At 39.6% G+C, this 144179-nt stretch overlaps 1 protein-coding gene and 1 long non-coding RNA gene across 6 annotated transcripts in view; both read right to left on the bottom strand.

The window, feature by feature from the left end:
- Positions 1–47887: 47887 nt before the first annotated feature.
- On the bottom strand, positions 47888–124901 carry tgm3l.4.S (transglutaminase 3 like, gene 4 S homeolog). Of its 2 annotated transcripts, XM_041578065.1 has the most exons (14): positions 124759–124901; positions 124093–124204; positions 58944–59084; positions 58213–58455; positions 57640–57758; positions 57159–57287; positions 56364–56541; positions 55087–55222; positions 54538–54641; positions 53299–53541; positions 50889–51737; positions 50504–50661; positions 49532–49665; positions 47888–49361 (listed from the first exon to the last, which is right to left on the bottom strand). In XM_041578065.1, exons 2-14 carry the CDS (start codon positions 124103–124105, stop codon positions 49214–49216), a joined length of 2595 nt encoding a protein of 864 aa, XP_041433999.1. In that variant the 5' UTR covers positions 124106–124204; positions 124759–124901; the 3' UTR covers positions 47888–49213. The 2 variants fall into 2 exon arrangements, with proteins under 2 accessions (XP_041433999.1, XP_018093876.2); XM_018238387.2 differs by lacking the exons at positions 124093–124204; positions 124759–124901 and adding an exon at positions 64017–64117.
- Positions 124902–138656: 13755 nt separating this feature from the next.
- LOC108702741 overlaps positions 138657–144179 on the bottom strand; it is a 17450-nt gene continuing 11927 nt past the window's right edge. For all 4 annotated transcript variants that reach the window (XR_005964479.1, XR_001933352.2, XR_005964480.1 and 1 more), the window contains 3 exons: positions 140926–141028; positions 139909–140005; positions 138657–139006 (listed from right to left, as the gene is read on the bottom strand). This is a non-coding gene — a long non-coding RNA (uncharacterized LOC108702741). The remainder of the gene's footprint in view (positions 139007–139908; positions 140006–140925; positions 141029–144179) is intronic.

Below are 144179 nucleotides of genomic sequence, written 5' to 3'. Positions count from 1 at the left end.
CACCAACAGTTATAATAAAGACCTCCATACAACTTTAAATTTCGTGCCGTATGCAAATTGATCTAATCGCAAGATCACTAGCGAATTTTCGGTAGGCACAAATGAACGCTAGCGCATCTTCTCTATGGAATGCACGCACAGCCAAGTAACGCTAGCAAAAAGTCACCAGTGTTTGACGCCCGGGACAAAACTTTGCGTTTTAGTGACTTAGCGTATTCGTAGTGCATTTGTTCCTGGCGAAGTGGTGCAAGGGGTTTTGAAGCCGACGCTAGTGAAAATTTGCTGTTAGTGAATCTGCCTCTAAGAGTTGAGATAAGATGAAGGTGGTCCTTGCCCTTCAAAGCTTACAATTTTATTATTGCTTAAGTTTAAAGTCTGACTATTGCAGGGAATACCTGGGTAGTAAAAGGAATTGTTAAGTGTAAAAATAACTAGTCACTCCAGCCTTTATACATTAAATTTTTGGCTAACTAACTATATTAGAAACATTTTTTATTTTGCACAGCCTATCTATTTACCCAGTTTTTATTTTCACACTGAACTGTTCGTTTAAGGGAACATGGCTGTAAGCTGCCCTGCTGAAAATTTCCTGGTACCGCATTTTCCATGGAAGCATGTAATTGCTAAGCTTTTAATTGCTAAATTGAACACTCCTCCCAATTAATCTATATTTCCTTGTCCTTTAAAGGTTTGATTTCATGGCTGAATACTCTGAATCTTCCAAAAAGCGGCATATTTAATTCAATTAGATCTTGGACTAATTGCAACCCTATAATACTGGTTCATGACATTAACACAGCTCAGTGGTTAACTCCTTAATATCATATTGTTTGTGATCAGGTCTGTACCTGATCACAATGGGTCTTACTGATTTAATTTTTTCATTTCTAAAATGTTCACTAAATCTTTCAGCAAACTCCAAGGCATTCCTGATTATGCTGGAATAATAATTTTGATAGGACCTGGCAAGTCCCATCCAATGAGCACCAGGTGATATATGATTGCTGTGTGCCAATCGTTACCATAGCAAGATACTAAATAATGTTCAACAAATCCCAATACTTTACAGTGAATCAGTTTTGCAATTAATTAGCTACAGTCTGTTACTGACTTGCGATATGCCTGAGTGAAGAATACACCCATAGCATGCATCAATTACAATTCCATATATTAGCATTCATAACCCTCTTACAGATGGAGGGTGTTGGCAAAAACACGCAGATGTTATTTCACTACGTATATTCCTCATTGAGCCCCCTATCCGTTTTTTTATTTTTTTTATTTTAAAAGTAATAGTTAAAACATGAAGTAACAACTCAAATGAAGTGCATCCTATTTACCCCTTTATTTAATGTTAAAAAAACTCAAAAACTCAAAATTTAAAAATATAAATAGTTTGAATTTTGACAACACAACTCCCATCCAACTTCAACATGAACTCACCAGTTTTTCGATTTCGATTTTTTTTTTACTTATGATTTTGCTCTTAATACATCTTGAAAATTCAAGGTTCTGGAAATTCTATGTAGAATCCGCAAATTTTCAAAAAAGTTTTATTCAAAAGTAAATACAGTTTTTGCACATAAGTGTACATGGAATATCATGTAACAAAATAAATTGCAATATTCAAAGCAGTTAAATGACACAGGTATCAGCTTTTTAAATGAGTGAATTCATGTAAAGCCAGAATTGTTCTGGATTCCCAGGTTAGACCTAGAATAAATCTGCCCCAGGATCCCTATTATGTCTTCTTATAAAATGACTGCTGACAATTTTAACCATGTTTATGTAGCGATTAGATGTTAATGATACAGAAATTAAAACTAATGCTTGACTACTAACTTTAGTACTTACATTTGTTAGCCTAGCTCTACCCCTAGTCTCTGTAGCCAAATATAGCTTTATATATTAGTCGGAAGAAATTTAGATAATAGATTATTTTCACTGTTATTCTTAATCTAACTGAATGGTTTTTGGTCCCGACTAAAATCAATATTACTAGGCAGTAACCACATTTATTGGCAAAGCATGCCTTCACATCAGAAAATTTGTCAGAGGAGCAGTTAACTATGATTCTCCTTGGACCAATTCAGTATGGAATCAACTCAACTTGGTTTTTCATAGGCTTTCAAATCTGGTAATCTGAGAAAAAAATCAAATAATGGAAAGAATGGCCCATTCCCTGAATTTAGAAAAATGATTATAAAAATATATATTACTAGTTTCAAAATTAACTTGGTCAAATGCTAAGAAGCTAGCTTCAACTAAAAATAATCCTGGATTTGGAATATACCAAGATAAGAAACCTATACAATATCAATATGTTCTTGTAGTTTTAGTTGCTGAATAGTTGAGATAGCAGGCAGACAGATACAGCAAGAGCCCAAGTTTATTTTCTCTATATATAACACACTTCACATATTAATTTCAGTAGGAAAATCCTGTGACTGTGTGTGTCAAATGCCTAAATAAAATGTGTAAACTGTAAAGTATCTTAAAAGAAAACTATACCCACAAAATGAATACTTCAGTAACAGTTTATATCAAATTAAGTGGCATATAAAAGAATCTTACCAAACTGGTATATCTATATTTAAGTAAATATTGCCCTTTTAAATTTTCCCTTGAGCTCCCATTTTGTATTGGTCTGTGTGCTGCCTCAGAGATCACCTGACCAGAAATACTTCAGCTCTAACTGTAACAGGAAGAAGAAGAAGACAGAACTCTGTCTGTTAATTGGCTCACGTGACCATAATCAACTACAAGAGGTCCTCTGCACTCAACCCATTATCTATATATTTAAGACAGCGACATTTTGTGCATACTGCTACTAAAAAATGCCTTACCCTTTAAACAACACAGGGATTGTTTGTCCATATATTGCAATATATTTAAGCTGGCCAACTACGTCAAAGTCATCCCATAGCTGGCCAGTCCTACGCTTAATTTTCATCTGATTCATTAAGAATTCAATTGCTTAATTATACATTTTACAAAGGGACTACGTTTTACCTGCAACTTACTAGCTGCTTTCAAAGTAAAACTCCCAAACTTGGCTGCCCTTTTATTAGACACCAGTGGGATCACCTGACTATAGCTGGGAGGGGTGGGAGCTACAACATGGAGCTGGTCACTGCTCCTCTATAACTATAACAAACAAGGGAAAGTTGTTGGTTGGGTTGAGTGCAGAGGACCTCTTGTAGTTGACTATATGTATTTTGTGGTCACACCCTCATTGCACCCCCGCCTAATGGTTTTAAAAAATAGTGGTGAGCACAACTTTCCCTTGTTTGTTATAGTTATACAGGAGCAGTGACCAGCTCCATGTTGTAGCTCCCACCCCTCCCAGCTATAGTCAGGATTTCGAACGGCCCGCAAATTCATTAAAGTGCGAGGGAAAGGCTGCACTGCGGGGAAGACAGAGATGCGGAGGGGATGGAACGGACTGGAACTGCTGTGCAATGTGAAAAGCTGCGGGGGAGGGAAAGGCTGCGGGGAAGAGACAGAGATGCTGAGGGGAGGGGATGGAACGGCTGGGCAAGGGAGTCTGCAGGGAGAGAGAACTGTGGTGGGACAGGGAAACGGATGGGCAAAACAGGCTGCAGGAAGAATGAAAACAGTGAGGGGAGAGGAACAGCTGGGGAAGAGTGGCTGGGGGACAGAGGGAACTGAAGCCGGCGACTTGGTTGCTAAGTAACAGTGACGCCACGAAACAGGAAGCCAGGTCAAGACCCGGAAGAGGCTCACAGCAGCGCGCACGTAGGGAAGAACAAGGGAGAAGAAGCAAGAAGATGGCAGGGACCCCTTGGACGCCGTGGGACAGTGGGTTTGAGTTTCTGCCGATGTCTTACTCAAACAGCAGGAAAGAGCAGCATATTGGAGGTAAGAAATGTATATCCATTATTTTTGATTATGAATTTAAAATGGTGTTACTGGTCCTTTAAGTTATTTCTAAAACACCTTTGTGACAATTTAGAAATCATAGAAACACAGCCACAGGTTTCCAAAGTAGATAAAGTGATTGGTAATACTCCTAGAAAGACTAGATCCTTTCCAATGTGCAAATCTGTCTCTCAGACCAAATCCAATAGCAGAGAAACACAAGCAATACTGGGATAAATCCCTAAAGGTTGATTCAGCAATAGTCCGCTTCTAAAGAAATACTACTCTTCCCTCGGAAGATGCTGGCGGATTTCAGGACCCCATGGTTAAGAAGATGGAGTCAGTCCTTAAGAGATTTTCTCCATTCAGCAGCTATTATTCAGCCAGCCTCTGCATCATTTAGCGTAGCTCGCACAGCTAAATTCTGGTGCCAGGAGTTAAAACTCCCTTCCACACGTAGTTAGTATTTAGTATTGAATTTTTTAGTAGCTATATGCACAAAATGTCACAATTTCTTAAATATATTGATAATGGGTTGAGTGCAGAGAACCTCTTGTATTTATCTATATGTATTCTATTTGTGGTCAGAGCCTCATTGCACCCCTGCCTAATGCTTTTAAAAATTAGTGGTGGGCACAACATTGCTTTGTTTGTTACAGTTCCAGGCCATGCCATTCAGGTTAACCTCAGCACCAAGGGTATTCACAAAGGTCCTGATAGCCACAATTTGCCACCTTGACATTCATATTCTTTCTTACTTAGACCACATACTAATTTTTGCAGAGACAGCAGAAGCTGCCAGACAAGCAACTCCACTCTGCATTTACCACCAGACAAGGCATGGTTGGATCGTCAACTATCAAAACAGTATTCTGTGTCCCAGCCAAAAACTTCCCTTTCTGGGCATGTTCGTAGACTCCAGACTACAACGCCTTTTTCTTCCAAAAGAAAAGATCAGCAGAATTCAAGTTCTAATTCCAGCTCTATTAGACAAAACAACAATGGTTCTCAACACCCTACAGCTGTTGGAGTTAATGGCATCCACAATAGATGCAGTTCCATTTTCCAAATTGAACATGAGACCTCTTCAGAGGGAATTTGTATGACAATGGAACAGGGATTACCAAAATCAGTTTTACTCTCCAGTACAGTATGCAACAGCCTACTCTGGTGGTCGGTACAACATAATTTATCCAAAGGCAAACGTTGGCAATTACCACCACCTCCTAGTGGAAATTGCCTGAGATGTGCTCCTCAGTGTTCCCTAGATGGAGGTACTGCACTGTAAATTCCAGTTCCCAGTACTTTTCATATCTAAAAGGGGCTCAGGGCCCTGGATTGCCAAGGGCTAATTGCTATTTAAAAAAAGACCTTACTTATTTAAGAGCAATTATTTTTCCCGTTTCCTTCATTTTCACTGATGCAGTATTTTTTTATTTTCCCCTGCTTCTTTTCAGCTATTAATAGATTATGTCAAATAATATACTTTTTAATGCAAGGATAAGATGGGACGTTACTAAACAATTACCTTTTTCATTATTATACTGCATATACGCTGCAGGCTCCTGTGAAATATTCTGGGACATTTGGGACATTCTGGGATCTATAAAAATTGTTGAACTTTAAATATACAATTTATATTAAACATATACCCGTATATACAATAGCATTTTAGTAATGCACCAAGCTACTGAGTAAAATAAATAAATAAATATATGTATGCCACAAAGGCCCGGGCCTAGGGTGGCAAAAGCCCAGCCGCTTCCCTAAAGAGCACTGTGGACTCAAAGCTCCCCAGTGCAGAAGCACCAAGAACTACCCCTATGTAGATTAATATAGAAGTAAAGAAGTTAATAGGAAAGCAATGCAGTCTATGCCCAGCTAAATCTTTACTTAGTGCCACAAGAGAATACAATTTGTTGACATACTATACAGTGAAATTATGTACAAGTTTGTGCCCTGAGAGGACCTATTTACTTTGTAGCCCCCCAGCAACAACTGAGACTAATGTCTCCTATGTTGAGGCCCAGATGATACACATAAGTCAATATTGTCATTTTAGGAATTTTTATTGCATACGTTATACATACATAAGCTAATACATATACAGGGGTAGGACCTGTTATCCAAAATGTGTGGGACCTGTCATTTTACAAATAATGGGTCTTTTTTCATTTTATGGATCACGGTGCTTTTTAAAACATTAAAAAAAAACAATAGGATTGTTTGCCTCCAGTTGGGATTAATTTATATTATTTAGGATCAAGTACAAGATACTGTTTTATTATTAGATTTTGTATCTGGTGTAAGGTACAGAATATAGCCAGACCCTGGACAGAAGTGATCTCTGAATGAGCAATAAAAAAAGCACATCTTTGCAATTTCTTCCTTGCTTATAGAAGAATGTTTTTGCTATAAACATGAACCTAGGAAAACTCCAATGAATAGGTCAAATACAAAAGTTTGAAATCCATATTTAGAAATATGTTGCATGACAAAGGGGACTTTTACAATGTAAATTCCCTTCTGAAACAATGCATGAAATATTTGTTTGGCCCTAGACTTGAATAGGGCTTGTGGTAAGGCCACTATTACCTATCTGATCAATTAAGTCCAGACGGGCTCCATCTTCTAAAGCTCGACTGAAATCCAATTATATTGTAACGGTCTTACCTCTTCTCACAATAGGAGTTTTGGTGATGAAATCACTGGTATTGTGGGCTGCTGCATTATATTTTTGCTGAAGATCTGTGCTTTTCAACTGAAGGGCTTACACTATAAAGATTTTGTTTGATAAATAACCTATATCTGGCTACACTTTCTAGCTGAAAATAACATTCTTTATAATGAAAGGAGGGAACTCATTAGCCAAAAGCGACCCGGTTTCCCTACACTACACCTGTGTACAATAACTAGGAACAAAAATAATATCAGGTCTGAAAGCAGATTAATTAATTTAGTAGTACAACCTACAAGCAAACCACTCATAGCTTCTATAATTATGTAACTAGGGGGCTGGTTATATAGAGAGTATAAATAATAAAAAAAATGTTTTCTATGGATAACACAATAATAACTGATATCATTTGGAGGAAAAGTATCCATCTTTATGCCACAGTTCTGCTATTCATGGGGCCCAGTATCAATACCCATATAAGATCTTTGGGAACCAATCTAATTTGCCTGAAATTCTGGCATCAGAATTTACAGTTTTAGCTCTATACATTATATAGGTATAGGAGCCCATGCCTGCAAACCCATTATCCAGAAAGCTCCAAATTACTGGAAGGCTACCTCCCATAGACCCCAGCCACAGCTAACCACACTCAACTAACCCCACCCCACAATGCGCAACAATGCACACACATGAGAGCAGACTCACACCACCAGACTCACACCACCACATTCACACAGATTTTGTACATTTATCCCATACCCTTCAGAATTAGAAAAACTGTCTATTGTCTATTTGGAACACAGGGTGATAGCTATTGTGGTCTAATTCCTCCTTAAAACAAGGTAAACCCCTGTCAGTATTGGTCTTCGCCAATGCCCTTTTGTGGGCCTGGAATGTTCTGCTGTTAAACTGATAGAGAATTTGTACACTTCAGAGCTAGAACCAGGGCTGGATTTACATAGTGGTCAAATGATATTAATGGTCAAAAAATAAAAAAATATATATGAAGATCAGATTTTTTTCTGGGAAAGGTGGCATAGAAACCCTAGTAAACTTATTAGAATGTTCTGCAATTGATTGCTCTAGCTTGCTTCCAAACTGTTATAAAGTTGTTGTTTCTTGCCAAAAATAAAAAGCTTACCACATAAAACCTGGCACTAAAAATCATATTTAAAGGACCAATAAACACTTTTTAGGTAAAAAATGCATTGTATAGCCCCTCCAGTAATACCTCCATCTTGCTAAATTAACTATATTTAATCCTTTATTCAAAAATATTGTGATAAATGTGTGCTTCCGATCATCTGCTCAAATAGAGCAACATGGCATTACTCCCTCTCTGCAAGATTTTATCTGTGCGCTCCATCTAGACTGACTTATAGAACTGGAAGTCAGTGCTGCTGCGCTAGATAGGATTCTTATCAGCATTCAAATTGTTCTACCTCTTTGGTTACATTTGCTCCATTTAGGTTCGAGGAGAGGGAGTGCATGGGTGGTCTTATCTCCTCACCCTGATTTATTTCTATAAGAGCTGTGAAGGAGAGAACATGATGTTGAAGGTTTTCTGTGGTTCTTTTTGGCAGTGCTGCCTTAGCTACTCACAGCACTTACAGAAACAAATCTCTCTGAAGGCTACTGTAATACAGGCAGGCTGAAAAGCTTTCTGTAGTGCCTCAGCAATTGACTTATGGTTTTATAAGATGCAGCACAAATTGGCAGAAATGTGGGCAAGAACTATGGCCAAGCTCTCTCTCTTCTCTGCAGTGAAAACCTGTACAAACTGCATAAGGCCAGGGGCACACAGAGGGCTGTTGTACATACGCCAGCAGAGCACTCCTGGCCTAAGAGTGACATCACGGTTATCTGGTCAAACTTTTGATCAAGTTGCAAAGAGTCAGAGCCAACTGACACAAGCAGAATGGAGAAGAATGTGGAGAATGTCATACTATGTATGTGATGTATGCAGAAAATTAATACTGATCAAAGTGTAATTAATTTGAAAAACATATTTACATACAAATGGAACAAAATAAATCCCTGTTAAAGGAGAAATAAATGATTAGAAATGAATATGGCTAAAACTTACTAGCCATATACCTGAACTTTCTGCACCAGTATAAAGGTTCAGCATTTCATTAACATTAATGATTCAGACCTTAAAAGGTGTGCACAGCAGGTTCCCATCTTGAATTTTGTTAGGGGTGTCACTGCACGTGCTCAGTGGGCTCTAAGCAGAAAAGAAGATGGGGAGCTACTGGGGCATCTTTGGAGACACAGATCTTTACTGCTAAAAAGCTGTGGCTGCCTTGGGCTGGTACAGAGGCCCAAAACATAATGTACAACATTTCTACTCTAAACTTAAGCTTTAGTCATTTAAGGGCATTTATTATACATAAGCAGGTGTTAAACAAGGTTATAGTAATAATTATATACTTTGCACATAGCACAGTGCATTCTTCTGACCAGGAAGGGAGGTACATTAAAGTAAAAATCCCCAGCCATTGTAAAATCGATATATTGTATTTACAAAATAAATCGGTTTATTATTAAACTAAAGTTTTTTTTGCAGCTGTCAGTCTCACCGTAAGGATGTTAGCTTTATTGATCTGATTAAAGGCAACATTCCTCATCTGTTTAGTGACAAGTCATATAATATCGAGATAAAAATAGGGTTTCACTAACTTTCTTTATTGAAGTGTCTCCTAAAACTACAGAACACACAAGGAACTACAGAACACACAAGGATAAAAAAATGAATTTTTAAAAAAGAGAGAATAGAGAAAGAACCTTGTTTCTGACTGTATATTGCCTTCAATGGTTAATAACTAACCCTCACTTCTCTAGATAGTGTATCAATTAACTTAAATGAATGACTTCTTCCACTTAATTCATTCACCGCTTAATTAATGCCAGTATATTGGCCCTACACCTTGTGACAAATAAATATAACGGCTCTGTTTGTTTTTTATCACCAGAATATTCAATCGATAAAAAACACACAGAGCAGGCAGACCGGGCCAGCACAAGCAGAGTAGAATCGTCAGAAAGGCCAGGATCAGGATTGGAGAGAGTAGAATGATGGATGGACAGGCAGAGGTAGGATTGGAGAAGCCAGAATAGTCACAGACAGGCAGGATCAAGATTGGAGAGTTCGGAGTTAACAGACAGGCACAGGTCAGGATTAGAGAGATCAGCGTAGTAAATCAGGCAGGCAAGGGTCAAACACAGTAGATAAATCAGGATACACAAGGAAATAACACCCAGGAACAAGCTAATTTGAACCTAACAATGGGCAATGAGTTGCTACCTGAAATCCCCTTAAACACATTTAAATTTCGCGTCAATGCACCTTTAAGAAATGCACACGCGCGGCGCGTGCGCCCTAGGGGACTGGAACAAGAAAGGAGCAAGGAGCACAGCAGGTGTCCACGCCAAGGGTGCGGCGCTGAACCCCGCTGACGACTAGACCACCAGGGTAAGTTAATTTCCTTACACAGAGGTCCTATTTGCAATTTGAAAATGTTATTGTCTGTGCTGAGTTTCACACGATAATCCGAACATTTCAGGCTTTTCGCCAATTTCAAAAAATTTCTGACTTTTTGTCAGTCAAATCCGAAAAACTCGCGCAAGAACCCGAATCCAAAAAAGTCTAGGTTTTTGTCAATCATTTTTTCGCGTTTTTTTTATTGATCATTAAGGGTAAATCGTTAATTTGAGTTCGGTCCGATTTCTTCTATTAATCATAAAAATTCAGATTTTAGAAAATAACCCCTTTATATATAATTTCTACAATGTTGTCGGAGTGTATGATATGGATATGAACACCCAACAGATTTGTACATTTTCAGCAGAAGGTATGTAACAAGTATATGTGCTTGTAATCACTCTGAGAATGCAGTTGCAGTTTAAAGAGTTCACAGACTCAAGCACCACTGTAATGTAAGCTTTTAAAAGCAGGGCTTGATTGTTACTTATATTAATTAACTCTAGATATTTACTGAGGAATAGAAAAATCTTTTGAAGCTATGATCTATGAGGCCCACTCAAAAAGGAAGCAAGTTTCTTCTGGATGAGCTGTATAAGAAGGAAGATAAAGATATTTAATAATGTCCTCACTACTCAGAAATCTGACATATATTTAGCAGTATTCAAAATATAATATTACAATCTAGGTAACCCAGTATTCTTTCATTCACTAAGGCGAATGTGTTGTCTTGTCTAATCATCTGGGGCCAGACGAGAAAATGTATTTACTGTTACTTTATAATTTTGCAGGATAGCATTATTTGACATGGAAGAAGCTAACATACAGAAGAGCTTACGGATATCGGCAGAAGACTTGGATATCAGTCGGCTTGTCGATGGGGCTGGCCAGAAAATTTGGATCGGGCACCTTTGAAGACAACTGAACATCGGCCATTGTTAGTGCATTGTTAGTACAGGTAGAATTTTATTGTTTCTACCTGTATATTAGACGATTCAGCTCTACACGTGTGTACTGAAACAAACGATCTTTCTTGGAAAGATCTTTTCCAAGAAAGATCGTAATTGTTACGTCTATGGTCATCTTAAGTCAGCAGCTTACTGGCCCATGTATAGAGCCTTCCTAACTGATATCTGGTAGGTTAGAAAATCCAAATAAGCTGATTTTCTGGCAGGTTTTCATAAACATTCATTATGATGTTTGTTTGCCTAAGGACCTAGATCAGCCCTTGGATGACCAAACCAGGTCATGGTGTATAGCTAATTTAATAAAATGTAGGATTTACAGTATACTTGCTTAAAAGGGAACTATCGGGAAAATTAAAATTTAATATAAGCTTCATCACACTGAAGTGAGAAAAAATACAATCAATTAAAAAATCGGCATTGTTTCTGAAATAATCAAGTTTATATTCGCTATTTCTCTCAGCATTTGTTTCTCTTCATTCTGTCTTCATGCAGCAGTTGGGTGAATGATCCAATATATGTTATAAGGGGGCTCCCTTTCCTAGCAGATGTATTTGAGCTTACTCAAATGACTGATTCCAGTACAAAATGTAACAAAATAACTGCCTTTTACACAAAATCTGCATGTAGAGAGACAGGATTTCTGGTGATTTTTATAGAGTGAGCTCTAATATATCTTCTAGGTAAAAGGAGCCCCCCCTTATAACATATATTGGATCATTCATCTGACACCCAACTCCTGAATGAAGACAGAATGAGGAGAAACAGATGATAAAAGAGGAATAGTGAAGATAAACTTGATTATTTCAGAAACGGTACACTACATTTAATTGACTGTATTTAGAAAGTTTTTTATTTCTGTTTGATGAAGCTTATATTCGTTTTTTATTTTTTGCGATAGTTTCCCTTTAAACCTTTCTTTACCAGCTGAAAGTGGATTGTGGAAAATGTATTCTAAAGTTGCACTTGTCAGCATAATAGTCATAGTTTCTATCCCAGCCAGTCTGGAACTTGTCAGCCAGTGTCAAACAATCATGAAGTAAGTGGGGAAAGATAACAAAGGTCTTACCTACCCATTTTGCTGGTAAAAACTACACAATATATAGCTTATACACACAAAATAAGGTGAGTGCAGTCCTGCTAATAAATAGGATGTTGGATTTGCGCATAATTTCTCATTTTGTATGTCATTTTGTTAATTGTAGGACGGTAGAAGAGTAGACTAAACAGAAAGGGGAAGATGGTGTTATTTCATTAATATGAGTAGGTGGGACAATAAATTAAAAATATCATTAGTATCATGGTCATGGGGTGTTTTTGTAATGAGGAAGCGCCCAATGCAAATATTAATTACTTTTTCTTAGGCTGAAGTGAATCCATAAGGCAAGCCTTAAATAATGAAAATAATTCTCTTTTGAACCATTCAGTGACTGCTGACGCTAGAAACATAAGCACAATGTTATTATTAGTTCCATTAAAGTAAGTGAACACTACAGTGTCCGCTTTTATAGAACCATGAATTTGCAACGTGATTCTAGTCCAGGGCTGTTATTCAGTTAGGGGCAGATTTACTAAGGGTCGAATATCGAGGGTTAATTAACCCTCGATATTCGACTAGGAACTAAAATCGTTTGACTTCAAATATCGAAGTCGAACGATTTAGCGCTAATCCTATGATCGAAGGATTATTCGTTCGATCGAACGATTAAATCCTTCGAATCGAACGATTTGAAGGATTTTAATCCAACGATCGAAGGAATATCCTTCGATCAAAAAAACGCTGGCAAGCCTATGGGGACCTTCCCCATAGGCTAACATTGACTTCGGTAGCTTTTAGCTGCCGAAGTAGGGGGTTGAAGTTTTTCTTAAAGAGACAGTACTTCGATTATCGAATGGTCGAATAGTCGAACGATTTTTAGTTCGAATCGTTTGATTCGAAGTAGCAGTCGAAGGTCGAAGTAGCCCATTCGATGGTCGAAGTAGCCAAAAAAAACACTTCTAAATTCTAAGTTTTTTTAATTCGAATCCTTCACTCGAGCTTTGTAAATGTGCCCCTTAGTGTTTGTATTCAGTAGTTTGTGTTCTAGAATTATGCAGTCGTTTGTGTACCTAGAGTTACCACTGGCCTAAACATCATTTTTATACGTCCCTGTTTAAAACACTGACAGAAAGTATTATTTTTACTGGCAGGTTCAATTAAAAGTGGGCCAAATGGTAACCCTATTCCCTGCATAGTGCCAAAAGGAAGGGTATACTAATCAGTAACTATAACTTCTTTACTGCATGAAAAATAGCATTTATTTATCATCCTAAACAGATTTATCGGTCACTATCTTTTCTACAATGTATTATTTTTTTGTAAAGCATATTCAAATAGTATTCACTTGCTTTATGCAACAGTTTATTGCACAGGACAGGACAATTGTCATTTTCATTATTCTTCACCAGGAAACCATAACCCTATCTCAGCTCCAAATTATCATTAGTGATGCTCAAAATTTTTCACCAGGTTTCACCGTAAAAAAAAAAAAAGACGCCCATAGACGTCAATGGGTGAAAAAAATTGTACCATTGACTTAAATGGATTTGCAAACATTTTCACAGTTTCGCTAATTTTCAGCGAAATGAAATGGGTCGGATTCACCGATCACTACTTGTAATTTTCTCACAGTTATACCTACAAGATGTTTCTCATGTTGCACCAAGGCTATAAACAGCCTTCTCTCTGCCATCTTACTTTCAGAAAATCCCTTTGCATATTTCATATATATAGGGGCAGATTTACTAAGGGTCGAAGTGAATTTTCGAAGTTAAAAACGTCTAATTGCACACTATTTTTTGGGTACTTTGACCATCGAATAGGCCTAAATTCGACTTCCACTTCGATTCGAAGTGATAATACTTCGATTATTCAACTATTCGATAATTGAAGTACTGTCTCTTTAAAAAACTTCAACTTCAACACTTCACCACCTTAAATCTGCCGAATTGCTATATTAGCGCCTATGGGGACCTTCTAGAACATATGGCCAACATTTGGCTAAGTTTTTAGAAGTCGAAGTATAATGGTACGATCGTACGATTAAATCATTAGATTCGAAGTACGATTGTACTACGATTGGAGAACGATCGTAGGATGTTATGAATCCTTCGAATTCTACTTCGAATATCAAAGTATGCAATTCGATGGTCGAATTTCGAAGTTTTTTCCACTTCGAAATTCGAACCTTGATAAATCTGCCCCTACGTGTCAATTGATTGAAAATGCACAGTCACTGCCACAATCACAATAAACTACAGAAATGACTCACACCTTCTGTGAGGAGTTTACCGGGTGGTCCAGTGGGGGTGCGAAAGGGATGGCGCTTCATCCTCTCTCAACGGGCAACGAATCCTGAATCCTGCATTCCAGGTTTGACGTGTGCGATGCATCTGACATCATCTCTTTTGGGGCGAAGTTCAAATAATTAAAGGCACCATGTCCCTTTTCACCTTGCCCAACGTAAGTGTTTCTGATATGTTCCTGTCCCTGACCCTTGCCTGTGTACTGACTACTCTTTTGAATCCTGCCTTGTATTGCGATATTGGTGTGTTTGACTCGGCCTGTGACCTCGACTACTCTCTCGTCTCTTGAATCTCTACTGCTTCTTCTGATTGGTATTGACCCAGCCTGTCCCTTGACCATGCATCTTATTCTCTGTTCCAGTTAAAACATTCAGTTCCCTTGCCTGTCTAGAACTCTCTCTTTGGTCCTCTCACAATAAGACCTGGTGGCACCCAAGTAGCTGAGGGCTCCTCCCAGAGCAAACGGTGGCAAAAGGCGAGACCTTGGCGCTAGTTCTGAGTTTGGGACTCCGTCCATAAAACCTTCTGTCTAATTCCACTTTACCTGTATTATTTAAGCTTTTACAAGCAGGGTCCTTAATGCAATTGATTCTTAATTAGATAAAATAGTTTTGAAGCAATGAGCGTCACTCAGAAAGGAAGCAGGTTTCTGCTGGATGAGCTGTATAAGAAGGAAGATCAAGAGATTTAATAATGATTATTCCCTTAATACACAGAAACCGGATATATATCTGATATAAATTTAGCAGTATTCAAAACACAAAAATATTAATTTACAATCTAGGTAACCCTATATTCTTTTATTCACCGAGGCCAGTGTGTGTTTTTTTCTTATCATTTGGGGCCAGAGGAGAAAATGTATTTGCTGTTACTTTAGAATTTTGCAGGATAGAAACATTGGACATGGAAGAAGTAAACATACAAAGTAATTCAGTAGGTCAACTAAATAGCCTACATTAATGCCTTTATAGTTAATAAATGGAGAACAGTGTTTCCATACAGTTTCTTAGAACAGATGGAAGGGAAAGAGAAATTATTTTTATATAGTGCTTTTCTCCGATGGAATTTAGAGTACAGGGTTTACAGCAAGTTAGGCAGCTAAGTATGTTGGGACACCAGAGGACTTTCCAGAGTCACAAGTTGGAAACCAAACCAGGGTCTCTATCATCAACATCAAAGGTTGGCTACTTAACCTCTAGGCCAACCCTTCTAGGCCAACTATACACCCAGAACTAATCCTTAACCCAGAGATATTAAATGACCTATTAAAGAATCTTGCCAAACTGAACTATATTTCATAACCTTGCCCATTAATTTGTTCATGGGACCTAACATGTATGGTTTGTTTGTGTGCACCAGGAATTGTATGATCCTTTAGTAATTAAAATGGCAATAATCTGTTTAGGATAAAAAAAAAATGGTTTATTTAGATGAGACAGGGTTTTACATATGAGCTGTTTTTCTAGATATATTTTTTACAGAGGCCGACATTGTCTGGGGTATAATTTTCCTTTAAGTACTTTTACCATTCATCCCAGATAATTATAACAAAATAACCAAAAAAATTCCCGGAGACCTGGATATGGGAAGAATGTTGGTTACGTTCATACCTCTTGGACTTACAGGGAACCCTTAATGCAACAGTAATAGCATAATAATCAACAGAGTGATCAAGACAGTGTAACTAGTCCTTTACTTTTTGGGGCAATTCAAGAACCCTCAAAAGGGATTGCTAGTGACGGGAGAATTTATTCGCCAGGCGAAAATTTGCGGTGAATTCCCGCGTTTCACGCCGGCGAATACATTTGAGAAATTGCTGCAAAAATTTGCTGGCGTCAAAAAAAATGGACGCCGGCGCCGTTTCGCATATTTTTCCGCTGTTTCGCAAATTTTGCAGGAAATTTGCAAATTTTTCAGCGAAATGCCACAAATTCGCCCATCACTAGGGATTGCCTCTACTCATATATTTACACACTTGTCAGGATCACCTGATACTTCTGATACTTCTAACTGTCACTTTGACTTTAGGTCATCTAGAGTGACTCAACATTCGATCTAGGAGTAACTAAGGTAAATCCTCATTCAAGCAGATCCATATCCCCCAATTGTCCACTAGAACTCTCACACTCTCACACATTCATTACTTTTAATGAACAAACAACAAGCCATAAACAGACTGAAAATCAATAAACAAAGGAACCATTATGAAAAAGCAATAAAAGAGAGATATGGCTGTGAATGCCTCGGTTATTCTGTTGAAAATTGAAATGAAAATGCAATAGATAAGGGGAAGAGAACACATGCCAGAGAAGTAGGGCACATAAAAAAAAAACATCTGTAGTCTGGTTGTAGGGTGTGTATGGGAGGAGAAACATTTTAATATGAGCCAAATTTTAATTGTTGTCTGGTAGTTTTTAGGTAATCATCCAAACATGTAATGTGCCAAGGTTCCTCTGTCTATACAAAATATGCTGACTAGTAAGCAAGAGAAGGTGGAACATTCGAAATATGCTAAAGGACTGGTTATTATTCATTAACCCAAACAAATGACAAATTAAATAAAACAGTAATTTTCCCAGTATTAATATTTTTCCTTGAACATGCTTACTCTGCAGTGCCAGTAGAGCTTGATTACTTTCTTTTTTTATTCTACAATGCAAATCTATAGTTTTCTTTTGGCAATACATAATAGTATTCAATTGATAATGGGGAGCAATACACCTTTTATTTGCATCTATGGTTAAACTGTCTTCCTCTGAAGATATTAAATGATTATATATATATATATATATATATATATATATATATATATATATATATATATATATATATATATATATATATACATATATATATATACATACAGTCCCAAAGGTGCACACCATTTACAGGATAGAATACCTGGGTGCCCGAGCCAGCAGGGTAAATGTATAGGTGAAGAATGGCGGCACTCACAGGATTTCCAGGCGAAATAAAGAAAAACTTTTTATTTAACTAGACGTTTTGATCCCTCACAGGGATCTTTCTCAAAAGTATACAAACATTGAGTATACTCTTAAGAAAGATCCCTGTGAAGGATCGAAACGTTGAGTTAAATAAAAAGTTTTTCTTTATTTCGCCTGAAAATCCTGTAAGTGCCGCCATTCTTCACCTATATATATATATATATATATATATATATATATATATATATATATATATATACACAGGTATAGGATCCCTTATCCGGAAACCCGATATCCAGAAAGCTATGAATTAAGGAATTACGGAAAGTCTCCCATAGACTTAATTTTATCCAAATAATCCAAATTTTTAAAAATGATTTCCTTTTTCTCTGTAATAATAAAACATTAGCTTGTACTTGATCCAAACTAAGATATAATTAATCCTTATTGGAAGCAAAACCAGCCTATTGGGTTTATTTAATGTTTAAATGACTTTCTAGTAGACTTAAGGCATGAAGACCCAAATTACGGATAATTCTGAATAACAGGTCCCATACCTGTGTGTGTATATATATATATATATATAGATAAAGAATCCAAACTGGTGCACTCCACAATGAAAAAGTTAAATGCCTAGGTGCTGGTAAAACCTCCTGAGAGGACCTCCTGAGGACAGCTAGAGTTTGATAGCCGAAACGTTGAGGAATAAATCACAGCCCTTGTGGCTTTTTTTCCATACAAGTCCTGTGAGTGCGGTCTTTTTTCTTTCAATATATATATATATAGATAGATAGATAGATAGATAGATATACATATATATATATATATATATATATATATATATATATATATATATATATATATATATATATATATTTCAATTTACATTGTGTATTCATCCTTTCAGTTCTGTTCATCCTTCTGTAAGAAAACTTTGTGTTCAACCATTAGGATAGACTGTTGTGCCAATGAACTTTTATCTTCAGGCTGTGGCCATTGAAAAAATTCCTGTAGTAATCTACAGTAGCTGCAACTATATTGTGGCCAGATCAGGTCATTATTGAGAGCATCATTTACCAAGATGTGAAGTTGCATTTACTACATCAGACAAGGCCACCCTAGGAGACCTAGCCTTGTATGTACTCTAATAAAATCACCAGACGACATGTCTCTCTACATGCAAGATTTGTGCAAAAGGCAGTTATTTATTATGATTTGGCGGAATCAGTTATTTGAGTAAGCTCTCATTCATCTGATAGGAAAGGAAGCCTCCCCCCATAAGATATTAAATCTAACTGTCAATGAATATCTGACACCCAACTGGTGCATGAAGACAAAATGAAGAGAAACAGATGCTGAGAGAGGAATAGTGAAGATAAACTTGATTATTTCAGACATGGTACCAAATTTTTATTTGATTGTATTGAGAAAGTTTCTTATTTCACTATGCGGAAGCTTATATTAAATTTTCATTTTTGCAATAGTTCCAATAACAGTAAGTGCGGCAACAAAATAAAGTTGTGTGGTCTTGCAATAAAATGGTTATACAGAGATCATAAATCACCGTAATCATGGGATGATAGCAACCATACTAATAAGTCACCCCGTAGAACATCACTCATTTAAAGTCCCTTCTATTCAAAAATCCCACTGCCAAACTAAATCCTAGTGGCAGAGATTGTCAAACACAGGGAAACAGACTGGATAGTTGGAGGTATTTATTTTTAAGCGCCTGCCCCTCAGATTCAAATGCGCCAATTAGAACGCACCTGCAATAGTAACAGATTTAGGTAATGGGTCCTAAGAAAAATATGCACGCAAGCACCATTACAAAACTCAGTACACATAACTCTCAACATTTTGGAAAAAGAAAGAGTGACAAAAAGAGAGCGTCCATTTTTGAGGAGTCCCCTTTTCATGTATTTAAACCAGATGTCGAAATAAAAACAATCAAGCCATGACAATTCAAAGAATAGAGAAATCCCTTGTAAACAATATTTCCTTCTATTTATACAAAAGCATTAATCAATAAATCATTTGCTTTAGCTATATAGCCATAATTACCCAAACTTCTTGCACACTTTAATCGCCACAAATGTAAATAAAAGTATAAATCACAATTATAGAGATACAATGAATTATGGTCAGGTGTGGTTGAGCTCCATCCTATCAGTGGAATATTGAAATGACAAGTGCTGCATAGAGAGTTTGGGAAGCTGATTAATTACACAAATGTATATAATAATAATAATAATAATAATAATAATAATAATAATAAAATGTTGCAGAGAAACTCATTAAAAATACTGTTTGGGCTTTGGTATCTTATTGTGTATGTCATGCTTTGTTTTTGTGCATTGGGGAGTGTCAAATCATTGGATCATAGACAACAGTATCTATAGCAGGCAAGATGATGAAACAACAGATGATGAAATAAATCAGAATAATGCATTTATCATTTGTGTTTGAATTAGGCATAGGGCTGCCACCTTCTCTGGGAAAAAGTACAGTTTTTTAATTACTTTTTTTAAATTTTTATCTATTTTCCCTATTAATAATTTTGATAACAAGCATAATTTTTGCTGTGCAGGCCAGTAAAATACTGACCAGGTGACAACCCTAATTATTACCTAATCCCATCCAACACTTTTTTACTTGTCTCTGCCCTTATAAATGAAGCAAAAAGAAAGACTTACACTCGCACACCTTGGCCGTCCAGACTCCAGCGACTCCCAGGTGCTCGATGCCAGAGGGAATGGGCAACCTCAAAAACAACGTAGAAATAGGACACACCGGCACAACATGGGTAATTCCAGCAGGTAAAACCTTGCTCGTTTATTGCGGATGCAACGTTTCGGGGCGTGCTTGAGAAAGGGGTCACGCCCCGAAACGTTGCATCCGCAATAAACGAGCAAGGTTTTACCTGCTGGAATTACCCATGTTGTGCCGGTGTGTCCTATTTCTACCTTATAAATGAAGCACCCATAGGGGAAAATTCACTATATGGTGAATTTTCACCTTTAAAGGCTTTGCCACACTTTTTCACACAAATTCACTACCACTACGCTAATTCATTAAAATGCGAAGTTGCGTCTCTGTAGCCGAACGCTGGCGAAATTCCAATAGTGTTAATTCGTCAGCACAAACATTTCATAGCGAACTTTTGCTAATGTTCATTTCTGCCTAGTGAAACTTTATAAATGCACTTAGGTCAATTTGAATAGGACGGGTACATATAGATCATATGTACTGTATGTCGTTATTAGTGATGTTGGTGCAAATGCTTGTAGTGGTCACTTCTTATTAAATATGTCCAAGGAAGTAAAATAAAGACAAAAGAGATCTTCTAATGCCCTAGACATGAGCCCAACCTAAAACAAATAAAGCATGCCCCTCAAATGGTAAAAAAAGTAAAAAATAAAAATAGCTACAACTTTTAAAGACAATCCCGCTTTAAAATATGAAAAAAACGCCACTGTTTTTTAAAAATGTCATGACTCGGGATACAGGATATGATGTCACTGACATAAGATTGAGGAGGGTGTAGCTTCATGTTATCAGTGAGCCAGGCCTAAGCTTGTGAAGGAAACTGTGGTGAAAGGGGTAACGTAATGGAAAACTTGCACTTTTTCACGGAGTAACGAATGTACGCCTGAGCAAAAATGCACTAGTGACAGTCTCTTTTGCTAGTGAATCGTCCTGTTAGTAAATTGGCAATGTTCCTGTGGATGGTATTTCTGACAAATTTTCACTAGCAATGGCCACTTCGCCCTTTAGTAAATCTACCCCATAGTATCTAGTGATACCAATATCAATTTCTATATAGGATATAAAAGAAGAGTATCCAAGATAAGCTTTTATTGTCATCCTCCACGTATATTAGACAGTTGTCTAGTACTACCAATATCTGTATGTGACACAAGCAGAACAGCCAGTAACCAGGTTCCCTCTGCCCTAAGGCCTTCTCTCATCCATGGGGTCTGCACCCTCTACTTTTATGTTACTGCCTACATTTAAGATTATGAGCTGCTAGAAGCCGTATATCTGGCCATGATTTGCACACAGAACAGATGTCAGTCTCAATGTCACTTTAACATTTAAATATTTAATATTGGTGTTGGTCATTTGAGCCAAAACATGCCGACTCACATGCCATTTCCTAAAATCTTCTAATAGCCTATTGGTGTAAATTCCTTTTGGCAGGAACTCAAGTGCAAATTGCATTGGCTAATCCTTGTCATGCTTAGTGTGATATCCTTATAAGGAAACATTTAAACATGTTTCACACATCATTCATGCCACATTAGACATTTACAGCCACTTCAACTAAGAAATAATGTTGCTTTTACACAAGCTTTTTCATGTGATCTCATGTAGCACAATAATATACAGTATGTGAGAAGAACATGACATCATTTTAAAGGCAAATATAATAGGTGTTGTATGCAATGGGCACTAAAGAGCTCACAATTGCATAACGTCCTTCCCCACTGTACTTGGAAAGAGGTGGACCTTGCACTCTTCTACAACAAAAATGAATAGTGGTTTGCCCCTGTTTTTTGCACTTTGCACCCTGTTCCAATTAATTAATGATGTCTTAGAATTTCTAAACACTTGTGGCTGTTTTTCTAAACCACTTCTGCACGTTCACAGTTTTTGTTTTGAAACTGCTTTTTCATAAAGCTTCAAAATGTTGCCAATATCAAGCACAGATACAGCAAATAAAAACCAGTTACTATATTCTGTGCTATGGAATGCATGTCAGCACACAATGCAGCTTCCTTTCTCTGTACCAGGGAGAATACTATTCACAGTAATAGGTCTAAAGTCTATGTTAGGGTCTATTTGTCTACCTCATCTGTACTTTTAAAATCTTAAATTAGGTGAAGTATTTTTATTTTTCATTTTAGTGTCTGCTCTTTGGTACCTATTGATCCTATATTATTATTCTGACTTATTATTCTATTAATGTAAAACACAATGCATTTTATTTTCCATTATCTCTAGGAACACAGAGGAGATAGAAATTCTGGAGGGTATATCATCAATATTTCTCTCTGTGTCTGTCTGTGTCTCTTGGCAGATGGTATCTCAAAATCAAGAACAAACCCCAAGGTCCCGGCCTCGGTTCACGCTTTTGCCTCTGACAACCGCCTTTCTCGTCAGGAGGAGCCCTCCACTACCCAGATGCCACCAGGTCTTAAAGTGAGAGGACCAAGGGGGGAAGTTCTGGGCAGGCAAGGGAACCATAACGTATAAGGAAGGATGGGGAACAGGCAGGCACAAAACTAGTCAGACAGGGCAGTACAGAATCAGAAACCAGGAGCGTAATCAGGATAAACAGGCCAGATCAGTACCAGTCAGACAGTTCAGTACAGAATCGGGAGCCAGGAATGTAGTCAGGATAAACAAGCCAGAGTCTGGATCCAGAAAAGTTGTCAAAAAGACAATGGTTGGTCAGGCATCAATAGAACAAGGTCAAAAACAGACAAAGGTCAGGAACAGAAAACAAGACTAGACTCACACTAAGGAACTATGGAACATGAACCTATGTAGGGCAATGAATCAATGCAGAGCAGGGGGTTTTATAGGCAGTCTTATGGCTTACACCGATTAAGTATGGCCAGACTTGTAACAGGTGAAACAAGCCAAGCATACTTGCAATTACAAGAATAGCAATAGTATTGAATCAGAGCCTTAGCTGGCCACCCACATAGTGCAGCGGCAATGCAGACAACACAAAAACACCAGGTACCCGGTTCAACTCCAGGCAGGATATTACAATGAGACTAAGTATCATGAGAGAACACATCAGTTACCAGGACAGAACAAAATGCCTCATGAGACACTAGTAAAACATATATATTGGCAATTTCCCTACATGGGATACCATGTACAGTACATAATTCCTTTACCCATTAGTAAATATTAATGTAATTTGTTAAAATATTCAATTTAGTACCAGACCACTGAGGAGGTGGATACAGGTCCAGGGGCTAAGTAAGGGAATTCCAAGTTAAGGTTTATTTAGTCATAGGAAGTTCTGGTAAAGTCCCTCTAGGTAGGCTCAGTGAAGGTAGCTGAGCAGCCCTTTGCTCCAATGAAGAGAGTAGTGAGGTTAGGGGCTGCCATGTACAATTACCCTTTCTTGGAGGCTATCTGGTCTATTCTATTTCTACGTTCAATCTAACGATTTGAATTCGATCGAAAACAGATAAATTCATTCAAAAAAAAACTTTGACTATCGAATTTCTACAATTCGGCGGTAGAATTTCGAAGTTTTACCACTTCGAAATTCAACCCTTAGTAAATGTGCCTCTTAGTATATTGGTAATCAAAATTAACTTTTATTGCTCATAAAGGAACAAAGTTATTAGCCACTTTATTCCTTAAGGATATACATATACTGTAGATAGAATAGATTAGATTAAGTTTGTTAGAGTTCAGTAGAATTTTACATTTTATTTTATATTCAGCCAGGAATTGCCCATGCTGGATCCACCCCAGTGTCTGGGAGGAAAGAACAAAATTAATTCATTCATTCATTCATCTATGCTCCCAATTAACATCACAGAGGAGCACTGCCAGTAATATTTGACAGTGCCAAGTGCTCAAGTTCTCAAGTATCAACATCATTTATTTTATTTTCTCTATTTTTTTTATTATGTATATTTACTTTTTTTTCCAAAACGTACTGTATACTTATGTGTATACAGTACACCCTGTAGGAGTCTGCCTAGGAGTCATCTTAGACTCTCATCTGTCTTTTTCGCCACACATTCAAACACTTGCAAAATCTTGCCGTATTCAACTGCGCAACATTGCTCGAATACGACCATATCTCAGTTCAGAATCAACTAAAACACTGATTCAGTCTCTCATCATCTCCCGCCTTGATTACTGCAACTTACTCCTCACAGGTATTCCAACAAGTCACCTTTCACAACTCCAATCTATTCTAAACGCGGCCACTAGACTCATTCATCTATCTCGCCGCTCAACATCAGCTGCTCCCATATGTATGTCCCTTCACTGGCTCCCAATCTCTTCTAGAATCAAATTACTTACACTCACATTCAAGGCCCTTAATAATGAAACCGCTCCCTATATTTCATCTCTAATCTCCAAATACTCTCCTTCACGAAACCTACGCTCTGCTTCTGATCTTCGCCTCACTTCTCCTCTGGTCACTTCTGCCCATTCTCGTCTACAAGACTTCTCTCGGGCTTCTGCTTTTCTCTGGAACTCTCTGCCACAAGCTGTCAGACTTTCTCCTTCCTTCCAAACTTTCAAGCGCTCCTTAAAGGCCCATCTGTTTAAAGAGCCCTATTCAATGTACCTTAATTAATCAGTGCTGTATCAAAAATGACAAAGTGTTTATACAATCCTAATGTCTCAATTGTACCCTAACCTTTTAGTTTGTAAACCCTATTGTATTCTGTAATCCTTGTCTGTTATCCACCATTCATTCCCTGTTTGCTATAACTGCAGTAAAGCACTGCGTATCTTGACAGCGCTATATAAATAAATGATGATGATGATGATGATGTGTGTGTGTGTGTATATATATGATTTTTGTATCTAAATAATTTTGTACACACATAATAAAAATGTAAAAAATATAATTTGTATACATTTTAAAAAATTGTATATATAGTTTAATTTGTATATAGGTAATATTTGTATATATATATATTTTTTAAATGATATTTTAAAATTTTGTATATACCCTTTTTAAAGTGTATAGATTAATGTGATTTTTTTCAATAGATTGTATATATATTATATATATATTTTTATTTATTTATTTTTTAAATCTTGAATATACTTTGTTTGAATAAAAAAAAGTGTAAATACAAAAATAGTCCTATTGTACAAGGAGTAAATCTGTTAAACAACTGCAAAACCTGTTCAGTTGAATCTCCTTTAATATTGCATATCATCACTGAGTTCCCATTTATAAGGTAAAAATGTTGAGTAGAGAGCAGTATTTATGAATACTGAAGGGCGCTAATTTGCGGCGAATTCCCACGATTTTTCGCAGTTTCGCAAATTTCATGGGAAATGTGCACATTTTTCAGCGAAACGCCCCAAATTCGCCCGTCACTATTTATGAACACTCTATTTATCTGACACACACACATGTATGGCACAATTAAAAATACATCTTTATACACCTTGAAGTATAGATATATGATACACAAAAGCTATCTATGAATATCTTGTAAATGATATCCTTATAAATGGAGCTTAGTAAGTTTTGTAATATATAAGGATATAAGACAAGTGCACCCAATGCATTATTTTGGACTTTTATATATATATAAAATAATGCATTGGGTGCACTTGGGTCCCGCCTTTTATACAAATTCCAAAATTTAACCCCAGCACACCAACATGGGAACCCCCTGGGAAAACCTATTTTTGCAAAGTTAAACTGTAAATATATATATATCTATATATATATCTTTATCATTATATCATTATATCTCATTAAATTAAAGGAAGTATACAAATAAGAGAGAGTGAGAGATTGGACCGAAAAGAGGTATCAGTAATGGAAAGTACAAACAAGTTAGCAGCAAATAACATGAATTCAGTGTTGGACTTGCCCACCGGCATACCAGGAAAACTCCCGTTGGGTCCAGGTGTCAGTGGGCCTCTTGCGCTCTAACCATTTAGCTTGTTTCATGGTCATTCCCTATTTCTTTATGGGAATAAAATGCTTAATAATGGAACAATATAGTAAGTAGATATAAAAGACTAGGAGAATAAAGAGGTTGAGTGAGGAGAGGAGGAAAAAAAGTTTGGGAAGTGGGCTAAGGTTTTCTGGTTTTCTGGCAGGTGACACCTCAAAGTGAGAACGCTAAGGATATTTTGGTTTCTGGTTTGGTATTATCACCCAAACATGAGATTTTATTACCAGGCATCTATAGAAAAATATTATTTAGTGTAATGTGCTTTTGGTTAAAGATAACATTTACCAGTCCATTGTTGAATTAACAAGACAGAGCAATAGACTCCCAGCTCACTATTAGCCCCTTGCAGTAGAAGGAACCTCTCATGATAAATATAATTCCTACTTACCAGTATAAAAGCATTTCTGTTTTTATGGATAAAAAAACATCTATGCCAGTTCCCTAGATGATAGAAATTCCCAGAGAATGACATAGCCTCACAGTCACCGTTATTAAGCACAAGTTGCTACCGTTTTCATTATAAAAACTTGAATGGCGTAGAGTTAATATAGTCCTAAGTGAGCACCAGGTTGTGTGATTTGCCTTATGCTGACTCTATTAACAGGGCTGACTGTCTCCCATAATGTTATACATTTTATTTTTCCTTCTCAGTCCCTTTACTAATAAGGGATTTGACTGGAATTTGAGAAAGGAGAAATCTATTACCATACCAGCCAACTGGCACCCAATGCAAAAAGCATAAAGGTCTAGGAAAATAAACTATCATAAACATGTGAAATAGTTGCCAGAAGACAAAATTAGATCTTATCAACTACATGATGCAACATTAGCATTGTAATAGCAATTATACAGTACATAGAAAGAGACAAACAGAAATAAAAAATGTGTGATGTTTGGAGCTGAATGAATTAATAATAAATATGATTAAATGTAGGAATAAAGTGCTATTGCATGTGCAAATCTGTCACCAATGGTAAAAAAAAAAAGATTTGGGTCTAAAAATGCACATTTGAGAATTACTGAAACTGCCCACTTTGAGGCTGATGGAGGTACAACTTAATATATAAATATTTCTCTGCACTATATTACCAAAAAAAGCAATGCCACATACAAATGCCAGCCATCCTGAACATGTTTTCTTTGTATGATGATTTCTGGTTATTCCAGTTTCATCTGAAATGAACTAGTCTCCCTCTGCTGGATCACATATGGACTACAGTCACTACTTTTTTACATCTATTTGAAAAAATGACACCATATCAATGCTCCCCTCACTCTGATAAGGGAAACAATGTGAACATTGTGTGCCAATCAATATTGATACTTGATATCAGTATAAAAACTAAATAAAAAAACAAGTAAAGGACAAGAACTTTTAATTGTTTTCATACTTATCGAAATTTTCTTTTCCTAGCCACTAAATATGTCAACATAAACACTGGGTAGATTCCCTGCCCCACTCATACCAAAACATTCCTCCTCCAAAGCTATAAAATCCCACCACTCTCAGGGCCAGTAGTCTAATATTTTAGTCAAGAAGAGAGGGTATGTCGACATATTTAGTGGCTAGGAAAGGAAACAAGTAAAGGAAAGTATGAAAATGTTTTCACTATTCCTAGCTACTATATTTCAACATAGACACTGGGATGTACCCAGCAATGTAAAGAACTAGGGAGGGCAATAAAAACTCAGTCAACCCTTGAAGAAAAAAAGGTTATTTTGAATTATAAGAGTGTAGAACTCCTGAAGCGAACTCAGCACCTCTTTATGGTTCATAAAGGTCCTAGCCGACTTCCAAGAAGCAGTCTGACAAATCTCATTGATGGAAACCTCTGCCACTGCTGCCCAGGAGGTGGCCACTGCCCTAGTCGAGTCGAGTTCAAGGTATTCCTGCTCAAGAGGTCTGCTTGCTGATTCTGAGAGCATGGAAAATAAATGCTAGCAATCGTTCACACTCTATCGCCAAGTGAATTTTAGCTCTGGACGTAACTCCACAAATTCACTAAAATGTGGATTTTACTGAATGTTACCTCTTTCGCCAGACTTGCCTTCGCCAGCTCAGACCAGGCGAAGTGCAATGGAGTGCATAGGACTTCCTCAATTTTTAGTGGAAAATTTTTCTAAGTCCCAAAAAACACTGGCGTCTTTTCCTTTTTTCAGAGTGATAGCCTGCAAAAGTCAGTAAAAGTTTTTGAGTAACTGAGTTCCCCCATACATATGGAACAAAAACTATACAGTGGGCTCATGTATAGGGCATTATAAAAACTCTATTTTCTTTATTAAGGCTCCCTGGACTTGTGTAATGTAATGTATTTTCTGCAACATATATATCCTCGCAGCTTTATCATTTCCGGCTGTATGCAAATTAGCCAAACTTCGCTTTGATTGCCGAAGTAACGCTAGCAAAACTTTGCCAGCATTCGGCGCCCTGCATGCAACTTTGCATTTTAGTGAATTAGCATTGTCGTAGCGAATTAACGCCTGGCGAAGTGTCACTGCAAAGCCGTCACTGGCAATTTTTGCGGGTTAGTGAATTTGCCCCTAAGATGACTCCAGGGAACTTTTCTCCAGGTTTATTAACCAGCCATGAGCTGAGAGAAAAGAAAGAACCCGATCCCATTGCTTCAAAAGAAGGGACATGTCCAGGTAGTGCCAAATCATTATACCCTCCTTGCGGATCTCCGCTATCAGAGGAACAAAGAGCTTTCCCAGAAGGTTCTGGGTGCAGACTCTAGTCCAAATGGCAGACAACGGCTGATGACAAGCTGCCACTGTAACGTGCAGATATGCGTCTCTCAAATCAATGAAAACTAGCCAATCTCCCTCCTGAACCACTAGGATAATGCGATGAATAGACTCCATCTTGAACTTTTTTGGAGCTATGAAGTAGTTTAATCTTTTTAGATCCAAAATTAGTCTCCAGCCCCCTGAAGATTTCCTCACCAGAAATAGAATGGAGTAAAAACCTTGTCCTTTTTGATTCTCTGGGACAGGAGAAATGGCCTTGTTGAACTGCAGAAGCTTTACATACTCATACAAGGCCTTTCTTTTCTCTGGAGACCTTGGAACTGGAGAAATAACGAAAACCCCTTGACTTGGGATAGAGAAAAAGACCCGATAACCTGACTTGACTCTTGACAGAACCCAAAGGTCTGAAACAGTCTTCTTCCATTGATCTGAAAAACGCGCAAATCTGGCCCCCACCCTAAAGTCTTCTTCCAGCAGATAGTCAGGATGATTTCTTGGAGTTCTGGAAAGGCTAACCATGACCTCGGCCACTGAAGAGCTAACCCAGGCAAAGGGTCTTGTTGCTACCTTATGGTTTGATCTAGATGGACCTGCTGCATCTCAACTTCTTCCAGCTTCTCGAAAAAGAAAGGACATAAAAGGCGGGTTCTTTTGTTTCTTCTTCTCCCACCCAGAAGACTTTGAGATTATCTAATCTAACTTGGAACCAAACAGCCTTTCTCCTTAAAAGGGCAAGGAACACAGACTCAGCTTCGAAGGAGTATCTACTGTCCACTGACACAACCAGAGGGCTCTTCTGGCTGAAATGGACAGAGCCATATTAGCTGTAAGACGTGTCACATCTATGGCTGCTTCAAATGCAAAAGCAGAAGCCTGCTTGAGCTCCGCTAAGTCAGCAGCAATATCTTGCTTGTCAACTCCCTCGTTCAATTCGGTATCCAGGCTCTCGATCCACATAGGAATGGCGTTCACGGAGCTACTGCCGGTCTACATGCAGCTCTCGCAAACTGAAACACTTTCCTCAACTCAGACTGTCTTCCTGCCCATTAGTCCTTAAGGACTGAGGAGTCCTCAATAAGGAGAGTGGTCTTTTTTGCCAGACGAATAACTGCTGAATCAGAACTTGGTATCCCATAAAAGGATATAGATGAAAATCTAGATGATAAGGAAGAAACCAAGACTCTCTTGGATCCCTTAGACCACTCTGACATGATAAGGTCTGCAACTTCCGGAAACAAAGGGAAATGTTCTTTTGATTTTATAGAAGAAGTCAATACTTTTTGGCTGTGGGGTGGCCTCTGAAGGAGGTTCAACTCCCAGAACCAGCTTAACAGTCTTAATCAATGGCCCAACCAAACTGAAGTCAAAAAAGGAAATATCCATCTCCTCCTCTTCATCCTCTGAAAAAACATCTGATGGCAAAGAGAGGTCTGCCTTTTCCATAGATCTATCTTGGAGCAAATCATCCTCTGAAGACACCAGGTCCAGGGTGGAATATATACAGGGCACAGAGGAGGTAGCTTTTGAAATGCCTTGAGCCACCGCGTCCGAAATGCATGCCAGCAAACTGGAATACACTGCTGAACCAGAAGCTAAAGAAGGAGACAGCACCTGCAGAAAGCAGAGAAAAACAGTCTGCACAGAATTTTTTACTTTGTGTGTTCACATCCTCTGCACTCTATAGACTCATTTCTTGTATCCACCTTCTATCTAGGCAAGAAAACAGTAGGTACCCATAAAAGAAGAAGCATGAAAGAAAAAAATCTAAATAAAAAATGGAGGAACCTATCCAGCTCTAGGGACAGTTTTACTTGAGGCAGTGGGTCCATTCCTCTGGTGTGCTATTTTAAAAAAAAATTCAGCACTCACCCAAAAGGAGTACATACACACCAGGAGAACTAAGAAAGGTACCTGTTACCAGTGGAAGAAAAACTCAGAGGGTGCAGAAAAACACGTCCTGACAACAGGAAAACAAAGGTAGCAATTTGCATTACAACGCCAGATGAATTTAAAATCTGCTACCACCATCAATGACGGGAAAAACTGGCACTGCTCATGCGAACTATGCACAATTCGCTAACCTGCCAATGACAAGAAGGGCAAAAAGACCGGCGCACCAAAGGTGCATCCACAGCAGCCCTCCCCTTATTTATGAATGGGCACCCTGTTGGCTCCAACGCCATATTAAAGCCATATTAAAGTAGGCATACTTACCATGCAGAGAAGAAGCCTTCCCCACACAAATGAAGAATCCCACTGCGCCATTAACCTCCTCATAAGAAGGAACCAAACTTTTAATTACTGGATCAACCACCTTACTTATCCTATTGCCCTCCAGGAGTGCAGCCTGAGAGACCTTACCATCCCAACATCAGGTAGATAACCCTGCCCCTAATATTTGAGAGGCTACGGTTCCACAAAAAAATTAAGGGCTGAGTAGCTCAGCAAAAAGTCTGAGAAGGACAGAAAAAAAAGACTACTGGCCCCAGGAGGGGAGTGGGTTTATGGTTTGAGTGGGGGCTTCTGGTTTGAGTGGGGGCTTCTGGTTTGAGTGGGGGCAGGGAATCTACCCAGTGTTTATGTTGACATATTTAGTGGCTAGGAAATTAAAATAAATAGTTGCAGAGTACATATAAAGGGCTTTCCACTATTAGTTGCCTTAAAGTGTTCTGTCATGGTTTTTTTATGGTGTGGTTTTTATTTCTAAATTACACTGCAAATAATTCACTCTACCATGTAAAATTTTCATTCCTACCCCAACAAGTGTTTTTTTAGTTGTAATATTTGTGTGTAGGCAGCCATCTCAGGTCATATTGCCTGGTCATGTGCTTTCAGAATCCCAGCACTTCAGGATGGAACTGTTTTCAGGCAGATTCTTGTTTCTTCTACTCAATGTAACTGAAGGTATCACGGTGGGAAATGGATTTTAATTACTGAGCGCTGTTCTTATATCTCAGAGGGAGCTGTTATCTGGTTATCTTCCCATAGTTTTGCTGACGGGCTGCTGGGAGGTATCACTCCAACTTGCAGTGCAGCAGTAAAGAGTGACTGAAGTTTATTAGAGTCACATGAATTGGGGCACCTAAAAAACTGACAATATGTCTAACCCCATGTCAGATTTCAAAATGAAATATAAAAACATCAGTTTGAAGCATGGTGGTGCATACATATGGGGATGTTTCTCATACTATGGTACCAGGGCTGATGGTATGTGATAAATACATCAAAATACTTGAAGAGGGACTTCCGGGGGGCGGACCCAGAGATGGCCGCATTTTATTCGGGCTCCTGACCGAGATTGATAATCCAGTATATTCGCAGAGTTGCATTCACTCCAAGCGGCTAAATTACATTATCGGGACATCAGGATACTGAGGGGTAACGATTGTTACCAGCATCGGGCTCCCCTCCCTTCAGCGACCCCGGAAGGTGGCCCTCACACTTCACTACGGGCCTAGGCCGCACTTCTGTCGGCTACAAGCTAGCGGTACCTCCCTTACCTGATCAGCCGGTTCGGGCATACTGGGGTGCGAGCTGGTCATCTTACCGGGAGAGCCGAACAGTCCAGATCTTTGAGGCGCCATCAGCTACAACCGGAACTGCCACGCGGCGCTTCTGCCCGCGATCAAATTAAGGCCGCGCATTGTGACCGGCGGCATTCACATCCGTGGACCCAGACCAGGCAGCACATCACTGCGACGCAGGGCTGGTGAGTGGAATCCCCCACCTTGCACTTCCTAGGCCCCAACACTGGTCACGGGAAGGCGGTACAGTAAACGGCGCACTTTTACTTCGAGCTGATCGCACTGTGGCCTTACTATTTTCATTGCCTGGGGGTGACGCCATCTCCACCTCGTGGACTTGGGGCTTGATTCATATGACTTGCACCTCTCTTCTCCGCTTATGAAGCGCTACAACCGGAGAAGGCCTCTATATACCAGGTAACAACTCCTGGATGTGTCGGGGCTACCACAACGATATTACAGGCCTTGACCCCATCATATTTATTGGCTAGCGGTATTGGTCAGCCGCTCGACATACTCATACACTTTGTACTTGGCATTTCATTTGACCTCCAGGCTTTGAAGAGGTTTTTCGACATACCCTGATACTTTCTGGCCAGGGCCGCTACCACTTCACGGGGGCTCTACCCCACCTATGCCTTAATGTGACACGACTCATTGGTACTTCTCTACTGCCCCCTACATAGAGTCAACTTATATCCCACCTTTCAAGTACTGACAGTGCTGAGGAGGGACGAGCACATATTACAACGGGGATTACTCTGTTACCTCCTGAATTCACCATGGATAAGTATGTGGGCCGCTCTACGTCAAAACCTCAGAAACAACTGAAGCAAAAACCGAAAGACAAAAAAGGAACACCTGACTATGATCCGATGGAATCACCTGACTCGCCTAAAATACACCTACGAGACCTAACTCAAATGTTAGGACCTTTGCTAGATCAAAAACTGGCGGGAATTAAGGAGTCTATAACCGAAGTTTTGCAACAGCTGACCGCCCAAACTAAAAGACTAACGGATGCGGAACAAAGAATTAGCACCTTGGAGGACGAACTGGATAAAACACAGCGGACTGTAGACACCCAACAGAGAGAGATCACTTTCCTTGCTGACAAAGTGGACGATTTAGAAAACCGAAGCAGACGTAATAACCTTCGAATAGTCGGCATTCCGGAATCGGTGAAGGGTGCTGAACTGGAACAATTGTTAACCACCAAACTACCGGTTCTACTTAAAATGACAGAATCTCAATCCAACATTGTCATAGAACGGTTCCACAGAATCGGTCCTCCTCCTAATGCAGATTCCACGAGACCGCGGCAGGTCATTTTTAGACTACTCAACTACACTGATAAAGTCAATATTTTAGCGGCTTACAGAAGAATGAAAGCGGTACAGTACGAGGATCACCGCCTGCTTATCTTCCAGGACTTTTCAGCTTCTGTCACTTCGAAACGGAAGGAGTTTTCCTCGGTCTGTACAGCCCTTTTTAATTCGGGGTACAGATTTTCCTTGTTGTTCCCAGCGAAACTGAAAATTATTGAAAAAGACACTGGCAGATCCTTGTTCTTTGAGGATCCGAAACTAGCCCTTGAATATCATAGAGAAAAATCTAGTCAACCCTAAATGTGCTAGCCCTGAGCACTCACAGTTAATTTCAATTGTATCTCTTGACTCTCTTATCATGCTTTACTGCTTCGGACTTGTAAGACTGGGCAGTTGGAGAAGTAGCTTTGGATTTCTGTTTTCTCTTTTTTTCTTTATTTTGCCTGATCTAATTACTTACCTTTCTCACTTACTTAAAAGTTTGACTGCAACTATGTTTAATGTGTTTATATTAATGTTTTTCTTACGAATGTTTGTGATGGCTCAGACTCCGTACATGCGATATCTCAGCAATTTACTGACCTTAAATTTCCCTTATGTAGACATAAGACAGGGAAGCTGGCCTGCTCGCTGGGACAGGCCACACCCTACATTTTCCATAATCCTAGTTGTTACTCATCAAAAACAGGGGGTGGGTTGAACCACGATAATGTCGGACGCTGATAGAAATGTAGATTTGAATGCTAGGTCCATTACACATTTTCGGATGCTCTCATGGAATGTGGGAGGGCTTAACATCCCGATAAAGAGACGTAAAGTGCTAGACCGCTTAAAACGGGAACAGGCCCAGATTATTCTCTTGCAGGAAACTCATTGGCGGAGGAAGGATAAACAAACGTTGAAAAGTAAATGGTTGCAATTTGTTGTATAATCGTCTTACAAATCTAAATCACGGGGTGTAGCAATTTTAATTAGTAAAGATCTCCAATGTTCCATCTTGCGTACCCATAAAGACAAAACTGGACGGTTATTAATCATTGATCTAGACCTGAATGGCATGATTTATACAATAGTGAATGTTTATGCACCTAACGATGACAATAAACCTTATTTCATGAATGTCTTGCAGACGATGAGCTCCTGGGGGTCAGAAAACATTATCTTGGGAGGTGACGTCAATGCGGTCTGGGACGATTCCATGGACAAATCAGGTAAACCCACAATTCATTCACGAAATAGAGCTAGGCCTTTGCACACACTATGCGATACATTGCAACTGTATGATACTTACAGACACGCATATCCTATCACAAAAGATTATACATTTTACTCGGGTGTCCACAAAACGCATTCACGTTTGGATTATTTTTTCATTTCCCAGTCGCTATTGCCGACATTGACTAAAGCCACAATTGGAAATATTGATATTTCTGATCATGCCCCGATATCGATCAATCTTAAACTGAAAACACCTTATACGAGATCCTTGAATTGGAGGTTCCCAGCCTATCTGAGCACTAATGAGGATTTTCAATTATTTCTTAAAGCTAGTTGGGCTAACTATGTTGACGACAACATTGATCATTGGGATAATCCGCAACTCTTATGGGCAGCGGCAAAACCAGTACTGAGAGGGCAGATAATCTCATATTTGATTAAACAAAAGAAAGCATACCAAGAAAAATATACCCTTTTGCAGAAACGATTGACGGAACACTACTCAATGTTTAAAAGAACAAATGCAGAGGAGGACAAAAATAAATACAAGGAGACGAAATCGCTTTTTGATACTTTATTGACTGGAAAAGCTTATAACACGTTGAGCCATACGGCGAACCAATTTTATAGATATGGTAACAAATCCGGGAAATTACTGGCATACATAACGAAAAAACAGACCAGAACTATGTATATCCAAAAACTTAAATCGGCTAACGGTTGGACACATGATTCTAGTGAGATTGGTCGTATACTGTCTGAACATTTTAAAAACCTTTATGAAGCTCCGATTGATGATCCAGATGATGGTCTCAAATTTTTGCAAGAAGCTAACTTGTCGAAATTAACAGTCCGTGACCGTGAAATTCTAGACGCACCTATAACGGAAAAAGAAATATCTGATACAATCCGGCACCTAAAAAATGGGAAAACGCCGTGACCTGATGGTTTCACCGCGGAGTTTTATAAATTTTTATTGCCAGACGTTGTCCCCCTTCTCAACACTTTATATTCAGACACGTTACAGGGTAACCCTTTATGGCATGAGGCTAATGTGGCCAGGATTATCTTAATTCCTAAAGAAGGCAGGGACCCAACTGATCCAAAATCGTATCGCCCAATCTCACTTTTGAATCAGGACTTATAAATTCTAAACAAAATCATGGCTGATAGATTACAAAGAATATTACCTTCCATACTCACCGAAAATCAGGTGGGCTTTTTGAAACATAGATACCCAGTTCGGGCCCTCCGGCAAATCCTTACAGCAATCTACGTTAATAACCTGGAAAAGAGAAAACATGGCATGTTAGTCAATTTAGATGCGGATAAGGCTTTTGATAGAATAACACATATGCACCTACGTCGATTACTCAAGTTCCAACATTTTGGCATACACATGCTTAACCTTTTTAAAAATTTATATTTGACACCTACTACGTTTGTGACTGTGAACGGTGTCAATTCGGACAGATTCCAAATTCATAGGGGCACACGCCAAGGCTGTCCGTTATCGCCTCTCCTCTTTAATGTGGCACTTGACCCATTACTAAGGCACTTATTGCGACACCAAGACCTGCATGGTATCGTGATAGGCCAATCAAGATTACAGGTCACGGCATTTGCTGACGATATCCTACTGTTCCTTGGACAGCCGAAAACGGATATCCCAATAATCTTGCAACTGATCGAAAGGTTTGGTGCCGTTGCAGGTTTTCAGATTAATTTGGATAAGACCGAAGCTTTGCAGCTGTGTCATTCGGACCCGGCGGATTGGCTCCCTCACTTCCCTTTTAAGAAAACCACGCACAGTATTAAATATCTCGGTATTAGACTGCCATCACATCATAAAGACACCTATGCCTTGAATATACGGATGATAATAGATTCCATTCTGCGGGAGATAAATCAATGGAAACATACTAACCTAACGTTTCTAGGTAAGATACACTTTATCAAAATGATCCTTTTTCCCAAATTGTTATATCCACTGCAGATGCTACCTTATCACATAAAGAATGCCGATCTGAAAAAACTGCACCAAGCATTTCGACTGTTCATTTGGAATAAAAAACGCTCGAGGATTAGTCTCTTTAAATTACAGCAGCCTAAACATTTAGGTGGAACCAACCTCCCGAATATCAGGGAGTATAATGAAGCAGCACTCCTCCGTTATGCTGGAGATTGGGTTCTAAACAGGGATCTTTATACAACAACATCTCTAGATTCCTATACAGCACAATTTCACTCCCTTAACTATGCCCTACATTCGCCATTTCACCAAATCCCTATCTTATTACATGATAATCCTATGTTTATTGACACATACAAGGCTTGGCGGGCGGTCAGGAATAGACAAAGGTTATCTCTGACTGTTTCTCCCTACCTGTCATGGTTGGATAATGAAAATTTCCCTATAGGAATCCGAAATCCTATTCTATCGCAATGGAAAGATAAAGGGCTACAAAATTTACACGACATAATGAATACTGATCACACTGTCTTTTCCCAGGCTAAATTGCTGGACAAATTTCCATTTACGGCACGTCACGTCTTCCTAACTTTACAACTTCTTCACTTCACAACGTCTGTGATTACGAAAATGTCAGACATTGATAAAACTAACCCGCTTAACACACTTTGGAATAACAGTCGGGTGAAACAGACAACGTCACAACTGTACCACACGATCAGAACGCTGATAAACTTAGACGATATACAAAGACCAGGTTTTGCCTGGACCCTAGATATTCCAAATTACACTACTTCCGCTATTTTCCTACAACATACGAAAATTATGAAGTTACTTCCAGTCAGTAGGTACCAGGAAATGTCTCTGCAAATACTGCATAATTCATACTTAACTCCAATTAGAAGACACAAAATGGGATATCTGCCCTCTGATAACTGCCTCAGATGCCAATCCCCCAATGCGGATTTATTACATACTCTGTGGTCTTGCCCTATCTTACAGACCTTCTGGAAGGAGGTTGCTAACTATGGTGCTCAGATGACTGGTAAACCAGTTAATGCGCGATTGGAATGGGCATTATTTAGTGACGTTACTACTTTGGCACGTTTTTCTAAATCTGACAAAGATTTCCTGGGGAAACTGGCTGCGGCGGCCCGTAAAACGATTCTGCAACAGTGGCTCAATAATGATTCCCCCTCCATGGTAATAGTAAAACAAAAATTACATTTCATTTTTCACATGGACTGGTTAGAAACTACGATTAAAAAGGAACAGAACACTGAAAAAAATTTTAGGACATGGTCGACATATATAGAATCTTTACCTGTGTTGCTTAGACACCTTACAGTAAACACATTTCGTTACACAACCTGGTATGATACAGCGCTACTTACGGATCATCCAAGGGTCCTGGAATCGTCCCAGTATCTTAGAGACCGACAACTAGACCATCAACGCACCAGTCAAACGCCCCCCGGGAGCCATCTCGCCAACAGGTTATTAGGCTCTTATTCACGGAATCCTGTATAGGGACTCTCTCTGCTTATCAAAGTACTTTGTCTGAGCTGTTTGTTTAGTTTAATTTGTTATTGTTACTCTTGCTACAATATGTCTATTGCATGAACATAATGTTACAAAATTGACGTATATATTTTCTTTTGATCGTGTCTATGTAACTATTATGTGAAGATCCCTTAATAAAAACAAGTTGGAAAAAAAAAATACTTGAAGAGGTCTGTCACGATTATGGCACTTCCAGCTGCAAGTCACGTCAGGTGTGGTTATCAGGGGGTCACTATTTAAAGTACTGTGTAATTTACCATATCTTTCTAAGTATGAAGATATTCATATAATTATATAATTGCATGTACTTTGGAAAGCAGGGAAGCTGCTTTGCTGATTGGGTGACTTCAGGAAGTGAGTTTTGCAATCATACTTAATTTCTAAAGCAATTGGTGGAGTTTTGCAATGCCTGTTATTTATGGAAATAGTTACCTATCATTTTCTAAATGTTAAAACTTGCTTTACATATTTGAGTACTAGAGGAACTTTTGAGTATTTGTTGATATACAGTATTTTGTTGATGTAAACCTACTAGCTGTGTCTGATTAGTGATTTCCCCGTTTGTTTTGCCCTTACTTTTCTAAAGCCTGCATTCCCTTTTAATGTGTAATTTTATTCCCTCCCTAGTAGTATCTTTAAAATAATTTTATCTATGCCCACCAAGAGAATACAATAGTACGATCAAATTGCACAGTAACACGCTTTCAGATCAGTAGATTAGGGATCGCCAACTATTTTTACCTGTGAGCCACACATAAATGTAAAAAAGTGATGGGGAGCCACGCGATCATGAAAAAAAGTTCCTTGTGGATGCCAAATAAGGGTTGTATTTGGTTAACTTCCACCCCATGTGACCTGGGGGTATTATTTAAATAATACCAGAGTCTCTCTGCCTCAAAAAACTTGCCATCAACCCATTAATTTAAAAATGGGCACCTACTTTGAGGCCATTGTGAGGAACCTTAATGGGGGCGGTGACCGACATGTTTGTTGCAAGTTATTGGTTGGGGATAACTTCTTCAAATGCTAATAGCAATAAACAATACAAAGGCGTGGTTCTCAATCAGCTTGAAACCAAATGTGCTTACTTGGCCAAAGTCTAAACCCTGTTCATCAATCATCTCCACATGTCCACAGTAGATGATACCATGATCATTCAAGACATACTCACGCCTCTCACTTTCATCCTCCCTATATATGGTCTGTATTTAGTTTCTGTTTTTTTAATTAATTTTTTAATTCATTTATTCAACCAGAACAGTCATCCATAGGGCTAAGGCACCCCACTTTTAAAAGTGAGTAGCATAATTTCCATGCTGGCTTGCTTAAGTCATGGATGGTAAACTTTTATTTTTTCAGAGAACATCCTTCAGAAAAATATGGTTTACTTTACCCAATGACTTTCTGGAACATCTACTATTTTCAATAGGTCTAGGGAAAATGAAGTGACTTTGCGGTTTTAATAAACCCAATCACCAACCGGTATAATTTTCTTCAAGTCAACAAAATGTTACTTAATAAAACTCCCACAACTTTGTATGGAAGAAGAACACCAACTGGCAAATGCCTTTAAAGCCTATTTAATATATGGAATTATACACCTGAGGTGGAAGGAAAATATAAAAAAACAGGGAGAAATTATCAGAATTATCGGTCACAAAATATTTTTATTATAATAAACATACAGTGTCTCAGGTCAGATGGATGGTATTAGAACAGGTGAATCTACTTAGAGGAGATAACATTGAGAAACAATTATTGAGGAGAAAAGATAAAACATTTAGATTCTCTCTCTCCATAAGGATTAAATCAGAGTTTTACTTTGCAATGCTTTTTAATGATATTTATTGGAATGTATATTATATAAAAAAATAATTGGATTTTTTTAGGATTATTTATAGTTGTATTTGTCTAGATAATAGACTTTAATGGATAATCAACTGGATATACTATAATATTTGGATATGGACTACATTTTGGACAATGGGCTAAAGCACTAAGAGGTTCATTAATCATGTTTAAGAAGGTATTTAATCATATGGGTTGATTGAGTGTGTATTGCACCTGAGGAAAGGGGTATCCCCCGAAAGCTTGTGCTGTATTTTGTCTGCTGCAAATAAATGTATTAAAAGGTATTTGCCTGCAGGTGTGTTTCTTCCATAAAAGGTGGGATACCAATTGGCCTGGAAGGGGCCTGGGGAGTGAATGCACCCTAGAGAATCAAGTAAGTGGTGTGAGGAGGAGTTTTGTTCTTGGCTTACAAAAATCTCATTATGATTTATATGTAGATATTCTAGAAGTTGCAAAAATTAAATAAAGTATAATTAGATTGAACTTGTTGAACTGGTGTTGAAGCTAAAGGCAGAATTTGGAATTTAGAGCTTACTTTCACATTGCTGCATGCTTCTTGAAAGTTTCTATAAAGCACATGGCCTTAGTCTATTCTTAGTTTATTTATGTGTATTTACTTCAGTAACAATTTGACTCCTTTAAACTGGATTATGCTCCATGTTGAATAATGCTTAGTATCCTTTCTTTTATCCTGGCATTCACAGATATAGGAGAACCTACATCTTACCTCCAGCCCAAGGGTTAAGAAGAAGTATAAACACATAATTTGAAGTATGATTTTTTTTACTGGATGAGATGTAAAGGTGCAGTTTATAACGACCAATAACTGCATCCGCTGGGCTTGGAATTGTGGCAATGACATGATTAGAGTCAACAGAACCTACATCCAAGACCCTTCACCATCAGAACCAAACAATGGAAAGACAGACATTGTGCCGTCAAATGTCCTAGAAATTGAATATATGTACATTTATATAAGAAAGAAGAACACATGATGGTTAAGTAGGGAGAAGAAGAAATGTTAAATATTATTAGTTTGTTAGTTCTTGAAGAACCATGTGTAGACAAAATAAAGCAAAATTAATGAATAGTATTACCTATTACCACCTGCCATTACTTTTCTCAAAAAATTATAGGATTTCAGTAACATTTTGGTTAGTCCTGTGTTCCACCATATTGGAGGATTCCTCGATGTTAAATTTCCTTAATTTCAGGTCTAGACATTGAATATAATAAGGACCCTGACAAAAAGTTTAACACATTAATCCTTTCCTTGCCAGCTGTTTGCTAGACAATGTGGTTATCCCATAGCAGTGACTCAAATGCAGAAACGTACATACTATTAATATTGGGGGGGGGCCAAGTCCCCTGTTTAGCTTTTGGGATAACAGCCAATAACATACTGTACTGGACAGGGGGCAGGGATTTCAAGCCTAAAGCAAACAGAGTGAGGCTTATTCATAAGTAATTTACACCTGGGCAGTAACCCATAACCCATTCACTTACACATGTATACACACTATTGTGCAACTGCACATATCACTCTACTTTGTTTTTAATTACAACACCTGACTTCTACTTTTCTAAAATGGGCGTTGGTTAAGGCAGTCTCTCCCTCTTAAAAGCCGCTTAGCAGTTGGCGGGGGAGGATTTAGCACAGAGTTTGAAACCAAAGCACTGGAGATGTTTACATGAAGAATTGTTACTACACAGAGAGGTAATGTTCCTTTTTTACTATGACTAAAGATAAATAAGTTAGGGACCACCATGTGGGGTTTTACCTTGACGTGGTATGGTGGCTTATCAATATTATGATCATAACTTTGTAACAAAAAAACCCTGTTTCAAAATTACATGCACTTGCATATTTACTTGAATCATTTAGACAGGGCTTTAAACTTTTTGAAATTGGCCTTAGGTGTGCATCCACAATCTCCCCTAGTCCAGTAACCCATAACAACCAGTCAGTGGTTCACTTTTTTTCAGCCTGCTGCAGAAAGATCAATGAAAGCAAATATTTGCTTACTTGCTATGGGCTACTGCCCAGTTACAAATTTTAAGTTTACTAATGAACCCCGTTGTGTATAAAGTGTCTAACCACTTCTGTGGCAGCCGGTTTAAAACAAAACACACATTGGGGTTCATTCATATTCACTAGGCTAAACTGTTTCTGGGCAGTAATTCATAGCAACCAGCAAGCTATGGGTTATTGCCCAGATGCAAATTTGTTGATTTGATTGATAAATTACCCCAACAATCTGCAACAAAGTCATTTCTGAAAAGAGAACAGATATTAGACATTAAAGTAATGGTGCCCATGCAATGGGAGTCCAGAAGCAATCTCGTGTTCTCTCTCTCTGTATGTACTGTAAATAAAATAACCTATAGTAATAATAGTAGAATGTATGGTAGCATACACCCTTCAATAAAAAGTAAAGGTTTACTCCCTATGTGTTGGCAAATGTGTAGCACTTGTCTTTAACACAAACTTATAATCAAAATTACTGTGAGCTTCATAATCCCTTTCAGAATATTTGTCAGTTCATAATTTTCACACTTTATACTTTAAAAATAGTGAATTTTACTCACCTGCCATGATATTGTTGCAACGTGCTGTGCTCTCTTCTCAGGTTTATAATAGATTTGATGGCAAACAAACCCCTTTTTGAAGCTAATGTATCTGCCAGTACATCTGATTCATGGAGAGAACCCTCTCTGACTATTTAGCCAGAACCTGCTTTCTTCTAATCGGAATCGGTGCGCCAGTGTTAGCTTGGAGAACCTACTGGTAAATAAAGCATTAGAGAGATTATTATATGATCTCCATGTAAATTCATACATAATTATCATATCCCCCATAAGTCTCTCTTTTCCAGCATAAACAGCCCCAACTTGGCCAGTCTTCATAACTCATAAATTTCCATGCCTGTTACCATCTTATTTGTCCTTAGTTGGACTCTCTCTAATTCACTAAAATCCTGTTTGAGCACTGGAGACCAACATTGCACCGCATATTCTAGATGGGGGCCTTACCAGTGCTCTGTGAAGTGGAAACATAAACCTCTCCTCCTGCGAACCTTTGCCCCTTTTAATACAGCTCAAAACCTTATTTGCCCTTGATGCTGCTGACTGGCATTGCTTTTTACAGCCAAGTTTATCATCTACAAGGACTCCAAGGTCCTTTTCCATAATGGATTTGCCTAGTGCAGTCCCATTAAGTGTATAAGTGGCTTGGATATTTTTACATCCCAGGTGCATGACCTTACATTTATCAACATTGAATCTCATTTGCCACTTAGCTGCCCAGATTGCCAGTTTGTCAAGATCGTGTTGCAAAGATGACACCTCCTGGATGGAATTTATTGGGCTGGATAGTTTTGTGTCATCTGCAAACACTGATACATTACTTACAATACCCTCCCCATAGTCATTAATGAACAAGTTAAATAAAAGTGGAACCAATACTGAGCCCTGGGAGACCCCACTAAGAACCTTACTCCAAGTAGAGAATGTTCCATTAACAACCACCCTCTGTACCCGATCCTGTAGCCAGTTTCCTATCCACGTGCAAACGACTTCATTAAGCCCAAAATACCTTAGTTTAGAAAGCAGTCATTTCTAGGGCACTGTATCAAACACTTTGGCAAAAATCCAAATAGATCACATCTACTGCCCCCCCACTGTCCAACTTCTTATTAACCTCCTCATAAAAAGCAATCAAATTTGTATGACATGACCTATCCTTCATTTATCACCAAAAACCTCACATAGAGCAGGAAAAGAGAGGATTCAATAAATTATACCTTTAATCAGTCACACCCATACTTGCTGCATTACACAGAGACTCGTTCATGCTAGAGTCAGCACAATATAACTCCTTATTATAACTTGCATAGCATCCTGTTCAACCAGACACTTCTTGTTTACATGTTATGTTCTCTTCAATGTGTTACTGATAATTTTATTAGTATGCTACATTTAAAATGGTTTCTTCTAAGATTCCATTTGTATGGCAAATATCAGACTGCTAGAAATGTGTATTTTAATATATTTACATTGCTACATGAAGTTTAAAAAGCCACATGTCCAGCAAGTTCTAACTTTGTGTTTTCTCAATCTTTAAAAAGGCATCCAAGCGCTTTTAAAGAGTTTTTTAATGTATCTACCAATGCAACAGCCTCAGGGAGAGAAATCCACAGCTCTCACTGTTAAAAGCCTTTTCGCATCTTAAAGGGGAAGTAAAGTCTAAAATAGAATAAGGCTAGAAATTATGTATTTTGTATACTAAACGTAAACATGAACTTACTGCACCACAAACCTAATAAAACAAATTATTTATTATTTCAAAGTTGGTCACAGGGGTCACCATTTGTAACATTGTTAAACATCTTTGCAAGACCAAGACTGTGCACATGCTCAGTGTGGTCTGGGCTGCTTAGGGTTTGTCATAAATGATCAAAACAGCACAAGTCAAATAATATTTGCCAGAAGCTGATACAGCAAGACTGATTAATAATCAGAATAGGCAGACTGCACTGGGTCCTGTGTTGCTATGTAAGCTAATGTGGATTTTATAGTTTTTGTATTGTTTAATACAAACTTTCTCCAACTCTGCAAAACCAGTGGCTGCAGCAAAATAATCCTCCAAATAGAATCCCAGTTTATCTGTTTAAATCTGGTTCCATGATCTGTGTCCCTGCAGCTGGAGTTGCAAACATTAGAGGATGGAAAGGCAAAATAAAATTCAATGCAAATCTCTACACAGTCGCTGACTGCTTTACAGGGAAGCAAACAAAGCTGCTTGAGTTCTACACTGCTGAGAAGTGTCAGGGGGCCTGTCGACTCCCAGTGGGGGAGTCAGGACCAAGGAGGAAGCCCTTAGGGTCAAAGTTCAGGCACAAGGTACAAGCAAGGGTTACGGCAATCTCAAAGTCAAAGTCCAGGCAGAAATTCAGAAGGCAGGTAGCGTAGGTTCAAAGATACAGGATCAGGCAGGGGTTAAGGTTCCAAGAAATAGTTAAACAGCACAAATGGTACCCAGGAACTAAATAACAATAGATTCCTATACTTGGGCAAGGATCTGTTGAACTGGGCGCACTTTTATTTACAAATTTGGCACCACTTTGGCGCAGGCGTTGTGACGGCATCTTGGGAGCAACGCTGAAGAGAGGAGCGGCGGCGCTCGTGACAGGAAGTAAGGTGGGGGGCTTCCCCTGCTGTTCATAAGTATGATTGTTTCCCTGCAGAACAGTTAGGAACCGTCTGAGAATTCCTTTCCACAGCAGTAAATGAAGGGAGAATTTCACTGCGTAGTCAGGTTTCTTATAAAATGGGAGACATTTTTTTTAATTAAAATATATTGAAGATAGGTTTCTTTTTCATTAAAGAAAGTAAAAATTGGATTTTATTTTTTTTGTCTTTACATGCCCTTTAAGATGGAACCTCCTTTCTTAATTCTTTCTGAATTGACGCCCTTGTGTCTGCTGGAAGGATCTACTGGTGAATTAAGCAACAGAGAATTTATTATATGGTCCTCTTATACATTGTTATCATATCTCCCCTTAAGTGCCTCTTATTCAGTGTAATAAATCCCAATTACCAACTCACCCTGGTGGTCTAGTGGGGGTGCAACGGGGACACCCACCACATCTTGTCTCTTCAGTGCCTATGCAGACACTGAAAGGATGCTCACTTCAGGGTTTGAAGTGGCGGAGCAGATGATGTTGGGAGACCGTACAGTACCAGTACATTGGGCCCCAGCATAGATGCCGCAGGAGCAGCCACTTACTGTAACATACGGTCTCCCAAACCCAGGAAGCAAGCGGCATGGCTACCCTTTCAGTGTGCACAGAAGAGACAAGATATGGCAGACATCCCCGTTGCACCCATGCTAGACCACCAGGGTGAGTTCTCACTCTACTCCTTATAATACAGTTAAAAACACTAGTTTAGCCTCCCAGTTGCTGACAATCATTGTTGGTTAGAGCCAAGTAGACCACAAGTACCCAAGTACCCTCAAGTCCTTCTGCTTCTTGCCTTACTTTGTTCCATAAAAGGTTTTAAGTGGCTGCATATTTTTGAATTCTAAATTTATAACCTTACATTTTTTAAGGCTCAATCTCATCGTCCACTAAGGTGCCTAGGTGGCCAGCTTGACCCCCTGCTAGGAAGGCTTATGCTGGATACAATTTAACCTATTATAAATCACTATAACTGTTACTTAAAGTTTTGTGCCATCAGGATAAACATTGCTTACTTACTTGCCCTACTTAATATCATTAATGAACAAATTGAATAAAGGTGGACCTGTTACAGAATCCTGTGGATCCCTATTAAGAAGTAGTAGGCCAAGTGCAAAAATGAAAAGGATCTACTGGTGAATTAAGCAACAGAGAATTTATTATATGGTCCTCTTATACATTGTTATCATATCTCCCCTTAAGTGCCTCTTATTCAGTGTAATAAATCCCAATTACCAACTCACCCTGGTGGTCTAGTGGGGGTGCAACGGGGACACCCACCACATCTTGTCTCTTCAGTGCCTATGCAGACACTGAAAGGATGCTCACTTCAGGGTTTGAAGTGGCGGAGCAGATGATGTTGGGAGACCGTACAGTACCAGTACATTGGGCCCCAGCATAGATGCCGCAGGAGCAGCCACTTACTGTAACATACGGTCTCCCAAACCCAGGAAGCAAGCGGCATGGCTACCCTTTCAGTGTGCACAGAAGAGACAAGATATGGCAGACTTCCCCGTTGCACCCACGCTAGACCACCAGGGTGAGTTCTCACTCTACTCCTTATAATACAGTTAAAAACACTAGTTTAGCCTCCCAGTTGCTGACAATCATTGTTGGTTAGAGCCAAGTAGACCACAAGTACCCAAGTACCCTCAAGTCCTTCTGCTTCTTGCCTTACTTTGTTCCATAAAAGGTTTTAAGTGGCTGCATATTTTTGAATTCTAAATTTATAACCTTACATTTTTTAAGGCTCAATCTCATCGTCCACTAAGGTGCCTAGGTGGCCAGCTTGACCCCCTGCTAGGAAGGCTTATGCTGGATACAATTTATCCTATTATAAATCACTATAACTGTTACTTAAAGTTTTGTGCCATTAGGATAAACATTGTTTACTTACTTGCCCTACTTAATATCATTAATGAACAAATTGAATAAAGGTGGACCTGTTACAGAATCCTGTGGATCCCTATTAAGAAGTAGTAGGCCAAGTGCAAAAATCAGACGCAAACCACTTTTATTTAGCCAAAATTAACCGGCCCCTTCAAGTGAATTGGCAGTTCAAATGATCCCTTGACAGGTGCAACTCTTGGTGCTCCCAGAATGGATCACATGGAGTTATTATGTCCACCTCTATGTAATGCTGGCACAGCCTTCAATTGCAGGAAACAGCACAAGTGGTCTCTATCTGTCCTACATTGAGAGCCATTTAGTGGATGTGTGAAAGGAGTGCAGGATACCCTTTCTATAGGCACTGTCAGTCTATACTGTCTACTCTACTATTCACCGACCTCTGTAATGAACCTGTTACAAAACTAGAATGTTTGCAGAGCTTGATACTGAATAATCATTGGTCTGAATTTCTATTTAGCTGGGCATTTTGACCATAGGCATAATGGCTTAAACTGGAATCTTAGGTACATGGAAGACCAAAACAAACATTTTCAATTTAGCAGAATATATTTATTGCATTATAAAACCTATACATGTTAAATAAAAATATACCCAGCTATACATTTAATGCTATAGTTATAACAAATGTGTGCAAAAGTGCTTTATTCAATAATTAATAGAGTGCTATTTAGCTTTTTGTAAAAATAAATTAGCAGCCTTAAAAAGAGACTCAGAAAGGCAGTTTCAGTTCTTAACAATGTAAGAGCATTCTTTTGGTCCTGTAACTAGCTTATACTGTAGGTTTAAATTCTTAAAATGAAGCTAATGCTCAGTGACTCACTTGTGTCTGATATTAAGTGGTGCCAGGAAATAATTGGCTAGAATACAATTGCTGTAACTACTACAAATTCAGTTAGAAAAAAAAAATTAAAGACAAACCAATTTAAGGACTATTCTTAGGTTTTTTTTTCATTCTTTGTTTTTTTCACCATCGTCGGACTGGCCCACCAGGATACAATTGGGCCCTACCACCATTCCCCTCTCCACTGCCATGCGTTCAACTGTGAAACAAGTGTCCATCTTTAATTTTTAACAGCAAAGAAAGTAGAGGAGCAGGATCGACTTTGGCTGGGGCGGAGAGGGAGTGGCGGTGGCTGGGTGGTGCAGCTTTAGTTCCAGGTACCCCAGTCCGACTCTTTTTGTGCATATTCCTACAGATTATGTATCTCTCAAGGTCAGGGCCATTTTTATATACAGTAGACACCAAGTGCCCATGTTTAGACAGGTTTAGAGTGCAGCAATGATACTTTTTTTGTTTTGAAGACCATGGGACAGTTTTGAAGCTAGATCAAAATGGGGAAAAAACGGAATATCTGTTTTTTATTTGGGTTTATAAATATACCTTAATAATGTCTATTATTGAATACTGAAACTGGTTTACATTCAGTTTCTGTGTATGATTTGGTTCAATGTACAATGGTGTAGTTTATGACTTTATGTTTAATTGCTGGTAATCTTTATGGACATTTGTGTAGTGTGACTGACTGCCGATAGAAATGAACATTTGGGATGTGCTGTTTCTTTATATTAAACAGTGTCACATGTTATTGGTTTGGTTAATACAGTAGCATGCTAATGCAAGTCAGTTTTGATTGAATAGAACTTAATACATTTACTAAATACGGATATAATCTTCATTACTGGGTATCAAGCCACATTATCTCCATTATTGCCATGCACTGTAGAATGCTAAACAACTTTAAATCCAGCATTTTCTCCCATTATTTGCAAACTTGTGTTTGGGATGTAACCTGTATATATGGAAACATTGAAAATGCAGAATCTGTAATACAATTACTGTAGATATACCAACAGGATTAAGCTACAATGATACCACAGTTAGGTGCTGGTGTCCCTTAATTGAAAAATGTCTACATTTAACATGTACTATCAGTTGCCTTGTTCCACTCCTGAATGGGGTTAACTCCACCTTGAACTTTATTTTCTGTTTAGGTTTGATGTAGGGCACCCTGGGTAGAACAAAAAATTATGTTAGTGGCACACACTGTTCCAAATGTAATGTTATTTATAGAGACTATGTACAATTAGAAGCCACAATGAATCTCCTCTGTGGCTTCCAATGCCTGACATATTTCTCAGCCATTCTCATTCCATGCTGTTCTTATGAATTAATACTTACACAGCCGTGAGTTGTCGATCTATCAGTCCGGCTCCTTCCACTGCTACAGTACAGTCTTTGACTACAAAGGACACGGGGTTTGTAAAACGAACCTCCACGTTCATTTTCTTGTTAAGTACTGCCATCTCTAGAGGCTATCAAAGTAAAGAAAAAAAAAGCATAAACATCAGACATTTGGGACCTTATTTATCAGAATTTGATTGAGTTTTTCTACTTTGAATAAACTCACAATTTAGAAAAACATGAACGTTACCAAATTTATTCAAAAATCCTAATGTAAAAAAATCAAATAAACTTTTTTAAAAAACTAAAACACAAGTTAACAAGCTGAAAAGAAAAACAGAAAAAACTCATATAGAAATAAGTAGTTTACATTTTGCTTTGGACAACTCCCATTGACTTCTAACTGACCTTGCAAGCTTTTAGATACCAAAGTTTTACATTTCAAGTTTATTTTTTTTTAGTTTAAATAAATACTTGATTGAAAACTACTATTGGGAGTTTGTGAGTTTTCTGAGTTTTAGCACAAAAACTCTTGAATCATGGTAAGTAAATTGTGGTTTGGTACATATATACTGTATATGAGGACAGTGAGTATGTGGAATGCACTGCCAGAGGGGCTGGAATGATTTCTTGGATAGACATAACATCCAAGGCTATTGTGATGCTAAAATCTATAGTTAGTATAGATATGAGTATATATGGTTTATGTAAGTGTATATAGGGGTCAGTGTGTGTGTATGGATGCTGGGTTTCATTTGGAGGGGTTGAACTTGATGGACTTTGGTCTTTTTTCAACCAGATGTAACTATGTAACTATATATATTTTGTTTTTGACTGACAAATAGCACAAATAAAATGTTGAACAATTTTAAGGAAGCCTTATGACATAGACATAGTGCCCTATACTGCAGAAACATCTTTTCTTCTGAATGGCATGCCAATAACACATTCCAATATACTTTACATTACCTTGATGCTTATGGGTGGGTTGTCCAAGACAAGTTCCTTCGTTATAACCACTTTCTTTCGGAATGGTAAATCACAAATGGCAACCACCTGTATCATGTTTCCATCAGCAAGAAAGCTGCCATAGAGGGAGTATGGGATTTGCAAAGATATATGTCCTTCTAAAAAAATAAATGTGAAAAAAATATTTATTAGCATATTATCTGTATGTTACAGTCAGTTTTGCCACCTAGCTTATGTGGTAGGTTACCAGATCACTTAAAAATTATACATATATAAATATACTTTAAACAGATAGTCACAGTCACAAAAGGAATTAGGGCATATGACTAGAAAGCAAATGCCACTTATTTAAACAGCATGGATTACAAAGTAATAATACTGATACCTTGACTTGGGTTGACAATTAGAGATTTTTGATCCTGAAAGATGTCATTTATTCGTCTTCCTGTATACAGGATGCAAGAAGCACTTAGGTTTACTGTTATTTGTCTGTGGTAAGTAGTGAGGTTCTTTAGGGATAAGAGAAGATTAATGTCATCTCCCATTGAAAGTGGACCAAGGAGCTTGAATTTTCCAGCAATATCTGGTCCATCTAAGGAAGGTCTCTCTGGGTATGTATTGAGTGGCTGAGGTCTCTCTGGGTATGTATTGAGTGGCTGAGGTCTATCTGGGTATGTATTGAGTGGCTGAGGTCTCTCTGGGTATGTATTGAGTGGCTGAGGTCTCTCTGGGTATGTATTGAGTGGCTGAGGTCTATCTGGGTATGTATTGAGTGGCTGAGGTCTATCTGGGTATGTATTGAGTGGCTGAGGTCTCTCTGGGAATGTATTTAGTGGTGGAGGTCTCTCTGGGAATGTATTTACAGGTGGTCTTGGATTATATACTCTTTCTGTAGATCTTGAAGGGAATCCATTTGCAACTCCTCTTGCATGTATTGTGTTGGATCTGGGCCTTGGTGGCCAGTCAACTGCTGAAGGTATTGAGGCTACTGAATTTGACATGGGTCTGGAAAGCAATACATTTGGTGTAGGTCTTGGGCGTAACATATTTGTTGTTGGTCTTGATGGCAAAGTATTTGATCGTGGCCTTGAATTTTCTATAGTGTCCATTAAAACCTCATTTGTTACTCTTCTGTCTCTTGTATTATTTACATCATAGGATCTCTCGGCAGGTGCTCTATAATTAGTGAGTCTTCGATTGGCTTTTTCAAATACCTCCCTTTCTTTAGGGGAACCTGTTTGTGAATAGATAAAGTTTATTACTGATATATATTGCTATTATCTAAGTCTCAGTGAGCTGTTCAAATAATGTGGTTGGATAACCAGTTTGTATGAAAAGTTCTCCATATCACTGTAGTTTTTTTCTTCACTGGTTGAGTTATACCATATGTTACATACAAATTATCACTGGCACTCAAGGTAGATTGCAGCAGAGAAACCCATTGTGTGATTTATTGGCAGATAAGTTAAACGTTTTGTTAATAAATCACACAATGGGTTTCCCTGCTGCAATAGACCTTGAGTGCCAGTGATAATTTGTTTGTAACTCATTATTGATGGTGCAAATCCCTCTACCACTGTGCACCAGGTAGTTCTCATCTCTGGGAAGGTAAGGGTGTGCTAACACTCTCTTTAATCTAACTCTTTAATCTAATCTCACAGCCCATTGGCCAAATGGGTAAGTGCATGTTACCTGTAACATTGTTTATGAGTTTCTCCTCAAACTGTATCTGCAGTCACCGATATAAGAATGCTATGTGACATTCAAATGGTTTTGAATAAAAAGACTGTTCTATCGATAATTCAGTTTCTGCTACAATATTGGAGAGAAAACAAAATATCTTGCATGGTCTTCATTTAGTCACTTATAACTCCTCAACTATTTATACAAAAAGCTGAAGGAACAAATGTCTCTGAGACAAACCATCTACTGTAAGCAGGGTTAGGCAAATTTGCTCATCTAGAGATCTGCAATCACATGTGGTCCTCCCAATAATTCTAATAGCTGGTAAATGGCCCAAGAAACCCATAAATAATGATAGGCTAAAGCTATCCATTCCATTACTAGAGACTAAAGGGCATATTTATTATGCTGTGTAAAAAAAGGAGGCGTTAAAATACAGAACACTAGCGACATTTATAAAAGGGTGCAAAATGTTTTAGATCCAGAAAGGGTGCAAAATAAAAGGTGTATTTATAAAGTTGTGTATTTTCCCTCACTCCTAAATTTATCACTGGCCATCATGATTTCAGAAATCAGCAGTTATACTCTATTACAAAGTTAAATATGGTGATATTTATAAAGTGTTTATTTTGATTTACTATTTTACACCAATTCAGAGTTGGTATTATTTATTATAGTCAATGAAGGAATACATTTCTTGTTAATCTTAAAATGTAATGTAAATACAGCACCGCACTTACCAAGATAGTCTACCACTTGTAGGAACCATTTTCTAACCTCCTCTTAGGCTGACACAGTCATTCATATGCACCCATACATGTCCAATTGTGACATGATGAATTTTGGGACCTGAAGTCCCATTGGTTTTAGAGAATTAGTGTATCCGACTATGGAAAGCAGACAGACTTCAAGTCCCAGAATCTATAACTTCTCCATGGAACCAGATGAGGGAAGGTTGATTTACCCATTCAAGCCTAAGAGGAGTTGGGAAATGTTTTCTGTGAGACACGGACTATTATGGTTTCCACTCAGTCTGTGTCATCATGTACATCAGTTCAAAGCCCAACTGAATGAGCCCATAAGGGTAGTTTCTCCCTTTAGTTAATGCATACCTTCTGGATATTTATAGCTATGCGTGATGTCCACACGGTCATTGCTTCCTACAGCCTTGGTGCTAATAAATTGGCCCACGGCTTTGGTGTCACTGTGGGCCTGCTCCTTTCTGCCATCTTTGTGACAGATCCAAGTAACACGATCGGCATTCACCTCAGAGTAAACAAATGGAGTGTCATATGGCAGCTGCACATCTCCCTCTTTCACAGCGTTAACGGACGTAGGACCACAGCGATAAACATCTAATGAACAAAACATAAATAATATCGGCAATAATACTGCTGAAATTCTGTAAATATTGTTCAAGCATCATTAACAATGATTAAAGGTTAAATATTGTCTCTGTATTGCCCATTATATAGACAATAATGCATTACTGAACAAAACGTTCCTTTTTTTAATTACCATTTACAGCAGAGGGAAATGACACATTACTTTCCTAATTTGAGATGTATATATATATATATATATATATATATATATATATATATATATATATATATATTTTTTTTTTTTTTTTTTTCCCTACACTTTACAGGGCACCCACTGGCCTAAAATTGTATCCCCACCACAGCTGAGGACTGATACAGTAAGTGCATTAAGATTTAGCTGGATTAAGGACACTAATGAGAAATGGCTGAATGTTTTGACACACCTCTACAGGCGGCAGTGGCTCCAGACAAAACCTTATCTACTTAAGTCAATGTCACTGGACAGTACGAGCTATTTTAGCACTCAGGTCTACTTCCTTGCATTTGCTAAGCACAAGATTAGAATTAAAAGTATCAAAAATGTAGCACAGAGACTTGCATGCCTCATACCGGACTGCTGAACTCAGGCAGCACTTTATTCACGAGGGGCAAGGAACTTTGTGCAAAATGACAACCATTAGTTCTCTTTCAGTAAGTACTTGTGTTTAAGACATAGGGCGTGGTTTTTGGTATTTGGTACACCTAAGTGCCATCCAACCCTCATGAATACTGCTCTTCCAAATGCTGGCAGTGTTGTATACATGGGGGAGATGAGGTATGACCAGGCCTTTACTTTGCAAATGAGTCCCAGCATTTTTAAAGGATTGTATATTATTACTGAGATACTAAGTACTAAACTGGGACCTCTAAAATATTTGTCTTTATCTACACCCTTTATTTTCATGTCCACTCCCTTCCAAATTAATTCAAATTACAGCTTTATCTGTTATAGGACATGCTATTCAGCTGCACACAACTAGCACTGACTTTGACTCTGTTCTTGAGGGGTTGAATCCAGGACCTGCCAACCACCATAGAACTGTCCCAGATCTTTCCGTAAAAACCAGGATTCATCCCAAACATGGAAATTCCTGAAAAACAATTAAGATATAAAATGTATCATCAGTAAGGGAATTATGCTTGGTGATGTCACTTCTGTCACAGGACTTACTATTACTTGAGTACTATGTAATTATATAATTGGTATGTTGGTATGTAATGTATGCTGAAGCTGCCATGAGCTGAAAGACATGCTTCACTATTGATATTAGAGACATGGCACATGTTGCTTTACCAATAATCATTTACAGCATGGACTGCAACTAACTGTTCATTAATTTTAGTCTGTGATAATTGTCAGACTATTTCATTTAGCAAACCAAATTGTGTAGTTATTTAATATTATAATTTGTTAGTAATTCTTAATTCCCCCCATACATTTGACTCCCATATAGCATAATGACTTATTATTGAAGCATTAAGCCAATGCAATGACCAGGTTAATGCATTTTACTGTATCTGTTGCAATAATATTACCAGATACTGTCATCAGAAACCTCCATGAACTTTCCATCATTATCGTAGTGCAAGTCGACACAAAGATTTCCATCGGTGTTGTGGGCAGAGTTAAAATTTGTGATCACTCTGGTTGGTATGCCCAGGCTTCTGAGGACTGAAAAAATACCCCAAAGAGAAAAGCATTGTGAATATGTATAGGTATTTCGACAAGTCAATATGTACAGGTGAGATTCTGTCTAAATAAATACTGTATGTGTTGGTAATCTTTTCATTTATTAATGGCTCTTTGTAATGCTTTACATCTGCTCTACCAGTAAAGTATGAGACAGAGTCGGGGCAGACTGTCCAGGCGCCCTAGACAACATGGGTGATCACGCCCATAGACACGAACGCATGCGTGAATTGACGCTCACGCACATCGACCCATGCAAAGAAGCACCAATTGCCAAGGAGAGAGGGGACCAGACTAGGAGTAGAAGGCCAATAAGGTACGTGCCTGTTGCCCCCCCCTGCTTTGCGCCCTAGGCACGTGCCTTCTCTGCCTACCCCTATTTCCGGCCCTGGTATGAGGCACTTAAAAGTAAATTATATCAAGAATGGTATTAATCAAGTATTAATAAATTAAAAGTTCCTTCCTCTAAATTTTTAAAAATTCTAAAATGTGAATACTTTGCCTGGCACATGCAAGAGCTGCTGTGCTGATGGCGTAGGGATTAATTTAAAGGTAGCTTTTTCAATTAGAACCTGGACTTCATATCCACTGCTCTGCACACCTGTCATTTTGAGGTTTCACTGAATATAGAGAGACATTTCCCTTTAGCAGAGCACATGGCTCTCTTCATTAAGTTAGGTCATTAGAGAAGCCACCTTCAGGTCAATTTCACACCCAGCAGTCCCAAATGAGAGCATTTGTGGGAGGTACAGGTATTTAAAACTTAAATGCTAAATATCTTAAAAGTATATTTTACCCTTTATCTGTCTTCATCATTTGTCTGAAGAACATTGAGAAAAGTGAAGGTTAGCAGTAGTTTTATTTTTTGGCATTTTGACTTGGACTAAAATTTTTGGATTCAGTTCACATGGAGCCAAATTCAAATCTGAATTTGCACATTCAAATAAGAACACAATCCTCCAAATTTGCTCTAATGTATAAAACTATGTTGGCATTAATATCTCAAGATTTTAAAGGTTTGGATTTAGTATGACCAAGTATTAAGAATCCAGCAGAGTGCTGGGGTGTGGCTGAATTCCACACCAAATGCTGAATTTGGTGAGCCATTACAGACATACTGTACCTGTGCACATGACAGCTGCAAACACCCAACACTGCCCATATTTGACAGGTTGATAGCCTTCCTTTTGCCACTTCCAAAGAATTTCTACACTTCCAGTCCAACTGTTTGGATCAACACCATCAGAAAATTCTTTTTCCCACTTTCCTTCCAGCACACCATAATCATCATTGCTGTTGATCTATTGAGATTAAAAGTATCATAAAATAACATTCTTGGTTCTAAATGCACAACAATATATGCTGGAGCTGGGAGAGAATTATCAAGCTTGTTTTTTTTTATACCAAGTTGTAGTTCATATGCCATGTTATACTGAGGCAAAGTGACAGGCCATTGGTTAGTAACAACAACAAAAATGGAAATTATTCATCCGAATTGGTATGCTCGGTAATACACAACTGCACCACGTTAAAGCTGTCCTGGTTCCATAGAAGGCATTTTTTTGCATTTGTACTTTTTATATTCAGATCTTTTAATAACTATCGTGGCACTTGTGGTTTTAGAAAACTAGAGTTTAATCGTGGTTTCAAACAGGTTTAATACCACCAAAATTCGAATTTATAAATAGGCCTCACTATAGAGTTTTGAATGCAGATTAATTGGGGAGAAACATTTTAGTAAAAAAGAAAGGGAGGTATATACTGTAACTGCTGTATTGTTACATTCATATTCCAAATTTTTGTCCCAACAGTCATTTCCTGCAATCCTGCAGGCTAAAGTCCTTGATTTTCATTTTTCTTGTTGTCTGAACACTTATGTATACTGTATATATTCCATATCTTTTGTAATATTGCTTACCATAGCACTAATAACTCTTCCCACATACATTGGGCTGTTTCTTTTGGAGCAGTCTGCAGCTGGATCATTACGATAGTTCAAGCTTCTGTCCAACATATCCAGGCAGATGTTCAATATATTGCTTTCAAACTGGCCAATTAAAAACAGAAGATGGTTACCACCATTACTACAGTGCAGGTATCTTAATACAGTGCAAAGTAAGTCCCTTGCCGCAAAACCCACATCAACCAGAATTGAAACAGCTTAGTGCAAGCGGAATAATAAAAGCAACTGTGTAATTTTGTTAAAACTGTCCAATTTTAATAATTAACCATAATGTTTTACTTTAATGAAGAAACAAATACATTTACTCATTTAAAACCAAGAGTTCAGGCACAAAACAAACCCTATTTTTTATTTTGATGATGGTAAATCCTTTACATTAAAGCTAAAAATGGTTAACTATAATTAGGGGCAATTATAGCAAATGAAAACAGATTACCTGACCGAAGTTCCAGGCGAGGTTGGCTATATGCTTCTCGCTGCCGATAAACACAATACCATTGTCATTCATAACATACTCGTTCCTCTCATCTTCATTAGCCATATACACTTCATCATCTAAATAAAGTTAAGTTCATTTAAAAATATGAATAATTTTGTAGCACAGGGACATATTTGGCCTGGCATGCTGAATGTTTTTATGCTATGTACTGTTGGCAAATGGGCTCCAAGCTAAAGACAACTAAAGGTCAACAAATGGATGTTGGCATTTATGAGTCTATTTTCCCTCATTTTAAGATAAGGGATCTGCCATTTATTCAAGAAGCTTTGTTCAACAGTTCTTATTGATAAAGAATAATGTTGACTGCTCTATCACATCAGGCACCACTTCTCACCTAAGCAATTGATTCCTTAGATAAAAATAATACAGTACCACCTACTGATAAATGCTACTGTTTAAAAAAATACTTCTAAAAGATATTAAAATTATTATCAGGAACCAGTATTACTCGCTAGCCCACTAATAATGAGCATTTTCAAAATGATGTCAGTGGGTCTATTCAAGAATTACCGAGGCACCAGGGGTTGAAAAGCAGGATGAACTTCCCAAGCGAATATGTTGATGTATGTCCCATAATAGAAATCTGGACGGTGAGGTTGTACCGTCCTATGACTGCATTGGCTGGGCTGTACATTATAATTCGTAGAGAATTGCCAGGAGCACTCTCCAAGACAGCGCTCCACATTCCACTGGACCATGAGTTTGACAGGGCAAATTCAACATTGATGTTGTAAAACTTTGCATTCAAAGGACCTTCAGGAGAAAAAGAAACAGAAACATAATTTTAAGGCATGAAACAAGGGTTTGGCCATGATTAGGAAAGGATTATGGTAGATGCAGGCTTGGTTTATTGCCTATAGTGGTACATGTTTCTTAATGGCAGACCTCACACCACAGGCACCAGAGAGAATAGGGCATCAAGTAACTTTTTCCTGCCTAAGTTACAGTTTTTGTGGTTGCCAATGGCCCTTTAGCGGTAGCCTGTATGGGCACGTAATTTGTGGAAACCAACAGCATTTAGAAGGTAAATAACCACCAATAATGAAGACTAACAATGTTTTTTTAAAAGCAAAAGTATGTGCATGTTTTTAAGCTCCAGGAAGAAGGGACCAATGGCTGGTTTTATTACAGTGACTATATCTAGGTGTTAGCAATACAGAGTTTTGGCTGAATAGGCAGAAAGCATGAATGAGAGTGAAGTTAATTATTGGGTATTATGTGGTGAAACACAGGTAATTTACCAGTCTGTGCAGTGAACACGATGCTCTCCCATTCCTGAATAGGCCTGTCGAAATCCAGAGTTATCCAAAAAGACTGACCCCTCCGTAAAATTAGGTCAGGGATGTTATACATTTCCGTGTGATGCCCTTTCCTGTTGGATTCTATACAAAATGAACATATTGTTAAACATATGTCCCTGGCTTTTTACTGCATTGCCAATACCGCATCCAATATACTTTACTTCTGATCTGCACTGTTCCCTCTCTCAATACAGCATTGCTTATATACACACAAATACAACTGAAAAACACCTGATGTAAAACGAAACCAATAGAACAAAGAGTTTTCTCAATCTACTCATCCTAGTCTGAGGATATTTTATGGAGTATATCTAGTTTTGCTAATGAACTGCAACAGTTGAGCTGAATGAACTGCAACAGTTGTTTTTAAGAGGTAATGAGCCAGAATAATTCAATGAATATTCTCAACTCTCAGTGGAGTTTCCTTGGAATAAGCCATGACTTAAATTCCCTTCTTTAGTCAACTATCCAATGCCTGGATAGAACCTGCATAATTAAATCTTGAGTACATAAAGCCCAATTTACACTCAGCCAGGCTTAAGTTTGAAGAATCAGAACCAAGGGGGCAGAAATGCTGCTTGCTTTCAAGTGCCTTTATAATAACAGATAACTAAAAAAACATTGAAAATATTAATGTATATTAGACAGCTGCATAGAATAACATTTTCTTATAAAAGTTTTTTTTCCAGTTCTATTAGGCCAAGGTAACCAGGATTGAGGTAGCATTTAAGATAATAATATAAAAATAGCAAATAACTGAGCTATTTTTATTATGTATTACTTTTTTTGTTGTGTAACTAGAAGATACTGGGCCCCACAGTCAAATCATTTTAGGTCTCCTCCATGAATTTTGGGAATAAGACATTATTGATGAAACTGCCAGTACTCGGTTACCTCGGTTACATGTGTAACTCTGGGCCCCCCAGTAGTTTTTTTCTCTCTAGTTATGCTCCCGTTTAGTAATAAATAATATAACTTACATTAACTTGTTCCCGTGTCCTACCTCTGCACATATAAGAGAGTGTATCAAGCATACTATTAGACCCCAAACTGTGGGGCTGCCTGCTTGAGTATTTAAGGCTGCAAACTGTACTGTGTCCACAAGGAATAGGTAGAAGTCATTGTTGTCACCAGGGGTGGAACTCTAGGGGGCCTGGGGATGTTACTGCACCTCCACTGGGTCCACTAGAAGGACCGCAGTAGTGCAAGAGCACAATGTTTTGCACTGTTTCTCACAAAGCTGTTCCAAGTCTGAATCCACATATTACACAGTCTAAAACCTGCCAAACTCATGTAAAAGTCAATTGCAGATATCCCCTTAACTATTTGAAGATGTTTTAACCCTCACGAAATGTTTCAGGGTTTGACACTGGTTTTTCCAGGAAAACTCAAATTTTTCTTGGTTTTCAGGCACCAAACAAGAAAAATTCAGATTTTTCATGCGACAATCTGAAAAGGTTTAGTTTTTTCCCCAATCTGATTATTTTAAGTTTGGTCGCACTTTTTTTCAGATTTTGATAAATAACCCCCTTCTAGTAGTATTGCTGTTTTCTCTACTGCAGATGGTGGACACACAGTTGTACGATGTATCCATTAAGAGAAGATTTTTTTCTCCTGAAAGCTCAGTTTAAATTTAATTAAATAAATTCATTCACTTAAACAATGAAACAGATGACATATAAAATAACTTGGGTGGATTTTTAAAGGACAGAGTCATATCTAAACTTGCCGCAGGGTATAGGTCTTACTGTCTACTGCATACTTATGTGTACACGTTTGCTGATATCACTTGAAAGGGAAATTATACACCCTGAACATTACATTACCCAAAAAAGTCCATATCCAAACATATTTAAATATTTTATATACTGTAAAACTATATTACTATACAAGTATCCAACATGTAATTTTATATGATAAATTTTCTCTGATGCTTATATCTACCCTACTCTCAAACAAACCAAGGGCAGACATAATTGCTAGGAAAAGTCAAGGGGCAAATTCACTAACCAGCGAAAATTCGCTAGCGCTGGCTTTGCGCACATCGCAACACATTCACCAGCCAAAAATTTGCCTGGACAACGCTAATTCACGAAGATCCGAAGTTGCCCACAGGGCACCGAACGCTGGCATAATTTCGCTCAGCAGAAGTTACGCTAGCATTGGCTAATTTGCATACGGCGTGCAGTTAAAGTACAATGGCCGTATTTGCTGTAATACACTACACAAGGCCAGGGAACCTTAATAAAATTATATAAAGTTGTTATATTGTAACACATGTGCGCACAGTATAGTTTAGGTGCCATATGTTAGCAAATGTAGAGGAGAAGAAGGGTACCCCAAAAAAACATTTACGATCTTTTTCAGTCTATCATCCTTTAAATAGGAAAAGACGCCAGCGTTTTTTGGGATCTACAAAAATTTTCAACTTTTTTTTGAGGAAGTCCTATCTACTCTATTGCACTTCGCCTGGTCTGAGGTGGCGAAGGCAAGTCTGGCGATAGAAGTAACGGTCCGTAAAATCAAAAACTTAGTGAATTTGTGTAGTAACGCTCTTTCGCCAGACCGAAAATTCACCTGGCGTAAGAGTGCGAAGTTGCGCCAGAGTCTATCTCCTTGGCGAAATTAAGCCAGCTACCGTTAGTAAATCGGCAAATTGCCAAAATGACGTCACGCTGGCAAATTTTTCACTTCGCCCTTTAGTAAAAGGTGTGTTTTTATTCCCATGCTATCTGTAACAGTATTACAACCAACTTTTGCTCAATACGTTTAGGTGTTCTTTGGGTATGCATGCAAAACATAAAGTTGCACCTATAAATGACATAAAATACAAATATTTCTTGATATGTATATGTACACTTTCTTAGGTTCTTTGATGGGTCACTTATTATGAAATAAAATATCTTTTAGTTAAACTTTCTTTCAGAACACAGTTAGCCTTTCCCTTTCACCTCCCACAAACTATGCACACAATTTCTGGAGAAAAACCTATAGTCACACCTTATAAATACAAAATGTTCTTTTTGTCTTGAATTACAGTTTGGGAAAAATTACTTTAGTTCACAATGTGTACTTGGGCCTTTTTTTAACAAGCCGTCAATCGTCTAAATGGATGCTTAATAAAAAAAACAGTACTTGTAATGCTAACTAAATTGCTAGGTGTTCATACATTCATAAGTGTCTGCCTAGGCCACAGGTGCCTACTCCCAAAGTATCTAATCATAGTTGTAGTCAGTCTGGTGGAGGAGGTATAATTCATAGTCTATGCAATGGTTGATAATAACACTGGTTTCTAATTCTGTAGGGAGGTGGTACATACCTTCACTACTAAAAATGTTAGCCACTTTAGGAATCATCCAGCACAAGCTAATATAAAAAGTAACAATATAGAACCTTAAATTTAACTGTTGTGATAGGTGATAATAATTTGTTTTATCTTTATGTACCTCCCTCTGTTGGTAATATTAAGAACAGTACTAGTTACAGTACTTCTATGGATTAAACATATGTTTCTTCTCCCATCCAGACATATGTAATAATAATAACATTTGATATAATATTTTTCTTAGGGGACTCAAAGCACTTAAAACATTAAACTCAAAGTAAACTGCACATTATGGGGCCCATTTACTTAGCTCGAGTGAAGCAATAGAATAAAAAAAACCTTCAAATTTCGAAGGTTTTTTTTGGCTACTTCGACCATCGAATTGGCTACTTCGACCTTCGACTACGACTTTGATTCGAACTAAAAATCGTTCGACTATTCAACTATTCGATAGTCAAAGTACTGTCTCTTTAAAAAAAAAACGTTGACTACCTACTTCGCCACCTAAAACCCACCGAGCACCAATGTTAGCCTATGGGAAAGGTCCCCATAAGCTTTTTTTGATCAAAAATCCTTTGATCGATGGAAGTTCGATCGTACTAAATGCAGTAAATTTTACTTTGAGGGTCGACTATCGAGGCTTAATTAACCCTCGATATTCGACCAATAGTAAATGTGCCCCCTATGTGTCACCATTACAGTCTGTAGTCTACTTGACCCATGTGGTTGATGTGATTCCTGCAGAAAATCATGTCTTCCAAATGCCTCTAGCAGATCATCAAGGCCTTTCAAAATCCACACAAAGTATAGTACAGATAATATTCGCTCTAATGTATGTGGACAGAGACTTTATTTAGGGAAATATATGGCCACCAGTATTACAACAGTGAACAGTCCAACAAGAATATGCACAACCTACAATCCAAACACCCCTACATTGGTGGTTCAGACCCCCTAGATGTTAGACATACGTCATACACTGCAACACAAATTATTAAAGGAACTGCACCCACTCTATATATACCATTCAAACAGGGAGTTCATATCGTTACCACCAATAATTGCACATCAACACTTCGGATAGTAACCCACCCTTTGCCACACAAAAGAACAGCTCATAGGGAACAATTATTGCAGCCTTTTAGAGTTTCCATATGAAAGCTTTGCATATTTCCATGTAGCACAATTATAAAGAACATCATTGAATATCATCAAAACTACATCAGAGTATCTCAGTGTCTCTGCAAGGGAAGCAGCCTCCTGGTATTCTCAACACCACCTAACAACTTCATAGTACCCCAACAAAGACTATTACAGCAAAGTATTTTAATACAATAATCAGGAAAGCAAAGCCCCCTAGTGATGTATAGTCTTCTGACAAAATCAATACACTTATAGCTTTAGCATTATATTTTACCACCCCCATATAATTTTACCATCTATCGTTCATGTATTTTGCTTTGAGGTTGCTTTGACTAAAACAAACATTGTAGACATTACCACATAAATCTTACAGTCTTCAGCGGAAGCTCTAGAAAGTTTCTATATAATCCAAGCATCCACTGAGGTCCATTCTGAAAAGCTGGGTATTGTAGTTGTGTAGAGAATTTTGTAAAGCTCTTCCAGCAGGAATCCAATGTGAATCCCAAGTGGTTTCCTTAAAAGGTTATTATAAATGCTTGGCTTACCTTCCATTGTAAACCTGTGTTTCTTCTACTTGTTGTGTCATGTACAGAACGTCAAGGCAAACTACTCGCTTTGCTGTGGATCTACCATTATTTGTATCATTCTTAAGTGCCCAGACTATTAAAATTCTTCTGCCTGCGTATTTTATTGCACTATTAATGGGACATGCCTTCATTCTTCCTGTTGTATTCCTCACAGAGAGGGCGGAAATCCAGTGTGGCCCATGTGATTTTTTTTTGGCATGTCTCTGGTGCTTATTAATTGAAGTACCATGCACACTTACTGTACCTTGTAAATGTTTACCCTAATTTCTAAAGTCAGTGCTTAAACCATTCGTTAAAATAAATCTGTTTTTACAAGCTCCTGGAATGGGTTCAGCCTCATCTCACAAACCTGTCTGGCCTAGTTCTTCTGTACTAGTATATACAGCATCTTATAGGCTGTGATAATTGTGCATTTTATAAGACATTGACATAGGCTACAGTCATGAATAGCTCAGATGGGCTTCTAATTGATTTGTTTGCTCACTAGTTTTATTTTATTAGAATACTCTGGATACACTCATGGGAAATTACAGATGTGTTTTTTCAGTAAACTGACATCTAACTATATACCTTAGGCTTTGTAAGGCCCAGAGAAAGTTACATTTTTTATGTGTCCTTATATTTTTCTGTGGAGCTGTTTGTGATTCCAAAAATAAATCCTTCAACTTGCCACTTCCATAATTTGTTTTATCACTGAATCTCATAAATCAGGTGCAATATCTTGATTAACTCACAGGACTGTGAAGTCTAAATGTATATTTTTATTGACACAGTGCTACTAAGTGATGGATTGGTGTTTGTAATTATGCAAAACTATGCAGGCCGAATAATTCCATCCAGGATGTGGCATCCATGCAGTGAGATCTGGACAAACTGGCAATGTGGATGGCAGAGTGGTGGATGAGATTCAGTGTTATATATAAAGTTATGCACCTAAGATGTAAAAATATGCAAACCAGTTTTAACCTTAATGGGACTACATCAAATCCTTGATGGAGAAGGACCTTGGAGTTCCTGTAGATCAGTGATCCCCAATCAATTGGATATTACTCCCAATGGTTTCAAAGCTGGTGCTTATTTTTTATTTAACTGGCTTGGAAGCGAGTTTTTCTTGCCTAAAATCCAGATGTACTGCCAAATAGAGAACTCTGTAGGCTGTAATTCCACTATATCAATCTAAAGACAAGCAAAATATTTCGCCAGGTTTAGCCATGAAAAAGATCCCCATAGACTCTCCAATGCGTGAAAAAAATGTGTTGCCCAAAGTGAAACTGGTCAAATTCACCCATTACTATAAAATCACCAATTTTACACCACCCATTAAGATTTTTCATGCTTGCATTGCAGTACCGCTCATGGGTAAAAAAGTTTGGGGACCCCTGTGATTAGTGTTAGAGAAGAAACTTTGCAGCACCAAGCAGTGCCAGGCAGCAGCTGCAAGGGCAAACAAGGCTTGAGCTATATTAAGAGGGGTATAGATTTGCAGGATGAGAGCGCAATTATCCCCTTTTACACAGCACAAGTAAAGCCCCAAATGGAATGTATGAAAGACAAACAAGATAGGGGACAGTAGAGGGGTAGCCTAAAAGCCCTACCACCATTCATGAAAACAGTTTTCCGAATGGACGCAACACTGTATTTATCAAGAAAGCCCCCTGTTTTGAGACCAAGGAGCTGCTCCTTTGGAAAATCACAACAGGATAAGCTGCAAAGTACGGAAAGCATTGCACTTTGCTCATGTAAGTTTCACTTTGTACCCCGCCCCAGGGTAGTAAATGAGCTCAAATGTGTTTCCATCTGTACAATATTTATAAATGGCGAACTTAATGAAGTCTGTATTTTTTTCACTTGTGTGCTTCTGTGGTGTATTTCAAATATGTGTGTGTCCATTGTCCATTTGGGTAATGTCCACAAACTTGTGACTGGAGGGTCCATCATGTAATTCACAGCTTCTACCAAAGACAAGCATTCCTTTTATAATTATATATATATATATATATACACATATATATATATATATATATATATATATATATATATATATATATATATACAGTATATATAGATAGATAGATAGATAGATAGATAAAGTCGTTGGATGCCCCAGCACTTTCACTAGTGTAAACAGACCCGGTTCTCTGCCTCCCTAGGGCCGCCGTCTCATCCAAACATATAGACAATTTCTGGTAAATAAGAAGCAGCACTCAGGATTTTCTTTGCAAAAAGATATATGCTCTCACATCACAGATGCGACGTTTCGGACAATATACATGTCCTTTAAGGAGTCTTCAAGGGGTAATAAAGTATTGCTATTGCTCGTCTAATATAATTGTACCTATCAGCATTCCAAATATGCAGTGATTAATTAACATACCAGACTCTGTGGTCACTTTTTTGGTGATAATATAGCTACTGTCTGCTGCTTATGCCAGAAAAATGTTCATTCTGTTCTGTTTTGTTCATCGTAATCTAATTGATAGACAGGAATATCCATAAGAGATGGCCTTGTTATCTGCCTGTCTGCTTAAATAAATCAAGTTTTAATGGGTCACCACAGTCAAAAATAGTGATAAGTAGTAGTGCCAAAATCCACCCATTTTTTTCTCAAGCAACATATTAAAAACATATCTATGTCCTCATCCTATCAAGACTGGATAACTGAAACTGAAAGAACACATGCCTACAATGTTGAAATTATCACAGCTACCAAGTTAGTATTACCCTTTATTCCTTTGCACCCACTGCGTATCTTCAATAACATAGCCATACATTCCAGGGTGACCGGTGTCGGACTGGCCCACAGGGATACCAGGAAAACTCCCGGTGGGCCCAGGTTTCAGTGGACCCTCATGTTGCTAAACTTTTGGTCTATTCATGGCCATTGCCTATTTCTATGAGAACAAAAAGGCTAAATAGATGGAATAATTGATTATAGTATAAAGAAAGTCTTCTTGCTCCTTACCCCTGGCTTCCATCCCTGAATTCATGATTAAAGTATCCCCGAACAACCTCCTCAAAACTAAAACAGAGACTACATCTTTGAGCATTGGCATAACATCTGATTATGTTTGAGACTTGAGGCTATGCCCCAACTGAAGAAGCTGCAGCACAGTTTAGCTATTTTAAAAAAATTCAGTATAATAGTTTTATATCACAGATTGTTGAGGACCCAGCCAGAAATCATGTATGCGTCACACATAAAAGATTATCCACAAACATTTATCAATAGTAAAAATATATGTGTATATAATAACAATATATGTGTAGCAGGACAAAGTCAAAAAGGGAATGCAAATAATTCAAGAACTATAAAAAAAGATAAATTGATATAATGATGTATTAAAAGGGGAATAGATTAATAGGAGGAGAGAGTCATTCTTTCTCTTTACAAAATGGTGGAAAAGCAATGCGGTTTTGGTCTCCAGCGCTTAAAAGGAATGTTATTAAAACAGAGAGAGTCCAAAACTGTGCAAAGAAGCTGAATTTGAAGGTCTCATTTATGAGGAAACACCATCTTTAGGCTTCAAAGTTTATTAAGGTGACACAATACGGATATTTGCCCCTGAAAAAGACAATGAAACCTATTTGTAAATCATTTAAAAATTGTATCTCCTGTGTGACATAATCATAAACTGGCCATTAATTTATTTAATTTTTCTAATTATCATAATTTCATCTTTCAGCAGACTTGCAGTCACTCAAATACAGATTACAATGATCAATTATGACTATAGGGTGTATGTAAACGAAGAAATAGCCCACATTGCAGTACTGACCTGCTATATACTACACCAGGAGTGCCCATACTTTACTAATGTGGGGTCTACTTTAGTGATGTTGTCCCATTATGATCTACATCCATAATAGTATTGTTAGCATTTTGTATTACATAAATATTATATTAATTTATGGGTAAAGTTATATTGCTATATTTACAAATTGTATTATTTATTATGTATTATTATATTATTGTATTATTATTATAATAATCATTTATTATTAACTATTTCTTATGTAATCTTAAAAGAATAAATATCTGAATTAAACAGGAGGGTGATTTAGACAAGCTGTTTGTTGCCAGTGTCTTGAGATCTACTGATCACCAGCTAAAGGTCTACTGGTAGATCAGATCTACCTTTTGGGCACCCCTGCACTACACAGTTGCTATATTTGCACACAAAAAATATGATTTTGAGCATACTACTGTACTTCATCCATATGTGTATCATACGTTGGCCAAAATATGTAATCTTAGGTGGCACTTTTAAGGACCTCATTTTATGTAAATCCTAGACTGAAAGTTCAATTAAATTAATAATCCCTCAGCAAAAGCAATGTAGAAGTAAAGATGTAAAACTAGAAGTAAAACCATATGCATTTTCTCAAGAACTCAAGTAAGTCAAATTAAGAGGCCTTTAAACCTCAGCTATATAAGGTACACCTCGGAGAGAATACCTATATCAAAGGATGATTGGAAGCTAAAAACACTATTAGGCTACAATATGTACACAGGACAAAGGAACACTCCCTAAACCCAGTACCCAAGCACCCAAAACACTATTTTCGCAGTCTGTAAATTTAGGATCCATTCCTAAGGTATCTTCACAGCAAACAGAATATTAGTTGACAATGAATTATATGGCCAGTGAGTCTCACTTTTGTACTCTACCAGCATGTGAGTATACGTACAGACTAAATTGCATAGTCTGATTGATATATACAGTGGGTCCTATGTTTATATAGATCGGAAGGGTGTGGAATAATTCATGATCCAATGTGGGATAATTCAGGGCTATATTATAAATAATAATAATAATACCAGAATGTTGCTTGAACTGCAGCCAAAGTTTAATGATGATGACAGCTCTATATGGATTTTACAGGTGTACAATGCTTGTTCTAGAACACAATATTAGCTTTTCTCATTCATGAGTCACAAATGTGTGCCCCTGTTTCAACAGGGGCTGAGAACAGGGCTGCAACTAGGGGTAGGCTTTTTCTTTGTGTGCTGTGGAGCAAGCAGTGGCCATGTGGACCATGCTGACTGAATGGTGGGGGAGATAAGGATTTAGTGCATGGGCCCAACACAGGGAGGAAATGGTTGACATGCAGACCCATTAGTGGGAGGGAGAAGCGAGTGTGTGCAGTTGGGCAGAATTAAGTTAGAGTGAACCCTTCTTCACTGTGTTCCATCTCCCCTGTCTTCTCATTCCTGCCCCCTCCCACCTGTCTGCCTCCATGGGGCTTCTTTATGTGCACAGAATATCCTTTCTTGTTTAGTATCTCTGTTTATAGGAGCTGCAATATTGTTTTACAAGGTTTAAAAATTCACCACAGAAAGAACTGGAGCAGTGCTGTGAAAAATCCCATTAAGCATGATGGCTATAATGAATGCACAGTTATAAATGAAAATATGTAGAGAAGGGAAGACACACAAACAATGAACTATGGTCTTACTCATTACAATTTATTAAACACAAAATGATGGAAACATATCCAGCCATACAGATTGAACGAAGGGATACATACCTTTGTTTTCACACAAGAATAAAGTTTTTGAAGGGATGGGCTATCCTGACAATACTATGGAAAGAGCAAAGCAGAGGAGGATTGGAGTGTTAGTGCAAGAGGATGAAAGAGGAGTACTGTAACAATGAAGCTTAGGCAGATATAATTGAGGGGTGGATTTGGAAATAAGGATTATGGTAGAAGAGCTGAGAGTGTATTTAAATAAACGGATGCTGTTATTTATGCTTAGTTCATCTTCAGCAATATTGGAAGTCATTTATGTGAGCTGCACAGAGTCATGGGATAAGGTGTGGCGAGTTAGAAGAATCTCTCAGTGTACTTCTTCATGAACTACAATATCTACAAGTGACTGCTTCCAAACTTGAATGAGTTCATTGTCATCGTGTTAAACCACAGTAAAAAAGTACATCACGTTCATCCATTCATTTCAATGAGGCTGTAAAATCTCATTAAAAAAAAAAAAAACACAGACAGGTTTTAGGTGGCAACATTTTTCATTTGAAACTTTGCAATATCTTCATTTGATAAATCATGAAAATCAGAAATCAAACTATAATATATTTACTGTGGCACAGTGGCTGGGAAAAAAACTTTAGGAAAGGCATGTCTCTTTCAAAATGCTCCATGAGACACAGCAGATGTGGAGAATAATAAAGGCTGTGTTCACTCAGGCTGAAAAACGCAAATACAGGTGCTGGTATTACTGAACCACGGGGAGGGACTGTGAGCTCAAGGTAATTGTTTATCCAGTTTTGGAGAGCGCTGAGGACATGAAAATACAAGCTACATATATGATGATGGGTTAAGTGCAGAGGACCTATTGTATTTGTCTATATGTAGATATATTGTACTATATAGTCCACTCACAACACTCTCTGCGGCATCACTTTAAATTTTCTCACTTATAAAGTTCCTGGAGTGTGGTTATTGGGTATCTGTGTATATATATATATATATAGGTTTACATATATACCCAGACAGATACAAAGGGCCTTATTTATCAAAATCCAAATAAAAAAGTCTGACCAAACTAGAATCCATGATTGGACCTTATTTATTATTAAAAAAGCACGATTTAATCGAATCAGGTAAAAACACAATAAAATCTAGTGAAAATCCGAATTTCTTTTGGATTTTTTTACTAAACCAATTTTTTGTTTTGATTCCCAAAAAGTCCCTATTTTTCAGATTTTTACCTGGAAAGCCATGCAGCTTAGTCACCTTCAAGTACAAGTTACTGTTTTATTGTTACAAAGTAAGGACATTTTTTTAAAAATTAGAAATGGCCTTTCTGTAATTTAGAGCTTCCTGGATAATGGGGTTTCAAGTAAGTGATCCCATACTGTACCTGCAAGTACAATTGTAGTAAAAAAAAATAGTCGCAGAATGAATCTGCTTTCTGGTTACCAGGCATCACTGACCCCCAACAACACGACCGTATACTAAATGAATACATTTTAGTGAAAGAGAGACAGGACACAGAAAGACAAATGGAAAATAAACATAGAACTATCATTATTAGTGTAATCGTTTGACATTTTGTTGGCTCCTAAGGAATTTCTCTTGGTAATTCATTAACAATAATAAAGGCCAAAAAAGACAGGATACTTATGTATGATGAATTGCTTTTCTATTATTATAATTACTTACTCTTACAGTATATTGAACAAACATGCTTGTCTGGATATGTGACTAAATAATTACTGAGGCATTAACTATTTATATAAGCAAAACATAATCATTTATTGAAGAGGAACAGAATGCCCTTGATTTTTTTTTTTGAGGGAGTTTCTCACATAAATATTTTGGCATAAGTGTGGTGTTTTTTTTTTTATAAGGCCCCTCTAGACATGAACAAAAATACTTGCAATATTAATGCAAACAGTGGAAACAATGCTATTATATAAATATAAATAACTGCTCTCCCATAGTCCCAAAAGCCATTCCCCCAGAGGCTTGTCCAGTTCCCGGGTAAATGCAAAAATGTGGAATGCAATGCGTGCTAGTGTAAATGATAGCTCTATGCCCCAGCGTCTCCTCTGTAACCACAACAGTGACACTTCTTTTCAGACCTTAGAATGGTGGATCATCCTTTGGACCTACCCTGGATAGCATTTGCAACAGGACCACATTTGCACAGCATTTCCACAGAAAACAGCCAGGCAGCACCAGTAAATACACATTTTTATACTCTTTTATTAGACTTTTAAAAATATAAAAGCACTTAAAGTTAAGATTCAGATACGCCACCTCACTCATTTCATGCTCTGTAACACCTCCTTAGAGGCTTTCTACTCATTATGCCCCCTACAACCACATACAACCATAGTAGGGCTTTTAGCTAAAAGAGAAGTATTCTAGATTTTTTTCTGCATATGCGACCACTCAGTCTTAACTATGAATTTAATATGACATGCTTCATTTAATGAAGAGAGATTTACCTGTAATGAAAGGGCCTTATTGACATACCAAAAACAGCATCTGGCCTGGAATATCAATAATCAGGTGGATCACAAATAATCTGATTATTGATATTCCTGGACTGATTCTGTTTGGGGTATGTTAGTCTGACCTCTGCTTTTACTGATGTTTGTCTTCTAATAGTCCTTTCATTATAGTCTGTATCTGTCTTGATCTCCTGGATAATTTCTCTTTGCTCGGAGGTAGACCAATTGTGTCTATGTATTTATTATAGCAATGCATGCCATGCATCATCTTGCATCATAGTATAGCAAATTTGCTTGTAGTTAAGCAAATCTATTTATGGGGGAGGATACCAATATCTCCAATACTACTAGCTAATGCAGGTCTTCTGGAGATGCTATATAGATGATTGCCTAATTATTTGGAAAGGGTCAGAGAAAGAATTAAAATGTACAGATTAAAATGTATCTGTTACTTTCTTAGCCCTCTGCTTTTATTGATTTTTGCATTCTGCTTGTCCTTTCATGATAATCTGTGTCTGCCCTGATTGGGCATACTGTACATCTCCAGATGTGGCCCCTTCTGGGCATATTGATGGTTTATCTGTCCATGCAACCTTGCCAATTTCTGGCCAGATGACAACTGAACACATCTGATGCAGTCCTCATCCAACAAGTTCAGAGGCCCTAACAGACTTATTGTTGGCCCTACCATGTGGGTGGTCAATACGAGTGATCAATACGGGCCCAGATTCACTTATTTGCAATAAGACCAATTGCGCTGGTCTGGCCGTGCATGGGCACCTTTAAGTTGGCCATAGATGTTGAGAAATGATGTTGAGAAATTTAAAAGATCCGATCATCATCGTGAGACCACGATTATCTCGGAACGATCGTGCCAGGGCCTGCTTGGCCCTGCAAACATAGATAGATTGCACTGGGACCGAAAGATGTCTGCCAAAAAATCGCAAGATGTTCGATCGTTCGAATCCCACTAACCACACGATAATTTCAAAGGATTGGTAGGACTTCGCTAAAATCGGTAGTTCGGCAAGAGAAAAGATTTGCGTCTATGGGGACCTTAAGTCTGATTACTTTGTCTGTACTGTGCCTCTTTGTCCTGGAAAAAGTGTCTTTCAATAATTTGGCTCACCATACCTTCTGATTGTCTAGTAACAATCATTTAAACATTTAAACCCAATAGAATTGTTTTTCCACCAATATGGATTTAGGCACATTTGTTGCCATTGAGTACAAGTGTCAATCTATTGTTTTATTAATGCAGAGAAAAGGATGATTTTTTTTAAAAAAAATATAATTTTTTTCCTTAAAGGGATTCTGTTATGATTTTTTTGGTTTACTTTTTATTTGCAAATAATTCACTCTACCATTTAAAATGTTATTCTTGAACCAACAAATAATTTTTAAGCTGTAATATTAATGTGGATGCATCTCAGTGCATTGTGCCTGATTCTGAGCTTTGAGAAGGAGCCAGCACTTCAGGGTGGAACTGCTTGGAGACTATTGTTTCTCCCCTTTCCATTGTATTTGTAGGTGTTTTTTTCCCCCAATATAATTAATTATATTTCTTTTTTGTGCAGCACAATGCAGCTATTAATACAGACACTCCACCCTATATATTAAAAATGATTGGCCACTTGCAAACACAAAGCCCTGTAAAATAAGTACAAGTATATATAAATACAAGCACAAAACAATTCATTCCTTCCTTGCATACAAAATGAATCATTATACATTTGGCCCCTCCCAATAACTACCTGCAACCAATTAACAGTTACATGTTTCTTATTATTTAAGAAATAATTTTACATAGTTAAGTTGAGTTGAAAAAGTCCACAAAGTTTAACCTCTGCAAATGAAACCCAGTGCAGATACATAAACACTCATACTGACTTTTCCATACACTCACATAAAATATATACAGTACATATACACTAAGCTAACTTTAGCTCTTAAGATTACAATAGCCAGATATACAGTATTATACTCGTCAAGAAATTGATTAACATAATTAACAGAATCAGAAGTAAGATTTAACTGTCAAGATTTAACAAAGTAGGGTGGAAATGTTGTACATTATGTTTTGGCTTCTGTACCAGCCCAAAGCAACCACAGCCCTTTAGCAGTAAAGATCTGTGTCTCCAAAGATGCCCCAGTAGTTCCCCATCTTCTTTTCTGCTGATTCACTGGACATGCTCTGTGCTGCTGTCACTTAGGGACCGACTCAAAATATACATGTCTCATAAGTAATACATTCAGACTCAGATAAGCAGCCCTGTATGCCATGCTCCTATAACAGGCAAACCACGTTTTCTGCTTGAAGATTTGCAACACCAACTTCTAAGCTCAGCTTCTCAACACCTCTCCAGAGCACAGACACTCAAAAAATGTTCTAACATAATCCAAAGTGGCAAACACCTGTTGCAGTTATGAAGGCCTGGATGGGGATGCTGAAGCTCTAGGCTGTTGCCAAGAAATTCATATAAAACATGGTATTTCTAGCCATAAATTGGTTACATAGTGTTGGATAAATAAACAGTTTTCTTTCAGTCAAGCTAAAAATAGACATTGGTCTTATCATGTAGCTCCTTTTGCACCTCAGTTCTACAAATAATATCACCTTAGAATTAAATTGCCCACTAAAGTAGGGTTGCCACGTCATAGCCCCACCCATTGATATAACTGCCATTCCCCATGACTCAGTCATTCCTGCCTCTGTGACGTTGTCCTCGCCCCGTGCCAGAATCTAATGTCCATTAAAGGTGGAAACCCTACATTAATGTCTCTAATACCAACACTATTTCCCAGTATATATTCAGGTAGCTAAGAGCTATATTTAAGGAAAAAAACAAAAATACTTTGTGTTGCCACCTTGTGTTGTATATAAATATGAGTGAATGTAGCATGCTGACTTATTAGAATGCATTATAACTATGTAAAGATTGACTCATTCATAAGCATTATCTCAGTCTCAATAATAGTAAATTGCCAAATTGCTCAGTAAATTGCCTGTTGTGAAAAAGACGTATATACTTTTTTATGGGTGCTATTAATTACTACAGTAGTAACTGCACTGCATTGTTGCCTTTATGTGTTAAAATGCTAACAAATTTCAAATTCAAGGTTAAGAAACGATCAGTGTGTCTGATATGGTGCCAAATTCAGTACTGATCCACCGTTTGGCTAAACAGTCAGTGCTGACTGACAATTGGCTGCTAAGGGTTTCAAGACTTTGGGTCAAATTCTGATCAATTAAAAAAACGTTATTTTATGGTTTGTCATGTGCAAACTTATGGGTGGGCTTCAATTTGAGGAGAAAGGATTTTTGTCTGTATGTAGTTCCAGGTTTCCAATAGACTTCAATAGGGTTTTCATGTCATAAACAGTGAGATCCTTTTTTTCTGAATTGTTTCTGATTCTATTGGAAAATCTGGAACTACATTAGGCCCTTTGTGTCCTATATTTTAAAATGAATCCATGGTGTTTATAGCACATATTCATATCCAATATCAAATCAACTACATTACATTTGTGGCTCTCACTGGTTATCCTGATCTTCAGTACCCAACAATTATATGGCTCGTAAAATAACTAATCCATTGGTCATAGGCATTGCAGTACCAGTGCCCTTTCAAGGGAATCATGTATATAAGTATGTAAGTTTTGGGTACTTACTCAAAGGATTTAAGCTTGGAAGTAAAAGCATATTTGAATTTGATGGGCTTTGAACTCATCCACTGGCACAGAGACAATAGGAGTCATTTACATTTAAGAACACAGTGTGCAATGTGCAAAAGTGCAAAAATAGGCTGCAGTTGGTTTCAGGCCTGAAACCTGCAAGAGAAACCCTCACAAGCTAACCCATACATCACTACCACAGGCCTCTGCACTCCCAAATAGATCACAGTCTGCATTAGGCCGCACTCTACCCAATGAGGTGACATGTAGATGTCCTTCTTTCCGGCCTCTACTCATCTTCTAACTTACATGTCATTCAGATGTTAGGTAGTGGCAGGCCAGGGCTCACCTGCACCTCCTGATGCTATACTCTGCTCCTCATGCTGAATTTTTAATCCGTTAGAGGGCAGCTTTCCTTCAGGCACAAGTAGGGTTGCCTAGCCAGTAAATTATCAGCTAGGGCAGGGACTCGTATTACAATTTTTTGTAATTCCCCCAGTTTTCCAAAGTTGCCAGCAGCAGCACTAACTCTCCATATCTTCATATCAGGCAGCTCAATTTGTCTACTTTGCACATCAATCACTCCACTCCATCTGATGCCATTGTCCCACCAACACAATGTCGCTTCCCTGAACAAATGCTGGTAAAATTTGGCCAAAAAGGGGGCAACCATAGGTGCTAGTATTTGGTAGAGGAGCACTAAGGGGTGCACTCTTGGGCCTCTTAACATTCTAGCACTTGCACTAAATATAAAAACTCCCTACTATTTAATTATGCACTATGGGATTGATCAGCTGGGACACTGGAGGAATCAACCTCACCTTTGTAAATTGAAAAAGGGCATCATAGGGCACGTGTTGGCATCATAGGGAACATGTTGGGTTGTTGGTAATATTCAATAAACACTTGCTAAACTTGATGCTCTGTGCTTGCCTCGCTACTAGTTTTCAAATTACTGTAAAGACGAGCACCAATGTCATATTGAGGGTTGATACATGCAGTCTAGCTAAAACAGATTGACTAATTACCTGTTTTTTGATATTTGTCAGAAGTCAGGATCATGCCCCAACAGGCAGAATGAAATCCAAATATAGCTGACACCTAAGTGTTGGCTACAATATAAAATGCAGCAAATCTGTATGTTGGCATCGGTTATAGAAATACATTTTTCTCTAGTAGAGTATTTCTTTGATATTACTTGGAAAACAAAGCTATTTCCTCAGGTTCATTTTCTGTAATTCTTTTTTTCCAAGTCGTAAATCACAGTTCACTGCTTTGTAAATCTACGGGCGTGTCCTCTGCACCGTGACAATAAATAATTATAAATAACAGCAATAATTATTTTTATACATGTAAACACCCATCATTAAATCAAGACAAAGAGCACATATATCATTATATAAATTAGAATACTCCTATACTATTTTGAGATCAATTACTTAACCCAGAATTATCAAGGGGAAATCATATCTTCAATAGGTCAGGGTAAAACATTTACTGTGTATATAGAGCAGTGGAATAGAGCAGCTAGTGCAGCTAATATGAGTTTGTGTGTGACTTTTTGAGACTTTTCATGCAGTAGTTTAAAACTGCTAAATAATCGTCAAAAGGAAAACACAGTAAATTGGGGTTTTCTGCTAGACCATGCCCTAAGTTATATAGCAGTGATCCCCAACCAGTAGCTCATGAGCAACATGTTGCTCCCCAACCCCTTGGCTCTCAGTGGCCTCAAAACAGGTGCTTATTTTTCAATTCCTGGTTTGGAAGAAAGATTTGTGAAAAAGGTTGGGGACCCCTGTTATATAGGAACAAATTGCTTTCCTTGAGAACCCTATTACTTTTCAAAACATAACTTTCATTTCATGCCAAACACTAGAAACAAAACTCCTGGCCCTGATTTCCAACGGAGAGATATAGAGCTGTGACCCCCAGATGTCTTCCATCTCTATACTCAACTCTGTACTCTAATTGTATTCAAGGAGAAACTATTTGTATTGTAATTTATTTTAATTTTATTTTAGAGAGACTATTACATTTTTTAACTGGGCATAGCTAATATATGCAGCTCCAGTCAACAGATCAGGGTCAATAATTCCATATCTCCACCGTTTAACTGTACAGTGGCACTGGCAAGGGGTTCTTTTGCCACTTTATTACTTAAGCTGGCAATTGAACCCTTAGCAATAGTACCTAGACATGTAAATCATAAATAATACGTTGCATTCTGGATTGAAGATCAATTGGGCCCAATCCCTTATGATACTTATTGACACTATTGCTTTACACTTAAAAATATTTTTTTTTCTTCTTTCCTAAATGTTTGTGCTTTTGTCTAAATTCGCCAGTCTAAGAGACAACTTTTTTTTTGCAGGGTCATGGTCTTGAATTCTACATGTTATGGTCAGATAAACAGCCCAGACTGTCCTGGAAATCACTTACAGCGCCACTGGATTGTGGAGGCCTTAGCTTCCCCAGTCTATGGATATATTTTAGAGTGGTGCAACTATGACATTTACATAGTTGGTTTGTCCCTAACCATGAAAGATCCAATATGCTTCTGCAATAGTTCCGCACTGCCTGCAGCCTAACAGCAGCCCTGCTCCTATTTTTTATTGTGGAGACTAGAAATACTCTCAGGGTCAGAACCAGTGCCAGGTAGGACAATAAAAGATCAATACACTATCTAAAATACAGCTAATACATAGTATACAGGAGTTTAAGACCCATCTCCCCTTTCAACAACTCTTTCCCAACTCAATAGTATAAGAAGTTAAAAAAGTACTACAACCTCCGAAATTTTAAAACAACACACAAACATTATGAAGCTAGTTCCGATCAGCAGATATCAAGAAATGGCTTTAGAAATACTTCATAATTCTTACTTAACCCCAATCAGGAGATACAAATTGGGAAATCTGCCCTCTGAAAGCTGCCTCAGATGCCAATCCCCTAAAGACGATTTAATACATAACCTATGGTCAGGCCCTTCATTACAACATTTCTGAAAAGACGTTGCAGAATATGGTGCTCAGCTGACCAGAAAACCTCTCCAGGTACAACTAGAGTGGCCAATGTTTAGCAATAACACAGCTTTTACGCAATTAACAAAAACAGATAAGAACCTGATTGGAAGACTGGCATCGGCTGCTAGGAAAACAATACTGCAGTACTGGTTTAACAAAGACCCTCCCACCAACGATAGTACAACAGAAATTACACTAGATCTTCCACATGGACTGGCTTGAAGCCACAATTAAAAAGGAACAAATCACTACAAAATTCTTTAAGACATGGACAACATACATTGAATCTTTACCACAACAAATTAGACATCTCACAGTCCACACATTTAGATCCACAACATGGTATGACACAGCACTACTGACAGAACAACCATTGGTCCCAGTGCTTCAGAGGCCTGCAACAAGAACTACGACAATCAAGCTATGCACCCCCAGGAGTCACCCAACTAACAGGTTGTTAGCCTCCTATCCACAAAATCCTCTATAGGGTCCTATTTGTCAGCTGTCATTTTTCACCTGAGCTGAACATTAGTATTGTTATTATTATGTTATATTAATGTTGATACATATGGGCACATTTACTAAGCTCGAGTGAAGGATTCGAAGTAAAAAAAACTTCGAATTTCAAAGTATTTTTTGGGTACTTCGACTATCGAATAGGCTACTACAACCTTCGATTCAAACTAAAAATCGTTTGACTATTCGACCATTCGATAGTGAATGTACTGTCTCTTTAAAAAAAAAAAACTTCGACTACATACTTTGGCAGTTTAAACCTACCGAGGTACAATGTTAGCCTATGGGGACGTTCCCCATCAGTTTTCTAAGGTTTTTTTGATCGATTAAAATCCTTTGATCGATCGATCAGAGGATTTACGGTAAATCCTTCCAATTCGATATTCGAAATTGTAGGATTTTACTTTGAGGTCGAATTCGAGGGTTTATTAACCCTCGATATTCGACCCTTAGTAAATGTGCCCCATAATGTTGATGGAACAGATCAGAAAAGGAGATTTTTTGTATAACTTACCGTTAAATCTCTTTCTCTCAATCCATTGGGGGACACAGGAACCACTGGGTTAAGCTACTCCAACCAGGAGGCAGGACACTGACACAACTAAAAACAATTGCTCCTCCCCCTCCATATATATATATATATATATATATATATGTATCCCTTGTGCTTAACCCTCTAACTCAGTTTAGTATATCAACGAGAATAACATAACCAAAACATAAGGAATTAATTCAAACCAAATACCGAGAACTCTTGTCTCAGGGAGGGAGGTCCTGTGTCCCCCAATGGACTAGAGAGAAAGAGATTTAACGTTACGTTATACAAAAAAATCTCCTTTTCTCTAACGTCCTTGGGGGACACAGGAACCACTGGGACTTACCAAAGCAGTCCCTCTGAATACCAGGGAGGGAAGAGACAGACCGCCCTTAGTCGGTCATAACTACCGCATGAAGCACCTTCCTACTGAAACTAGCTTCAGCGGAGGAAAAAACATCAAAACGATAGAATTTCGTAAAAGTATGAACGTGACGACCATGTCGCCGCCTTGCACAGCTGCTCTGCAGAAGCCTTGTTTCTCCATGCCCAGGAAGTGCTTAACACCCTAGTGGAATGTGCCTTTACCTGTGCTGGGGGACTTCTGTGAGAACTCTCATATGCTTGGTAGATGGACTTTTTAATCCATCTGGCTATCGTAGCCTTTGTAGCAGCTGCTCCTTTCCTTGGACCTGAGGGAATGACAAAAAGCGAATCTGACCGCCTAAAAGAGGCTGTTCTATCCACATAGTACCGCAAGGCCCGAACAACATCCAAGGTATGTAGCTTCTTCTCCCCCTCATTCTTAGGTTCTGGACACAAGGAGGGCACCATAATGGGCTGGTTCACATGAAAATCAGACACCACCTTAGGTAAGAAACTTGGTATCGTACGCAAGGTAACCCTGTCTCTGTGGAAAACCATAGCTCCGGAGCGACCGAGAGTGTGCCCAGCTCTGACACTCTCCTGCCGAACAAATGGCCAACAAAAAAACCACCTTTTGACGTCAACCACCCTAGGTCTACCGACCTCATAGGTTCAAATGGGGCTTCCTGTAATGCCCTGAGAACCAAGTTAAGATCCCACACTGGAACTGACTGGCGAAATAAGGGAGTGATGTGCGCCGCTCCTTGTAGAAAAGTTTGCACATCATCACGTAGCGCTAATCGTTCCTGAAATAATACCGATAATGCAGAGACCTGCACCTTCAAAGACGATAGTTTAAGACCACCATCCAATCCCTGCTGAAGGAATTGTAGTACATTGCCAATTCCGTATGTCAGGGAGCCGGGAGGTCCCTCCAGGGAGGTGGTCAGGATCGAGGAGGAAGCCCTCTTGAGGAGCAAGGTCGCGGTGTCCAAAGGGTTAATCAGAAGAGAAGTCGGGATCCAGGCAAGAGTTCACAGGTAGGCAGAATTCAGCAAAGTCCAAAGTCCAGGCAAAGGGTCAGAATATCAAACAGGAACAAGATTTAGCAATAAGGCTCACAGGAAACACAGGATACACTTTAGGGAAAGTATTCCTATACTTGGGCGCCATTCTGGCGTCTAAATGGCGTTTTTATTTTGAATTTGGCGCCATAGTGACGTCATTGACGTCCTTGCGTCGACGTCGGCGCGCTGGCGCCGCTACACGTGGCGGCCATGGGCGCCGCCATTTTGGGAGCGACGCCGCAGGAGAGGATGCGGCCCCGGAGCTCCAGGACCTGCTCCGGGCGCGATCGTGACAGTACCCCACCTTCACGGGGGCCTCTGGACCACCAGGACTTGGCTTCTGGGGAAATTTAGAGTGGAAATCCCTCACAAGACGAGGAGCATGCACATCAGAGTGTCCTTCCAGGAGCATTCTTCAGGCCAAAAGCCTTCCACTTGATGAGGTACTGAAGAGAGCCCCTGGAGATTCTGGAGTCAAGGATCTTCTCCACCTCATATTCTTGTTGACCATCCACAGAAATAGAAGGAGGGAGACTGGTTCACAGAAAGCGGTTGGAGGTAGCGGGTTTTCAGCAAAGAGACATGAAACACGTTGGGAATTCGCATCTCAGGGGGAACTGAAGTCTGAAAGCCACAGGATTGATCACCTCCGAGATGGAGAATGGACCCACAAACTTCGGACCCAACTTAGAGATGGCACCTTCAACCGAATGTTCTTATCAAGAAAGCCCCCTGTTTTGAGACCAAGGAGCTGCTCCTTTGGAAAATCACAAACAGGATAAGCTGCAAAGTACTGGAAAGCATTGCACTTTGCTCATGTAAGTTTCACTTTGTACCCCGCCCAGGGTAGTAAATGAGCTCAAATGTGTTTTCCATCTGTACAATATTTATAAATGGCGAACTTAATGAAGTCTGTATTTTTTTCACTTGTGTGCTTCTGTGTGTGTATTTCAAATATGTGTGTGTCCATTGTCCCATTTGGGTAATGTCCACAAACTTGTGACTGGAGGGTCCATCATGTAATTCACAGCTTCTACCAAAGACAAGCATTCCTTTGTATAATTATATATATATATATATAACACATATATATATATATATATATATATATATATATATATATATATATATATATACAGTTATATATAGATAGATAGATAGATAGATAGATAAAGTCGTTGGATGCCCCAGCACTTTCACTAGTGTAAACAGACCCGGTTCTCTGCCTCCCTAGGGCCGCCGTCTCATCCAAACATATAGGACAATTTCTGGTAAATAAGAAGCAGCACTCAGGATTTTCTTTGCAAAAAGATATATGCTCTCACATCACAGATGCGACGTTTCGGGACAATATACATGTCCTTTAAGGAGTCTTCAAGGGGTAATAAAGTATTGCTATTGCTCGTCTAATATAATTGTACCTATCAGCATTCCAAATATGCAGTGATTAATTAACATACCAGACTCTGTGGTCACTTTTTTGGTGATAATATAGCTACTGTCTGCTGCTTATGCCAGAAAAATGTTCATTCTGTTCTGTTTTGTTCATCGTAATCTAATTGATAGACAGGAATATCCATAAGAGATGGCCTTGTTATCTGCCTGTCTGCTTAAATAAATCAAGTTTTAATGGGTCACCACAGTCAAAAATAGTGATAAGTAGTAGTGCCAAAATCCACCCATTTTTTCTCAAGCAACATATTAAAAACATATCTATGTCCTCATCCTATCAAGACTGGATAACTGAAACTGAAAGAACACATGCCTACAATGTTGAAATTATCACAGCTACCAAGTTAGTATTACCCTTTATTCCTTTGCACCCACTGCGTATCTCAATAACATAGCCATACATTCCAGGGTGACCGGTGTCGGACTGGCCACAGGGATACCAGGAAAACTCCCGGTGGCCCAGGTTCAGTGGACCCTCATGTTGCTAAACTTTTGGTCTATTCATGGCCATTGCCTATTTCTATGAGAACAAAAAGGCTAAATAGATGGAATAATTGATTATAGTATAAAGAAAGTCTTCTTGCTCCTTACCCCTGGCTTCCATCCCTGAATTCATGATTAAAGTATCCCCGAACAACCTCCTCAAAACTAAAACAGAGACTACATCTTTGAGCATTGGCATAACATCTGATTATGTTTGAGACTTGAGGCTATGCCCCAACTGAAGAAGCTGCAGCACAGTTTAGCTATTTTAAAAAAATTCAGTATAATAGTTTTATATCACAGATTGTTGAGGACCCAGCCAGAAATCATGTATGCGTCACACATAAAAGATTATCCACAAACATTATCAATAGTAAAAATATATGTGTATATAATAACAATATATGTGTAGCAGGACAAAGTCAAAAAGGGAATGCAAATAATTCAAGAACTATAAAAAAAGATAAATTGATATAATGATGTATTAAAAGGGGAATAGATTAATAGGAGGAGAGAGTCATTCTTTCTCTTTACAAAATGGTGGAAAAGCAATGCGGTTTTGGTCTCCAGCGCTTAAAAGGAATGTTATTAAAACAGAGAGAGTCCCAAAACTGTGCAAAGAAGCTGAATTTGAAGGTCTCATTTATGAGGAAACACCATCTTTAGGCTTCAAAGTTTATTAAGGTGACACAATACGGATATTTGCCCCTGAAAAAGACAATGAAACCTATTTGTAAATCATATTAAAATTGTATCTCCTGGTGTGACATAATCATAAACTGGCCATTAATTTATTTAATTTTTCTAATTATCATAATTTCATCTTTCAGCAGACTTGCAGTCACTCAAATACAGATTACAATGATCAATTATGACTATAGGGTGTATGTAAACGAAGAAATAGCCCACATTGCAGTACTGACCTGCTATATACTACACCAGGAGTGCCCATACTTTACTAATGTGGGGTCTACTTTAGTGATGTTGTCCCATTATGATCTACATCCATAATAGTATTGTTAGCATTTTGTATTACATAAATATTATATTAATTTATGGTAAAGTTATATTGCTATATTTACAAATTGTATTATTTATTATGTATTATTATATTATTGTATTATTATTATAATAATCATTTATTATTAACTATTTCTTATGTAATCTTAAAAGAATAAATATCTGAATTAAACAGGAGGGTGATTTAGACAAGCTGTTTGTTGCCAGTGTCTTGAGATCTACTGATCACCAGCTAAAGGTCTACTGGTAGATCAGATCTACCTTTTGGGCACCCCTGCACTACACAGTTGCTATATTTGCACACAAAAAATATGATTTTGAGCATACTACTGTACTTCATCCATATGTGTATTCATACGTTGGCCAAAATATGTAATCTTAGGTGGCACTTTTAAGGACCTCATTTTATGTAAATCCTAGACTGAAAGTTCAATTAAATTAATAATCCCTCAGCAAAAGCAATGTAGAAGTAAAGATGTAAAACTAGAAGTAAAACCATATGCATTTTCTCAAGAACTCAAGTAAGTCAAATTAAGAGGCCTTTAAACCTCAGCTATATAAGGTACACCTCGGAGAGAATACCTATATCAAAGGATGATTGGAAGCTAAAAACACTATTAGGCTACAATATGTACACAGGACAAAGGAACACTCCCTAAACCCAGTACCCAAGCACCCAAAACACTATTTTCGCAGTCTGTAAATTTAGGATCCATTCCTAAGGTATCTTCACAGCAAACAGAATATTAGTTGACAATGAATTATATGGCCAGTGAGTCTCACTTTTGTACTCTACCAGCATGTGAGTATACGTACAGACTAAATTGCATAGTCTGATTGATATATACAGTGGGTCCTATGTTTATATAGATCGGAAGGGTGTGGAATAATTCATGATCCAATGTGGGATAATTCAGGGCTATATTATAAATAATAATAATAATACCAGAATGTTGCTTGAACTGCAGCCAAAGTTTAATGATGATGACAGCTCTATATGGATTTTACAGGTGTACAATGCTTGTTCTAGAACACAATATTAGCTTTTCTCATTCATGAGTCACAAATGTGTGGCCCCTGTTTCAACAGGGGCTGAGAACAGGGCTGCAACTAGGGGTAGGCTTTTTCTTTGTGTGCTGTGGAGCAAGCAGTGGCCATGTGGACCATGCTGACTGAATGGTGGGGGAGATAAGGATTTAGTGCATGGGCCCAACACAGGGAGGAAATGGTTGACATGCAGACCCATTAGTGGGAGGGAGAAGCGAGTGTGTGCAGTTGGGCAGAATTAAGTTAGAGTGAACCCTTCTTCACTGTGTTCCATCTCCCCTGTCTTCTCATTCCTGCCCCTCCCACCTGTCTGCCTCCATGGGCTTCTTTATGTGCACAGAATATCCTTTCTTGTTTAGTATCTCTGTTTATAGGAGCTGCAATATTGTTTTTACAAGGTTTAAAAATTCACCACAGAAAGAACTGGAGCAGTGCTGTGAAAAATCCCATTAAGCATGATGGCTATAATGAATGCACAGTTATAAATGAAAATATGTAGAGAAGGGAAGACACACAAACAATGAACTATGGTCTTACTCATTACAATTTATTAAACACAAATGATGGAAACATATCCAGCCATACAGATTGAACGAAGGGATACATACCTTTGTTTTCACACAAGAATAAAGTTTTTGAAGGGATGGGCTATCCTGACAATACTATGGAAAGAGCAAAGCAGAGGAGGATTGGAGTGTTAGTGCAAGAGGATGAAAGAGGAGTACTGTAACAATGAAGCTTAGGCAGATATAATTGAGGGGTGGATTTGGAAATAAGGATTATGGTAGAAGAGCTGAGAGTGTATTTAAATAAACGGATGCTGTTATTTATGCTTAGTTCATCTTCAGCAATATTGGAAGTCATTTATGTGAGCTGCACAGAGTCATGGGATAAGGTGTGGCGAGTTAGAAGAATCTCTCAGTGTACTTCTTCATGAACTACAATATCTACAAGTGACTGCTTCCAAACTTGAATGAGTTCATTGTCATCGTGTTAAACCACAGTAAAAAAGTACATCACGTTCATCCATTCATTTCAATGAGGCTGTAAAATCTCATTAAAAAAAAAAAAACACAGACAGGTTTTAGGTGGCAACATTTTTCATTTGAAACTTTGCAATATCTTCATTTGATAAATCATGAAAATCAGAAATCAAACTATAATATATTTACTGTGGCACAGTGGCTGGGAAAAAAACTTTAGGAAAGGCATGTCTCTTTCAAAATGCTCCATGAGACACAGCAGATGTGGAGAATAATAAAGGCTGTGTTCACTCAGGCTGAAAAACGCAAATACAGGTGCTGGTATTACTGAACCACGGGGAGGGACTGTGAGCTCAAGGTAATTGTTTATCCAGTTTTGGAGAGCGCTGAGGACATGAAAATACAAGCTACATATATGATGATGGGTTAAGTGCAGAGGACCTATTGTATTTGTCTATATGTAGATATATTGTACTATATAGTCCACTCACAACACTCTCTGCGGCATCACTTTAAATTTTCTCACTTATAAAGTTCCTGGAGTGTGGTTATTGGGTATCTGTGTATATATATATATATATAGGTTTACATATATACCCAGACAGATACAAAGGGCCTTATTTATCAAAATCCAAATAAAAAAGTCTGACCAAACTAGAATCCATGATTGGACCTTATTTATTATTAAAAAAGCACGATTTAATCGAATCAGGTAAAAACACAATAAAATCTAGTGAAAATCCGAATTTCTTTTGGATTTTTTTACTAAACCAATTTTTTTGTTTTGATTCCCAAAAAGTCCCTATTTTTCAGATTTTTACCTGGAAAGCCATGCAGCTTAGTCACCTTCAAGTACAAGTTACTGTTTTATTGTTACAAAGTAAGGACATTTTTTTAAAAATTAGAAATGGCCTTTCTGTAATTTAGAGCTTCCTGGATAATGGGGTTTCAAGTAAGTGATCCCATACTGTACCTGCAAGTACAATTGTAGTAAAAAAAATAGTCGCAGAATGAATCTGCTTTCTGGTTACCAGGCATCACTGACCCCCAACAACACGACCGTATACTAAATGAATACATTTTAGTGAAAGAGAGACAGGACACAGAAAGACAAATGGAAAATAAACATAGAACTATCATTATTAGTGTAATCGTTTGACATTTTGTTGGCTCCTAAGGAATTTCTCTTGGTAATTCATTAACAATAATAAAGGCCAAAAAAGACAGGATACTTATGTATGATGAATTGCTTTTCTATTATTATAATTACTTACTCTTACAGTATATTGAACAAACATGCTTGTCTGGATATGTGACTAAATAATTACTGAGGCATTAACTATTTATATAAGCAAAACATAATCATTTATTGAAGAGGAACAGAATGCCCTTGATTTTTTTTTTTTGAGGGAGTTTCTCACATAAATATTTTGGCATAAGTGTGGTGTTTTTTTTTTTTATAAGGCCCTCTAGACATGAACAAAAATACTTGCAATATTAATGCAAACAGTGGAAACAATGCTATTATATAAATATAAATAACTGCTCTCCCATAGTCCCAAAAGCCATTCCCCCAGAGGCTTGTCCAGTTCCCGGGTAAATGCAAAAATGTGGAATGCAATGCGTGCTAGTGTAAATGATAGCTCTATGCCCCAGCGTCTCCTCTGTAACCACAACAGTGACACTTCTTTTCAGACCTTAGAATGGTGGATCATCCTTTGGACCTACCCTGGATAGCATTTGCAACAGGACCACATTTGCACAGCATTTCCACAGAAAACAGCCAGGCAGCACCAGTAAATACACATTTTTATACTCTTTTATTAGACTTTTAAAAATATAAAAGCACTTAAAGTTAAGATTCAGATACGCCACCTCACTCATTTCATGCTCTGTAACACCTCCTTAGAGGCTTTCTACTCATTATGCCCCCTACAACCACATACAACCATAGTAGGGCTTTTAGCTAAAAGAGAAGTATTCTAGATTTTTTTCTGCATATGCGACCACTCAGTCTTAACTATGAATTTAATATGACATGCTTCATTTAATGAAGAGAGATTTACCTGTAATGAAAGGGCCTTATTGACATACCAAAAACAGCATCTGGCCTGGAATATCAATAATCAGGTGGATCACAAATAATCTGATTATTGATATTCCTGGACTGATTCTGTTTGGGGTATGTTAGTCTGACCTCTGCTTTTACTGATGTTTGTCTTCTAATAGTCCTTTCATTATAGTCTGTATCTGTCTTGATCTCCTGGATAATTTCTCTTTGCTCGGAGGTAGACCAATTGTGTCTATGTATTTATTATAGCAATGCATGCCATGCATCATCTTGCATCATAGTATAGCAAATTTGCTTGTAGTTAAGCAAATCTATTTATGGGGGAGGATACCAATATCTCCAATACTACTAGCTAATGCAGGTCTTCTGGAGATGCTATATAGATGATTGCCTAATTATTTGGAAAGGGTCAGAGAAAGAATTAAAATGTACAGATTAAAATGTATCTGTTACTTTCTTAGCCCTCTGCTTTTATTGATTTTTGCATTCTGCTTGTCCTTTCATGATAATCTGTGTCTGCCCTGATTGGGCATACTGTACATCTCCAGATGTGGCCCCTTCTGGGCATATTGATGGTTTATCTGTCCATGCAACCTTGCCAATTTCTGGCCAGATGACAACTGAACACATCTGATGCAGTCCTCATCCAACAAGTTCAGAGGCCCTAACAGACTTATTGTTGGCCCTACCATGTGGGTGGTCAATACGAGTGATCAATACGGGCCCAGATTCACTTATTTGCAATAAGACCAATTGCGCTGGTCTGGCCGTGCATGGGCACCTTTAAGTTGGCCATAGATGTTGAGAAATGATGTTGAGAAATTTAAAAGATCCGATCATCATCGTGAGACCACGATTATCTCGGAACGATCGTGCCAGGGCCTGCTTGGCCCTGCAAACATAGATAGATTGCACTGGGACCGAAAGATGTCTGCCAAAAAATCGCAAGATGTTCGATCGTTCGAATCCCACTAACCACACGATAATTTCAAAGGATTGGTAGGACTTCGCTAAAATCGGTAGTTCGGCAAGAGAAAGATTTGCGTCTATGGGGACCTTAAGTCTGATTACTTTGTCTGTACTGTGCCTCTTTGTCCTGGAAAAAGTGTCTTTCAATAATTTGGCTCACCATACCTTCTGATTGTCTAGTAACAATCATTTAAACATTTAAACCCAATAGAATTGTTTTTCCACCAATATGGATTTAGGCACATTTGTTGCCATTGAGTACAAGTGTCAATCTATTGTTTTATTAATGCAGAGAAAAGGATGATTTTTTTTAAAAAAAATATAATTTTTTTCCTTAAAGGGATTCTGTTATGATTTTTTTGGTTTACTTTTTATTTGCAAATAATTCACTCTACCATTTAAAATGTTATTCTTGAACCAACAAATAATTTTTTAAGCTGTAATATTAATGTGGATGCATCTCAGTGCATTGTGCCTGATTCTGAGCTTTGAGAAGGAGCCAGCACTTCAGGGTGGAACTGCTTGGAGACTATTGTTTCTCCCCTTTCCATTGTATTTGTAGGTGTTTTTTTTCCCCCAATATAATTAATTATATTTCTTTTTTGTGCAGCACAATGCAGCTATTAATACAGACACTCCACCCTATATATTAAAAATGATTGGCCACTTGCAAACACAAAGCCCTGTAAAATAAGTACAAGTATATATAAATACAAGCACAAAACAATTCATTCCTTCCTTGCATACAAAATGAATCATTATACATTTGGCCCCTCCCAATAACTACCTGCAACCAATTAACAGTTACATGTTTCTTATTATTTAAGAAATAATTTTACATAGTTAAGTTGAGTTGAAAAAGTCCACAAAGTTTAACCTCTGCAAATGAAACCCAGTGCAGATACATAAACACTCATACTGACTTTTCCATACACTCACATAAAATATATACAGTACATATACACTAAGCTAACTTTAGCTCTTAAGATTACAATAGCCAGATATACAGTATTATACTCGTCCAAGAAATTGATTAACATAATTAACAGAATCAGAAGTAAGATTTAACTGTCAAGATTTAACAAAGTAGGGTGGAAATGTTGTACATTATGTTTTGGCTTCTGTACCAGCCCAAAGCAACCACAGCCCTTTAGCAGTAAAGATCTGTGTCTCCAAAGATGCCCCAGTAGTTCCCCATCTTCTTTTCTGCTGATTCACTGGACATGCTCTGTGCTGCTGTCACTTAGGGACCGACTCAAAATATACATGTCTCATAAGTAATACATTCAGACTCAGATAAGCAGCCCTGTATGCCATGCTCCTATAACAGGCAAACCACGTTTTCTGCTTGAAGATTTGCAACACCAACTTCTAAGCTCAGCTTCTCAACACCTCTCCAGAGCACAGACACTCAAAAAATGTTCTAACATAATCCAAAGTGGCAAACACCTGTTGCAGTTATGAAGGCCTGGATGGGGATGCTGAAGCTCTAGGCTGTTGCAAGAAATTCATATAAAACATGGTATTTCTAGCCATAAATTGGTTACATAGTGTTGGATAAATAAACAGTTTTCTTTCAGTCAAGCTAAAAATAGACATTGGTCTTATCATGTAGCTCCTTTTGCACCTCAGTTCTACAAATAATATCACCTTAGAATTAAATTGCCCACTAAAGTAGGGTTGCCACGTCATAGCCCCACCCATTGATATAACTGCCATTCCCCATGACTCAGTCATTCCTGCCTCTGTGACGTTGTCCTCGCCCCGTGCCAGAATCTAATGTCCATTAAAGGTGAAACCCTACATTAATGTCTCTAATACCAACACTATTTCCCAGTATATATTCAGGTAGCTAAGAGCTATATTTAAGGAAAAAAACAAAAATACTTTGTGTTGCCACCTTGTGTTGTATATAAATATGAGTGAATGTAGCATGCTGACTTATTAGAATGCATTATAACTATGTAAAGATTGACTCATTCATAAGCATTATCTCAGTCTCAATAATAGTAAATTGCCAAATTGCCTCAGTAAATTGCCTGTTGTGAAAAAGACGTATATACTTTTTATGGGTGCTATTAATTACTACAGTAGTAACTGCACTGCATTGTTGCCTTTATGTGTTAAAATGCTAACAAATTTCAAATTCAAGGTTAAGAAACGATCAGTGTGTCTGATATGGTGCCAAATTCAGTACTGATCCACCGTTTGGCTAAACAGTCAGTGCTGACTGACAATTGGCTGCTAAGGGTTTCAAGACTTTGGGTCAAATTCTGATCAATTAAAAAACGTTATTTTATGGTTTGTCATGTGCAAACTTATGGGTGGGCTTCAATTTGAGGAGAAAGGATTTTTGTCTGTATGTAGTTCCAGGTTTCCAATAGACTTCAATAGGGTTTTCATGTCATAAACAGTGAGATCCTTTTTTCTGAATTGTTTCTGATTCTATTGGAAAATCTGGAACTACATTAGGCCCTTTGTGTCCTATATTTTAAAATGAATCCATGGTGTTTATAGCACATATTCATATCCAATATCAAATCAACTACATTACATTTGTGGCTCTCACTGGTTATCCTGATCTTCAGTACCCAACAATTATATGGCTCGTAAAATAACTAATCCATTGGTCATAGGCATTGCAGTACCAGTGCCCTTTCAAGGGATCATGTATATAAGTATGTAAGTTTTGGGTACTTACTCAAAGGATTTAAGCTTGGAAGTAAAAGCATATTTGAATTTGATGGGCTTTGAACTCATCCACTGGCACAGAGACAATAGGAGTCATTTACATTTAAGAACACAGTGTGCAATGTGCAAAAAGTGCAAAAATAGGCTGCAGTTGGTTTCAGGCCTGAAACCTGCAAGAGAAACCCTCACAAGCTAACCCATACATCACTACCACAGGCCTCTGCACTCCCAAATAGATCACAGTCTGCATTAGGCCGCACTCTACCCAATGAGGTGACATGTAGATGTCCTTCTTTCCGGCCTCTACTCATCTTCTAACTTACATGTCATTCAGATGTTAGGTAGTGGCAGGCCAGGGCTCACCTGCACCTCCTGATGCTATACTCTGCTCCTCATGCTGAATTTTTAATCCGTTAGAGGGCAGCTTTCCTTCAGGCACAAGTAGGGTTGCCTAGCCAGTAAATTATCAGCTAGGGCAGGGACTCGTATTACAATTTTTTGTAATTCCCCCAGTTTTCCAAAGTTGCCAGCAGCAGCACTAACTCTCCATATCTTCATATCAGGCAGCTCAATTGTCTACTTTGCACATCAATCACTCCACTCCATCTGATGCCATTGTCCCACCAACACAATGTCGCTTCCCTGAACAAATGCTGGTAAAATTTGGCCAAAAAGGGGGCAACCATAGGTGCTAGTATTTGGTAGAGGAGCACTAAGGGGTGCACTCTTGGGCCTCTTAACATTCTAGCACTTGCACTAAATATAAAAACTCCCTACTATTTAATTATGCACTATGGGATTGATCAGCTGGGACACTGGAGGAATCAACCTCACCTTTGTAAATTGAAAAAGGGCATCATAGGGCACGTGTTGGCATCATAGGGAACATGTTGGGTTGTTGGTAATATTCAATAAACACTTGCTAAACTTGATGCTCTGTGCTTGCCTCGCTACTAGTTTTCAAATTACTGTTAAAGACGAGCACCAATGTCATATTGAGGGTTGATACATGCAGTCTAGCTAAAACAGATTGACTAATTACCTGTTTTTGATATTTGTCAGAAGTCAGGATCATGCCCCAACAGGCAGAATGAAATCCAAATATAGCTGACACCTAAGTGTTGGCTACAATATAAAATGCAGCAAATCTGTATGTTGGCATCGGTTATAGAAATACATTTTTCTCTAGTAGAGTATTTCTTTGATATTACTTGGAAAACAAAGCTATTTCCTCAGGTTCATTTTCTGTAATTCTTTTTTTCCAAGTCGTAAATCACAGTTCACTGCTTTGTAAATCTACGGGCGTGTCCTCTGCACCGTGACAATAAATAATTATAAATAACAGCAATAATTATTTTTATACATGTAAACACCCATCATTAAATCAAGACAAAGAGCACATATATCATTATATAAATTAGAATACTCCTATACTATTTTGAGATCAATTACTTAACCCAGAATTATCAAGGGGAAATCATATCTTCAATAGGTCAGGGTAAAACATTTACTGTGTATATAGAGCAGTGGAATAGAGCAGCTAGTGCAGCTAATATGAGTTTGTGTGTGACTTTTTGAGACTTTTCATGCAGTAGTTAAAACTGCTAAATAATCGTCAAAAGGAAAACACAGTAAATTGGGGTTTTCTGCTAGACCATGCCCTAAGTTATATAGCAGTGATCCCCAACCAGTAGCTCATGAGCAACATGTTGCTCCCCAACCCCTTGGCTCTCAGTGGCCTCAAAACAGGTGCTTATTTTTCAATTCCTGGTTTGGAAGAAAGATTTGTGAAAAAGGTTGGGGACCCCTGTTATATAGGAACAAATTGCTTTCCTTGAGAACCCTATTACTTTTCAAAACATAACTTTCATTCATGCCAAACACTAGAAACAAAACTCCTGGCCCTGATTTCCAACGGAGAGATATAGAGCTGTGACCCCCAGATGTCTTCCATCTCTATACTCAACTCTGTACTCTAATTGTATTCAAGGAGAAACTATTTGTATTGTAATTTATTTTAATTTTATTTTAGAGAGACTATTACATTTTTAACTGGGCATAGCTAATATATGCAGCTCCAGTCAACAGATCAGGGTCAATAATTCCATATCTCCACCGTTTAACTGTACAGTGGCACTGGCAAGGGGTTCTTTTGCCACTTTATTACTTAAGCTGGCAATTGAACCCTTAGCAATAGTACCTAGACATGTAAATCATAAATAATACGTTGCATTCTGGATTGAAGATCAATTGGGGCCCAATCCCTTATGATACTTATTGACACTATTGCTTTACACTTAAAAATATTTTTTTTCTTCTTTCCTAAATGTTTGTGCTTTTGTCTAAATTCGCCAGTCTAAGAGACAACTTTTTTTTGCAGGGTCATGGTCTTGAATTCTACATGTTATGGTCAGATAAACAGCCCAGACTGTCCTGGAAATCACTTACAGCGCCACTGGATTGTGGAGGCCTTAGCTTCCCCAGTCTATGGATATATTTTAGAGTGGTGCAACTATGACATTTACATAGTTGGTTTGTCCCTAACCATGAAAGATCCAATATGCTTCTGCAATAGTTCCGCACTGCCTGCAGCCTAACAGCAGCCCTGCTCCTATTTTTTATTGTGGGAGACTAGAAATACTCTCAGGGTCAGAACCAGTGCCAGGTAGGACAATAAAAGATCAATACACTATCTAAAATACAGCTAATACATAGTATACAGGAGTTTAAGACCCATCTCCCCCTTCAACAACTCTTTCCCAACTCAATAGTATAAGAAGTTAAAAAAGTACTACAACCTCCGAAATTTTAAAACAACACACAAACATTATGAAGCTAGTTCCGATCAGCAGATATCAAGAAATGGCTTTAGAAATACTTCATAATTCTTACTTAACCCCAATCAGGAGATACAAATTGGGAAATCTGCCCTCTGAAAGCTGCCTCAGATGCCAATCCCCTAAAGACGATTTAATACATAACCTATGGTCAGGCCCTTCATTACAACATTTCTGAAAAGACGTTGCAGAATATGGTGCTCAGCTGACCAGAAAACCTCTCCAGGTACAACTAGAGTGGCCAATGTTTAGCAATAACACAGCTTTTACGCAATTAACAAAAACAGATAAGAACCTGATTGGAAGACTGGCATCGGCTGCTAGGAAAACAATACTGCAGTACTGGTTTAACAAAGACCCTCCCACCAACGATAGTACAACAGAAATTACACTAGATCTTCCACATGGACTGGCTTGAAGCCACAATTAAAAAGGAACAAATCACTACAAAATTCTTTAAGACATGGACAACATACATTGAATCTTTACCACAACAAATTAGACATCTCACAGTCCACACATTTAGATCCACAACATGGTATGACACAGCACTACTGACAGAACAACCATTGGTCCCAGTGCTTCAGAGGCCTGCAACAAGAACTACGACAATCAAGCTATGCACCCCCCAGGAGTCACCCAACTAACAGGTTGTTAGCCTCCTATCCACAAAATCCTCTATAGGGTCCTATTTGTCAGCTGTCATTTTTCACCTGAGCTGAACATTAGTATTGTTATTATTATGTTATATTAATGTTGATACATATGGGCACATTTACTAAGCTCGAGTGAAGGATTCGAAGTAAAAAAAACTTCGAATTTCAAAGTATTTTTTGGGTACTTCGACTATCGAATAGGCTACTACAACCTTCGATTCAAACTAAAAATCGTTTGACTATTCGACCATTCGATAGTGAATGTACTGTCTCTTTAAAAAAAAAAAACTTCGACTACATACTTTGGCAGTTTAAACCTACCGAGGTACAATGTTAGCCTATGGGGACGTTCCCCATCAGTTTTCTAAGGTTTTTTGATCGATTAAAATCCTTTGATCGATCGATCAGAGGATTTACGGTAAATCCTTCCAATTCGATATTCGAAATTGTAGGATTTTACTTTGAGGGTCGAATTCGAGGGTTTATTAACCCTCGATATTCGACCCTTAGTAAATGTGCCCATAATGTTGATGGAACAGATCAGAAAAGGAGATTTTTTGTATAACTTACCGTTAAATCTCTTTCTCTCAATCCATTGGGGGACACAGGAACCACTGGGTTAAGCTACTCCAACCAGGAGGCAGGACACTGACACAACTAAAAACAATTGCTCCTCCCCCTCCATATATATATATATATATATATATATATGTATCCCTTGTGCTTAACCCTCTAACTCAGTTTAGTATATCAACCGAGAATAACATAACCAAACATAAGGAATTAATTCAAACCAAATACCGAGAACTCTTGTCTCAGGGAGGGAGGTCCTGTGTCCCCCAATGGACTAGAGAGAAAGAGATTTAACGTTACGTTATACAAAAAAATCTCCTTTTCTCTAACGTCCTTGGGGGACACAGGAACCACTGGGACTTACCAAAGCAGTCCCTCTGAATACCAGGGAGGGAAGAGACAGACCGCCCTTAGTCGGTCATAACTACCGCATGAAGCACCTTCCTACTGAAACTAGCTTCAGCGGAGGAAAAAACATCAAAACGATAGAATTTCGTAAAAGTATGAACGTGACGACCATGTCGCCGCCTTGCACAGCTGCTCTGCAGAAGCCTTGTTTCTCCATGCCCAGGAAGTGCTTAACACCCTAGTGGAATGTGCCTTTACCTGTGCTGGGGGACTTCTGTGAGAACTCTCATATGCTTGGTAGATGGACTTTTTAATCCATCTGGCTATCGTAGCCTTTGTAGCAGCTGCTCCTTTCCTTGGACCTGAGGGAATGACAAAAAGCGAATCTGACCGCCTAAAAGAGGCTGTTCTATCCACATAGTACCGCAAGGCCCGAACAACATCCAAGGTATGTAGCTTCTTCTCCCCCTCATTCTTAGGTTCTGGACACAAGGAGGGCACCATAATGGGCTGGTTCACATGAAAATCAGACACCACCTTAGGTAAGAAACTTGGTATCGTACGCAAGGTAACCCTGTCTCTGTGGAAAACCATAGCTCCGGAGCGACCGAGAGTGTGCCCAGCTCTGACACTCTCCTGGCCGAACAAATGGCCAACAAAAAAACCACCTTTGACGTCAACCACCCTAGGTCTACCGACCTCATAGGTTCAAATGGGGCTTCCTGTAATGCCCTGAGAACCAAGTTAAGATCCCACACTGGAACTGACTGGCGAAATAAGGGAGTGATGTGCGCCGCTCCTTGTAGAAAAGTTTGCACATCATCACGTAGCGCTAATCGTTCCTGAAATAATACCGATAATGCAGAGACCTGCACCTTCAAAGACGATAGTTTAAGACCACCATCCAATCCCTGCTGAAGGAATTGTAGTACATTGCCAATCCGTATGTCAGGGAGCCGGGAGGTCCCTCCAGGGAGGTGGTCAGGATCGAGGAGGAAGCCCTCTTGAGGGAGCAAGGTCGCGGTGTCCAAAGGGTTAATCAGAAGAGAAGTCGGGATCCAGGCAAGAGTTCACAGGTAGGCAGAATTCAGCAAAGTCCAAAGTCCAGGCAAAGGGTCAGAATATCAAACAGGAACAAGATTTAGCAATAAGGCTCACAGGAAACACAGGATACACTTTAGGGAAAGTATTCCTATACTTGGGCGCCATTCTGGCGTCTAAATGGCGTTTTTATTTTGAATTTGGCGCCATAGTGACGTCATTGACGTCCTTGCGTCGACGTCGGCGCGCTGGCGCCGCTACCCACGTGGCGGCCATGGGCGCCGCCATTTTGGGAGCGACGCCGGCAGGAGAGGATGCGCCGCCCGGAGCTCCAGGACCTGCTCCGGGCGGCGATCGTGACAGTACCCCACCTTCACGGGGGGCCTCTGGACCACCAGGACTTGGCTTCTGGGGAAATTTAGAGTGGAAATCCCTCACAAGACGAGGAGCATGCACATCAGAGTGTCCTTCCCAGGAGCATTCTTCAGGGCCAAAGCCCTTCCACTTGATGAGGTACTGAAGAGAGCCCCTGGAGATTCTGGAGTCAAGGATCTTCTCCACCTCATATTCTTGTTGACCATCCACAGAAATAGTAGGAGGGGGAGACTGGTTCACAGAAAAGCGGTTGGAGGTAGCGGGTTTCAGCAAAGAGACATGAAACACGTTGGGAATTCGCATCTCAGGGGGAAGCTGAAGTCTGAAAGCCACAGGATTGATCACCTCCGAGATGGAGAATGGACCCACAAACTTCGGACCCAACTTAGGAGATGGCACCTTCAACCGAATGTTCCTGGAGGACAACCAGACTTTATCACCAACCTTGTAGGGAGGAGAGGGTCTACGGTCTGCAAACGTCTTGTGAACCAGAGCGCTCTTCTCTAAGTTCGACTTGGTTGCAGCCCAAATAGCAGACATGTGGGCTGCATGGTCATCAGCAGCCGGGACGTCAGACAACACAAAGTCTTGGGGAAAGGCTTGAGGATGCTGACCATACACCGACATGAACGGAGACCTTCCAGTGGAAGTGTGGCATGCATTATTATGAGCAAATTCTGCCCATGGGAGAAGATCAGACCAGTCATCTTGACAAAGGGAGACGTGATTCCTCAAGAACTGTTCCAAAGCTTGGTTTACTCGTTCAGCTGCTCCATTAGTCTGGGGATGATAAGTAGAGGAGAACTGGAGAGTAATACCCAGATCTTTGCATAGGGAACGCCAAAACTTAGCAGTAAACTGCGAACCTCTGTCAGAGACCACTTCCACAGGAAAACCATGCAGACGGAAAATATACAGGATGAAGAGCTGAGACAACGCCACAGCAGAGGGAAGCTTCCGCAGGGGAATGAAATGGGACATCTTACTGAAGCGGTCAATCACCACCCAAATCACAGTGTTACCACTAGAGGGGGGAAGTTCAACAATAAAGTCCATTGCTAAATGAGTCCATGGACGAGATGGAATAGGCAATGGTTGTAATAACCCACTGGGGCGAGAATGGCTAGGTTTGGATGTAGCACAAACGGTACAAGCAGCAACAAAGTCTTTGACATCTTTTCGGATAGTCGGCCACCAGACTAAACGTCGAAGGAGTTCAAGAGTCTTTTCGGGACCAGGATGTCCTGCTTGCTTGGAACAGTGGGTCTGTTGAAGAATGGGCAGACGTAGCTCGGAGGGAACAAACGCCATCCCAATGGGGGTATCAGGAGGAGCAGAAGATTGACCAGCCAGAATTTGATCAGCGAATTGAGGCTACAAGGAAGCGATGATCTTGACAGGAGGAATAATAGGCTCTAGTCTTTCAGGAGTACAATCCACCGGAGTGAAACTTCGAGACAGAGCATCGGCTTTCCGATTCTTGGAGCCAGGGCGAAAAGTCAAGACAAAGTTGAAGCGGGAGAAGAACAGGGCCCACCTGGCCTGACGAGGATTCAGTCTCTTGAGAGAATGTATGAACTCCAAGTTCTTATGATCAGTGTAAATCGTGACCGGGATTGAAGAACCCTCTAGGAGGTGACGCCACTCTTCGAGAGCAAGTTTGACTGCCAGAAGTTCTCGATTCCCTACATCGTAATTCTGTTCTGCAGGGGAAAACTTTCTGGAGAAAAAGGCACAGGGGTGCAATTTTCCATCGGCAGAATGTCTCTGGGATAGAATAGCCCCAGCACCCACTTCAGATGCATCCACCTCAATGCAAAAGGGTAACTTAGGATCCGGATGACGGAGGACTGGGGCAGAAGAAAATGCGTCTTTTAGGGACTGAAAAGCTTCTATGGCAGCTGGAGGCCAGGACCTGGGATTACCCCCTTTTCGGATGAGAGTAAGGATAGGTGCAATACGGGAAGAGAACCCCCTGATGAATTGCCGGTAGTAGTTGGCGAATCCGATGAACCATTGAATAGCCTTGGTGCTCAAGGGAAGGGGCCACTCTTGGATTGCTGACATCTTAACGGGATCCATCTCGAAACCTTCTGGGGAGATGATATAACCCAAGAAAGGAATCTTAGACACCTCAAAGACACATTTCTCCAACTTGGCGAAGAGAGAGTTCTTCCTCAAACGAGAGAGCACTTCTTTCACCTGGGAGCGATGAGATTCAAGGTCTTTCGAGAAGATTAGGATGTCATCCAGGTACACGACCACAGACTTTCCCAAGAGATCCCGAAAAATGTCATTCACGAGCTCCTGAAAGACAGCGGGGGCATTACAGAGGCCAAAGGGCATCACGAGATATTCATAGTGCCCATCCCGAGTGTTGAATGCCGTCTTCCATTCGTCCCCTTCACGGATGCGGATGAGGTTGTACGCCCCACAGAGATCTAATTTAGTGAAAATCTTAGCCACTTTCAATTGGTCAAAGAGTTCAGCAATCAAAGGCAAGGGATACCGGTTTTTAACAGTGATCTTATTAAGGCCCCGGTAATCAATGCAAGGACGTAGGCCTCCATTCTTCTTTTCCACGAAGAAGAAACCTGCCCCGGCTGGAGAAGTAGAGGGGCGGATAAACCCCCGCTGGAGATTTTCCTGAATATAGTCTTTCATAGCGGAAGTCTCAGCCGGAGAAAGAGGATAGGTGCGACCCCTAGGGGGCATGGTTCCTGGCAGGAGATCGACAGGACAATCGTATGGTCGATGTGGAGGAAGGAACTCTGCGGATTTCTTACAGAATACATCAGAGAATTCCCTGTAGAAGGAGGGTAGAGTCTTCAGATCAGACATAGAGATAGTCACCCTCTGGAGGGGTTCAGCAGGATGCTGCTGGCAAAATGGGCTCCAACGGGAAATCTGTCCTGCGGACCAATCAATGGTGGGATTATGCAGGCGCAGCCAAGGGAGACCCAAAACAACAGGAACGGATGGGCAGGAAATAATTAGGAACGATAGTCTTTCTTTATGCAGCGTCCCAACCTGCACAGGCAATTCCCCAGTCGTCTTAAAGATAAATTCAGCCTCCAGGGGTCTGTCGTCAATGGCAGTGACACGAAGCGGAGAGGACAAAGGGAATAAGGGAACTTCCATGTGTTTAGCGAAAAGAGCGTCCATGAAGTTCCCAGCATCTCCAGAGTCAATGAAAGCTGAGCCGACAATGGTCTTAGTGGCTAGGCGAATCTGTAAAGGAAGGAGAAACCTTTGAGTGTTCTCTTGAGATTTCGGAGTAGTGCCCCCTACATGAGTTACCCTAGATATACCCCAGGGAACAGAACTCGTGGGCTTCACCGGACAAGAGTTCGCAAAATGAGACTGTCCACCACAATACAGACATAAGCCAGCCAATTGTCTACGGAGTCTTTCTTGTTCGGAGAGACGAGCCCTTCCAACTTGCATCGGTTCCTCCGGAGGAGAAGGAGAAGCTTGAGCAGCTGGAGTTTGCAAGAGAGGTCTCTGGAAGCGAGGTGCCAACAAGGGTTGAAATCGTTTACAACGCACCCTCTCTACTTGATGCTCTCTGAGACGAGTGTCCACCTTAATGGATAGTGCAATCAGATCTTCCAGCAGATCAGGGAACTCCCTGGAGACAAGATCATCTTTAATGCGAATAGACAGACCTTGATAGAATACGGCCTTATAGGCATCGTCATTCCAGGAAGACTCAGCCATCAAAGTTCTAAAGTCAATAGCATAGTCACTGACACTGCGGTTTCCCTGTCGGAGTTGCAGAAGGTGAGAAGGGGCATTTGTGACCTGACCCGGGGCATCAAACACAGTACGAAATGCTTGAAGAAAAGCCTTGGCATCAAAAGTCAGTGGAGAATTCTTCTCCCAAAGAGATGTTGCCCACTCAAGTGGTTTGCCCACCAAACGAGACATAACATACCCCATTGGGGAAGTGCGAGGGTTGAAACTCGAACTGGATCTGGCACTGTGTAGCGAAACCTCTGCAGGCCTGTGGGTCCCCACTGAAGCGAGGAGGAGGCGGAATACGAGGCTCACCAGACGAGAAACCTGTGCTAGACGAGACGTCCGCCATGGGAGGATTTACAGCCGCTTGGGAAGCAGGAGGCACTGGGGAGAGAAGGGTATCGAGTGCCTGTCCTATGCGGTACTGCTGGGCTTCATATTCCTCCATGCGGGATGCCAATCCGCGGAGCGCTCGTCCGACATCAGGCGTAGCTTCCTCAGTAGGATCCATGGCCCAAGTATAATGTCAGGGAGCCGGTAGGTCCCTCCAGGGAGGTGGTCAGGATCGAGGAGGAAGCCCTCTTGAGGGAGCAAGGTCGCGGTGTCCAAAGGGTTAATCAGAAGAGTAGTCGGGGTCCAGGCAAGAGTTCACAGGTAGGCAGAATTCAGCAAAGTCCAAAGTCCAGGCAAAGGGTCAGAATATCAAACAGGAACAAGATTTAGCAATAAGGCTCACAGGAAACCCAGGATACACTTTAGGGAAAGTATTCCTATGCTTGGGCGCCATTCTGGCGTCTAAATGGCGTTTTATTTTGAATTTGGCGCCATAGTGACGTCATTGACGTCCTTGCGTCGACGTCGGCGCGCTGACGTCATCGCGCCGGCGCCGCTACCCACGTGGCGGCCATGGGCGCCGCCATTTTGGGAGCGACGCCGGCAGGAGAGGATGCGCCGCCCGGAGCTCCAGGACCTGCTCCGGGCGGCGATCGTGACACCGTAACACTTCGAATGGAATCTGATGTCTCTCACACCACGTCTGATAAGCCTTCCAGACCCTATAGTAGGCCTTGGCAGATAAGGGTTTCCTAGCCTTGATCATGGTCTCCACCACCCTGTCAGAAAACCCCTTACGCCTCAGGATGGCTGTCTCAATCGCCACGCCGTCAAAGAGAACAGAGCCGGGTTGTGGTGCAATATTGGTCCCTGACGAAGTAGGTCCGGTCTTGCTGGTAGTCTGAACCAATCTCCCTCTGCCAGGGAGATCAGGTCTGAAAACCATGCCCTTCTTGGCCAGAAGGGAGCCACTATCAGCAAGGTCAGACTTTCTCGCCGAAAACGCTTTAGGATTCTTGGAATCATGGGTATTGGCGGGAACACGTACGCCTTGTGAAAATTCCAAGGAAACGTCATTGCATCCACTCCTTCTGCTTCCCTGGATCTTGAAACAAACCTTGGCAGCTTTGCATTGTGCCTGGACGCCATCAGGTTGATGTCCGGCCAACCCCACCTTTCTACTAGAAGGGCGAATACCTCCGGTATGAGTTCATTTCGCCTGGATAGTCTGCCTCCTAATTCAGGATTCCGGAAATGTGAACCGCTGCTACTACTACATTGTTGCGCTCTGTCCACTCCATTATCCTCTGTGTCTCCCTCCATGCGGATACACTCCTTGTGCCCCCCTGATGATTCAGGTAGGCCATCGCTGTTGCGTTGTCTGATTGCACCTTTATGTGCTGGTGCTCTAACATATCCTGCCACTGAACTAGGGCCTGGTAAATGGCCCGAAGCTCTAAGATGTTTATAGGCAGTCTGGACTCCTCGGGAGACCATGTGCCCTGTGCCCACCTCTGGTCGAGCCTTGCCCCCCATCTGGTCAGGCTTGCATCGGTTATCAACATCCACTGTGGGTCCTCCCACGACTGTCCCCGAGCCAGTCTTGCTGGATCCATCCACCAGTTCAAGGACTCTCGTGTTATCCTGTCTAGAGTCATAGTATTCTCGAGAGATCCCTTCTTCCATCTGCGGATAATGCACAACTGTAATGGTCGCAGGTGAAATTGGGCCCATGGAACCGCCTCCATTGCTGCCACCATTAACCCTAGAACCTGCATGCAAAATCGTATCGTCGGTGTGTGGTTCTGGATAAGTTGTGCTACCATGTTCCTGAGTCTCGACTGTCTCTCCTTCGGCAGAAATACTCTCTGTGAGCTTGTATTGAATACTAGCCCCAGGAACTGCATGACCTGGCTGGGTACTAACGACGACTTCTGACGATTGATCATCCACCCAAATGACTCTAGTGTTGCCACCGTGATGGACACATTCCTTGTAGCCCTCTCCAATGATTCTGCCTTTACCAAGATGTCGTCCGGGTACGGAATAATCGAAATTCCCTGAAGTCGCAGAATCACTGTCATGGATGCCATGATCTTCGTAAATACCCTTGGTACCGACGTTAGACCGAATGGCAAGGCCACAAACTGGTAATGCTGCTGAAGAAAAGCAAACCTCAGGAACCTGTGATGTTCTGGCCAAATGGGAACATGCAGATACGCATCCTTGATATCCAGGGATGCTAAAAACTCCCCTTTCCTCATGGATCTGATGACTGAACGAATGGATTCCATGTGAAAACGGGAGTACTTTATGAATTTGTTTAGTGCCTTCAGGTCCAACACTGGATGAAAGGACCCGTCCTTCTTTGGCACGATAAATAAATTTGAATAGAAGCCGTCGAAGCATTGACCGGACGGAACCGGAACCACTACTCCTGATTGTAGTAGTGACCTCACTGTCCAGAAAAAAAGCCTCGCGCTTTGGCTCCCTTACTGGTACTCTGGAGAGAAGGAAACGTTTTGGCGGAGGTGCCTGAAACTCCAACCTGTAACCCTCGCTTATTAACATTTGAACCCAGGTGTCGGACACTTCCCTCCTCCAATTCTCCTGGAACCTCCCGAGTCGTCCCCCTATGGCTCGACTGAGGTCCCACGCCCCCGTCCAGTCATTGGGAGGGGGTCTTGTCAGTGGTCAACTTGACACTAGACTTGCGGCTCTGCCACGGATGCTTGTTTCGCTGTTGAAACCTCCCCTTGGCACGATAGCCTTCCGATGTCCGTGTTCTCCTTGGGGAACGAAAACTGGAACCTCGAATAAATCTGCCCTGTTTTGAACCTGATCCATACCTAGGCTTGGTCTGCGGCAATAGAGTGCTCTTTCCCCCTGTTGCTTGGGAAATTATTTTCTCTAGCTCCAGAAACAGACGTTTCCCCTTAAACTGCAGACATGTCAGAGACTTCTTAGAGCTCAAATCTGCCGTCCAATTCTTCAGCCACAATGCTCGTCGTGCAGCAACCAAAGATGCGGATGTTCTAGCTGTGGTCTGTATCCCATCCAAGATGGCATCAGTCAAAAAGGCGTTTGCTTCAACTATCTTTGAAGCCAAAGAAACTAGTTCTGTCCTAGGAGTATTATCTCCCAATCCATCCAGAAGAGCCTGGGACCATGTGGTAATTGCCCTGCTGGTCCATGCACCTGCTATCATTGGTCGCAGCGTGGATCCCGCCGAAATAAAGATAGCCCTCAGTGAACTCTCTAGACGCTTGTCTGTGGGATCCTTAAAAGCCGCCGCATCAGGAACCGGAAGCGCCGTGTTCCTCGACAGTCTAGACACTGGAGCATCAACTTTGGGCCGGACACTCCATTTTTCCACCAGATCCTTGGCAAAAGGATAGGAACGAGAAAAGCTTTGTGATGGCTGAAACTTTTTCTCAGGCATGTACCACTCCTGCTGTATAATGTCTTCCAGCTGCTCATGAAAAGGAAATTCTGTCGCATGCTTTGACTGGCGTTTAAAAGGTCCCCTCTGAGCAAAACCAGTTGACCCTGGATCCAAATCCAAGGTCTCCCTCAATGCCCTTATCAGGCCTTCCACATCGTGAGGCACCTCTCTATCTGGCTCCCCACTTCCTTCGTCCTCCTCTAGCTCCTCTCCAAACAGATGTTTCCCCTTAAACTGCAGACATGAAGAGACTTCTTAGAGCTCAAATCTGCCGTCCAATTCTTCAGCCACAATGCTCGTCGCGCAGCAACCGAAGATGCGGATGTTCTAGCTGTGGTCTGTATCCCATCCAAGATGGCATCAGTCAAAAAGGCGTTTGCTTCAACTATCTTTGAAGCCAAAGAAACTAGTTCTGTCCTAGGAGTATTATCTCCCAATCCATCCAGAAGAGCCTGGGACCATGTGGTAATTGCCCTGCTGGTCCATGCGTCTGCTATCATTGGCGTCGTGATGGCTGAAACTTTTTCTCAGGCATGTCCCAGTCCTGCTGTATAATGTCTTCCAGCTGCTCATGAAAAGGAAATTCTGTCGCATGCTTTGACTGGCGTTTAAAAGGTCCCCTCTGAGCAAAACCAGTTGACCCTGGATCCAAATCCAAGGTCTCCCTCAATGCCCTTATCAGGCCTTCCACATCATGAGGCACCTCTCTATCTGGCTCCCCACTTCCTTTATCCTCCTCTGACGAAGACACCTCCTCTCCCTCGGACATTTGCTCATCCGAAGATTCCCCTGAGGCCAAGGCAGTCAGAGACTTTCTCTTCAAGTCCTGTCTCCTATGTTTAGAGCTAATGCTCTGCCTATTACCAGGAATCTCAGATAGATGATTGATAAACTTGTCCAGAGATGAAGAAAGGTTTGTTATTCCCTGCAAGTTAGCCAGGGACTGGGACAGCTGCACTGCCCATAAAGGGGCTGGGTCACTTAAAGCAGAAACCCCCAACATGGAAACCCCAGAAGATTCCCCAGCAGGGGTATCAGCATTGAGGAAATTTCCTGTACTGCTGTCATTCTGAGCATTAGAGGCAGAGGACTCGTCCTCAGCAGCTGTGCATGCTGCGCATACGGGCTCCCCCTGACCCCTGGGCAATTTTGCCTTGCATGAGGCACAAGAAAAATACCTGACCGTGGCCAGGGCTCTGCTCTTCTCCCCCCTGGTGAACATTATTCCAAGCAGATAATCCTAACTGTCCGCCCCTCCCCCACCCCCCCTGGTACCTGCCTCCCGGTTGCGAGCAGGGTGCAGACACAGCCGGCCACACTAACACCGCTGGTCCGATATGCGCACTGACTGAGCGCTCCTCTCCTCCTGCAGCCGCGTTCTGCGAGTTTGACACAAACCGAAGCGGAAGGGTGCTGACGTCACCAACAGGTGACGCAGGTGCACTGACCCGCAGCGCCTCCGTCTCAATTAGCAGGTACCCAATCGAGGAGCAGTGAGGGGGAGGGGAGCGGAGATCGTAGAGGAAGGCAGGGGGGAGATAGTGCGTCTGCAGCTGCCGCCTGCTGTACTCACCAGACCGTGCGCTGCTAAGACGAGAGTGCAGCCGTGTGTCCGGTTGCTATCTCTATATAACCTCTGTATGGCCCCTCTGCTGCGGGCCAGGACTGCATTCGCTCCAATATGGTCTGCTTCACCAAGTCTTATGACCTATACAGAGGTGTACTGCGTGGGGGGCTGACTATTGGAACACAGGTATGTCCCTGGCTCCTGTCTCACCCCTGGTGTCAGTGCTAACCACTGACCGAGGATTTCCTTGTGTAGGGTCTCCCTAGAGAACAAGGCCCTACTCTCCTTTCGAGGACACTGAAAAAACTGAGTTAGAGGGTTAAGCACAAGGGATATATATATATGGAGGGGGAGGAGCAATTGTTTTTTGTTGTGTCAGTGTCCTGCCTCCTGGTTGTAGTAGCTTAACCCAGTGGTTCCTGTGTCCCCCAAGGACGTTAGAGAAATCTACTGTATAACCACCATTGCATAACTATTATGTAAAGAATTCTAAATAAAAAAAAATTGAAAGGTTAGGCACTGAAGTTGGCCTGGTTTGCAGTTGGTGTTCTACTTCATCCCTCATATAGTAGGGTTGGGTCAGGCTCATTAAGTTCCTTCAATCGCTTCTCAGCAAAGCAAAAAGGATACCTATGGGCAAATTCACTAATCGCCGAAGTGCCGAACGCTAGTGTTAATTCGCTAGCGTTCGGCATTTTCATTACTGCGCAAATCCACTAACGAACGCTGGTGTAGTTTCGCTAGTTTCACTTCGCACCCTTACGCCTGGCGAATTTTCGCTAGCAACGTAACTACGCAAATTCACTAACGCGCGCAGTGTACTGAACGCTACCTTTTACGCTAGACTTCCTTCGCCACCTCAGACCAGGCGAAGCGCAAAAGAGTAGATAGGGATGGCTTCAAAAAAAGTCCAAATTTTTTCTAAGTCCCAAAAAACGCTGGCGTGTTTTCTACATGATGGGTGATAGGCTGAAAAAGATCGAAACATTTTTTGGGGCTCCCCTCCCCCCCCCCTACATTTCCTGACTCATGGCAACTTACCTAGACAGTGGGCACATGTGTAGGGCAAAATAAAAATTTTATTTGATGTTTTGAAGGTTTTCTAGCCATTTGTAGTGCTGATACATATTCCTCCATTGAAATTTGAATTTGGCGCCATATGCAAATTAGCCTTCGCAAGCGTAACTTCGCTACACTTAGCGAATCAACGCTGAATATAAAACGAACGATTAGTCACCACATCTCTCTTTTAAAAATCGTGATCGACTAATCTTCCCGTGTGCCACTGCCCTAAAGGGTTTCTGGATAACCAATCCCATACCAGTATATGTACACAGGGCAGCCATCAGGGGGGGACAGGGGGGAGAGTTGTAGGGGGCCCCGAAGGTATGGGGGGCCCCGGCCACGCCACACTTTCTTGATTAGTCGGGCCCCCATCTTTCTGAGAGCTGCTGACTTCAGAAAGGCATGGACGTTTAAGGGGCCCTAGCCACCAATTTTCTTATAATGTGGGGGGGGCCTGGCCACCAATTTTTGCCACCAATTTTTTTTTTCTCATGTGGGGTCCTAGCCACCAATTTTCTTATAATGTGGGGGGGGGCCTGGCCACCAATTTTTTTTTTCTCATGTGGGGTCCTAGCCACTAATATTTTTTAATGGGTGGCCCTGGCCACAAATGATTTTTTATGGGGGGCCCTGACCACCAATATCTTTTTATTTTTTTATTAAGATGTGGGAACCCTAGACACCAATAATTTTTTTGTTTTTTTACTGTGTGGTGGGGAGGGCGGACTTGTAGGTGGGGCTTGCGGTGGGCGCAGCCCAGGGGGCCCAGGAAATTTGGTCGTATGGGGCCCTGCGATTTCTGATGGCGGTCCTGTATGTACAGTATGTGTATCAATAGGTCTGTATATATGTATATATATGAACGCTAGATCATTTGAAGGGGTTAAACTTGATGGACTACCGTCTTTTCTTTTGCTTGATTTCAGTGTTGTCTGTTTTCTCATTAACAGACCTATTAGGACCTCCACTGATCAGCTGCTAAGAGGCTGCACAAAGTCTCTGCAAAAATTAGACAACATTCATGCTACTTCCATTTACATATATATATGACAATACTGTAGGTCTTTGCAAGAAACTACATCCATTCAAGATGTCAAGGGACATCAACATATATGCAAAATTGCACCAAACTGTAGGAACTGAACTGGTCACAGAGGCACCACACCTCTTTCAGACTTCCAACTTGCAAGTGAAAACCTCACTTATAAATATACAACACCTGTTCACTGAAGGGTGGGATAGCTCTGGCCATGTGTTTTATTATGAACTAGTAACCCCAGATGCAGGAGCTTCTAAAAGTGAGGGTTGGCTGCACCTTTATAACATGGATGATTGAAATTATGTAACAAGACCTTGGCAGACATAAACCCTAATATTAAAGAATAATAATTACAATAGAACCCCCATTTTACATCCCCTGATTTTAAGTTTTCCCTCATTTTACGTTGTTGTGTTGCGGTCCCCCCCTTTATATTATGCATAATACATTTCCCTGATTTTACATTTTCCTGGATTTACACCATTTTTTTCTACTGTACTTTAAGTTTACCTTCTATGCATGGACGTTTTATACATAATTTATCTGGATGGTGATTTGATTTCACAATGAGGTCCCTGTAGCAAGGAGCAAGTGGTTGCAGCACTGTTGTATACAAATAGCTTGCGGGGAGTTATCAGGAGTGGAGGAGTGAAAGGGTTAAGCTGCCACTAGCAGTGAGTGCAGGGGGCAGAGTGTACACTGGCTGTCTCTTTAATGAATCAGACACTTTCAATGCTTAGTCACACACTACACAATTAGTTGTGTTATATGTGCAACAAGTAGCAAATGACTGGAGAACTTGAGGGAAATACAAAAGGAAAACTTAGAGAAGAAAAGAGTTGCCAGAGTTACACAGGGAGCTACACACACAGCTCAGGAGATTAAAGGCAATTACTGGCACAGACAAAAGTCACAAATAGCAACTTGCCCAAACAGTGACTAAAGCAGAGTCAGAAATCAGACTCAGTCAGTAGAAATCTCTCAATATACTTTAGCCTTTAGTCTCTCCAACACAACCCCCCCTCCCCCTCACTCTCTCCACCTCAACCTGTAACTCAGGCAGTGGGATCAGCTGACCAAGGCTTATTTATAGCTTCCCCTGAAAGCTGATTGGTTCCCACTCTTGGAAGGATTAACTCTTCCATTGCTGGACTAAACGACAAAGTATAGATTCCCAATAGTGATGAGAATTGTTTGCCAGGTTTCACCTGGAAAAATTTGCCCATAGACTCCAATGGCTGAAAGAAAAGAATTTACCCCAATAGACTGTATTTAGTGATTTTTTTGCCATTTTGCAACATTAGACTCTGCCAATACTAACTCCCAACACTTTTAAATGAAGATCAATTTGTGACAGTCGACTGCTGAGCCATAACTAAATCAAAATGTTGAAACACACAGCTTCTCAAATAAAATTTAAAAAGGGATGCAATTACACCAGTATCAGGGTAGCAGTTTCAAAGGAAGGCAACAGGAGGAAGATTTAAGATGCTGCCCTTTGAGAAATGTATCAGGTGTGATATCAACGGATGGACGTGCGAGAGGAAAAAACTATTGTTGCTCACTTCCACATGGCAATGAGCAACAATAGGTGTAATGCCTCCTGTCATGTGGACGGAACTGTAACCAATAAATTCAACTTCCGCACCCGGCACACCATCTTTTTTTCCTTCCTTCATACTCCCCCTGGTGGTGGCATCTTCTGCACTGAAGCTCTAGAACCGAGTTTGGCATATGTGTGCAGGCGGGCTCATAGCCATTCATTTCCAAGCGGCGTTGCCAGATAAAAGAGTCTGCATATAGTGCATGGCTGAAGCTGCAGGTGTTGTGTTCCAGAGAATTCTCTGAGTTTATGGATTGGATGAAAGAATCCTTCAGCAATTCCATGGGGTATATTTATCAAAGAGTGAAGTTAATAGTGAAGTTCCGCCACTAGAGTGAAATTCCGCCACTCTCCATTCATTTCTATGGGATTTTTATAGACATATTTATCAAAGGGTGAACTTTCACTTCACCCATTGATAAATACGCCTTTCAAAATCCCATAGAAATGAATTGAGAGCTGCGGAATTTCACTCTAGTGGCGGAACTTCACTCTTTGATAAATTTACCCCCATGTCTATCTAGAATAGCAGGGACAGAACTCGGGCTAGGCAGTAGAAGCACATGCCTAGGTCATAACAAACTGTACCTCAATACCTTTCCCCTGCCACTTCAGAGCGCGCTCCTCCCCCGAGCAAACATACACATTTACTAAGCTCGAGTGAAGGATTCTAAGTAAAAAAACGTCAAATTTTTCTTTTGGGTACTTCGACCATCGTATAGGCTACTACGACTTCGATTCAAACTAAAAATCGTTCGACTATTCGGCCATTCGGTAGTTGAAGTACTGTCTCTTTAAAAAAACTTCAACTACATACTTCGGTAGTTTAAACCTACCAAGGTACAGTGTTAGCCTATGGGGACCTTCCCCATTACTTTTCTAAGTTTTTTTGATCGAAGGAAAATCGTTCGTTCGATCGATTAAAATCCTTTGATTAGAAGGATTTCATTGTTCGATCGAACGATTTTTCCTTCGATCGTTATTCGAATTCGTAGGATTTTACTTCAAGGGTTTATTAACCCTCAATATTCGACCCTTAGTAAATGTGCCCCCTAGTGTATGTGCCTTGTTGCGCATTCCGGGAAGGGGGCTTGACTCGATCCTGCAGAACAGCAAATTAAGTTTTGAGCAACATCAGTGTAAGCTGCAGCACTAGTTCTAAGCAGAAAGAGGACAGCTGGTCAGTTTCAGAAAGAGAAGTAACAGATTCAGGTTCAGAAGAAGACAAGTCAGAGCTCTGATTATTGATGTGGAACCTCTTATTAAGGCCATCAGGTTTCTGCGATTAACCATCTTCATTGTCAAGTAAATAGGATAGAATGTTTAAATCTTCAGTTAAAAGAAACCATCTCTTTCCTTTACATGAAGTTATAAAAAAAACTATTGAGTCAAAATGGGAAGTGCCCAACAGAAAATGTATTTATTCCACAAAATTCAAGAAAATGTTTCCTTTTGCTGAGGAAGATTGTAAAATCTGGGACAATACACCAAAGGCTGATTTGGCCATTACCAAGGTAGATAGAAGAACTACATTATGGGTAGATGAAGGAGTTTCTCTTAAATATACAATGGAGAGAAGACAGGATACTTCTCTGAAGAAAATCTTGTTGATGGGACTGCATGCTAATCGGCAGTACCCCTTACAACAGTAGCCAATAAGATATGGATTAATGAATTGGGCAATACAATTGAGAGTAGACAGATTCAAGCTGTTGGGAATGATCCACAATACTGATATTGCCTCAGGAGAAGAGGAAAGGAGATTTTCAACTGAAAGCCAACATAATTCTTTTCGGGAGGCCAGACAATATAGACTGTAAAAATCTTATTGTGGGCAATGGAAGGCCAGAAGTCATAATTTCCAAAATTTCAAGGGATTCAAAATGAATCCTGAGATTGAAAAGAATATAGTATGAAGGTGAGAGAGCCCAATTGTCTTATCTTGGAGAAAAGTTACCAGGTTTCAAGTTTTCAAGTGTGGGCTCAAAGAATTCCAGAGAAGTGGGCTGTGGATACCATGTCAAATGGATATCGTCTAGAATTTTCCAAGACTACTCAAAACGTTTTCACTTCATCAGACAGATCAAGAAGAAAAGAGGCTGTGAGACAATTAAGACTTATTCTCAAAGACCTGAGACATGAATGTTATTGCCAGAGTTCCTCAGAATCATACTGTAAGTATTTGGGGATGTATTCATATTTGTTCCTTAGGAGAAAACCAAATGGAGACTATAAAGTCATTTTTAACCTAAAGTATCTAAACAGTTTCCTGAAGGTGTCTTCATTTTGAATTGAAACAATTAGGTCGATCTTGTTAACTCTCTCTCTCAGAGGGATGGTATAACTGGACATTTTCAATACAGAGCAATACCTTTTGGGCTGGCCATGCTCCAAGAATTTTCAAAAAGATTCTGGACCCAGTATTGGAAAATTAGAGTCTCATTGGAATCCAAATATACAGTATGCTTATATGCCGATATTCTCCTGAAAGCATCTTCCAAGTCCATTCTTCTGGATAATTTGAGAACGATAATGGATTATCTTCAAGATCAATTCAAAAGAACATCAATTGGGAGAAATCGGTGTTGATCCCTAGTCAAAAGTTGGAATATTTAGACACTGTCCTAGATACAAAGAACCTTCACTTTAGTCTGCCAGAAGGGAGAATAAATTGCAGACTTGATCGGGAACTTATCTAAATTGATAGAGCACCCAATCATTACGGAGAAAATATGTCAGAAAATCCTGGTAAAAATTATCTCTGGGATTGTTTTAATATCTCTGTGTGCAAGATGGGCAAGAGTTCATTCTAGACATTTTAAGTTAAATTTTCTTTCTCAATGTTAATGGGATGAGCTTGCTCCAGATCAACTTAACTTTTTCACAAAAGAGACAGTCCACAGTCTGAGTTGGTGTATTCTGATAATTTATAGGAGACAGTTTTGAAGACAAATTTTGGATCACAACTATGTATGCCAGCAGTACAGTACAAAAGGATTCACTGACACTCAAAGGCTGGTACAAGCAGGGACAAACCCTTGTGTTTTTATTCACAGATTAGTACAACATTTTGGGGTTGTACCCCTTTATCAAGCATATGCTTGAAAAATCTGTTGGTCTTGAAAGCTATAAGTATTCCAGGGAAAAATAACCAGATTGCAAACAGACTAAGCAAGTCCCTTCCGATGTGAGGAGAAGGGGTGTTGAATCAGCAGGTCAACAAAATTTAGGAAAGATGGATAGATAGATAACACGGCATTCAGGAACACTGCAAAGATGAATATTTTGTTCATGGATGAAGGATCCACCAGCAGTAGTGGTGGATGCCTTTCCAATAACCTAGAACTGGGGTCCTCTATATTCCCCCCAATTGTTATGATCCTGAATTTTAGATGACAAGGTGAATGTTGTTCTGATCAATCCTTGGTGGCAATGAAGAGTGTGGTTTCCTCAGCTTCTCAGTCTGGTCAAGGGGAATTATTGGAGGCTGCCGATAAGACCACTAAGGATTCTCTGATGCATCCTCATCCAAAAAGTCTAGTTTTGGGTTTATCAGTCTCTACATTACTAAAAAGTTTTCTGATTAGTGTAAAAAGAGGAGTTTTTCCCCAATGGACATTTTGGGGGTTCCAGGTCGTGGATAGAACTCAACCTTAGCATCTCCACTCTTGTGCTATTTTGCATTTTTCTGGTACTCTTTGGTGTTTCAAGCATTTTTAAAAAGGTTTTTTATGCTTTTCAAAGAATCAGACCTGTGCTTAAGTGCCTCCATGGGATCAAAATTTGGTCCTAACAGCTTTGACAGAATCTCCTTTTGAACCTTTGGATAAGGCTCCACTAAGACTGGTAACTTTAAAGATGACATTCCTTCTTGCTATTTTTTTTTTTGGCTAGAAGAGTAAGTAAGATAAGTTAACTTTTCTACAAGTGATTTCGATGACTTTGTTAACAAAGTTATATCTAAATTTCATATGTATCAGGACATTTTTCTATATTTGACAAACTCCTCTCTGCCAAGGAAGAAAAATGGCATATCACGTGAGATACCTTAGGATATATCTTAAAGAACTGCTGACATCAGAAAGGTAAATTCCTTACTTATCATTCCACAAGGTTTGAGGTTAGGACTCCAGCCTTCAAAAAATGCTGTGGCCACTTGGATCAAGGATCTTATTCAGTTAGCCTAGTCACACCAGCCATCTCAGGTACCATTCAAGATCCAGAGCTACAGCAGCTTCTTGGGCACTTAAGGCCCAAGTCACTGAATATATTTGCAAAGTGGTGGCGTGGAGTTTCTGGAACACTTTTGTTAAACACTACAAATGTGATGTTTATGGGGTGTTTTAGTTAAGTAAAATTGCATTACCCACCCTTGACTATTCTTTGGCTTTTTTCCCTATTGTTGCCCACTGATATGTGGAAGGAACAAGAAAACAAAATCAGTTCATACTTTTGTTTCCTCGACTATAAAATTGCAAGGCTTTTCAACCCTGGTTTGGGGGAGTATTTAGTCAGTGTAAAGATGGCAGCACCGGGGGCGTAGTTGAATTTATTGGTTACTGTTCCTGTTCTGTCCACATGACAGGAGGAATTAACCCTAATGTTGCCCACTGCCATGCTCCAGTCGTGGAAACGAAAATCACTGTAAGTATGAACAGGTTTTCAATTTTCTAATCATTCAAGTAGGCAATATGTCTTTCCGCTCTAATATACTAAAGTGCATATCATAGCTCTGAAAATTTCTTCAAAACTCATTTACAAAGGGTAATAATAATGGGTAATTCAAAAATAACCATGGTCAAGGGTATTTGCGGCTGTACTCCACGTTGCATCCAATGCAATTGTGCCCTATGTCCTAGTATCAAAAAGAAATCTATTGCACTTGCATTTTGATACAAAGCAGTTGCTTTATCTATCAAATTCATATACAGAGTAAGGGATGAGTTGCAGCTCTCATTCTAAACTTTGCTTTCATCTGACTTACTGGCTGCAAGTCTGGTGCACATATTGATATCATCTACTGTTACAGGGCAACCCTTTTGAAATAAAAAACAAGTGGTATAAAGGTGATACCTATCATCTACGGTGGAACCCCTAGAGCTATGAGCAAGTTGGGGTGGCAGTGGCTCCAGATTTCCCAGCCGTCAACTGCCACAGTTGCGCTCCTTTCATCAGAAGACAGAATGGACACAATGGCAACCTTGTGGAAGTGCAGGAGCTTGTTTGGATGGCAGCACCTTAATTAATTGCATCAATATGTGCATTCCATCGCATCAATTTTAGAGCAATCATATTTGTGAGGTTGTTTTTAAATGACCTCTCTTAATTGACAAGTGTCCTTGGGTACTAAAAATGTGAATGCCATCTTCTGAACATGATGTCCAATATGTATATCACTTCTAATAAATATTAATTCATTGCTACAGTTACATATCTATTTACAGATAGCAAAATAATGGCTATCATAGTGTTTGGAAAACAGATTCATCAAAAAATGAATAACAAAGTATAGCCCATTCCTCCAACTGACTCAGGATCCTCCAGTTGAGTTGAGTTGTTGTTTCATGTCCAACAACCTTTACTAGACTTTGCCATCTAGGTGTTGCTCCTGCAAAACATGGAATGTTTAGATAATGGAAAAAGTATAAATAGATGTGAACCAATTGGCAATAAATGGCAAATTATTTTCTGGAAATTGTAAAAAAAAATGGCATAATTTAATTTGCAGTAATAATCTTTTTGCAACGGTACAGGGCCAATCAAATATTTTGTATATTTTTTTTTTTCAAATATGTCTTTATTGAAAAAATTTTTCATAACAAATAAAAGAAACAAACACAAAGGAATTTGGAATTACAGAAAGAAAGAATGATGGGTAAGTCCATCGGTAATACAGTTCGAGCGGATACAAACGACAGCCAGAGCAGCAATCTCCTCCTAATGAATTTTGTATATTTTTAAAAAAATATCAAGTAAACTCCCTGACCAGCATGGGCAAATTTATAAAGGCTAGGGAAGGCTTAGCCTCCCCAAAGCTTCCCCTTTGCTAACTAAAATGAATAAAGCAGTCAAATTATTTAAAAAAAAACTAATGAAAATGTTTACAAACTGTTTATTCTGCCTGTACTGCAAGTGGGGATCACAAATAATCCACAATTTGGCAATTTCAGCGACATCTGCAGCTTCCGACAGCTTCTGCAGCTTTTTCTCCCTCAGGTTGAGTTGCCAGGTGATTGGCTAGGCTACAGAAGGAAATTTGAACCTTCCTTCACCCTAGCCAATCCCCTAGTGGCAGGATGGGGACATACACCTTGAAGGGACAAAGCTGAAGTTCCTGAAATCTGTCCCTTTGTGCCTTTTTTATGAGTATTGAGAAGCCTCCTGGTTATGTGTGAGACGGCCAGCACCCAGGTACTTTAGTTTAATTCTGTTTCTTTACTTTTGCCCATTGAATTCCTTTCAGCCCTTTTCTCTACCAGCCAGACAACATTAAGAAAAGTATAAGGCATGTATTCAAACTGAAGAAAAATTAAGTTGGATCACAGAAATAAAGGGAGTGAAAAAAATGCAAGAAATACAAGGGGATAGAAGGGAAAATAGATTGGGTACATAAGCAGAAACAAGAGAGAAAAGAAGAGGTGAAAAAAAATCCTGGAATGCATAGGTGATGGTTGAAAGCAGAATTACAAGAAAGGAGATGATAGAGTAGAGACAGGATAGAAATGAGTTAGAGAGCAAATACAAAAGGGAAAAAAGCGAAGCTAATTTGAGAGAGAAGAATAGGGGACCATCCTTACAAAATGTATCTGTGTTTCAGCTTCTGCTGTCTTGTAGCTAATGCCATACTGGGCTGTATGTGCAGTAAGCACAGGCCAAGAAACAGCCTCTCCGCTCATATCTGCTTTCTTCTGTGTCTTCACCCAGAGCCACTGCATCATAACCTATGTCCTTGTACCTCAACCCAATGTCTCTCACGATATCATGTGCTTGCGGTGCCAGTATCCAGTGCCCCAGGCAACCCAGCCGGTCGCAACACCAACTGGGAGGGCGTGCGTGCCTTTAACAGCCGCCTTTCACCTTGGGAGGAGCCCTCGGCTAATTGGATACCGCCAGGTTTTACTAAGAGAGGAGCAAAGCTACAGGTTCTGGACGAGCAAAGAGGCACGATCGTCTCACCAAGGATACTGGATGGAAGAACACAACTTGGAAGGCAGAACAGACAACTCAGCATGGAACAGGCAGGCTGGGCCAGCACAAGCAGAGTAGAATAGTCAGACAGGCCGGAATCAGGATTGGAGAGCTTAGAATAGTCAGACAGGCTGGAATCAAGATGGGAGAGCATAGAATAGTCAGACAGGCAAGGATCAGCTTGAAGAGGTCAGAATAACCAGACAGGCAAGGGTCAGGAAACAGAGTACAGAATAGTCAGACAAAGCAAGGGTCAAACACCAGACGATCTATAGTAATCACTATATATAGCACCAGGAACAAACTAATTGAACCTAACAATGGGCCATGTGTTTAATCGCAAAGCCCCTTCAAATAGTTTGAATTTCGCACCATTGCGCAATGACGTCATCACGCTCGCGAATAATGCCAGAAGCACGCGGCCGTGCACGCCATAGCAGAACTGGCGCTGAAGGAAGTAGGCAGCACGTGGCAGGCATCCCTGCTGGAGGCGCGGCGGGGGACTCGCCACCCACTAGACCACAAGGGAGAGCCACTGGACCACCAGGGTAATTTAATATTGTTACATACTGATATCAATAGTGGTTAAATATTTTTTATATCTAGTAGGGTAAGGTCTCATGCATTATAAATCCCAAAGTAAAAAAGCATATATTGGCTGCCAACATATCAGTACATGCTCTTACAATACCAGGCATTGGTTGCTGACCTGCCCACTATGCATGAAGATAGCACTTGACTTGTATGTTTCCAGAATGATCCCCTATAATTCAGGTTTAGTCTGTTTTGATCAGACAGGACAGAGAATCCCACCAGATGGGAACATACGTAACCATAGATGTGGTCTTTAGCCAATGACTCTACGTTTGCTCCCCATAGGATCCAACTATTAGGTGGACAAATTTGGCCATGGTGTGTGCAGCAGTCATCTGGATTACGAACTGGCCAGATACTACACATATTGACACCACATTTAAATGACCTAATTGATGTGATTTGAGTGATTTTTTACAGGCCAATTCTTTAAACCATTATATTTATGTATTTCCCAGTTGTTACCAAATTTTATTGGTCTGTCCAATTTTTCATCAAGTCAAATTAATAGTGGCACAGTTCAATCACCCAAATTGCTTTATATAGAGGCCGCACATTTGCCAGTAATTCTAAGTTAAGATATACTGTTTGGTTTTGGGGTATGAAACACATATTAGACCATATTAGACCTTTTGATATTAACATCTATCTATCGTCACCCTTTGCAGTTGGAAAACCCTACACAAGGGTCAATAGCTGAAGACTCTGGAGGGTCCAATAGGCAGATGTTAAGTGGCACAGCCATAGCTCCCATATGCCAATGTAAGACATATAGTAAGACCAGATTAAGGTAAGAAGACCATGTTTTTTTTAAACTGTGTTTAGATGGGATCACAATATGGTCTATCAGTCACTCAGAATCATGGCCAAAACAAATGCAGTGACAATGGCTCAGCTTCCTGTAGCCCTGCACAGTCAAAGCCGAACTATCTTAAAAAAACCTTTATTTGATTTTCCCTATTCAGAGTTGAACCAACTATATAGCACTCCATAGCATTTCCATCTCGTATATGTTCTCTAACTTGTAGGCTTTTGCAGTCTGGGTTCTCTGTGACACTATGTAGGCCAGATACACACACAATTCACCATTCTTGCAATTGGCCAAACATTGAATCCTCCAAAAAAACTTTTTCTGAATATCAGCCAGTTCATATTTCAAATTTGAGAACCCCCTCCACCCCAAAAAATAAAATAATGATCACCATCGCAAAAGAAAATATCATGTTGGTTTGGCCAGGCAAATTGGATTTTGCAAAATCCAAATGCTGGAAAATGTGCAAGCATTTAAGAGTTTTTGTACCAAATCATATTAGCTAAAGCTCGAGTTCAAATGGGTGGTTCATTTTTAAGTTAACGTTTAGTATGTAATAGAATGGCTAATTCTAAGACACTTTTCAATTGGCCTTCATTTTTTCTTTTTTTTTTATAGATTTTAAGTTATTTGCCTTCTTCTTCTGACTCCCTCTGTCCAGCATTCAGATGGGGTTCACTGACCCCATATAAAAAACAGTCCTCTCTAAAGCTACAAGCTTATTTTTATTGCTTTCTGTTCAGACCCTCTTCACAGGATCGGACTGGGTAGCATTCCAGTAGCAGGAACCCCCACCGCTCCTCCCCAGTGGCAGGGCCCCTGCTGCCCCAGTCTCCGGGTCTCTGTCCATCTTTCCCAAAATGAGGTCAAATATAAAGTAGCATTCTAAAAATGAATAAGCCTTCAGATAATATTTTCCTAAATGTTATATTCTATTCTCATTCCATATTATAGCTATATTTATTTGGTATACCTTTGCACCCCCTACTTGTGATTAAGTACATGACAGCTTCTTCACTGCTTCTTCTTTTTAGGAGTGGTTACTCCCTCTTTTGCAAGTCATTCATGGAGTTCCAAAATCCTGGCCACCAGTCTTTGCTGTTACATACATTTTACAAGCCCATATTCTCATGCAGAATAAAATGTCAGTACAGGGGAAAAAAATTAAATGAGCTTTGTATTTCTACTCTAATAAATCGGTAAGGATAATAAAGAGAACCCTGATGCATGAAAAAGACAACAAAGTGTACTGCAGAGGAAACAGGCAGGCTTGATTGTCCTCCTTATATATAACATCTCTGTTGTTTTTGCCTTCCACAGACATACTGTTTGGTGCAAGCAGCAATTTGCTACTAATACCTGCATCAAATCTGCTGATCAGTGGTGTAAAGAGGCCATGTTAGTTTACCCAACTTGCCATAAGTCGCAAGGTCAGATATTAAGGAACATAAGAAATAGAAGTAAGAGGAAAGGTAGCTCAGGTTCACATGTGGTCTGTTCATACCAGCATAGACTTAGTGGCCCATTTATCAAAGTCCGATTTATCGGTTTTTTTCTTAATGAACCCTATTTTTTCCCCCCTGAATAGTAGGTTATTTATCCGATTAAATCGTATGTATCATATGATTTTTTTCGGATTTGCAGTCCATAGAGATTGAATTTTTTGGTGTTAATCGTACAATTTATTTATATATGTTTTCATGAAAAAATCGCGATTTTGGTGCAAAACACAAAAAATTCATAATATTCGGAAAATTTAAATGGACATTAATTTCCATACTTCCTGATTTTTTTTAACCAATTGGAAGTTCTCCAGCAGCCATTTTAGGCACACTGACATGCATTGCTTTCACTTGCAGTTTGGAAAGCGCACTGAAAGGCGGTGGTTTTGGAGGCCTCAGAAACCAAGTTTTCGAAAATGGACAGAAAGGGTAGGGAGGAGGAAGGAGGTGAGGACTCAGGACTTGTTTGAGGGGGGGGGGGGCTGGTGGAGGGAGAGCAGAGTGTCTCCACTCACACATGTCCAGAGCCACAAGGGGGGGAAGATAGTAGGGAATCCCAAGGGGAGGGCATAGGGAGGGTTAACATGTGGAATAGGAGCAGGCAGGCTATGTGAGCACGCTGGAGGGAAAGGGCACCAAACCCTGGGGACGGGGAGGCCCAACAGGCCTATGGGCAGGGGGGATGGGCATTGTGAGGGCAGAGGGACACAAAGGGGCACATTTACTAAAGGACGAAGTGGCTAATGCTAGCAACAATTTGCCAGCGTGACGTCATTTTGCCACTTTGCCAATTTACTAACGGGTGCTGGCGTAAATTCGCTAGCGAAGTAGACCTACTCTATCGCTACTTTGCACCCTTACGCCAGGCGAAGCTGCGCTCTGGCGAAGGGACGTAACTAAGCTAATTCACTAAGTTGTGGATTTTCATGAACGTTACCTCTTGCGCCAGACTTTACTTTGCCACCTCAGACCAAGCTAAGTGCAATAGAGTAGATAGGGCTTGCTTAAAAAAAGTTTACATTTTTTCGAAGTCCCAAAAATCGCTGGCGTCTTTTACTATTTTAAGGGTGATATGTTGAAAAAGATTGTAAATTTTTTTGGCGGTACCCTCATTCCCCCCTACATTTCCTAACATATGGCACCTAAACTATACAGTGGGCACATGTATAGGGCAAAATAACAACTCTATTTTATTTTATGAAGGTTTCCCGGGCTTGTGTAGAATAATGTATTTGCTGCTGCATATACGGCCATTGTACTTTAACGGCACGCCGTATGCAAATTTGTGATCGCTAGCGTAACTTCGAACCGATGATCATAACATCACTAGCGCAACTTCAACTTCGAGTAAAAAAAATATTTGCAATGGTTTTTCTTTTTTTCCAGCAAATATGTATCTCAGTGCTAGACTTGAATTAACTCTTACTAAAGACCCAATATTTTTAAAACAGTATGCCGAGATTGATGTATAGGTAACATGAATTTTCTGCATTCATAAAGGGTTTTTTCCAGAGTTACTAAAGCTCCATAAATTCTTTAGCTGTTCCTGTACCTCTTAAATATTGGAAGATGTTTGCTGCAGTAACACATCTACTGTAAATTCTATCTACTGTAAGTAACTATCTTTGATTATTTGTTCCTACAGGGGGTGTCAGACACTCATTTAAGTAAGACCAGAGCCAATCCACCTGCTCCAATGATCTTTTCAACGCTTCCAAATTCCATGGTACAAGTTTGTATCTCAGAGTTTTCACTGAACTCTGCCCGCCAAACTACCTTCACAGCAAATATTTTTTTTACAGACCTATTCTCAGACTACACTTCACAGTAAATATATTAAGAGATTATAAGCTTAATGTGGGGAAATACTAAAATGCACAAAAATATTGCATTTATTGATGCCATTCATTAAAAGTACTTGCATCCAAACTCATTCTTTGAACTTCCCAATAGTCACATTAAACTTCAATGCACTCACCCAATCTGAATTATGTGCAAGTGCTCCTATTGATACTGGAGAACCCTGCACAGGGTTCTATTAGTACCAAAATAAATTACCATAGATAGGTATCCCTGCCTTCTTCTGTGTTTCTACCTATATATTTTCATCTTCCTCTTTAAAGACATTAAATTCCTGTCACATCTCTGGACATTTGATGAGTGGGATAAATTAATAATATGATCATTATGAATGATACATGCATTTCTTTTCTTCTTTTTTTTTTTTGCAAACACATTTAGGCGCCGATTCATCAAGAGTCGAATATCGAGGGTTAATTAACCCTCGATATTCGACTAGGAACTAAAATCGTTCGACTTCGAATATCGAAGTCGAACGATTTAGCGCAAATCTTACGATCGAACGATCGAAGGATTATTCGTTCGATCGAACGATTAAATCCTTCGAATCGAACGATTCGAAGGATTTTAATACAACGATCGAAGGAATATCCTTCGATCAAAAAAAACTCAGGCAAGCCTATGGGAATCCTTCACTCGAGCTTTGTAAATGTGCCCCATAGATTTCCCAGCATTTTCCAGAATCATCACCAATGCATATTCAGCTATATCAGTCCATTGCACCAACTTTCTCTGTGAAGCCAAATAGTATGACAGTGGCCTTTGTTTTTAATCCTTCAGACTTACGCCATGCCTTCAGATACTGCAAGGCATCTGCTCTTCACTGCCACTACAGTGAGTGTATCTCTCTATCTCTGATATATATATTACTGATATACTGCCACATGTAATGTGGGATTTACTGTATATGAAAATAAATACATCTTAACACATAATGCAGCTATAAGGGAATGTTTTTATCCTACAACTTGGCCCTCAGATTAAAGGCTTATTTTCCATATAGAAGGTAAAATGGCATTGATCAGCTTGAAGCCAATGAACAATTTAATGCATTTGCATAAACTTGAAAGGAACCAGTGGCATTATTATCGAGGTCCACCGCAAGCCTTATCCTGCTGCAATCTGGACATGTGTGGCTGTGTGCAAATGGAGCTGGATAGGGAGCCCAACCAGATAGGAAGAATCTAGTGTTTCCTCTCAACTAGTCCAGGTTGTGTTTAGTTTGTGTAGGTAAGGTGGAGAAAGGTCCTCTGTAGGACAGCCCCTTAAATCTCTAGATATGCCACTGAAAGGAACTGAGGCTCCTCTAATTTTTGCATTTGCAGTGCCTCCTACATGTCTTGTCCAAAGGTTAGGTTGATACAGGCCAAACTATCTGTATACATTTGTAGTTACATCTGTATACAGTATATGGGAAATTACATTTCTCAACTTGTGGGTGGCAATATATGCAACAGAAACAAGATTGTGTAAACCAGTGGCAACTTAAAAACAAAAATGAATATGTCCCATTTTCCCAAGCATTTTATAAAACCAAAAGCCTTTATGGTAACTATTTCATTAAAACTAAAGGCACTCTTACCTTGTGAAGTCATTTACACTGTCTTTGCATCTAGGCTTTCAGCATCAGTTCCAATATTTCTGTATCCAACTCAAGTCAGGAAAATGGGATGAATCTCACTGGATCCATTATTCTGAGCAGGTGAAATTCAATGAGTATCTTAGAGAATGCTTATAGTATATTACCTTCCAAAGCGGATATTATTATCTGTTTTTCTACATACAGCTTCCATTTGCAGATACACAAGAATTTGTCTTTTTTCAACATTACTGAGATAAAAACTGAATATTATGAAGACACAAACCATTATGTGCTCATCTCAGTCATTGATCTTTTATCTTATAATCCTTCTTATCTACTCCCAAAATTCTCCCAAAGGGCAGTCAGATCTACTATTTTGGCATTTTCTGTATAAAAAAATGAAAGTATTTTATAGTATTCTATGGGGCCCGATTCACAAAAGGTCATTATTCCTTAATGCATAGTTTTGTGCGTTAAGAAACTATGTTTATTTAAGGATTGATTCATCAAGTAGTTTTGCATGCACTAATAGACATATCACAAGGGTTAATTCTAAATTACCATAAGGCTGTATTCTAATCGCCTTGTGATATTTATAGAATAGAATTGATACTAACACATTATTCACAAACATGCGATATAAGCATAAAATAGTGCAATAATTACTGTGAAATGTAGCACCTCCCAGGAGTAGGCATTTGTAAACTTCAGATGGATAGCCATGGGCGAATTTGGGGCGTTTAGCCGAAAAATTAGCGACTTTCCCGCGAAATGTCGAAAAATTCTCGAAACTGCATCTTGTTTTTTATCGACATCTAAAAGAAAGAGGACACATGTTTGAAGACTGCCAAGTCCGATTTTAGACAGGGAGAGTGACTGGTTTAAAAGAGGTGTTAAAGATAATGGTTTTGTGTCTTCATAAACTGAAACATCTATTGTCTGCCACATACAATGCTGTTTTGGCACCTTTCCCTGGAAGGTTTAATAACACATCAAAGCTCCAATCTTGCTAATACAATCAACATCTAACGTAATGCCATCATTGTGGAGTATGATGAACAGATTATGCTGATTGGAGCAACAGTCCAGTGGATATAAAGCAAAGCAAGATCCTACGTACAAGTTATTCTGAATTGAGAAAGCCAGTTGGATGACTGGTAAAATGTCTTCAAGAGAAAAAAAAAACACAGCAAGTCCAGTTGATTTGACTTATTTTTATAGAAAACGACTAAGATACTGTAAAAAGAGACTTCTGTCAGCAGCATCCGGAATGTCTTAGGTGCTATAGACTGCACTAATAACGTGTAAAAATATAAAATGGCTTAAAATAACTCATGCTATAAAATGCCGAAACACAATTCACTGAAAATGTATGAAAAAAAATTGCTTCTTAAGTCAGACAAGTGAACTTTTAGTGAAGCGATGCAATTTTTAAGGCATGCTATAAATAACACTCAGTTTTTTTTGACCTTTTGTGAATCAGCCCTTATAGTTCTAGAACAGGCATTGCTTGATAAGTAAGAACATTTTTTCACATACATAATAAAAGTTTGCCTATGTGCAGTAACTCCCAGCAACCAATAATATTTTTGCTATCTGCCGATTTATTGCTATAGGCATTTATCCTTGTATATCTTTTATTACATAACCATGCTTATGTTTAATATCCCTTTAATTCAGCAACTGGTATGATGAACAAGGGCCCCATTTATCAAGCAGCCAGTTCAAATGTGTTAAATTCTTCTTTTCACGATGTCAGGAAACAGAAAGGAATCATTTAACCACATTCTTAAAAGCTATGACAAATTTGACACTGTTTTTATGGTTTAGTAATTCTTGGTTTTTAAAGAATGTAAACATTTTTTTCATAAAAAAATTGAAAAGATTGAAATACACATCCCACTTAACTTGAGAAATCTCTATCTATATGAATGAGGTGAGATATCTGATTATGGAAGAGTTCCAAATTATGGCTCCAAAAATGGGAGAAGTGCTTGAGGCAGAGGAAGAGAGAGTGTATTGGAGCAGATATGGGCATCGGTCTTAACATATTCTAATTGTACATATATATGTGTGTGTGTAATAGGTTGCCAATTTGAGGAGAGCCCTTACTCTATTGTAGATATTTCCAGATACTGTTGATGGGTTTCTGTGGCACAAAAGGATGGGTAGTAATAAAAAAAATTGGTAAAGATGCAAGAGCGAGAAAGGAAGCTTTGCATGTGTCTATTGCAAATTCGTCTGTGTGCTAAATAGATACACTTTTTTTTCTTGCAGGGATTTCTCCTACTGGCTGTGATTTGCAAATATCCCCTGATTTGCTGTCATTGTAACTGGACAAATGTGACTCATAACTATGGGTCATATTTAGGCAAAAAAAAATACACATTTTCACTTTTATTACTCTAACGTCAAGAACCAACAGCAACCTCTGTTTTTTACTTAAAATTCATGTGTAAATAATTGTCATTGTTGGAGATGTAAGGAGATGTTCTGATTCACTTTCCGGTTGGCCTGCCTGCTCAGTCCCCATTTCACCCCATAAGGGTTTATAGTCTTCATTTGCATAAATGGACTCCATTACAGATACATTATAAATACATTAATCGTGTGCCTTCTTGTGCTATCTTTACCCTACAGGTTTATGTTCAGATCTCTTGACGTCACATATTGTCAAGGATTAGGTAGGGGGCGTTGTGGAGACTGATAGGGAAAGGGCGAGTCCTTGAGGCAGGAGCTGTATGTGCCAAGGCAACACTTAAAGGGGAGGAAGGAACAGGTAGATGAGGGCAAAGAGTCAGTCTGGATCAGGTGCAGAGCAGAACAGGACAGAGAGGGTGAAGATCAGGACTGGACTAGGCTGGATGAAGAGGGCGAAGACACAGGACAGGAACAGACTGGATGGGACAGGACGGTGCGGGCGTAGATCAGATCAAACTGGGGATAGAGTGCAGAGGGAGACTAGAGCAGAAGGCGACTAGAGTGGATAGCGGGAGAGGTCTGGAGAGCAGGATAGCGGGAGAGGACTGGAGCAGATAGCAAGAGAGGACTGGAGCAGGATAGCAAGAGAGTGAGACTGGAGCAAAGGGAAACTGGATAGCAAGATAGCAGAGGGAGACTGGAGCAGAGGGAAACTGGATAGCAAGATAGCAGAGGGAGACTGGAGCAGGATAGCAGAGGGAGGCTTGAGCAGGATAGCAAGAGAGGGAGACTGGAGCAGAGGGAACTGGATAGCAAGATAGGAATGGAAGACTGAAGCAGAGGGAGACTGGATATCAAGATAGCAGAGGGAGACTGGAGCAGAGGGAGACTGGAAGCAACAAGACAGGGTACAAGGCAGAGCAGGTCAGGAAGCAGGAACCGGCAAGGCAGGTACAAGATGAAGTGAGTGAAAGGTGGAATAGGAAATGAGAACAGGCAAGGGTCAGATCAAGGTCAAGGCTGGGAAGGTACAAGATAGGGTAAAGCAAGACAAGACTAGACAAGGACAGGAAGACAAAGGCAAGGAGGAATAATAAGGGAAAAGGGGGCAAGAGCTAGAACTACCTCTTTAGGGGCACTGCTGCAGTACTAGGGAGAAACAATGTAATGCTCTGGCAAGGAGTGTTCTAAGTGTTGCCCTTAAATAGGGAAGAGTCAGCCTTCATTGACTGATTGCAACTAGGCAGCAGCTGGGTTGGGACTGCAGAGGCCAGGTAACACATAGCGAGCACCCCTGGCCAAATGGTTAAGGTATCGAGCCAGAAACCCAAAGGTCCCTGGTTGGGACCAGCAATACCTGACGCATATGTTTTCAGCCATTTGATGTTTCTTATACAGTATATTATTATTGTTTAACCACTTATCTGTGTCTTATTCAAAGCAGAAAGATACAGAAAGACAATTCATGTCTGAAAATGTTATAATTATAAGACACTACCTAAGTAAACAAAAACAAGCAAAACCTTGGACTCATCAGCAGGACAAACTTTGGACATTCTATTCAGAATTCCAGTCACTCTATGCACTGTAGAAGCAGCAAAATACCTCCACACCACAACACTAACAATGTACTAAAACAGTGGGCCATCAGTCCTCAATACTATAATAATTGTAATATTTTAAAAACCATATAACATTTTTAATACATTGTATTTAGAAAACTGAATCATTTGATGTGATCATTCATTTCAATAATTATCAATTTTGCGATAGTTCCCCTTTAACATTCTGCAGTTCAGCCTTTTAGCCCTGTTCTGTTCTTTAAAAAGGGTTTCTGAGCTGCAACATGAATCTCTGCTTCCCAAAGTTTTCTCTGCAATGTTGAACACCTTGATATCTGGTGCTATTAGTCTTCTGTTACACAAGCTAATGACCCTTATATTCTTGGCATCTGTCACATCTGTTCCTTGATGCTATTTCATAATGTCAGCCACATTAAATAATATTAATTAAAATTCTACTGAAAGACACAACAATTATCAATATATCAAATATATTTTGAAAAATCAAGGGGTTGAAATTCTAACAAAAATACTAAACAAAAACTACAGGGTATTTAATAAATTTGATTGGTAGTGAATGTGGATGGGCCTTAATGCACACATCTTATGAGTCAGCCCATAGATAGCCCAATGCTTCCCTATATAAGAGTGGGCAATCTGTATTCAAGTTGTGCAATAACTCCATGCACAAACTGATGGGGTGTCTTTAAGCCAATGAGGCATTTTAATGTATGAATGCACATTAGAATTCATGGTCTACCCATTGCTTAAATATATTCTCTTCCTTTGTATTTTATATTGCCTGTTATTGCTGCCTACATTGTTATCACATATTTATACTTTTGTTATGTATGTGTATTACAGAACTTGATATCATACTTGGTTATTTGGATAAAATATATTTAAAAATGATTCTTGGTATTATGAATGTATTATTATGTAAGCGTATAATTATAATCTCCAAATGGTCTAAAGCTCCTTCATCACAAAATACCAATACCACTTAACTCAGAAAATAGTGGTACATGGTAGGGAAACGGAGATATAGTAATTTTCCTGCACACTCCAGAAATAAATATTTCACAGATTTCACTGTAGGCATGTCTAGAAAGCACCCATGATATACCCTCGGGTTTTGCTTAAAATCAGTTAGCCGATATATAATCTCATAAAAGTCATTATATGTACAAGAAGCTCACGCTAGTGTCTAAATAAAAAATGAACACAATGAATGCCAGCTAAATTTCAAAATGTAATAAAGCCAGGTCATATTTACCGTATAATCAACACCATGATTATTAAACCATGGTTACAATTCTGTACCAGCTCATATAAACCAATATGTTAGTCTGCCCCTAAGTGTGTGACCAATCATGCTTTCTTTTTTTTTTTAAAAGTTTTTATTTTTGCATTTTGCTTTTAACAGGAAAGAAAAGAAAAGAAAGAAGAAGACATACAAGCATTGTTTTTGCCAGTGGAGCCAAATAATAAAAATACAACTTTATCTATTGTAATATCATTGTCATACCTTTGTCATACATAGCTATACATTAACATGTCTCTAGTCAAATCAGGATTATCGTACATTACTACCTGAACAGGTGCCCTCCATGTCTAGCCACATGCCCCAGATTGTATCAAATTTTTTTGGACAAACTCGGGCTATATAGGTCAGTTTTTGGCTAGGGAGGGTGTCATTTACCAATGCACGCCAAAAGGCAAGGGTTGGAGGAGCAGTGGATTTCCACTGTAGCAGAATAGCCTTTTTCGCGTAGTAGAGCAGTTGGAGGTAGCAGAGCTTGACACCGGACCGAAGCCCTAAGTCATCAGCTATTCCTAAGAGACATACCAGTGGAGTCATAATGCACGGGACAGATAGAGTGCTCGAAATGTAGTGCAGAACTTCACCCCAAAATCTCTGGATAAGTGGACAACTCCAAAACACATGCATAAATGAACCAACCTCACGATTACATTTCACACACTGGTCCAAAGTCATTGGGTATATCTTTGCAAGTCTATACGGAGTAAGGTATACTCTGTTCAAAATTTTTATTTGTATGTATCTGTCCCTGATCGACATTGTGATGTCAGGAACCTGTTTGAGTGCGTCTACCCACATTTCCTCCTCCAGTTCAGGGATATCTCTAACCCATTTCACTCTCACTTTGGCCAAAGGGTCTGGGCAGGCCTGATACAAAATGTTATAGAACCAAGACGTTGGTTTCATAAGGTCCTCCCTACGCAGATATTTCTCCAACGTGGAGTCCACTAGTTCTATGGGCCTATTGGGAAATTGGGTCCTAAAAGCATGCCTTAATTGGAGATAGCGAAAAAACATAGAGTTAGGTAGATTGTAGCCATCTTTAAGGGCCTGAAACAACTTAATATCTCCATTCTCCACAATTTAATCCCTCGGCTGGCCCAGTTGGCGATGTCAGGTAGAGCACCGAAGTGTGGAAGAGACCTATTGCCCCACAGGGGTGTCCAACTGGACCACACCGGCCTCGCCTTATGAACATGTTTAAGTGCTTTTTTAAAAACCTCGACCACTGTAGCCATTGGGGTGGTGAGTGTATAGTATTCAGTAGGCCCCCTGTATAGCAGCTTGGCCAGGGCTTCGAAGGATCCCATTATCGTAGCTTCCAAGGTAGTAGAGGGGTTATCTGCTTGAGGTATGATCCACCAGCGTGCAAAAGTTAATTGACTAGCCAAAAAGTAAAGCTTAAGATTAGGAAGTGCCAGCCCCCCACCCCTCACCGGAGCCTGGAGCATCTTAAAACTCAAGCGCGGGTGTTCTCCTGCCCATATGAACTTGCGTAATAAGGTGTCTATTTGTTTAAACCAGTGACTCCTGGGTAATATCGGTGAGTTGTGAAAGACATATAAGAATTTGGGTAGAAACACCATTTTAAACAGGTTTATTCTTCCCGGGGGGAGAGAGGCAGCTGTTGCCAAACATCTGTCCTGGCTGTTAAAGCTGCAACTATTGGGGTCAGATTATGATCCTCAAATTTTTTGCAGTCTAAGTGAATTGTCATTCCTAGATATTTAAAGGTCTGTGTCACCCGTAGGCTACATATTTGTGAAGATGAACCCGCGGGTAGCGGATCAATTGGGAATATAACTGATTTGGTCCGGTTAATGCAGAGGCCAGAGAACTCCCCAAATTTTTCAATTACTCTCAATGCTGCCTCCAGAGCCCCGTGAGGGTTAGCTAAATAGAGTAGCATATCATCTGCATATAAAGATATTTTCTCTACAGTTTTTCCGAGTACCAGCCCCTCCACCTCCTGAGATTCTCTAATCTGTATTGCTAAGGGCTCTATGGCTAGGGCAAATAGCAACGGGGAGAGAGGACAGCCTTGTCTAGTCCCTCTCTCAAGTTGTATAGTGTCAGTAAGTAGGCCATTAACCAGAACTCTTGCTCTAGGGTTGTGATATAATGCTCGTACCCAGCCCAGAAACCGCTGTCCAAATCCAAACCTGTTTAAAATTTCCCATAAATAGGTCCAGGAGACTGTATCAAAAGCCTTTGCAGTATCCAGTGACACCACTACTCTGCTTCTACTATTATCATGTTCTAAGGCCAAATTATTGTACAGTCTCCGAACATTTATATCCGTGGCTTTATTTGGCATAAATCCGGTCTGGTCTGGGTGTACGAGTTCTGTTATGACCCGTTTGACTCTGTTCGCGAGTACTTTTGCAAATAATTTAGCATCGCAATTTAGCAGGGAGATGGGGCGATACGAGTCGCAACTGTCCGGTGGTTTTCCTGCCTTAGGTATTATTACTATATGAGCCATATAGCACGATTCTGGGAGGGGAAGAGCTTGAGAAGTCCTATTAAAGAGAGTACAGAGTTTAGGAGTCAGAGTTTTGGAGTGGGCTTTATACCACTCGGCTGGAATGCCATCTGGACCAGGTGACCGTCCAGCAGGCATGTCAGCGATAGCATTCTCTATCTCCTCTACTGTTATATTGCCCTCTAGATCATCCAACATTTGTCGGCTAAGGTGTGGAAATGGTATCTTGTCCAGGTAGGAACTGAGATGTTGAGTAGGGGGTGATGGGGGAGCTGTGTAGATACTTTGGTAGAACTGTCGAAATCGGTTTGCTAGTGGTATCCTATCAGTAATCTCCACCCCGTCTTCCCCCCTAACCCCATATATAACCGTATGTGGGGTATCCCCTTTGGCTAATAGGGCTAGCAGTTTCCCGTTTTTGTCACCCTTGTCAAACCATGATGCTTTCCGGTATACCTCTTTCTGGGATGCTTTTTCAGTAAGCAGCAGGTTTAAGTGTCTTTGCGCTGCTGCCAGGTCCTGTTTGGTTATGTCAGAGGGGTGTATAATCAAACTCTGCTCTAGTGAAGCTAGATCGGTCCTAGCGGTAGCAATGTTAGCCTCCTGTTCTCTCCTAGCAGCTGAGATTAAAGAGATATATGTGCCTCTTGTATGGGCTTTACATGCATCCCAGACTATGTCTTCAGAGGCAGTCCCTGTATTGTCCTGCCAGTAGGACTCTAATAGTGGGGAGTACTTCTCTGCAACTTTAGAATTGGAGATCCACTTAGGGGGAAGTCTCCATAGTTGTGAAGTGGTATCCTTGCCTGCTAACACTAGTATTACTGGGGCATGATCTGAACATACTCGGGTGGAGAAATGGATTTTCTCTAGGACTTGCAGTACGTCAGCACTGACTAAGATGAGGTCTATTCTGGATAGTGCCGAGGAGGAGATAGTATAGCAAGAAAACTGCTGAAGATGAGGGTTTCTCCATCTCCAGGTGTCTATGAGGCCAGCTGCCTGAATCCATTGTGCAAAAACTGTAGAGTCACTCGCTATGGGCCTAAGTCTATCCATACTAGGGTCCAGGACCATGTTAAAATCCCCAGCCCATATCATGGGGAAGTTACCTAACATGGCAACCTTTTCCAGTATCTCATTGAGGATCTGAATGTCTGCAGGTGGCGGAAGGTATACATTCACAAATATATATGTGGTACCATCTACTTGTCCTTTAAGTATTAGGAATCTACCTACTCTATCTGTGATTAGGCGCTCAAATTTGAAGTTGAGGGGTTTCCTGATCATAATGGCAACACCTCTAGAATAAGTGGAGTATTCTGAGTGGTAAACATTACTAATCCAAAACCTTTTCAGAGCCCTAACTCTCTGTCCCACTAGGTGTGTTTCTTGTAACAGGATAAGGTCTGCTCTCGACTTCCGTATCTGCTCTAGAACTACTGACCGTTTAATTTTATCATTTAGACCCCTTACATTCTATGACAGTAAAGTACACTGCTGTTGTACCGCCATTATCATTTGTGTATTTGTGAATGTGAAGGGCAGCTCGGGAACCATAGCCTTATTATGAAAGTCACATGTAAAGACGTTAGGCGTATAGGGATAGGCCTTGCGCCCCAGGGCAACCCTCTTGCCCCTGCTGCACAGCATATAATTATACAATACCCATAAACATTGCATATTCGGCTCCAACCTGGCGAAGAAAAGAAAGCTAGAAAGACATAAACATCAAAATACCCCCATAGCCTTGACCCCCCACCCAGTATCCTCCCCCCAACTTGGAGATACATTATTCCCAAACAAACACTAGCCCCAAGAGAACGTGGAACTTTCTCAGAACAAACAGGACCAAGATGTGTCAATAGAGTGAAACCAAAATTTACTTTACGTGAAAACAGTCAAGTGTTCCGTGCTAGTAAAGTATCAGCCTTCGCCGGTCGTGGAATCTCATGCGAGGTCTCCGTCAACAGGTGAACTCGCACTTAGCGAGATGGGGATTTCCGGGTTCTAGCCTCCAGCCAAGCAAGAGCCTCTTCTGGTCTTACGAAGAAGTGTGAGCGATCCTTTTCTTGGACCCGAAGCTTAGCTGGAAACAACATCGCATAAGGTAGGTTTTGCAGTCGCAGCCTTTTTTTGACCTCGGTGAATCTCTGGCGCTGTTTGCGGACTTCTATCGAAAAATCAGGGTAAATAGAAACTTTTGCATTCTCATGCAGTATTTCTTGCTTTTTGCGAGCCTCATCCAGCACTTTGTCACGGTCCCTGTAGTTGAGCAGGCGTGCTATAAGAGGGCGCGGTGGGGCCCCAGGTGGAGGTGGTCTAGCAGGGATTCGGTGAGCGCGCTCCACTATGAACGTGGATGAGAAGGTGTCTCTGCCCAATTTTTCCCTTAGCCAGTTCTCTACAAACGTTTCAGGAGAGTTGCCCTCTGCTCTTTCTGGTAGGCCCACCAACCGAATGTTGTTCCTGCGGAGTCTATTTTCCATGTCATCCGCCTTTGCCTCCAGGGCTTGGATTTTATGCGCCATGTCAGTAATACTATTGGGTATAGGCGCCACCGTGTCCTCTACGTTGCTAATTCGCCTCTCCACTTCTGCAGTGCGGTCTCTTATTTTCTGCACGTCATGTTTAAGCAGGGCAAAATCTGATTTTAATTCATCAATTTTCCCTATAGTAATGACATGGTTATTGCTTATCAGAGCCACCAGCTCTGCCATAGTGGGTTGAGGTGATTGGTGCAGTGTTTCTGTATCCGTATTATTAACTAGTGAGGGTACTGACGTTTCATTAGACCCCTCATGTGTACTGGGGAAATCCTTCGATTTCAAAGTCGAAGGGTTTAGCGCTATTCCTACCATCCAATGATCAAAGGAATAATCGCTCGATCGAACGATTAAATCCTTCGAATGGAACGAGACGAAGGATTTAAATCCATGGATCGAAGGTTTTTCCTTGGATCGGAAAATTGTTAGGAAGCCTATGGGGACCTTCTGGCAGTAACTGAATTAGGCAATAGGTTTTTCTCATTAAATTGAATCTCACCGGTTGCATCTCAAATTGAATCTCGTCCATGAGTTTTCACGTGTTTGAGATTCACTTCAAAGAGAAAAACCTTTTCTCCAAATTCAGTTCCAGTTTTTTCATAGACTTTAATAGAATTTTCACATGAGAAACTATGATAAGTTTTTCTGAACTGAATTGCTTCCATCCATGGCTTTTCAAGTGATAAACCTTTTTCTCACCAAATTGAATCTGGCTATTTGTGAAAATCTGGAATTGAATTAGGATATAAACTATTCTCAAGTTATCCAAAGTTATTATATAGTTATCTCATGGTTTATCGCTTGAAAAGTAATGGACAAGATGCAAATCAAGGAGGAAAAACCTTTTCCCCCAATTCTCTTCCAGCTTTTTTTCCCATAGACTTCAATTAAGTTTTCATGTGATGTACTGTGACACAAGTTAAATCAAATTTGGCCTTTTGAGCCAGATCCAATTTAGATAGGAAAATGTATCTCAATGTTTATCACAAACTAGATCAAACATTTTTTTCATTGAATTGCTGACTCTATGTGAAAATCTGGAATTGAATTAGGAGATAAAATCTTCTCATGAAATTAAATTTAGCCCTTTCTGTGATTAACAGTGAAATATGTTTTTATCATTAAAATCTGGAATTTCATTAGAAGATAAGCTTTTTCATCATATTGAATCTGTCTCATTCGGTCCATTACTTGTTGTCAGTACTTAACTGTTAAGAAGATATATTTTTAAATCTTATATCTTTAAAAACAGGAGTCTCAATAAATTTTTTAAGCTCTGGGTCAAGCTATAGAAAAAAAGCAAAGAAATGTTTGTTATTAGATGCTGCTCCCGAGTGAAAAAGGAGAGTCAGTTTATTGTCTTCAAATCTCAGCTACATTATTACACAATACACTCATAAAGACTTACAGATAGTGGGTATCAAAATAGTGCCTCTAAAACTGCTATATCATTTCCATTATCTCTGACTTTCCTCCACAGAATGATAATAAACAATCGTTGTTAAGTAGTTGGAGTTTACTGGGTAGTTGTTGTTCATAGAGCATATTTATCAGAGCTTATCACAGTTCAGCAGAGAAAAATTTCTCATATATTATCTGTATATGAATTTTAAGAGCAAATTGATCAAATATTGAAGAGCATATTGCATAAATGGTGAAAACAGTAAATTAATAGATAGTGGTGAATTTTCTGTTTGGCAAAATGTGCCGTTTGAATAAATTGCCCACTCGCTAAATTTTTTTTTTGTGTCACCTATGATGGCTTACCACCCCTTATGGGCCTCCTGTATAGGGGAAGCAGACCTGGGCCCCCGCAGCCTCATGGGCTTTCCAGCAACATTAAGGGGCACATTTACTAAGCTAGAGTGAAGGATTTGAAGTAAAAAAACTTTGAATTTCGAAGCACTTTATTGGGTACTTCGAACATTGAATATGCTACTACGACCTTCGACTTAAAGTAAAAATCGTTCGACTATTCAATAGTCGAAGTACTGTCTCTTAAAAAAAAAACTTCGACTACATATTTCGGCAGTTTAAACCTACCGAGGTACAATGTTAGCCTATGGGGACCTTCCCCATCAGTTTTCCAAGGTTTTTTTGATCGAAGAAAAATCGTTTGATCGATCGATTAAAATCCTTAGAATTGTTCGAGTCAAAGGATTTCATCGTTCGATCTTCGATCGATTTTACTTCGATCGATCGTAGTATTTGCGAATAATCCTTCGAATTCGATTTCAAAGGATTTTACTTTGAGGGTCGAATTTGAGGGTTTATTAACCCTTGATATTCAACCTTTAGTAAATGTGCCCCTAAGACTGAAAGAGAGCATTAACATATTGTTGGAGTTGGCTATCTGTGAAATTTGCAAAATGTTATTTAAATCGTATTCCTAAAATGTTCCATTACATTTTCAGAATTGTGAAGAATGAAAAAAAAGCTATACTTTAAAATAGAGGTGCTATAAAAAAAAGTATATTGTTTCTGGAAATCATAAAGATTTTTAGAAATGGTCAGAAATATATATTTTGAATACGTTACAGCTTCTGGCCTTCTGATGTCATTCCAAAATTCTGTGCCTTTAACCCAAGGCAGGCAAGATTTGGCATGTACATTATAATTGATATTGTGCCCCCTATTGTAATTTATAAAAGATATTCGAAGTCTACGGAGACCTCTAAGGAAATGTCTAATATCTTTATACAGTAAATGAATATTATAAAATACATTGCACCTATCTATAAAATAAAATCACGTATGCATTAAATATTTAGACTTACTATATGCACTGATAAATACAGTAGTTATATAGGGTGTGTATGTTAGATAGAGACCTGCAGTGGGTTTGGAACCAGTGGAACCTCCGTGGTTGATCTACCTCCAGAGTGAGGGTGGCAGTGGATAGTAGTATATCATGAAGGAATCATAGGTTGAATGGGGGTAATCATCAACATGTGTTTTGAGAGGTTGATTAAAGGATGAAAGGTTGTGGGAAGTAAGGATTACGGACATGGAAGGGATGTAACTCTAGTGAGCTCTTTGGAGATATAGAGTATATAATAGAGTATAGATCAGAGATATGGGGGCAAATTCACTAACCTGCGGAAATCCACCAGCGCTGGCTTTGCTCACATTGCAACACTTCGCCAGGCGTAGATTTGCCAGGACTACGCTAATTCACAAAAATCCAAAATTGCGTCCTTGGTTCCAAAAACTAGTGAAGTTGCGCTAGCGATAATATGATAAGCAGTTTGAAGTTACGCTAGCGGATGTCTAATTAGCATACGGTGAGAAGTTAAAGTACAATGGACGTATATGTTGCAGCAAATACATTACACTACACAAGGCCAGGGAACCTTAATATAATAAAATAGAGGTGTTATATTGCCCTACACATGTGCCCACTGTATAGTTTAGGTGCCATATTTTAGGAAATGTAGGGGGGAAGGAGGGTACACCAAAAAACATTTTTTGGCGCAAGAGGTAATGTTCAGAAAAATCTGCATCTTAGTGAATTAGCGTAGTTGCAAAAATTCGCCTGAAGTTAGAATGCGAAGTAGCGCTACAGTCTATTTCCTTCTCTAACAAATTTACGGCCATAGTAAATCGCCGAAGTGGCAAAATGACGTCACGCTGGCAAATTTCGCCAGCGTTAGCTACTTCGCACTTTAGTAAATTCCCCCCATAGAGTGGGGATATAGAATGGAGCAGACTTGTGTACTGATTTGTACTTTTGGGTCAGTACTTTGTCTGCTTCCCAGTACTTACTTTATTGCTCTTAAAACTTGAACTGTAAGGGGCAGATTCACTATGGGTCGAATATCGAGGGTTAATTAACGCTCGATATTCGACTAGGAATTGAAATCCTTAGAATATCGAAGTCGAAGGATTTAGCGCAAATTCTGCGATCGTATGATCGAAGGATTATTCCTTCGATCGAGCGATTAAATCCTTCGAATCGAACGATTCGAAGGATTTAAATCCAACCATCGAAGGAATATCCTTCGATCAAAAAAACTTTGGCAAGCCTATGGGGACCTTCCCCATAGGCTAACATTGACTTCGGTAGCTTTTATCTGCCGAACTAGGGGGTCGAAGTTTTTTTTTAAATAGACAGTACTTTGACTATCGAATGGTTGAATAGTCGAACGATTTTTACTTCGAATCCTTCGATTCGAAGTCGTAGTCGAAGGTCGAAGTAGCCCATTCGATGGTCGAAGTAGCCCAAAAAATACTTCGAAATTCGAAGTTTTTTTACTTCGAATCCTTCACTCGAATTTAGTGAATCGGCCCCTAAGTCTTCCTTTCCCACTTATGGTCAAGCCACCATATTGGAATCTCTGCTTTCCATTGACATACACTCCAGATACATCAAATAACCATATGCATTTGCAATGTCCAAAAAACCTGCAAGGTACAGAATACGAAAAAAAATTAGCACAAATTTCATCTTTCCTCAATGGACTTTTGCCATTGCAGAATGCAGCACAAAGGATTGCACCTCTATCTCTGTATGCTGTGCTGCTTGCTTTTGGCACATTCTGTCATGCTCCTGCCTTGTGAATCATTCAAAAATCACCTGAAGTGAAAAAGTTAAGACATGTATTTAAAAATATGGCACAAGAGTGGCACAGAGCTAAACTAACACCATGGCACCTAGCATAATATTTGTAATGACATGTGCTCTTAACATTTGCACTGTTAGGGGCAGATTTACTAAGGGTCGAATATCGAGGGTTAATTAACCCTCGATATTCGACTAGGAACTAAAATTGTTCGACTTCGAATATCGAAGTCGAACGATTTAGCGCTAATCCTATGATCGAACGATCGAAGGATTATTCGTTCGATCGAATGATTAAATCCTTCGAATCGAACGATTCGAAGGATTTTAATCCAACGATCGAAGGAATATCCTTCGATCAAAAAAACTCAGGCAAGCCTATGGGGACCTTCCCCATAGGCTAACATTGAGTTCGGTAGCTTTTAGCTGCCGAACTAGGGGGTCGAAGTTTTTCTTAAAGAGACAGTACTTCGACTATCGAATGGTCGAATAGTCGAACGATTTTTAGTTTGAATCTTTCGATTCGTAGTCGAAGTCGTAGTCAAAGGTCGAAGTAGCCCATTCGATGGTCGAAGTAGCCCAAAAAACACTTCGAAATTCGAAGTTTTTTCAATTCGAATCCTTCACTCGAGCTTTGTAAATGTGCCCCTTAATCTACTGGATATAATCGGCAAGATATTTATTGAAGCAATTTGGTTGAGCAAGATGAGTTTTCAGATGTTCCCATTTATAGGTAAATGTTCAGTTCCCAAATAAAACACAATTCACTTGCTCCCATCCCGTTATGAGGGATCCCCTTTAATTTTGTTTCTTGTGTACATCTTTTTGTCCCACTGCATATAGGGGGACAAAGTATAGGCGTCTATTACTAACCTCTGGATTCACATACAAAATAAAGTTGGCACATGCATACTTACTGCAAAAGGCTGAGGTTTAACTCTGAAGATTTGCTGGTGACAGTTAGATCGTTCACTATGTCCAGAGACCTTTGGAGCCGTCCATATTCTCTGTAAACTGTTAAGGAATACGAAATCATTTTCTAAGAATATTCATGTACCTTCTTTTTTCCACAGCATTGTGTTGAGTAGGTGAAATTTACATTAAAGTCTGAAGGAAGTCAACTACAATACAATGTATCCTCCCCTATCTACTCTACCCATACTCCATGTTTCTTTATGACTTTTGAAAGAATGTGCTGGTCTGCAATAAACTGTACTTTAATAAGAACAAGGTGATCCTAACATGTTCTTACATGAAGGTACGATATTGGTTGTGGCTTTAGGCACTAGCATTATCCAATCTAGAGCACAAGAAATAGTTTGTATGTTCCATCAACTGTATGAATAGTAGGACAACAGCCATTTATCTTGTGACGGTGACAGCTGTGAATATGGTTGAGCTTTTTAGGCAACTTGAATGAATCCAAATTTATAAAACAAATAGTAAATTCTATAAATATCAGTTAAAATATACGACATAGTTCACATACTGTATAATGAAAATCGCTCACAATTAAAACATTTACTAAATGAAGACCAATTAAAATGTTGCTAAGAACTGGCCATTCTATAACATATTAAATGTTAACTTTAAGGTTAATTAGGTGAATTTTAGCACCACCTCTGCAAAGATCCTCTTTCATCAGTCTATTTGATCAGATCATCGCATTTATATGAAACAAGGCAAATCTGCTGTACAGGTGATGCAGGCGAAACCTTAGAATTACTGCCAGCTTAAAGGAGTCAGTAACTACAGGGTTCCCCCCAGGCTTATGAGATTCAGAACATGAGGCAGGATAGAAGCACTGGTTTTAGATTTTATAGAATTTTAGAGAAGTGCAAGGAGTGTCTTGGGATGCAAGACTGGTGAATTCTATGAATTCATGTGGAAAATATTGGCGGTATTCCACAGAAACTGTAACTTATGGCACTTACTTTTATTGACTTTGCAAAAATTACATCCAGCATTAGCCAGTGGCAAGGCTAGACCAAAGATTAAGGCCAGACATGTTATTCTTCACATTTTTGTCTTTTCACGCTGTGGGCAAGGAGAAAGGAAGCAATATTCAAAACAGAAATATAATTACTGTAAAGCCGTGCCATTTCTATCACTGCATTATAATATGACAGTCTGACAACCTGTTGAGTACTTGAAGGGAGTCCCCTTAAGTCTTATTGCAATTGTCCTGCTATGCACATAATTCTGGGAAATTTTTAAAAATTCTAAATGCCAACCAACCCCAACCCCATGTCCACAATATGAGCCATATGACTGAGACATGACTGAGCTGTCAGTTCTTTCTTCCAGCTTTCTCTGGTGGGGAATGTGAAACACTGAAATATCAGTTATATACATCCAGGATTATACACCAAAGTAGAGGCATTTAGGGAATTTACTGTCCCAGCATGTGGTCTGTAAGGGCTGCATTTTGTCAGTTCTGCCCTGAATTAGAAGCAAAATAAAACTTAGCACCGGTCTTATTTTCTAGTACTTGGAGTAAAGTTGAAAAGAAGAAATATTTTGGTTCTGCATTGCTAGTTCCACTGTTAAATGTATATATTGTATCAGAGAGCTGGAACTAGGGCCAGAACTAGGGGTAGGCAGATGAGGCATGTGCCTAGGGCACAAAGCTGGGTTTGTGTGTGTGCGTCAGGAGTGGGAAGCGACGTGACTGGTCAGGTTGCTTAGGGCTGTATGCGCTTCCTGTAATAAAATTCTATATATCACCACGTTTTTCAATAGAAACCTCTTCCTTCAAAAGTTCTCTTATTGTTTCGCTAAGTGGATCAGAGAATAGATGCACCTCTCAGCTTAGAAGCAAATGTCGCTCTCACCCTCCAGGCTGCACAGCACACCTCCACTGCACCTCCAGGAATGAAAGCAAAGAAGAGAAAAATTGCACACAATCTGGAAACGAGGGCAAATCCCCTGCTTGGTTATTACTTACAGGATCCACTCGAAAACGATCGCATGGGTTCTCAGATGTGGTGCGGCTTGGTTAACACTTATTTCGGCTGCCTCTTGTTCCACCGTCAGTGAGTTACTACCACCCCATGTCAAACTACACCCAGCATTATCAGCTAAGCCCCCTAACTTCTAATTGAGACACCTATTCTGAAGCACAAGCACTCTAGTAGCAGTGCCCAATATCACTGTCTGTCATTTAGCAGGTACTGAATATACTTATATTAGAGTTCAGGCAGTTCACTGGCACTTTTAATAACTTCACCACTTATGTTCCAGTGTACCCTGGGCACAGGGGGCTGTGCTACACCCACACTCTGGCCGACTCTTAATGTGAAATAGCCATCTGGCAGGACACATGGCAACCTTAAGGGAATCTACAGTGGACTCTGCTCGCCTATATTAACTGGTCTGCACTATTTCTCACAGTTACCAAATAACTATATGAGCTCTGCAGAGTGGTATGACCCACTTCCAATGACCCTTAAAGGTTTTTCTATGGATCAAGTTCTACCCAAAGCTAGGGAAAGGGGGGTGCCTTAAGGCTTTGGAAATGCTGGAGTGATTAAGGTTTCAGTTCCTTTTCATCCAACAAGCTCAATGGTGTGGAATGTTCTATACAATGGTTCTGTATGTGTGAATCTATGGTAAATATATTAACCCGACTGTAAATCTGATGAGTTTTATCTTAAAAACCACTCTACCTCCATAGCATTCCTCCAAGAAACCCACCTTACTGGTTCAAAAATACGGACTCTTATGAGAGCATGGGTTGGATGGGCCTATAATGCTCTCACTCTTCAGGGGCATCACTATCCCCCAACCATATTAGGAAAAGGTTTTACAAATCCTGTTAGACCAACTGACACATTACACCTTGTCCCTGGATCAACTTGTACTATGAGCTATCTTCCATAACCCTGTATTCCCTCACTTGCTAAAAAGCCATCCAACCCCTTCTTAAAGCTATTTAATGTATCAGCCTGTACAACTGATTCAGGGAGAGAATTCAACATCTTCGCAGCTCTCACTGTAAAAAACCCCTTCTGAATAGTTAGGTGGAACCTCTTTTCTTCTAATTGGAATGGGTGACCTTGCGCCACCTACTGGTAAATAAAGCATTAGAGTGACTATTATATGATCCCCTTTACAAACTTATACATAGTTATCATATAACCCCTTAAGTGAAGATCCCTAATTTGGCCAGTCTTTCCTCATAGCTAAGATTTTACATATTTTTTACCAGCTTAGTTGCCCTTCTGTACCCTCTCTAATTCAACAATATCCCGTTTGAGAGCTGGAGATCAGTGCCGGGCCATGCTGGGCAGGCGCCCTAGGCAGGCCCGGCACTCGCGGCGCCTGTATTGTGTGTGCGCATTTGTGCTGGCATGCGCGCATTTGCGCTCGCACGCGTGAATTTGCGCATGCGCAGAAGCGCACAAAGCGCAAAAGTCGGCAAGAGAAGGGAACCGGACAATGGGGTAGGCGACAGAGGAGGTACGTGCCTGGCGCCCTCCCAGCTTTGCGCCCTAGGCACGTGCCTACTCTGCCTACCCCTAGTTCCGGCCCTGCTGGAGATAAAAACTATACGGCATATTATAGATAGGACCTTATCAGTGCTCTATACAGTGGAAGGATAACTCCCTCCTCCTGCAAATCTATGCCCTCGCGTGCTCATAAGCAAGACAAGACTCTAGAGGAGAATGTGATACGGTGGCATTTACCTGCATATGTGGTTATAAAAAAAAAATGAGCAGGTAAATAAAGACAGTGAGAGTTTTATGTTTGCAGCATACAGTTGGTATGTTCCCATGAGGACAAACAGCTCCTTATATATATTCTAGCTCAAAGATATAGGATATACATGGAGCCATAAGGCCAAATCAGGCATGAGCAAAGCATGCGACCCACTCGGATATCAGTGAATTCCCAACATGCCCCCAAATGCCTATTACAAATAGTAGGATACAGGAAGCTGTGGTTCACCATCTGGTCAGCTACAGGTTGCCCATCCCTACTTTACTCCAGCACAGCTCTAATAAAAGACTTTTCCTCTTGGGGGTGCCCTCTGCCATACCTGCAACCAGAGTGAACTCTCATTTAATGGACCAGTGTAATTTTCCAGCATCAACTGCCAAGCATGGCCAACTGCAATCTTTTGGGAAAAGCTCTGCCCTTCAAGCTGCCATACCAAAATCTAGCCAATGGTAATAGTTATTAATAG

This window comes from Xenopus laevis, chromosome 9_10S (genome assembly GCF_017654675.1).
Source record: "Xenopus laevis strain J_2021 chromosome 9_10S, Xenopus_laevis_v10.1, whole genome shotgun sequence".
Taxonomy (NCBI): domain Eukaryota; kingdom Metazoa; phylum Chordata; class Amphibia; order Anura; family Pipidae; genus Xenopus; species Xenopus laevis.
The sequence above is the reverse complement of the archived record's forward strand: the minus strand, read 5'-3'. Positions and strand labels throughout refer to the sequence as shown.

Coding starts and splice junctions, on each gene's coding strand:
- tgm3l.4.S (XM_041578065.1), bottom strand. Junction 53,542..54,537: donor CCCTCAAGAACAGAGTCAAA/GTCAGTGCTAGT, acceptor TTTGTTCATTAG/ATGTTTATCGCTGTGGTCCT. Junction 49,666..50,503: donor ACCCACCCATAAGCATCAAG/GTAATGTAAAGT, acceptor TTACTTTGATAG/CCTCTAGAGATGGCAGTACT.